The 125,212-nt window shown below is 36.7% G+C and overlaps 8 protein-coding genes across 8 annotated transcripts; 7 read left to right on the top strand and 1 right to left on the bottom strand.

Moving 5' to 3' along the window:
- The first annotated feature begins 8,475 nt into the window (after positions 1 to 8,475).
- LOC123634809 (olfactory receptor 6N1-like) lies at positions 8,476 to 9,420 on the top strand. Its single transcript, XM_045546526.1, has one exon. The coding sequence runs from the start codon at positions 8,476 to 8,478 to the stop codon at positions 9,418 to 9,420; it is 945 nt and encodes a 314-aa protein (XP_045402482.1).
- A 24,355-nt stretch (positions 9,421 to 33,775) lies between these two features.
- Positions 33,776 to 34,726, top strand: LOC123634643 (olfactory receptor 6N2). Its single transcript, XM_045546380.1, has one exon. It carries the CDS (start codon positions 33,776 to 33,778, stop codon positions 34,724 to 34,726), a length of 951 nt encoding a protein of 316 aa, XP_045402336.1.
- Positions 34,727 to 43,333: 8,607 nt separating this feature from the next.
- On the top strand, positions 43,334 to 44,273 carry LOC123634642 (olfactory receptor 6N1-like). Its single transcript, XM_045546379.1, is given in 2 exon segments — positions 43,334 to 44,083; positions 44,085 to 44,273. Coding segments are annotated over 2 exon segments (939 nt in total).
- Positions 44,274 to 57,301: 13,028 nt separating this feature from the next.
- On the bottom strand, positions 57,302 to 58,473 carry LOC123634641 (olfactory receptor 6K6). The gene has a single exon (XM_045546378.1). The coding sequence runs from the start codon at positions 58,303 to 58,305 to the stop codon at positions 57,346 to 57,348; it is 960 nt and encodes a 319-aa protein (XP_045402334.1). The 5' UTR covers positions 58,306 to 58,473; the 3' UTR covers positions 57,302 to 57,345.
- Positions 58,474 to 72,920: 14,447 nt separating this feature from the next.
- On the top strand, positions 72,921 to 80,559 carry LOC123634808 (olfactory receptor 6K3-like). The gene is made up of 2 exons (XM_045546525.1): positions 72,921 to 72,977; positions 79,588 to 80,559. Exons 1-2 carry the CDS (start codon positions 72,921 to 72,923, stop codon positions 80,557 to 80,559), a joined length of 1,029 nt encoding a protein of 342 aa, XP_045402481.1.
- A 13,621-nt stretch (positions 80,560 to 94,180) lies between these two features.
- On the top strand, positions 94,181 to 95,118 carry LOC123634807 (olfactory receptor 6K3-like). The gene is given in 2 exon segments (XM_045546524.1): positions 94,181 to 94,736; positions 94,739 to 95,118. Coding segments are annotated over 2 exon segments (936 nt in total).
- Positions 95,119 to 105,993: 10,875 nt separating this feature from the next.
- LOC123634640 (olfactory receptor 6K2-like) lies at positions 105,994 to 107,098 on the top strand. Its single transcript, XM_045546377.1, has one exon. The coding sequence runs from the start codon at positions 106,027 to 106,029 to the stop codon at positions 106,978 to 106,980; it is 954 nt and encodes a 317-aa protein (XP_045402333.1). The 5' UTR covers positions 105,994 to 106,026; the 3' UTR covers positions 106,981 to 107,098.
- Positions 107,099 to 111,676: 4,578 nt separating this feature from the next.
- On the top strand, positions 111,677 to 120,086 carry LOC123634806 (olfactory receptor 6K2-like). Its single transcript, XM_045546523.1, has 2 exons — positions 111,677 to 111,758; positions 119,113 to 120,086. The coding sequence occupies exons 1-2, from the start codon at positions 111,677 to 111,679 to the stop codon at positions 120,084 to 120,086; spliced, it is 1,056 nt and encodes a 351-aa protein (XP_045402479.1).
- The last annotated feature ends 5,126 nt before the right edge of the window (positions 120,087 to 125,212 follow it).

The raw sequence follows: 125,212 nt of genomic DNA, 5'->3' as shown, positions 1-125,212 counted from the left end.
GAGTCCTGCTAGAAGTCCCTTCCCAGACCTGGTCAGGAGACGTTGCCTGAACCACACAGAAGAGCATCTGTTTCCTACATTCATAGGAACACTGTGGAGGTACAGACTGAGGGGAGGCCTGGGTTTTTAATCAAGGCTCTCCCACCAAGTAGCTCCCACATAAAGTGGGTCGAATACCTTCCCTGACTTCCAATTTTTTAATATATAAATAAAGAGATTGAACTTTATGAATTCTAAAGTTTCTTTGAATTATAATTTTTCAAACTATGATAAATGATGTGTTTTTCATTTTGCTACCAGGATAACAGCATCAAAATAGTCAGCTCAAGTTTAGTAAACTGACTCCTGCTTTAAACAAATAAACAGACAAACTCACACACAAAACGAGGCTGTGTTCAAACAAAGGAAGGCTTTGCCATATTTGTTTGCTCTTTCAGAGCATTTATTAAACTGTCATTTTCTTTTTAGGGAAAAAAAGCAGTTCTGATCATCTCCCTATCTGCACATCTCTGCTTGTCTGCACACCCATCCTTACAAAAGCACAGTACCATTTCCCATGGCTCTCAGATGCTACCAAAAATAAACCCAAGTACCGTTTTCAGCATTGGTAATAATGTTGTAATAGAGAATACAGTCAGAATCCTTTGAGTTTTAATTCTAATCTCACAAATCATCAGCTGTGAAATTTAGTGGTTTAGCTAACCCCTTTTTGCCTCATTTGCAAAACTAAAAATAGTACTTACTTTTAAGGTATTGGGAGAATTAAATGAGATCATATAAATTGGCATATAGTAGGTGCTAAAGGAATAAAATCTGACTTTGTTGATAGCTATTATTAGTAGCACCTTGTTTACACATCTAATATCTAACAGAATGCAAAGAGATGATTCCTAAATCCATAAGAGTATTATCACATTAGGGAGTTCAACAAAGGGTTAAAATCTCAGTTTTGAGTTCTATAGAGTCACAGTGTCACTTCAGAAGCCCTGTGATAACTTGCAGACCAAACTACTTAAAAGTGGGCAAAGCCATTTCTGAAACTGACTTACAGTTCTATTTGAGAATGTTAACACCAATTCTGACAAGGGGGCTAGCAGACCAGGATGCCCTTTTGGAATTATGCTGTAGAAAGAAACCTCAGATAGAGATATAATGTTTCAACTAATCCATACCAGCATTAAGGAGTTATTGGGAAGTAAAAAGGAACATGAAAAAGAATCATGATTAAAGCCTGGCACACAAAAGAAATCCAATTAATATCAAGTTCTAGTTTTCTTCTTTACTTTTAGCAATTGACATCCTACTAAAATCCTATCACAAGGTGATCAGTTTTGACCTTACCATCAGGGTTTCATACCAGCCCTGGTCCTCCTGTATGTTTTATTGCTAAGATATTTTCAGTTACCTTTAAATTCCATAAAGCATTTTTTAATTTTTTTAAACGACTTTATTTTTTAGAGCAGTTTTAGGTTCACAGCAAAGTTGAACAGAAATTACAGAATTCTCATATCCCTGCCACCCCCACCCGGACACCACTACCACCCACCATTAACATCCTTGCACCAGAGTGGTACATTTGTTACAATCAATGAACATGTGTCCAATATTGACACACTTTTATTACCCAAAGTCCATAATTTACATTAAGGTTCAGTCTTGGTGTTGTACCTTCCATGGGCTCAGACAAATCTATCATGACATGTATCCACCATTATATTATCAAACAGAGTAGTTTTACTTCCCTAAAAATCATCACTTTTCCATCTGTTCCTTCCCTTCTCCCAAATCCATGGTAATCACTGATCTCTTTACTGTCTTCATACTTTTGCCTTTTAAGAATGACAATTAGTTGGAATTATACAATATGTAGCCTTTTCAAATTAACTTCTTTTACTCAACGATACACATTTAAGTTTCTTCCATATCTTTTCATGGCTTGATAGCTTATTTGTTTTAGGGTTGAATAATGTTCCATTGTCTGGATGTACCACAGTTTATTTTTTGGCCTGTTGAAGGACACTTGGGTGCTTCCACATTTTGGCAATTATAAATAAAGTTGCTATAATCATCTGTGTGCAGGTTTATTGTGTGTGCATATGTTTCAGCTTCCTTGGATAAATACCAATGTTCACAATTGCTGGAATATATGATAACAATGTTTAGTTTTATATTAATAATAAACTGTCAATATATATACAGTTTCTGTTGTTTATTCACCACTCAATCTGTGGAGGTTTGTTACAACAGTTCACACTGACTGAGACAAGGTGGATGCCTCATGCCACACTCTCTGGGGCTCCTTCCTTCTTCCATGTTGACATCAGTTTTATCTACAAGGGGAGAAATTATAATACACACACACACATTCAGGTCACAAACTCTTCAGCAGCATCAAAGCTAACATATCATCTAGGATGTTCATATAGTTTATCATCCAAATAAGCCCAAGTATTTTTAAGACGGAAATAGTGCATTATTAATAGTTATCCTGGGACAAAAAGCATTAACTAAAGCTCCCTTGAGCAATTCAGTATATACCATCCTACTATGTCTCTGTATTGACTTTTTTTATATTAATGTATTTATTACATTGTTAAAAAAATTAAAATAAGCCATAAAGGTATATATAAAAGTGTGTTTCTCCCACTCCTAAGTCCATTTGCCCCTTTCTACCCCTTGCCAGCCTTCATCCCCACAAGAGGAAACCACTTTCATTAGTGTGTCCTACATTCCTCAGTTTTTCATTAAGAAAAACACATAAATATTCTTATAGACCCCTGGAGATCTTTCCATATCACTGGAGAAGATGCCTCCCCATTTTGGCAAACAGCTCTGTGGTGTTTCACTGTTTGTTTCACTTAACGAATCCCCTACTCAAGGGCTCTTCAATTGCTTCCAGTCTTTTGTTATTATGAAAAGCAGAACTACAGGGAATAACTTGTGTATACATCATTTCTTATGTACGTGTGTATATATCTGCAAGATAAATTCCTAGAAATAGGATTACTGGGTCAATACAAATAGATGTGTACTTTGCCTAAGCATTCCTCATTTTTCACCCAAAGTATGCTAATTTTAATTCTATATCTATTCTAAAAAATGTTTCCCTGCAGCCTCCCCAACAAAGTGTGTATTTAAATCTCTGGAATTTTGTCAATCTGAAAAGTGAGAAAAGTATCTTAATACCTTTCAAAATAGCAACAAAGAAAATAAAATATCTAGGTATATATTTAACTAAAGAGGTAAAGGACCTTTATAAAGAGAACTATGAAACACTAAGGAAGGAAATTGCAGAACACGTAAATAGGTGGAAATCCATACCATGCTCATGGATTGGAAGAATTAACATTGTTAAAATGTCTATACTACCCAAAGTAATCTATAGATTCAATGCAATTCCTATTAAATTACCAACATAATTTTTCACAGATTTAGAAAAAATAATTATACACTTTGTATGGAATCAGAGAAGACCCCGTATAGCAAAAGCAATTTTAAGCAATAAAAACAAAATGGGAGGTATTGATTTGCCAGACTTCAAACTATACTACAAAGCAGTGGTTCTTAAAACTGCCTGGTATTGGCACAAGGGCAGGGACACAGACCAGTGGAACAGAACAGAAAACCCAAATATAAAACCATCCTCATATAGCCATCTAATCTCTGACAAAATAGACAAAAACATACTCTGGGGACAAGAATCCCTATTCAATAAATGGTGCTGGGAAAACTGGATAGCCACATGTAGAAGACTGAAACAGGACCCACAGATTTCACCTCTCACAAAAATCAAATCACGGTGGATAACAGATTTAAACCTTAAATGGGAAACGATTAGAATTCTAGGAGAAAATGTAGGAAAGACTCTTACAGACATTGGTCTAGGCAAAGAATTTATGAAGAAAACCCCTAAGGCAATCACAGCAACAACAAAAATAAATGAATGGGACCTGATTAAATTAAAAAGCTTCTGCACAGCCAAAGAAACAGTCATGAAAATAAACAGACACCCTACAGAATGGGAAAAAATTTTCGCATACTACACATCAGATAAAAGACTGATAACAAGAATCTATCTCGAACTCAGGAAAATCAGCAAGAAAAAATCAAACAATCCTATCAAAAAGTGGGCAAAGGACATGAATAGAAATTTTTCAAAAGAAGATATAAGAATGGCTAAAAAACGTATGAAAAAATGCTCAACATCTCTAATCATCAGGGAAATGCAAATCAAAACCACAATGAGATACCACTTAACTCCGGTGAGAATGGCCTTTATCAAAAAAATCCCAAAACAACACATGTTGGCATGGATGCGGAGAGACAGGAACACTCATACACTGCTGGTGGGAATGCAAACTAGTGCAACCCCTGTGGAAAGCAATATGGAGATACCTTAAACAGATTCAAGTAGACCTACCATTTGATCTAGCAATCCCATTGTTGAGCATATACCCAGAAGAACAAAAGTCATTCTATAACAAAGACACCTGTACCCGAATGTTTATGGCAGCACAATTCACAATCACAAAGATGTGGAAACAACCCAAGTGCCCATCAATCCACGAATGGATTAGTAAACTGTGGTATATGTATACCATGGAGTACTACTCAGCTATAAGAAATAACAATGATACGACATCTCTTTGGTTCTCCTGGAGAGAATTGGAACCCATTATATTAAGTGAAGTATCCAAAGAATGGAAAAACAAGCATCACATGTACTCACCAGAAAACTGGTTTCCCTGATCATCATCTAAAAGCACATCGGGGAAGGATACCAATTGGATATCAGACTGAGATGGGGGGTGGGGGGAGGGGATGGGTGTATGCCTACATGATGAGTGTGTTGCACACCCTCTGGGGAATGGACATGCTTGAAGGTGCTGACTCAGGGAGGTGGGGGGAGAGGGGATGGAGGTATGACTACATGGTGAGTCCCAGGCGCACTGTCTGTAGAATGGACACGCTTGAGGCTCTGACTCAGGGGGATGGGCGGGACATGGACAATGTATATAACCTGAACTTATGTACCCCCATGATGAGCTGAAATAAAAAAATAAAATAAAATAAAATAAATTTGCATGTATTTTATTATAAGTTGGATTAAATATCTTGCCATATGTGTAAGAGTCCCTGTTGTTTTATAAATGGATATTTTTGGGTCTGTTTGCCCCACTCTAAATTAAGCATCTTAAGTAAATGGAGTATGTTCTATGCATCTCATATTTTCCCTAGTATAAGGTATGGGGAATAGCAAGTGTTCAATGAATATATTTAATGAATGAATAACAGATTCAGGGTGACTTCCTCATATGATTTTAGTTGTATATAACCTTTTCTAACATTTAGATCACATTTTTCCTTGTAAAATAATACTACATATAAATGTCCCTAATAGAACATTTAAACCAAAAAATTTTTAAATCAGTTATATTAATAAAATTATTTAAAAACAATTATCTATTTCTAATCATTTCTCATAACAGGTTTTTTGGAAATACTGCCAACCATATTATGAGATGTTGGCACTTTTGAAGTTCTGCTTTCTTCACTTAATATTGTAACACTCTTAGTTGTCTCTCTTGCTAAATCATGAATTTCTTAACAGAGATAACAGCTGTTTATTTTTTCTTTCTCTTGCTCCATTTCTAACACAGAATAAATGTTAAGTGAGCACTGTACTGGAAGGGGATGTCATGAGAAGAAAATAAACAATTTCCATAGCTAAGTAAGGTCTAAAATTGGAAAACTCCAATTTTTATTTTATCTTTGTGCTACTTTTAATTTACAAACCCCTCATTCCTCATTATATACTAGGGTAAAATTTAGCATATGTTTCTGCATTGATTTTGGTTTATGTGTAATTTTCTTACAAATACGCATTTGGGCCACTTTGATTATTTTCTGAAGGCAAGCACATAGCCATTATAACATGCTCTTTTAATGCCAGGCTGGGATAATACACAACTGGGCACTACAAAGCAAGGGGGAGCTCTGTCAGAATATGTCTTATAAAATCTATAAATAAAGCTGAAAATCAGAAATGTTTTGGTATTTGGAACTATGAGGGATGCAAAATTTTGTCAAACGGCAGATGCAACCAGTCATCTTACAGAAAGGTCAGGTGTTTCAGATAAAGTGGAATCTAGGCTTAAGACTGAAAAAGACTAAACGGGAACCTCCAATCGCCAAGCATCTGACAATTTTTTCTCAAGGAGAGATTCTTCCAATATTGAGGTCATATTACTTTCTAAAGTAAAACTCCCAAAACCAAATATTATTTTTGCCTGTTTTTTAAACAATTCATGCACTTGCAGGAAGATTTTCCAGGTTGATCTGAAGAGACACAGTTGTTTTCTCTAAATTGATATGACCTGCATGCAAATCTTTCCTGATTAGTGTTCCGACATTCAATTTAATTTTGCTATTATCTTGTTTTTGCCTCTTATTTGTAAATGTTAAAACACATTTGTATCTACAAATGATGCCAATCCATTATTCTCCAATGGATTATACATTCAATCTATTATTTATATGTCCTCTATATCCATCCAGTACATGTTTATATATAGTGCCCAGTTGAGGTCAGAGTTCATACGCCAACTGTAGGACCTTTATGAAGATGGTGCTGATAGAGATAATAATGAAAGGGATGATGAAAAACTGGATCAGCATTATGTGAATGTCCCATATAATGATAATATGGTGGTGGAATAAAATTATACTAATGGTGTTGGTTTAGAATAGCACTTGGCACATAGCAGGTATGTGACAATGATCAAATCAATGAGTAAATGATGGTGTGGATGGTGGAGGTAGTGGTGGGGGTGATTGTCATGGGTACAGAAATAGTCAAAGCAGAAGTGACAGTGCTACTGATCTTTTCCATACTGTGGTACGGTTAGTAATGGGCAGACTGACGATTGACCCTTCCCTGGTTGTCTGTATGACCTTATCAGAATGGAGTGAAGATGAAGCTGATTGAGAAGTTTCCCTGCAAAGCAATTCTTAAGATGAAACTCATTTCTGATGGGCTAAAGGGGTTATTCTCCATGTATGCACGAGGATATGCAAGTTGGATCTTCTCTCCTCATAAAAAGCTATATGGGATATGCAAAACTTCTAGTGGCCCAGAATAGGCAATGTCCCTGCGATTGAATTCTAAAGCCTGACAGTGAGAGCTGCAGAGTTGAGAAAAGTCATTTGAGAAGTAGAGCTGGTCTGCTTCCCTTCCCTGTGCCCAACCTCCTGCCCCAGAGGAGCACTTACTGAAAGCTTGGCATGCTTAGAAACTGCAGGGAGGACACAGCAGGGAGCCCCTGGGAGTCCAGCATTTCCAGGGCCATGAAATATAAGTAGGGCAGTGTCCTGGAACAGAAAGGATGCTGAGGAGGATACTATGAGTTTTAATGTCATCAAAACAGTCAGGTAATGGGCAGGGGTGGTGCAGAAAAGAGGAGAGTGACTAAAGGAGAGAATTAGTTAATGGCTTTGATCTTTGCTGTTTTAGGTGTATTAGAGTGTGGGGAAAAACTGAAGTGATGTAGGTGTTGATGCCCCTCAAAACCCTTAACCATTTTCTAATAACTTTAGGGAAACATAAATTATCTAGGTCTTAAGAGTTTTAGAAAACCACTGTTTAAATCTTTCTTTATTTTAGAGAAGAGGAAGCTGAGGTTACAAAAGAGTTGCTCTACATGACATGAATTGCCAGGTAGTGGTAGAGCAAAAAGTCCCACAGCCAAATCCCTGACTTCAGAGAAGGCCCTTTTCTAATATACTATAGGGCTTCTTGCTTGGGGGTCCTGACCTCAGGGTTTTACACACTGAGAATTCCTGGCACATGTCTCCTTTGGGGATCATTTTTTAAAAGGCACAGAGTATCTTCTGGGTAAATTTTCATCAGGTGCCAGGGCCTAGGATTTCAGAGATTGTTCTCAGAGCTTGTGCATTTCTTTCACTTCCCATTTCTTCTACTTCTAGCCCTTTCCAGAATGGTCTATGAACTCTGGAGAGGCTTGTTGAAAGAGGCCTCAACAGTCACTTTCAGGAGACCTTTCCTCCCTTCTCCACAGCCCAGTATTGCTGGTTATTTTATCATTGGAAACTGCAAGAGGGACAGCAGTAGGAATTTTCTCTCTCTCCTGTTATTTCATAGTGGAGCAGAAGATAAATCCAGTTGCGTCAGTCTCTAGAGCCCAAGGTTACAACATAGAAAAAGATTAAATTGAGATCAGGAGCCTTGGTTTCTAGTTCCAGCCCTGTCACCAACAGACTATGATATGGGACCAATCATTTCTGCCATTGGGGCTGCAGCTCCTGCATTTCAAAGTGAGGAGCATTGGTTAGACAATGTCCAGGTTCCTTTAAGGTGCTCACATTTGATGTTCTTGGTACTAGGAAAATTTTCTGAATTGAGGAAAAACCTTGGAGTAGTTCACATGCTATCTTTACCCCTTTATCCTAGGAATCATGGATCATGTCAACCATTCCTGGACCCAGAGTTTCATCCTTGCTGGTTTCACTACCACTGGGACCTTACGATCTCTTGCTTTCTTGGGGACCCTGTGCATCTATCTCCTTACTCTTGCAGGGAACACATTCATTATTGTCCTGGTTCAGGCAGATTCTGGACTGTCCACACCCATGTACTTCTTTATCAGTGTCCTCTCTTTTGTAGAGGTCTGGTATGTCAGCACCACAGTGCCCACACTGCTGCATAGCTTGCTACATGGGTGTTCACCCATCTCATCAACTGCGTGCTTTATCCAGCTATATGTCTTCCATTCCTTGGGCATGACTGAATGCTACCTGTTGGGTGTCATGGCACTGGACCGCTACCTTGCCATCTGCCGCCCTCTGCACTACCATGCACTCATGAGCAGACAGGTCCAGTTATGGCTGGCTGGGGCCACTTGGGTGGCTGGCTTTTCAGCTGCACTTGTGCCAGCCAGCCTCACTGCCACTCTGCCTTTCTGCTTGAAGAAGGTGGCCCATTACTTTTGTGACTTGGCACCACTAATGCGGTTGGCATGTGTGGACACAGGCTGGTATGCTCGAGTTCATGGGGCAGTGATTGGTTTAGCAACTGGGTGCAACTTTGTGCTCATTTTGGGACTCTATGGAGGCATCCTGAAAGCTGTGCTGAAGCTGCCCTCAGCTGCCAGTCGTGCCAAGGCCTTTTCCACCTGTTCTTCCCATGTGACTGTGGTGGCACTATTCTATGCTTCTGCCTTCACAGTATATGTAGGCTCCCCTGGGAGTCAACCCGAGGGCACAGACAAGCTTATTGCCTTGGTGTATGCCCTGCTTACTCCTTTTTTCAACCCCATCATCTATAGCCTTCGCAACAAGGAGGTGAAGGAGGCTGTGAGGAGGGTCACTGACAGGATTGGAACTATTTTGAGGGAACCCTGATGCTCTCATTTGTCATAACCCAGTTTCTTAGTAACTATGAGAATCAGCTGGTTGGTTAGTCAATTATCTGGTCAGACAAACACGCTGCACATACCTTTTCCTGGATTAATCAGAGCTGAAAGATGTAGAAAGAAAGGAGTTATGGTTTCTGATTCCATCCCATTCTAATGGGGAAGGAACGCCACAGAGGAGGAAAAAACTGACACTGGGCAAGGGTTTTAGCTGAATTTATGACTTAGAGAGACAGTGCAGTACCGAAAGAAAAAAAGTCAGACTAGAGCTAGGAGTGGCAACTTTACTTAAGATAGGATTCCTGGAGAAAAGCTAAGGAAGTGGAAAACAAGGTTGGCAACCAAGAGACTGAAATTATAGTTTGTGTAGTTTCAGATGTGGAGCAGTGAGCCATGGTCAGAAATCTTATTAGTTTGTGGAATCCAATGATTCTGGGTTATCATGGGACCAAAAGTAGCTTAATGGAGGAAAGAACTGCCAAGGCGGGTGCTGAAAGCTAGAGAAAATAATTTACTTTCTTATGTGGCAAAAGTAGTGTATTGGAGATGAGGGTGTTGTCAGAGTTCTCTTCCAATATCAAGGAATACATCTTAAAAATGATCTTGAGCATATGTAAAAAAAGAAGCAGCAAATAAACAAATGAAAAACTTTGCAAGTTTTATATATAAAGTACACATACCAAGTAGAATTGAGAATAAAAATAGAAAGTAGGGATAAAAGCTCTGATCACGTCCTATCACCTCTTTTCTCCCCAGCTCCCCTGTCATTTCTTCTGCTGAGCAGAATTTTGAAATTAATTAAGTTCAATCTCCATACTTTAATGATGTGTGAATTGAAGGCCAAGTGCCTGTTAAAGAATGGTCGGATAATTATTGAAAAAAACAGGAGCAAAACCTTTGCAGAGACTAGGTACTGCATAGGTCTTGAATACTCTCCATTTTTCTCATTCTTACATATTCCACTGGTGAAAACCAAATCAATTACTTTTTGTATGTCTGTCCTATGCCAGAAACAGTAATGGCTATTTTCAAATATTTTTAATTTAATCTCCATATTATCCTCCTGAATAAGGAGAAATATCCCAATATTTACACAATAAAATTAGAAAGATTGTTGGACTTACTGTAAGGAGACAGGAATTCAACCCTAGACCCACTCCGGCTGGGTGGGAGACCTTGGCAAGACTTCCTCAGCCTCATTCTCTCTGTCTGCAAAATAAGAGGATGGCAGGGAGGTGACAGACCCCATTCCTTTCTGGTGAGGGAGTTTTGATTCTATGATTGCAGCACTTCTTAAAGAAAGTGGGACCTGAACTAGGCTCCAACTGGTAAGATCTGAATATCCAAGGCAGAAAGGGAAAGGTGTTGGTCCACATTCAAATTTTGCCATTTTTTTGCCTATATGATCTCTGGCAAAAAACATAACTTCTCTCTTACCTAAATTTTGTTTTCTTTAAAATGTCTATAACAACAAAGTGCTCTACAGTTAACTTAAATAACACATACTAAGTGTTCAATAAATAAGTTAGCCTTATCGTCCCAGAGATAGGACAGTGTGGTGGCTAGAGCATGTACCTTGAAGGCTTTCTGCTTGTGTTCAAACATTAACGCTGCCCTTTGCTTATTGTGTGCCTTATGTGATACACTTACCTTCCATGTACCTCAGTTTTCTTATATGTAAAGTGGGGACAATGATAGAACTTTAAACACTGTTTAAATATTAATCATTATTACCTCAAAGTTTTCCACATCCACTTCTATAGTGGGGATTTATTTCCTTGAGAATGCTTACTTTTACACAGGTCTCACATTCTTATTATGTGTGGGGTCAGTAGACTTGGTAACACGCCAGATGAAGCTTCTCCTTTTAAACTAAGTGTCCAAAGTAGTCTTTGCATAACCTGAGCAGTGTTCCCTGCTTTCATGCTGTTTCCCTAAATGCAAGGTGCTATACTTCATCCTGCTGGCCTGCCACGACTGTTGCTTTTGAGCTGCTATCCCTTCTCTCCTTTTGTAGCTCACTTCACACACACTACATATTTTGCAGGAATGGTTGTGGGCTCAACAAAAACTTCATTTTTCCTGTGATGACAGCACTAAAGAAGGGCTCAAAACTGCTTGTCTCTGAAATGCCTTGGGTTACATTAATTAATGCTCTGTGGGTTGTCATAGTAATAATAATAGCTATAATTATTGTAACATAATAAGATAATTAATTATTAATACTATCTGTGGAGTGTATACTGTGCGGTGATCATGGGCCACTTACGATCCTGTTTTGGAGACATAAGTCATGATTTAATAACTCAAGGCAGCCTATACCTCACTATTGATTTCTACTACAGTGCTTGGTATTTACTCATATTTGAACAAACGAATGAATGAATGAATGAATTCTTAAGACTCAAATAAGTGTGATAGAGATTGAGTGCCCCTCCTACAACTCCACCAGGAGGTAATCTCTTTCTTAGATCAGTTCATAACTGCAAACTCCTCTTGCCTTTCATTCTACAATCGTTTCCTGTCTTGAAACCTCATTAGGTTTTTCCCTTTAGAATACAAAGCTTAGGTCATCCTTAGTGCCAAGCTTCCCAGCAGAAATAAATAACAGATGTGCTGTGTCACTGAGTTTCCACCCCTAACACATACACCTTGAATGGTCAGATAGGGCCTAAGGGAATTAAAGTCCCTCTACTGGTTGCCTCTGGCAGTAAGCAGACTTTCTGTTCACCTTAGTGTGCCCTGAAAATTTATCACTTTTTACAAGTGCTATGGTATGAAGAAAAGCTATTTGAAAAGCAGTAGCTCGGTGTGTGACATATGAGGGTAAACGTCCAAGGTAAGGCCTGACTTTTGGCCACTTCTTCCATTGTGACATCTAGGTAGTGACTATGGTAGGGCGGACAATAAGAAGCTGGGTCTAAGACAGCATAATAAAACCACTTACTCTGTACTAGCATTAAGGCTAACATGCTGTCACGAAGAATGTATACAGTGTACAGTCCAAACTCAAGCATATCAGAGAGCAAAAGGAGATGCTATGATATTAATGTACCCTGGGACATCAGATATAAACCAGAGTTGTCTTGGATAATCAAGTACATATGACCACAATACATCACTTCACTTACATAGTTTTTTTTTAAAATAGCTTATTTGCTTCAATAAATAATATACCTAAAAGGTTCAAGAAACAAAGCAATCTAAATGATTTACCTAAGAAGTCTTGCCCCAGTTCCTCAACCCATCTGTTCCTCTTTACTTCTCATCTCACCTTTTATAGTTTTTCCCTAAGATTACAGTGTTTCTATAAGTGAAATATAGAAGATATGAACATTTTATAATTCCCCATTCTTATGCATAAGGTGCCATAGTATAGAATTTTTTCTATCGTCACTTTTATTTTTCTTAACAAGAAATCTTGGAGATACTCCTATTTTCTTGCAGAGGGTACCATCTCATTTTTAAAAATAGTTCCATAGTATTTCATTGTGTATTTAATTTAACTAACCCTCTCTGAAGGACTCTTGTGTTGATTCGAGTCTTTGGCCATTAAAATCAGAGCTACAATGAATATTTTGTATATACATCTCTTTGTATATTTGCATACACCTTTATAGAAGTGGGATACCTGGGTTATTTGTAATTTTGGTAAATATTTCTAACTGCTCATGCAATTTGGGTAAATATTCCTAAATTTTCCTCAAAAGGGATTATGCTACTTTGTTCTCCAACCAACAATGGATGCAATTGTGTTTCTCCATTGCAACTTCAATAAAGTATGTTTCAAAAAACTTTTGAATCTTTGTAAATATAAAAATTGATAAATGATATCTCATATCACAGTAGTTTTTTTTTTTTTTTTGAGACAGAGTCTCACTCTGTTGCCCGGGCTAGAGTGTCATGGCGTCAGCCTTGCTCACAGCAACCTCAGACTCCTGGGCTCAAGCAATCCTACTGCCTCAGCCTCCCGAGTAGCTGGGACTACAGGCATGCACCACCATGCCCAGCTAATTTTTCTGTATATATTTTTAGCTGTCCGTATAATTTCTTTCTATGTTTAGTAGAGACGGGGTCTCGCTCTTGCTCAGGCTGGTCTCGAACTCCTGAGCTCAAACGATCCGCCTGCCTCGGCCTCCCAGAGTGCTAGGATTACAGGCGTGAGCTACCGTGCCCGGCCTCATAGTAGTTTTAAGTGCCAAATTTATCTTATTATGTATGATGTTTAAATTGTTTCTTACATTTTTAAAAACTTCAATTTTTAATATAATTAGCTGATTTTAGGGTGTGTCTCCCCCCACTTTACAGTAAACATTTTGAGGAAACGGACAGTGTTTTATACATCTCATTTTCCCCCATTCCTAAAATGAGGCCTGGTACATAAAAGATGTTTAAAAATACATTAAATGAATGAATAAATGAATTATTGTGATTTCCTCTATTTCTCACATTAGTTGTACTTGATATCATTTTTTCTAACCTCTAAATCATGTATTTTAAAATAATGTACTACATATTAACATAGCACATTAAAAATGTTTAGGTGAATATGATTTTAAAATTACTTATAATCCTCTTACTTCAAAATCATTCATCTATTCCATTTCTAATTTCTACTAAACATATGCTGTTTTTTCAAATATGAGCAATGATACCATGAATTTTTGAACATGTTGAATTCTACTTTTCTTCACTTAAGTTTTTATCATTGATAATTTTAGATATCATCTTTGTCCCCAAATCTGAATTACTTGATGGAAGTATCAGGACTTGTTCTTTTCTCTCACTCTATTTCTGATACAGAATAAATGCTAAATAACCACTCTTTACTGACAGATGGTAATATGAGAGAGAAGAAAAAAAGCTCTTGGCTAGGCAAGGACTACATGTGGAAGCCTTAATCCTTTTGTATTCTGCACTAACTGATTCTAGATAATCTCTGATTCCTATGCTCAGGTATTGATGTAACACTGATAGTCTTCTGAGGGAGACTGTGTGGGTATTGTAATCTACACAGTTAATGGCAAGCCTTCCAGATATACAAGTGGACAATAGAAATGATGAGGAAAGTCTGTCTCAGAGTCTGGCTTACAAAAAACCAATGTAGAAATACCAGTGAGATGTGATATATGGAAGAATAAGAACAAGTATCAAAATGCAGCACAATTATTCATTTGAAGAGTCTGTATAAATGGCTGATCTATACATCCATGAAATAAAAATGAAAACAAAGGGTGTTTAGGACTGTGGGAGATGCAGTAATTTAATGAAGAGCTGTTGCAACCATCCATCCTGGAGAAAGGTCAGGTATTTCACAGGAAACGTGATGTAGGCTAAGTTCTCATTAAGATTGAATGAGACGCTCGGATTGTCCAAGCACTCAAGAAACTCTTCCAATCCTGAAGTTACTTTAGAACTCTCAGAAGCAAATATCTTCCTTCCCTTTGGCTCACAAATCTTCAGCTCCTGCAGGAAGCGTTTCTCATTTGATATGAGAACATACAATGCTTTCCTTCCATTTAATGTGATCTTCTTGTTAATCTTCTACGGTTACCTCCTTATCTTAAATTTAATTTAGCAACTGCGTTGTACTAACGTCTGATTCTGAAAAATGGAGGTACATTTGGATCTATGAATGATTCAAATACCTTAATTCCAACAAATAAATGCTATTATTCCATTATATATCTGGAGTCCATATTCATCCAAGTACACATTCAAAGATAGTACATGCTGAGATCAGAGCTCAGATGCTAATATCAAGACTTTTGATGAAAATATTGAGGATGTGGGCCGGACACGGTGGCTAACGCCTGTAATCCTAGCACTCTGGGAGGCCAAGGCTGGTGGATTGCTCGAGGTCAGGAGTTCGAGACCAGCCTGAGCGAGACCCCGTCTCTACTAAAAACAGAAAGAAATTATCTGGCCAACTAAAATATATATATAGAAAAAAATTAGCCGGGCATGGTGGCGCATGCCTGTAGTCCCAGCTACTCAGGAGGCTGAGGCAGTAGGATCGCTTAAGCCCAGGAGTTTGAGGTTGCTGTGAGCTAGGCTGAGGCCACGGCACTCACTCTAGCCCGGGCAACAAAGTGAGACTCTGTCTCAAAAAAAAAAATATAAAAAAAAAAAATATTGAGGATGTGGATATAAATAAAGGTGTTAAGGAAAAAGTGGATTACTCTCACGAGAATGGCCTGTGTGATAGTAATGGTTGTGGTGATGTAAGTAATGGAAAATCCTCTTAAACATGATTGTTATGAGCTTGCAGGGTGATTATTGTGATGGTATTTTGTTGTTTACAGTCACAAAAGTGAAAAATAATGTCAAAGTTTTATAGGTAACTTATTCAGTTCTTGGACTCACTTAGTGAACAAGTCACAAAATCTTTTTAAACTTTTCCCAGACACTGATCAACTGTGGGAGAAATGAGGCTCAACAAATCATCTGGAATCTTCTCAGATAAACCTTAACATAGATAAAGATTTTTATATTAATGAGAATGGGCATACCAGATCTAATAAATTAGAAACTTTGAGGATGTGGTCTAGCAATCTGTGTTTAAACAAACCTCAAGATTATTTGAGTGCTAGTTAAGGTTTGAGAACTACTGATCTCATCTGCTGGTGAGCCTGAGGGGGCAACTGCACATGTGTTGCCCAGTTCTTTCCTCTGCTCTTCTCCTCGGGAGCCACCTGCCAAGTTTGTGTGCTCTGCTTTGCTCTTCCATGTAGTGGAAGGAGGCCTGTGGCTTTCCATGCTGCAGAGGAGAACCACGAGAAAACTTGGGACACCCAATATCATAGTAAGATGTTTGAAGTCCCTCCGATGAGTAATTAAAATACCGGCCAGATAAATCATAAGAAAAGGTATAAAAGATTTGAAGAGAATAATTAGCAAAATCTACCTAATGAAAGTATATGGAATACAGATGAACTTCAGGCACAAGTGGAATTAAACAAATGCTAAGCCATAAAACCAGTCTCTATACAGTTAAAAAATTAATAATATTAATATAATATAGACTTCTGCTTATAATAATGATAAAGTAGAAATAAATAGCTAAATGATAAATTTAACAAGTTCATGTATTTGATATTTTAAAAAACATTCTATACAGTAAGAGTCTCAGAAGAAATTATAGGGGAAGATAGAAAACATTTAGACCTGAATTATAATAAAAATCATAATTTCAGAACTTTTGGAATAAAGCCAAAGTGCTTCCTAGAACTTTATAGCCCAAAGTGTTTACATTATAAAAAAAATTCCAAAATTAATTAACTAAACATTCAGATTGAGAAATTAGAAAAATAATATCAGGAGGTAAAAGGTAGTACAAGGAAGAAATTAATAAATATGAGAGCAGAAATTAATATAATAAAAATAAATATACAACAAAAATTATATTTAAATAAAAAATTTATTTTCTGTAAAAAAATTAAATAAACTCTTTTTTTTTCCTTTTTTGAGACAGGGTCTCACTGTCTCCTGGCCTACAGTGCAGTGGCATCATCATAGTTCATTGCAACCTTAAACTCCTGAGCTCAAGCTATTCTCCTTCTTTAGCTTCCTGAGTAGCTAGGACTACAGGTGCACGCTACCACACCTGGCTAATTTTTCTATATTTTGTAGAGATGGAGTCTTGCTCTTGATCAGGCTGTTTTTGAACTCCTGGCCTTAAGCAACCCTCCTGCATTGGCCTCTCAAAATGCTAGAATGACAGGTGTGAGCCACTGTACCCAGCACAAAATAAACTCTTGACAGGACTAATAAAGAATAAAGTGGAGATAAAAGTAAAAATAAAAAAGTTTAAGAATGTAAAATTGTTATAACTACAGATACAACAAAGTTTAAAATTACAATAAGATGATATTAATAATGTATGCCAATTAATTAAAATTTCAAATTGGATTCATTTGTAGAAAAATTGAAAATTAGCAATATCAACATCAGTCAGAAGAAATATAAAATCCAAATAATACTGAATTATAAGTTAAAAATTTACTAGAAAGAAAATATTAAGTTCACAATACTTAAGTGAGCTCTATCAAATATTAAAGAAAAACATAATCCTTATTTTTACAAAAACTCTTCAGAGAATAGAAATACTGGAAACACAGCCAAACAATGTATTTTATGAAGGAAACCTATTACTAATTCCAAAATAAACAAAATCATTTATATAAAAAAATTAGAAGACAATATCATTCATTAATATACATGGGAAATTCTCCCTCCAAATACTACAACTCCAAACAAATAATCTGTATTAAGTGATTTTGATTGAGTTTGATTTATCACAGGAATATAAAATTAATTAATATTTGAAAAGTAATAATCTGATTTATCACATTAACAAATTAAAAGGAAAAAACATGATTATTTCATTAGATGAAGGAATAAAAAAACATTTAGTCACCATACATAATTTTAAAAATTAAAGAACAATAGCAAAACTACAGATTGCAAGAAGTGTTCTTGTCTTAATAAAGGGGACCCTTTAAAATTATGCAGCAGACCTAATGTGAAGTGTGAAAAAACATGTGCTTTAAGATTAAAAAAAAAACAAGATTAATGGCTAAAATAACTTCTATTTCATGAAGTACAGCAGAGATATGACATGTCACCAAAATTTAAAGTAGGAGCAAGCTAGATTTATTCTTTCTCCCAGAGAAAAACAAAAATAAATACACAACCCACAGAATATTATCAGCAATACTCTAGAACCCAAATATGAGTATGAGACAGTTCCCAGGGCCACAGAGAAGTGAGAAAAACTGTGCAGATGGAGAATAATTAGACTTTAAATCTGTGACACCTTTCTTTCTATCTGTTAGGTACAAAGTATTTGGAAAATTTCACCCTGGCTTACAGTTTCTACACTGGAAAAAAGAGATTGAGATGGAAACTCAGCTTTCACAACATCTTTGGTTCCCTGGTAGGAGACTATCTCTGTCTCAACCCACAGAAAGTATTTTGAGTACCTACAGAAAGAAAATTTCCTGAGGACAGAGACAAAGGGCAGGGTACATGGAACTAACATCTCCAGCCCAGGAAACTCAGCTTTGTATCTCAAAGGGCATGCCAAATCAAACTTGCTGTTGAATGGCACCACACTGCAGGATATATGTTTCATGGGCACCCTGGGCATGAACCCCTAGCTAGCCTTCCCACAACACTTGAGTATCCCCTTTCACATCTCCCACATCCTGAAAGGGCAGTGCTCCAAACATTTGCTAGAGATGAGGGAAACCTGAGCTTACATCACCATCTAGTGCTGAAAAGGAGACAGTGATCTAGCAAAAAATATATTCAACAGGTAAAATTGTGAAGAAATCTCTAAGGAAACATATGTATTAAAAAAAAAAAAAGACAAAAAACAAGCCAGACAGAGAAGATTGGAATAAATCTTTCAATGTGAAGATGTATCATCTGTAAGAAATAAGAGCAAACAGAGAATCATGACCTCCTCAAATAAGCAAAGCAAGGAGTCAGTGACTGACCCTAATGAAACTGTGATAGACGAGTTTCCTGATCAAGAATTCAAAATAGCAGTTTTTAAGAAAAGTCAGTGGTCTCCAAAAAAACAAATAAAATCAATTCAGAAATTTATTAGACAAACTGAGAGATTGATATAATACTGAAAAAACAAACAGAAATCCTGAAACTGGGAAACATATTTGATGAACTCAAATATTTATTAGAGGCTCCCAACAGTGAATGAATCAAGCAGAGTAAAGAATCAGTGAGCCAAAGGCAGACTATTTGTAAATATACAAATAGAGTCAGATGAGAAAAAAGAAAAAATGAAATGAAACAAAGATCATCCACAAGATCTAGAAAATTAACTCCAAATCTTTATGTTCAAGAAGGAGCTGAGTAAGAGCAAGGGTTAAAAGCTTATTTAAAGAAATAATAACAGAAAACTTTTCAAAACTTGAGAAAGATATAAATATCCAGACACAGGAAGGTCAGAGATCACCAAATATATTCAAACCAAATAAGACTGTCCCAATGCATATAATAATTTAACTCTCAATGATCATGGAAATAGAGAGGATCCTAAAATAAACAAGAGAAAATAAACAAATAATATATGAATAAACCCCAATTTGGCAACAGACTTCCCAACAGAAGTCATACATGCCAGGAGGGTGTGAGATGGCATATTCAAAGGACTGAAAGAAAATGCCTACCAACCAAGAATACCGTGTCCAACAAAGTTATCCTTCAAACATGAAGGAGAGAGAGTCTTTCCTAGATGAACAAAAACTGAGGGAATTCATCATCATCACTAGAACTGTCTTGCAGTGCTAAAGGGAGTTCTTCAATCTAAAAGTAAAAACACTAATGTACAAAAAGAAATCATGTGAAGGTATAAAACCCACTGGTAAAATATGTACACAAACTCAGAATACTTTGGTATGCAATCCACTTTGGTATGAAGAGTAAAAGACGAATCTATCCAAAACAGTAATAGCTACAGCAACTTGTTAAGAGATAGGCAATATAAAAATGCATAAATTGAGGCAAAGAAAGTCAAAATGTTTGTGTGGGGGATGAAGTAATAGTATAGAGGTTTGTTAGTTTTTCCTTTGTTTCTTTTTTTGTGATCAAAGGTAAGTTGTCATCTATATAAAATAACTTCTTATATATATATATACACACATATATATAATGTTTTTGTAAACTTCATAACTACAAAGCAAAAACTTATAATTAATGTACTAAAAACAAAAAGCAATGAATTTAAACATACTATCAGAGAAAATCACTTACCCACAAAGGGAAGACAGTAAGTAAGGAAAAAAGAAAGAGAGGAATTACAAAACTACTAGAAATCAAATAACCAAAAAGGAGTAGTCAATCCTTTCCTATCAGTATTACCACTGAATCTAAATGGACTCATTTTTCCAAATAAAATCATAGAGTAGCTGAATGGATAAATAAAGAAACCCCAACTATATGCTGCCTACGAGAAACTTACTTCATCTATAAAGATAGAACATGAACATATTCTGTAGACTGAACATGAAAGGGTAGACAAAGATATCCATGCAAAAGGAAACCAAAAAAGGGCAGGAGTAGTTATATTTATATTAGATAAAAGACACTATAAATCAAAGACTGTAAAAAGAGATAAAGAATGTCACTATATTATGATAGAGGGGTAAATTTAGCAAGACGATATAACAATTTCAAATATCATTGTATCCAACACAGGAATGCCCAAATATATAAAGCAAGTTAATAGATCTAAAAGAAGAGATAGACTGCAATACAATAATAATAGTGAATGTCAAAGCTCCACTCTCAGTAATGACAGATTATCCAGACAGAAAATAAAAAAAAAAAAAAAAAATGAAAACAAAAAAAACTCCACTGGAGTTAAACTACAAACTAGACCAAATAGAACTAACTGATATTTGCAGAACATTTCACCTAATTACTCTGGAATACACATTCATCTCATCAGCACATGGAACAGTTTCCAGAATAGACCATGTATTTAGGCCACATGACAAATACCAACAAATTCAAAAAGGTCAAAATCATATGAAGATTTTTTTTTTGTTTTTTACCTTGTAGTTTTTTCTTCTAAAAAATTCACTTTCTCCATGTGGATTAATTTGTTTTATTTGGCTACCAACAAAAATAAAATGAGAGAACCACTTTCATTTAAAATCAGTCTCACTCTTTAAGAAGTAGGTTGAGGCCATCAGAGTTTGTGAGTTTTATAGTAAGACTATACCTTAAAAATATTTAATGTGTAAGGTCACACAAATTAGTTAGCTTTCTAATATTTTCATTACTCTATATGTCATATAACTGTACATTTCAACAATGCTGATGATTAATTTACCAATATAGAGCAAAGAATAGAAACAGAATTTGTCTTTTCTGACCACAATGGAATAAAGCTTGAAATTGATAACAAGAGGAACATTAAAAACTACACAAGCACATGGAAATTCGATAACATGCTCCTGAATGACCAATGAAGAAATTAAGAAGAAAATTTAAAACTTTCTTGAAACAAATGAAAATAGAAATATAACACATGAACATCTACAGGAAACAAAGAAAGCATTAGTAACAGGGAAGTTAATAGCAACAAACTTTCTACATCAAAAAAGTAGAAAGACTTCAAATAAACAACCTAACCATTTACTTCAAGTAATAAGAAAAGCAAGAACAAACCAAACTCTTTCCTTAGTAGAAGGAAAGAAATAATAAGGATGAGAACAGAAATAAATGAAATTGACACTAAAAAATAAAAAAAGATTAAAAAATAAAAAGTGGATTTTTTAAAAAGATACACAAAATCAGCAAAGTTTTAGTTAGGCTAAGAAGAACAGAGAGAAAATCCAGATGAATAAAATCAGAAATAAAAAAGTAGACACAAAAACTGATACCACAAAAATACAAAGAATCATTAGAGACTGTTATAAACAAATATACCACAACAAATTGAAAAACCTAGAAGAAATAGATAAATTCATGTAGACATAAAACTTATTAAGATTGAATCATCAAGTAATAGAGCAAACCAATAATATGTTACAAGATTGAAGCTATAATAAAAACTATCCTATCAAGGGAAATCCCAGGGCCTGATGGCTTCTCTGCTAAATTCTACCAAGCATCTAAAGAACTAATAACAATTCTACTCAAACTCTTCAAAAAATTTGAGGGGACTGGAATATTTCCAAACTCATTCTATAAGGCAAGTATTCCCTTAATACCAAAACCAGACAAGGACACAGCAAAAAAATAAAACTACAGGTGAATATCCCTCATGAATATAGATGCAAAAATACTCAACAAAACACTGGCAAACCAAATTCAACAACACAATGAAAAGATCATTGAATATGATCAATGAGATTCATACCTGGGATATAAGGATGGTTCAACATATGCAAATCAATAAATGTTATATATCATATAAACAGAACCATGAAAAAAAGACACATGATTATTTCAATAGATTTTGAAAAAGCAATAGATGAAATTTGATGAAAATAAATTTTATCTAACATTACTTTATGATAAAAATCCTTAACAAACTGGGTATAGAAAGAACATATCTCAAAACAATAAAAGTCATAGATGACAAAACTCAGGACTAAACCATACTGAATAAGGAAAAAATTGAAAGCCTTTCATCTATGATCTGGAACAAAACAAGCGTTTTCTGTAATACTGGAAGTCCTATCCAAAGCACTCAGGCAAGAGAAAGAGACAACGGGCATCTAGCTTGAAAAGAAAGAAGTTAGATTATCCTTGTTTGCAAAGAACATGATTTTTTATTTAGAAAAACCTAAAGACTCCACCAAAAATAAATTTTACTAGAACTGATAAATGAATTCAGTAAAGTTGAAGAAAACAAAATCAACATACAAAAATCAGTAGTATTTATATATGCCAACAATAAACAATGGGAAAAAAATCAAGAAACCAATCTCATTAACAATAGGTACAAAAAATACATAAAACACTGAGGAATGAATTTAACTGAAGAACTGAAAGAGATCTATAAGAAAAATTATAAAACAGTAATGAAAATAACTGAAGGAGACACAAGAAATAAAAGGATATTCCACGCTCATGGATAGGAAAAATTAATATTGTTAAAATATCAGCATTACCCAAAGTGATCTACAGATTCAATGAAATCCCTGTCAAAACACCAATGACATTCTTCACAGAAATAGAAAAAAACAACTCTAAAATCTATATGGAACCACAAAAGACTATGAATAGCAAAAGCAATCATGAACAAAATGGACAAAGTTGGAGACATACCACCACCTGATTTAAAAATATACTACATAACTATATAACCAAAACAACATGGTATTGGCATAAAAACAGATACATAGACCAACGGAACAGAGTAGAGAGCACAGAAATAAATTCATTTATTTATAGCCAACTCATTTTTGACAAAGGCTAAAGAACATGCATTGGGGAAAGGACAGTCTTTTTAATAACTGGTATTGGGAAAACCACATAGCCATATGCAGAAGAATGAAATTAGACTCCTATCCTGACTACATACAAAAATCAAATAAAGACTTAAATCTAAGACTTGAAATTATGAAACTACCAAAATAAAACACTGGGGAAACACTCCAGGACATTAATCTAGCCAAAGATTTTTTCAGTAGGATCTCAAAAGCACAGGCAACAAATGCAAAAATAGACAAATGGTATTACATTTAGCTAAAAAGCTTCTGTAGGTTGGGTGTGGGGACTCACACTTGTAATCCTAGCACTTTGGAAGGCTGAGGTGGGAGGGTTATTTGGAGCCAGGAGTTTGAGGCCAGCCTGGGCAACATAGTGAGACTCCACCTCTAAAAATTAGCCAGGAATGGTGGCACGTGCCTGTAATCTCAGCTTCTCAGGAGGCAGGGGCAGGAGGCTCACTTGAGCTCAAGAGTTGGAGGTTAGAGTGAACTGTATTTGCACCACTGCCCTCTAGCCTGGGTGACAGAGTGAGATCCTGCCTCTAAAATAGAATAATAATTAAAAAATAAAAAGCTTCTGTACAGCAAAGGAATCAATCAACAAAATGAAGGAACAATCCACAGAACAGAGAAAGTATTTGTGCACTATCCATCTGACGAGAGATTAATAACCAGTATATAGAGCTACTCGAACAACTCAATAGAAAAACAAGCAAATAATACTGTTAAAAAATTGGCAATGACCTGAATAGACATTTTTCAAAAGAAGACATACAAATGGCTAGCAGGTATTATGTATATGGAAAAAAGCCCAACATCACTAATCATCAGAGAAATTTAAATCAAAAAATGAGATATCATCTTACCACAGTTAAAATGGATTTTATCCAAAAAAAAAAAAAAAGGAATAATGAAAGCTGGTAAGGATGTCAAGAAAGGGAAATGCTTCTACATTGTTGTTGAGAATGTAAATTAGTAAAGCCAGCATGAAGGTTTATCAGACAACTAAAAGTAGAACTATTGTAGGATCTAGTAATTCCACTACTGGGTATATATCCAAAAAAAAAAAAAATCAGCATTTCAAAGAGATATCTGCACTCCAATGTTTATTGCAGCACTATTTACAATAGCCAAAATATGGAATCAACCTAAATGCCCATCGGTGGATGAATGGATAAAGAAAATGTATATATACACAATGGAATGTTATTCAGCCATGAAATCCTGTCATTTGCAGCAACATGGATGGACCTGGAATTAATTATGTTAAGCAAAATAAACCAGGCACAGAAGGACAAATATCACATGTTCTCACTCATATGTCGGAGCTACAGAAATGGATCTCATGAAGCTTGAGAGTAGATTGGTGGTTACTATAGGCCAGGAAAGGTAGGGAAGTGGAGAATGAAGGAAAGTTGATTAATGGGTACAAAAATACAATTATATAGGAGAAATAAGACTTAGTATTTCGTCAGTCAATAGGGTGACTACAGTTAACAATACTCTATTTTATATTTCTAAATAACTAGAAGAGAATAATTCAAGTGTTCCCAACATAAAAAAGATAAATGTTTCATGTGATAGATATCCTAATTACCCTGATTTGATCATTACACATTATATAAATGTATTAAAATATCACATAGACCCACAAAATATGGACAACCATTGTATATCATTATAAAGGCGTATTATAATGTAAAAGATATTTTACTGGAGATACTGGCTAATGTATCAAATGAGCAAAAAGAGTACAGAAATTAAAAGCATAAATACTGGAAAGAGAAAAAAACAAAACTAATTATTTGTAGATTATATTTTTATTTATGTTGAAACATAGATAACCACAAATAATTATTAACATTAGAATGGAGAGTCGATGAGCTTGATACAACTCAATAAAAAAGTGAATTTTATTATTGTATAACATCAAAAATCAGAAAATGTAATTAAAGAGATAGCATTTTAAAAACTAACAAAATATACATAAAGTACCTAACAAAAGATATTCAAGACATTTTTGGGTATTGTTATAAATTTCTACTTAATGTCATTATATAAGTCATTTAAATAATGAACAGAACACATTCATGGAGGGGAAAATAAATATTAGGGAAAAAAAATCTATTCTTTCTAAATTGACTTATTGATAAAATAAAATGATACAAAATTCCAAAAGTGGTATTAATGGAAATTTAACATCTTTCTCCAAGGTCAAGAATATTCATGACATTCAAGAAGAAGAAGGAAAAGAAAAAAAAGTGGCATTGGTGTGACAGAGGTTTCCAGCAGGAGACAACAAGTGATTAAGACTTATAAAGTAATTTAGTCATACTCAGCAGCCTATGAGGGTGACAGCATTAGAAGAAATTAAAATTAAAATTTTGGTTTATATGATAAAGCACTATCTGGAATCTGAAGCTTTTGTCTTGTGGGCTTCTAGAAACAGAGCTAAATAAGCCACGTGGGAGTATATTAAATTCATGTGAGAAGCTTAAAAATATTCAGAGTTTGGATTCCTGAGCAAGAGTTTAGGATGTGTGTCAGTTTAGAAAAAGTTACACATTGGGTTCAGCTTAACAATTTCCAGAAGCACTTTTATTTTTTTTTCAAGATTGCTACAAAGTTGATCAGAAGGGAAAAAGTAAAATACAATTATCACTTTAAAAATAAAAAGCTGGGCCGGGCGCGGTGGCTCACGCCTGTAATCCTAGTCCTCTGGGAGAGAGAAGGAGGGTGGTTCGCTTGAGGTCAGGAGTTCGAGACCAGCCTGAGCGAGACCCCGTCTCTACTAAAAATAGAAAGTAATTATCTGGACAACTAAAAATATATATAGAAAAAAATTAGCTGGGCGTGGTGGTGCATGCCTGTAGTTCCAGCTACTCGGGAGGCTGAGGCAATAGGATAGCTTGAGCCCAGGAGTTTGAGGTTGCTGTGAGCTAGGCTGATGCCACGGCACTCACTCTAGCCCAGGCAACAAAGTGAGACTCTGTCTCAAAAAAAAAAAAAAAATTAAAAGCTGTTCTGAATGTTTATAATTTTTACTTTTGTAAAACAAAAACTAAACTTTTTTTTCTTTTTTTGGAGGGAAAACACCAAGTTCAGATACCTTTGACATGATTAGTCACAAATATTAATACATTTTGTGAACCATTATAAATCTTTCAGATTGTACATGTTTTATGACCTCCTAGAATCCACTAAATAATATTTCCAACTCATGATAAACATGAAGGTTTGCATTTTATATGCATAATAAAAATTAACAACAATACTGTCCTGACTTCTTTCCTTGAATACATAGAAACAAAACAGATGAGATCTGTGCTAGGCAGAGTTAACATTAATCTTATCTAAGAACTTTGCTTAAATTTGATTAGTAGGCACAATTGTCTAGTTCACCAGTCCTATATAAATAATCAAAAGATTTATAAAAATTTCTAAATAAACTTCGATGTGCGAGTGATATGCTTTACACTTTCCTTTCAATTATAGCTTATTTCCTTTTTAATAGGTGGGCTAGCCTTCTGATATCTATTTTCTTCCTTCAAAAGGAGGTTTATATGACATTTCCACTGTGCTCACTGTCCTTATCAGAATTTGCTGGAGTTATTTCTGCCATCTCTGTGTGTTCTAAGTGCCAGGATGCAGAGTGGATATGGGGCTCTAAAAGTCTATATTTTAAAAGTACATTGAAGAAATAAGGGAAAACTTGTAAGAGAATATGTATTTTCTCTAAATGCACTTGGGGATTTTTTTTTTTTTTAGCTGGAAGACTTCTTTTTGGGGGAGGGAGATAAGGGATAATTTCAAATGAGAGAATTTTCAAAACACTAGAATCAGAGAAATGCTATTCAAAACAAAATGTGTGTGTGTTAGAGAGAGAGAAAATATGCATGTAATGGGTTGCCAAACTACAACGGTGGACCCAACTATGGCCCATGACCAAATAAAGATCTGCAGTCTGTTCTTGTAAATAAAATTTTATCAGAGCAAAATCACATTCATTTGTTTACATATTGTCAATGGCTACATTTTGCTTCAAAGGCTGAGTCGAGTACTTGTGACAGAGACTGTAGGGCTTGGAAAGTCTAAAATATTTACCATCTGGCCCTATAAGAAAAAGTTTGCTGACCCTAACATATTATATTTATATAGTATCTTATAGAATGTAGACTGGTCAACTTTACACTGATCAAATCACAATGTTAGGACAAATTATATTCTCAGTACAAATGAATAAATGGTCACTTACTTTCATGTTGGTTTCCAATTTGGCATCTCCCACTGATGTCTGAATTCTGAGCCAGCATCTTTGCATATTTTACATAATGTCTTTCTTGGTTCTGCTTAATTATTGGTAAGGCTTTTACCTCACATTTCACTCTCCTTACATTATCTCAGTCCTATGGACACATCCTGGAAACATTTTGCAGGGAGACTCTCACAGTGAGCTCTACTCAATCAAGAGGGACATTCAAAAGTTTTACTAATAACCTAGAAAAGAACCTAAATAGCATACTTTTCAAACTTGTAGTTAACATAAAGTGGGTTAATGCACAAAAGGGGAGATAACAGAATCAGAATCAAAATTTAAAAATGCCTTAAAACACTGGGAAAACAGACTGAATCTCATAAAATCCTCTAAACAAGTATAGCTAGGAGATAAATGTGGCTTAAATACATTTATTAAGTGTATTGAATGTCTTCGCCATGCCAGACACTGGGTTAGGCAATAAGGATATAGCACTGAACAGTCACATATGGAATAAAGATGGTCTCTGACCTCATAAAACTTACAATTCAGTTTGAAAGATAGACATTGGTGGAAACTTAGGTTGATTCTATTACATAAAGTGGCGATGTGAATAGTGCCACAATAAATATGTGAGTGCAGATATCTCACCAACATACTGATTTCATTTCTTTAGGATATATACCCAGTAGTGGGATCATACGGTAGTTTATAGAATAACAGTAAATTTTAAGAAACTTAAAATTTATGAATCACCTACTATGTACCAGACTTTGTATTTTGCCCTTTATGTATTTTATCTGAGAAAGAGAAAGATATTCAAAGTTAGTCTGTGGTGTTCCTGCACAGAATATCAACATCAGACAAGGTCACTCTGTAACCATGATGATGTGAGGGGAAAACAAGACCACTTAATAATCACGTCTAAGCATATTTAAGAACAATTATCTGTACAAACCAGAAAAAAATCTCACTCTCCTGGCTAATATGAGTGACTGCTGTATCTTTCTCTATTACAGTGTTAGTCTATGTCTAGATAAGATCCAAAGTACCCAGTCATAGAATTATCCTCATTAACTGACAGGACACAGTCGAGACAGAGCTCTGCTCCGTTAAAACCTCACCAAAATCTCCTGACAGAAGGCCACATCCTGTGATAATTCCTGTCTAACACCCTTTCACTGAAGTGTTCCACAGCTCCAATGGCATGTGATCCTCCTCATTGCAGTGAATCAATAAACCTAATTATGTTAAACTATGGCCATGTTTCTTTTCTTTGGTGGGAAGGCATTTGACATGTCATTTAATTCTCAAAGCAACCCAAATATTTCTTCTTTTTTAAAATTAATGCTTATTAATTTTATTAATATTTATTAAACATGACCTGGGAAAATTATTACCAAAAAACAGTTAATAAAGCAAGAATATCTTAATGATCTTATATCTATTAAATAAATTAAACTTGCAATAAAAACATTTGCTGTCCCAGTTATTATTACCTCTCAATTCAAAAATAACTTTGTAGCATGCCAAATACGTCTTCTTAAAAGGTGAAGAAAATAAAGCTGTGAGATGTTAAGTAGCTTAGACAAAGTTAGCAATTTGGAGGAGTTTAATTAACAAACATATATCCTATACCTACTTCATGAAGCAAGAAATGTAGACGAACACATTTTAAAACTAGAATAGTTAGTTTTTGCATTTTATCTCCCTTAACTCCCCACAGCACTCATTTACACATGAAAAAAACAGATTCAAATAAATGACTGCTTACAGGTAATGAGTAGTGGTCCAGGGCATAGGACTTGAGACAGATGCCATTTTGTTGCTAAGTGACCTTGGTTACATTCCTTTGACCACTGTTAACACTTCTGGAAGAGATGGGTCAGAGAGATTTGGTTTATAATTCTGAGACAGGCACTTGTGTGACCTTAGGCCCATTATTAAACTCTCTGTGCTTCAGTTTCCTCAAATGTAAAGTGAGACTAGCAATCGTACCAACCTCATAGACTAATTGTGAAGATTGTATAGTTAATACATGCATTGTGCTTAGAAGGATATGTTACCTAGCATATGCTAAGTAAATGGGTCTTTTATTGGAGCCACCATTCAAATTAAGATTCCTAAGGCACCACAACCTGTTTTTTTGTTTGTTTGTTTTTCAGAATAAGCTCTTATCAGAGAGACTTCTCAAAGGAAGAATGATAATGATATTGGGTGGGATTAGGCACATGATCAGGGAGCGAAATTGTCTGAAAAGATGAGAGGAAATATAAAGCCTCTTTGGCTTCTGAAATGAGACAAGGAATGTAAGAGTGCACGTGTTTATGAGAAGAGTGGTGGGAGGATTAGGGTCATGTTTTCAGAGCCAGAACCCAGGAGTCTACATTAAGAAGTCCCTAGAGATAAGGGGGTAGGAGCGGCAAGGGAAGGGCGATGAGATAGCAAGCATTTGGGGAAAGGCTTCTCTGAGCCCACCTCCTCAGGTGGGAGGCAAACTAGGCCCATCCAAGCGCCCTCCCAGGAGCCTCCCCTGAGCCTGATTCTCACCCATCTCTGGGGCCAGGGTTCTCTCACTTCCCTGTGCCCCTTGTGGCCTCAAACAGTCAGCCCTAGCTCTGGGGACTCTGCCTCAGGGTGATAAGACCCACAGAAAAGGAGAAAAGGCTCCTAGGTCGAGGTTTCATCTACCACACATACACTGAGCCAGGCAAGACCAAAGCAGACACTGAATGATGTTCAGTGGTAGGCAGGTGAAGTGGTGGCCATAGCAGGTGTACTGATCAGGGATCAGAGAGTTGGGATCAATGACAAGGGATTTAAAAACAAGTACTATTATGAAATCATAATGGTAAAGTTTTAGTGGAAAGATAACTTAAATAACAGGGACTCAGAATATTCAGTTTTGAGACTTAGAGTATCAATTTGGGAAGAGACTTTAAAGGCGATCCTGTACACTGTCCTCTACATTTAATACTTAAATTCACCCGACAACCAGGATTGTCTAACACCTGCTTTGAAAATGGTGAGAGACAAGAAGTTGCCCTGTGTTCTGCCATAGACTGGCTATGTGCTGGCACAGATGATAAAATGTAGAGATTTCTGAAAAATTTATTCATGAAATAGAGGCTTTGACTAAGAAAATCTTATGACATATAGATGGTCCCCAACCTACAATGACTTGATTTGTAATTTTCCTACTTTACAATGGTGTGAAAGCAATATGCATTCAGTAGAAACCATACTTCAATACAGTATTTAATAAATTTCATGAGATATTCAACATTTTATTATAAAATAGGCTTTGCATTAGATGTTTTTGCCCCACTGTAGGCTAACGTGAGTGTTCTGAACATGTTTGAGGTAGGCTAGGTTAAGCTATGATATTTGGTAGATTAGGCATATTATTAATAAATGCATTTTCAATTTATGTTATTTTCAATTTATTATGGCTTTATTGGGATGTAACCCCATTATAAGTCAAGGAGCATCTATATTGTATTCTCTCAGGAGAAACTGCATTTGAAAAGGCTTCACCTAGAGAAGGCCTTACATAGATTCTCTAATTGGAGGATTAAAGACATTGGCAATGCAAGAATTTAGGGTCCAAGGTGTTCGGGGAGCTCCTGAAATTATTCCATGTTTGCTCAACCTTACTTGAGCTACACAAGTAGCTGATTTCAGAAAAGATAGTTTGTAGAAAGAGGAAACATCATTTAGAACAGCTCCTTGCACACAAAAGATGATCAACAATTTTTTTAAATTTAATTTCTGTGGGTCAGTGGGAGTAATGATGGGTCCAAGCACAGGATTAGGGGAAGTGAAGTCAGACTAAATTTGAGATGGTAAGTTCATTAGGATATATTGAGCTTAAAGTGTTCAGAGAACAACTAAAAGGATGTGTTCAGGCACAACTGAGGAAAACATAACTTAAATTCAGGCTAGAAAAAAAATCAAGTACATTAAAAAAGCATTAATTGAGATCATAGTTCTATGCTGATTGTTCCAGATATTAGTAGATCAATATACAATAATTAATGAAGGGCTATGTTTACTCTCAAAGATCTTAACAATTTATGGGAAAGATATATTTGTTAAAAAAAAAGTAATGCACTATGCTAAATACAAATCTTATGAAGAGAAGGAATAAATATTAATAACTTTTTCTGGGGGGGTTAGGAAGGATGTCTTTAAAGAGTTAGCATTTGACCTGATTTTGATGGAGGAGCAGCAGTTGCCAGATGGAGAAAAGAAGAGAGGTGAACCAGAAGCAAATTTTCAGGAGGGGCAAAGGTATCAGAAATGAGATAAAGCAAGGATTTCTGTCTTAAAATGTCTGTCTCCTGCAACTGGAGAGGTGAATGTACAATCTCTTTAGAATAGAAGAGATTCAAGAAGAGGTTTTTATACACCAGTTGCTTTGAATGAACTTAGTATTCTAAAATATCAAACCCCACAGTTTATTTGTACTTCAGGCCATTTAGGTTCCAAAGGAATGCTTGGAGTTTAATGGGTGGTATGAGTTGAAGGGAAAGGACTGGTTTACAAATTATTACATTAATTGTTTAAATTAATTAGTTTGGTTCAACAATATTTTATTGAATGCTTTTAATATGACAGTCATTGTGGCAAGCATTAGGATGATGAAAACAAGCAAGAGACTGCAGTTTGTCAGTATGATGACTGGAATTGGACAGCCCTCTTCAAATGCAGCCTGATCTACACAGGGTATTGTGCAACTGACAGTGGTTACCATTTTATGCATTTAAAGTCACTGTGTATTTGTTGTTGTTCTTTTTTTTTCCTTTTTTTTTTTTTTTTTTGCTTTTTTTGCATCTGCTTCACATTTTGCTTGAGAATAATTAGAATGTCCAACACTTTTTTTACATGAAATTTCACCAGGCAAGCTTTGTATTCCTCACCTGTACTCATAAAATTGGTTTTCTGAAAATACAGAATTTATGCTTATTGCCACTTTGTCATATTTGGTTTTGAATATGCATTCTTATCCCAAATATGTTAGTCATCCCACTCATCTTCTATCAGCACACCCACAAGGCAAATTCAAACCTTCATCTCTGAGCTTGAGCTCAAAATAGTTAAATTTCAGTTATGTTTTAAAAATCTATATCTGACCATATCATTTATTTATCTAAAATTCTTCTGTGATGCCCCACATCGATTTAAATAAGGTCTTAAATCATTGGGTGAACTTTCCCAGTTCCCTTACCATACAAGGATACAGGGAAATGTGTTTCCCTAACTCAGGATGCTTGCTGCCCAGGACTTCTGTTAAATACTTTTTGTCTGAAATACTTCTTTTTCTCTTTTATCTAACTGATTCCTGCCCTTCTTGGAAAATTCAGCTCAAGGCTTCCACTAAGAAGCCTTTTTCAGTCTTCCCAGTCTGAGACATGAGCCCCTTCTTTGGTACTCTGCACTGTTCTGTACTTCACACGTTGTATTGAGATGACTGATTGATGTGTCTGCTTCCCCATGAGGTTGTAAGCCTTCTGGTGGCAGAAACTATAATTTGTTTAATTTTATATTCCTTATGCCTGACACGTATATATTTAATAAATGTTTATATAGGTGAACTAAACAATAAGAAAAGACATTCCACTACATTAATCTCATACGCAAAATGCACCCTTTGAAATTTGACTAAATGAATGACTATGGCCTGGGAAGAAGGGATAGAATGTTTGGGGAAGGTCACATAGTGTAGAAATAAATGGCATGGAGAACACAAATTCAAATTTTGTTTCTGCAAAATAGTATCTATATAAAATGGAAAAGTGTCATAATCTCTTTATTCTCTCCATTTCTGAGTTTTCTCATCTGTAAAATCGTCATAACAATAGTACTTATCTCATTGGACTACAAAAATTAAGTAAGATGTTGAATGCAAAACACTTGTAAATTGTTTGATGCATAATAAATGATAATAAGAGTTAGCTATTATTATTTTTAGGGTAGTATTAATAGTAGTAATAGTAATAGTAGTAATTAAAGTGCTGTCTTTAAATTAGAAGAAAAAGAGAAATAAAATTTTGATTTGGATTTAATCACAACAATCCAGTTTTTTCTTCTTTCCTTCTTCACCTCAGCTTCCCATGGAAGGACACAACCACTCAAGCCTGGCACAGTTTGTGCTCCTTGGTTTCCCCAGTGTGGGACATGTCAGGGGCTGGCTCTTTGTCCTGCTACTCTTGGCATACCTGTTCACCATTTGCGGCAACATGCTCATCTTCTTAGTCATACGACTGGATGCAGCCCTACATACGCCCATGTACCACTTTGTCAGTGTTCTCTCCTTTCTAGAGCTGTGGTATACAGCCACCACCATCCCCAAGATGCTAGCTAATCTTCTCAGTGAGAAGAAGACCATTTCTTTTGCAGGATGCCTCCTTCAGACCTATTTCTTCCACTCTCTGGGGGCCTCTGAATGCTACCTTCTTACAGCCATGGCCTATGACCGTTACCTGGCCATCTGCCGGCCCCTCCAGTACCCTGCGATTATGACTACCACACTCTGTGCTAAGATGGCTGCAGGTTGTTGGACTTGTGGCTTCCTGTGTCCCATTTCTGAGGTCATCTTGATCTCCCAGCTCCCCTTCTGTGGCTACAATGAAATCCAGCACATCTTCTGTGACTTTCCACCTCTGCTGAGCTTGGCCTGCAAGGACACATCCACTAATGTTGTGGTGGACTTTGCCATCAATGCCTTCATCATCCTTATTACCTTCCTATTTATCATGGTTTCTTATGTAAGAATCATCGGGGCTGTGCTGAAGATAAAAACAGCGGTAGGAAGAAAGAAGGCCTTCTCCACATGTGCCTCACATCTCACTGTGGTCCTCATCTTCTTTGGTAGCATCATCTTCATGTATGTGAGGTTAAAGAAGAGCTATTCACTGACCCTTGATCGGACACTTGCTGTAGTTTACTCTGTGCTAACACCACTGATCAACCCAATTATCTATAGTCTTCGTAACAAGGAACTCATTAAGGCCATAAAGAGGACCTTCCAGAAGGGGAGGAAAGCTAGTCCCACTCACCACTGACTTTCTTCCCAGGTCCTTCCTCCACCTCAATGCTCACTTCATAAAAATTCTGCATACCTTTGGCCTGGCCTTGAGTAATGTTCCCATCATAGCACATGTTCTAGATCCCATCTCGCCTCACCTTCTCAAAGACATTATTTCTTTATGATTTTCTTGTTTCCTATATCTTTACCTTTTCTAATTTTCACTCGATCAGTTCTGTCAGCATTTAAGAATATTTTAGTATCTACATTCTTTACATATAGAATATACATTTTCTTGGCCACACATATCCATCCATCTAGAGGTCAATTTCTCTACTCCTTTTTCTAATTAAACTTCTCAATGCAACCTATCTCTTCTTTACTGTCTATTCATTTTTCAACACATTCATATCTAGTTTTGGCTCAGAACTTCCAATCAATATTTTGCATGACCTCCACGCTGCCAAATCCATTAGACCCTTCTTGTCCTTCCTTTTTCCTGAAATCTTGACACACATAACCAGTCCTTACTTCTTTATAGCGTTTGTCTCTTACCTTCCATTGACATGATTATCTCCTATTTTTTTTTTATCTTTCTTATCAGTCTTTCTCAGCCTCGTTTTTCATGTATCATTATCTGCCTACATACACAAAGTTACTCTTAAGGCTGTAAATACCATCCCTATCTATTCCAAGGGCTCTTAAATTTATATCTCCAAACCAGAACTCTCTCCTGAACTTGAGACTTATATATTCAAGTGCTTACTTACCAACATTACCTGAATATAAATTCCTGAGAATTAAAAACTTAATATATCAAAAATGAAATCTTCAAATTTCCAAATCTGAAAACTTGATGTTTTTATTTCCCTATGTTTTTGCCAGAAAATTTTTAATATTCTATTTTGCTTCCTCATCTTCAAGTTCTACTTCCAATTAATTAGTAATGTATACCAATACTTATGAAAAATATAGACTGGATTAATATAATAATATTCTACCCATTCTCCTTTCTTCTACTGTTGTTTCTTTCTAATATATTTTTTCCACATAAAATCCAAACTGACATGTGTTAAACCTAAATTGTATATACCATTTGTAAATGGTTCCCAATTGCATTTAAAATAAAATCCAAAGCCTCACCATACTCTATAAGGCTAAACAAAATTCTTCCCTGCCTTCCTCTCCAACATTGACTGATACCTCTTCTCCGTCAGAGCACTCTCCTAGCCACATGATCTCCCTTTGAGTTCTTCAAATACATTTAAGATTTTTCTGATTTCAGAACCTTCATCCATTTTCCCCCCCACATTTCATTTGGCTCACTCCTTATAATTGTGTGAATCTCTGTTCAAATATTGCTTTCAAGTGATGCAAACTTTGAGAGGATTTCTGAACATGCAGCCTAATTTATGTTATTGGTGCTTGTCTTTGAAATTATGTTTCACTTCCCTTCAAAAATGTATAACAATTTAAATGTGTATGCATGTTTATGTATATGTAGCTGTACATGTATATATATATATGTAGATAGATAGATATAGTTTGTCATTCTTTCCTACAAGTCTATAAACTACATTTGATCTGGAATTATTTCAGTTTTGTTACTTGCTATATATTCAAATCTAGCATGATGTCTAAACATAATGATTAGTCAATAAAAGTGTGATGAATAAAAAATGCAATGAACCTTACCCACCCCCGTTAATTGGTATTTAACAATGCCATCCTGATTCTAATCACTACTGGAACCCACTCTTCATAGAGTGCATTGGTCTACTCTAGTGGCATTCACCTCTGTCTTCTACACAACCAGCCTCAGCTTGTCCCAAATTGTAAATGCTTTTGAATATCTTTGATAATAACTAGTTAGCCATTAATGATGTGTAATACGAGGTTGTCTTTCCTGGATCTGTATTTCTTTATTCACAAACTGTGGTGGGTAAGTAAGCTATCTTTAGATGATGTTTATCGCTAACATTATACAGTTCTAAGATTCCATTTAACCCTTTATTTTCTTGTATGTCCTTTATGGCTGTTGAATCCAAGGCTAACAATTTGTCATAAAAATATCAGAATTTTTTCCTCAGTAATAAATTTCCCACAATTGTTTAAGATTTCTGGAGTATCTATACATTTTTCTGAATAGTCAAACAATTATTTAAAATATAAGACTTTTCTTAGCCATGCAGGTATATTAGTAGAATATTTGAAACTATTTTTCTTGTGGAATGTTTACATATACATGGATTTATAAAAATTATGTATATACCCACATGTACATGTATGCACATGCACACACATATGTAACTTTTACATCTCCATGGAACAAAGAGGACAGAAGTCATCATTCTCATTTGTGGGTGAGAATGTCCCAGTATTTCTTTACTTACATTTTATTTTCTCTTCCTTCCTATTTCTGTGTCCATTTCTCTCTAGAAATTATTGTATATGGGTCAAAAGTGTTGAAGTTTCTAGGCTCTGTTGTTAGTTGCTTACATATTCAGGATTATGTCTTCTTGGTGAATGGACCCTTTCACCTTTGCATACCATTTAAAAATCTCTGATAATATTTCTCTTTTCTGAAATCTACTTTGGTTTATACTAATTTAGCTATTGTAACTTTTCATTAGTGCTTTCATGGTATATCTTTTTCTAACCATTGATTTTACTTTTTATTTCAAAATATTAAGGAGGTACAGATGTTTTTGATACATGGCTTGAGCCATGGCTATAAAAGTGCTCATCACTGGAATAGTGTTCATTGTACACATTAGGTGAGTTTTTGCCCTTCCCCTCCTCCCTCTTCCCCTGCTTGATTTCCATTGACATTCACTTCCCTCTCTGTATTTCTGTGCCCATCAATTAGTTCCAATTTATTAGAGAGTACATGTGGCGTAGTGTTTGTTTTTCCATTCTTAAGATACTTTGCTTAGGATAATGGTCTCCAGTTCCTTCCAAATTACTGCAAAAGGCATTCATTCACCTTGTTTATGACTAAGTAGTACTCCATGGTATACATATACCACATTTTGTTAATACACTCATGAATTGATGGGCACTTGGGTTGATTCCACATCTTTGCAGTTGTGAATTGTGCTGCAATAAAAATTTGAGTACAGGTAGGTGTCTTTTTGATAAAATGACTTCTTTTCTTTTGGGTAGATACCCAGCAGTGGAATTACTGGATCAAATGGTAGGTCTACTTTTAGTTCTTTGAGGAATCTCCATACTGTTTTCCATAGAGATTGTACTAATTTGTAGTCCCACCAACAGTGCGTAAGTATTACACTATTTGGGCGGTTGTTGTGGGTTCCTGGGCTGTGGGTGTTTACTCAAACCTGGACACAGTATACTGGTGGCTGAAGGCTGGGGGTTCCCTGTCAGGGTGTTGGCCTTTTGAATAGTTTTTCCTTACGGCCCTGTGGCAGTGGTAGAGGCTCTGGGGTGGGATCTTGGGGCCCAGGTGCAGTGCTGTAATCTTGGGGATGATGTCCCAGGCCTGGTGGGGGCTCTGGAGGCACAGAGATAGAGCCTCGGGATCCAGCGTGAGAACCTCAGAGCTGGGACTGGGAAGGAGCCTGAAACAGGCCTTCTGAGCAGGGCCTCTGAGCCAGAAGCAGTGCTTTGAGGATGGTGGGGCTGATCTGACCTGGAGGGTGGGGTCAGGGCCCAGAAGGGAGGAGGCATTTGGGGCCTGGAAAGCTGAGTTGGGGCCAAGCAAGTAGCAGGCTGTTCCATAGGATTGTGGACCAAGTGGATGCCAAGTCATGTGGGTGGAGCTTGGTTCCAATGGCTCAGGAACCCTGGAGTTTTCCCTGATCCTCCCCCAGAACCCCCTGAAGTAGTTGCCCAAAGCTTCCTAAGTTGGGGCCTGCTGCAACCTAGTCAATCCCTGTGCTTAGATCCCATTGCACTGCAGGGGAGGGGTGCTTGCCTTCTAGTCACAGGATATGGCTCAGGAGAGCTTTCAGTTAGTCCACTCCCTCCCCAGCCTCCTGCTAACCTGGAGCTGTGCACTTGAGAGCTCAGATGGCTTTAGCCACTGCCTGATCCCACCATGCCTGTTGTCTGGGGCAGTGGTTCCACACAGACTCCAGGCAGTTCCCTGGGCTGACCAGTTTGGAGGTCTGTGGGGGTGGAGGGAGCCATCTGACAACTCACACACACCAGCAATGTAAGCTGGCACCCCTGCACTCTATCCTCTATTCTTCCCCAAGGGTATTTTGATCTTGTTAAATGTATCATCCCATCACCTTTTTTTCCACCTTTTTTCCTGCATTGCTTTGTGATTTCACAATGTTCCTTCAGAGAGGAGTGATCTGTATATAGGCAGCTGCCTGCAATTTTCACTTCTTTCCTTGAGAGCAGCATGCTGGCAGCCTGCTTCTAGTCCGCCGTTTCTTTTCCCCCTATCCTTTTACTTCTAATCTATCTATGTTTTATACTTAAAGTGGATTTTATAAGCAACATAGAGTATGTTCTAAGTTTCTGTACAATTTCAAAAGCTTTCTTTTCAAGTGGTACGTGTAGACTATTTATATTTAATCTAAGTACTGATATATTTAGATTGAAATCTATCATTTAGCTAGCTTTCTCCTTGTGCCATTTGTTTTTTCCTTTTAATTTGTCATCATCTTCTGATTCATTTTTGATTTTATATTTTTGTGACTCTGTTTTATCTCCAATATTAGTTTACTATTTACACCACTTTCAAAAATTTATCTAGTGTAATCTAGGTTTACAATATTGCTGATAATATACCACTTCATGTGTAGCAGAAGGGTAAAATATAATGATATACTTATGTATCTATAGGTTTGTAAGTATCTATCTATTGCAAGAGAACAGGTCCCCAGATGGCCTTGGCTGACCCAGCTCTCCTCCTCCCCACTTGCACTTCTCCGAGTGTACTGAAGATGCAACATGCTGAGATGAGATTGCTCATCTTGATTGTAGAGATGTCAGTGATCCAAGCTGCCTCGAGATATATAGACCCAGGGCAGAGTGCTTTTTGGGTAACTCAACTGTGGCACAATGTGGGGCATGTGTAGTGAGACTGCATCCACTCTGGGCAGCTTTCCTAAGCCTTGGGAACAGGTCAGGATCCTAAGCTTCTGTTTATCTTGGCTACCTATCTGTGAGTAATAAATCTGCTTTTCCTGATTTGTTGTGTGAGTGCTCTGTCTCACGGAACTCACACACTTGGCAGAGAACCTTTGCAAGTATATGTGTGTCTTCTATCCCAATTCCTTCCTGCTGTTTGCCCCACTATTTTATCATATATTTTTCTTTTACATGTACAATAAACACACAATACATTGTAATTATTTTTGGTACAGAAAGTAGGTTATGTCATCGTAAACAGATGGAGGTAAAACACATTGCAAGGGGTTGAGAGGTTAGTGAGTATTGAGGAAGCCAGTGGAGTTGCATGTTCAAGACATGTGATACTATAAAAGAGATATGCAGCCGCATGTTAGATCCTACTCATACCAGCTCTTGAGAGCTCATTTTTAAATTGTATGGAGATTTATAAACTAGTAGCTTGAAATCAGATATGGTAAGAGCATTAACACTATGCAAATCAGCAAATGCTACAAAGCAGGGCCTTTTTTTCAGGGGAGAAGATGTCAAAAATAAGCAAAACCAGACATTAGTTAAAGTGGTAAGGACAGATTTTAATCAGTAATAACACTATTGCAATACGGAAGAGGGTCCAGCCTGAGCTGAACTCAACTTTGATTTACACAGAAGTACTTGTGTGTTTTAAAGGGAGAATGAGGATAGGGAGGGGGACAAAAAGGGGCTCAGTAGAGTCAGGGAAATAAAAAATTACAAAGGACTGGTTGATATAAATGCGACTAGGCCAGCTATGTCTGCCAGTTGCAATTATTTAATTTGTATTTTATCTTCCCACAGAGATTGGAAAACACAAGTCCTATCATACACGGTGATTACATTGCAAAGGAATGGCTTTCACATGGTTCGAGAAAGACACTCCTGAGTTGTAGGAAATACATATATATCTCAAGGGGATAAAGGAAAGATTCACAGTTGCAAGCCCTTTTTAGGAAATACTCTAAGAAAAGGTGGTCAGCTGACAGTTGGCTAGAATAAACAGTAAATTATTTTCGCAGCTTTGAGCTTTTTCATGCAGGTACTTGAGGAGGGGCTAGACTTATCTCAAGGATATGACCTCAAGCTATTAAAAACGCTGTTAGTGTTTAAGTCTTTTAATGTTGTGGAGTATAAGGTGGATAAAATCATTTTTGCTGAGAGTCTATAGCTTTTATAGGCCAAATTAGAGGCTTAGTCAAGAAATGGGCTCAGAGAACCCTGGCTAGGGTTTGATCAGGGAGAGAATCTTTGTTAGGGAAAAGCCAGCTACACATTTACCCCTACACAAGTAGAAATAGGATATCAATTGGAGGGAAAATAGCAGAATTGGTGGAGATTTTTTAAGGACAGAGAGTATTCTAGTCCACAGAAAAGAAGTGATTGAAAATGAAATAGAGAGGGGTGGAAAATTTAATTAAAAAGATAGTGGTTATTTAGCTCATGGCTACCTTATAGAGATTTAGAAAACCTGAATAAACCTATAGTCATTAAGCAAATAAAATTATTGGTTAAAATCTATCTATAACAATCAATAACACCAACTCAAAAATTAAATTATTAAAAATCTATACACTACAAACAAAAAATCAAGCTCTCGTAACTCAGTTTCCAAAAAAGAAAATCTTTAAGGAAGAGATTAAGAGACAGAGAATGAAAAACTTGGTTGCAAAACCTTGAAGATGTGGATGGAAGTGAGAAAGTGAAAAATTATTTAAATCTTTCACAGTACATATTATAGTTCATAAGTACAGTTTTCACATTTACTATCACATTTGATTATTACTTTCATATGAGGAAAGTAATATTTTCTTTATAGTTTTTTATTTTTAACTGATAATAATTGTATATATTCATGGGGTATAATATGATGTTTTAATACATATAAGCATAGTGGAATGATCAAATTAGGCTAATTAACATATTCATCACCTCACATGCAGTACTAATCCATTCTTTGTGGTGAGAACATTTAAAATCCACCCTTTTGGCAATGCTACAATCAAACACTCTATGAGGTAGCTAATGTCACAAAAATATTAATAGCTGGAAGAACAACTAGGATTTAAGTCCAAGATTATGAGGCAGGGCTCTTTTCAAAGCGAGATAGGACTAGAATAAATAGGAAACTGTAGTGTGCGAGAGAAGATAAAACTACTATAGATGAGCAACAGACAGGATTAGGAGTCTTTCTTGATGGTATTTATGTCCTCAGCCTGTCCCTGCCCTCACTCTCTCAGAGTCCAAGAATTCCAGTCACATTTTAGAAGGTCCTATCATAATTGGAGGGTATACACTATATACTTTCTCCCAAGTCACACAATAGAGGAACCTATTTGAGCCTATAGTTCCCATACCAGTTGTTTTTACTGAAGACAATTATTGCTTTGAAAGATAGTCAATCCCAATTTGGACTGGAAGTTGTAGTGAATCAATAGGTAATGAGGACTACTGGCTAAAGAACTTGCTGTATGTTAGTTCCCTTCCTGAGAGAGCAATTTGGTGACCCCAGGAGGTTTGCTCAGAAGGCCCAGGGGCTTCTCTCTCTGGAAAGAATCCAGGTCATGGGAGAATGTTTTATAGCTTGACTTACTCCCACAGTTTCCATCAAAGTGCTAAACTTCAACTCCTCCAGGCTCCAGGAGTGGCTGGATATAATACCGCAAAAGAGAAGCAGGAAGTGAGCAGGGAGTTCTCTTTCATCTCCGGACCCTAAGCAGTGGCTAGACTCCCAGGGCCAAGCCCTGGCAGAGCCCTCCCCACCATCAAGCTCCAGGTAAGGACTTTGTCAGGCAGGCATTTTCATCCTCATGTTCTTTCCTAGCATAAGCACTGGAAAGAGACCTAGAGCATTCAGACATAAGGAGAGGTTTTGAATAATGAGGGCCCACAAAATACATCATTCAGAACACAAAACCTATTTTTTTTTAAAAAAGATATCTTTTTTTTCAAATGCTATCTCCAAAAATATGGGTTTAAACTTAGCAAATTGGCTATGCTTTTAAGTAACTGTGGACCTTGACCATCCACCAAGTTGTCCACTGGTTTGTGGAGTTACCAGATCCCCTTTCTGGATCTCAGTTTCCTTTGTTTTGCAAAACGAAGACATTGAATAAGATGATCTCTAAAGTTGTTTCCCCCTCGTCATCTTAAACAAAGAATATGTAGAAATCATAATACACACCTTGGGTGAGGAATGCTTAATTTTATATAGATTCCATTAAGCAAGACAGCTGAGTTACAGAACGGATTTTGCAGACCAAAATGAGTTATGTTAATCAGGGAAGATATTTTATGTCTAATTGTAAAGGTGGATACTCCAAAGCATGCTGTTGACGGGAGCAGCAGGGAGGGATGGAATTGAAATGTTGACCTCCCAAAGCATTTACTGGGAGGGCTGTACTCTGGAGGTGAGCCAGGGAGAGCAATAGTACTTTGAGGGTTGCCTTCTTGTTAGGACTTTCATGTCTCAACTTGCTTCCCTGTCTGTCTATGCTTCATAGTCTAGGGACCTGAGTTGTGAGCAATGGACACAGGGAACTGGAGCCAGGTGACAGAATTCATCTTCTTAGGCTTCCCCCATCTCCAGGGTGTCCAGACTTATCTCTTTGTCTTGCTACTTCTCATTTATCTCACTACTATATGGGGAAACCTGCTGATATTCCTGGTGGTCCGCTTGGACTCCCGGCTCCACACTCCCATGTACCACTTTGTCAGCATTCTCTCCTTGTTAGAACTTGGCTACACTGCTGCCACCATCCCCAAGATGCTGGCAAACTTGCTCAGTGAGAAGAAGACCATTTCGTTCTCTGGCTGTCTCCTGCAGATCTATTTCTTTCACTCCCTTGGAGCGACTGAGTGCTATCTTCTGACAGCTATGGCTTATGATAGGTACTTAGCCATCTGCTGGCCCCTCCACTACCCCATCCTCATGACCCCAGCCCTCTGTGCCAAGATTGCTATTGGCTGTTGGTTGGGAGGCTTGGCTGGGCCAGTGGCTGAAATTTCCCTGGTCTCGTGCCTCCTGTTCTGTGGCCCCAATCGCATTCAGCACATCTTTTGTGATTTCCCTCCTGTGCTGAGCTTGGCTTGCACTGATACATCTATCAATGTCCTAGTGGATTTTGTTATAAATTCCTGCAAGATCCTGGCCACATTCCTGCTGATCCTTAGCTCCTATGTGCACATTCTCTGCACAGTGCTCAGAATCCCCTCAGCTGTGGGCAAGAGGAAGGCTTTCTCCACCTGTGCCTCCCACCTCACTGTGGTTCTCATTTTTCTATGGGAGCATCCTCTTCATGTATGTGCGGCTGAAGAAGAACTACTCATTGGACCATGACCGGGCCCTGGCAGTGGTCTACTTGGTGTTCACATCCTTCCTCAACCCCTTCATTTACAGCTTGCGCAACAAGGATATCAAGGAGGCCATGAGGAGGCAGCTAAAGAGGATAGGGGTCCTGAGGTGAGCCAAGGCCGCTACCAGGTGCAGGCCAAGGCCGGGGCTGAGGACACGGGGAACCTATGGATCAACGGTGGCCAGAGACGACACACCAAACATTCAGTGCTTTTCTACCTGGGAAAATGCTGCCTGACTTTTCAGTGTTACAGCAACCTTTATGCTGTCTGCTGGAACCACATTCAGCTTTGAGACAAGAGACCAGAAAAGGTACACTTTCTCTCAACATGACGTAGTGCAGTGATTCTCAAATCTCAGATGTTTGTGTACTGCACTTAGTACCTGTCAAATCCGTCTGACTTATATTTTTTCAAATATACTAGATTTAATTTAACATATTTAGTCATGTCCTAAACAATAATATGTGTTAAATAAAATTTAGAACAAGTAATGAATGTTTTTTCATGTACCACTTATAATCACTTTATGTGGAAAAGACTGGTGTAGCACAGAAAAGCGTGTTTTTTGAAACCACATGTATACTGGATTCAAATCCTATTTCTTTCAGTCACTTGTTAATTACATAATCTTTGGAAAGTAATTTAGCCTCTCTGAGTCTTAATTCCATCATTTGATAACAATATTTTCTTGAAGATCATTTTGATAATTAGCAATAAGATTTGTAAGCCACAGTATGCAGTGTCTGGCATACAGGTGATATTAAAAAAATGTTATATTTATTTTTATTTATTTTATTCTTCCCAGACCTCTCATCACTCCTTTTAGTCTTAGAACAATATCTAGCAAAATATAAATAAACAAAAATCTTCCCAGGTACTTTTCCCCAAAGGAAAGGAGTAAACCATTCAGAGAGAAGAGTTTTAAAAAGAGCATAGTTTGTCACATTTTGTTCTGACAAGTTTTATGTGCATGTTTTAGTGTTCCTGATATCTATACTCAGCATAAAGCATGCAAGTATAGAAGTTGAGTCAGTGCCAGGAAAAAAGATAACTTTTTTCACTGGACCACTTTGTTATTTCATTTTAGCTTATCATTTCCTGAAACATGAAAAATATGTACAAAAATAATCCTAAAATTTAGCACATAAGAAACCTGGGATACTTCACTTAATAGAATGGGTTCTAACTCTCCAGGAGAATAAAAGGGATTCTATATCACCGTTATTTCTTATAGCTGAGTAATACTCCATGGTATACATATACCACATTTTACTGATGCACTCATGAATTGATGGGCATTTGGGCTGTTTCCACATCTTTGCAATTGTGAATTGTGCTGCTATAAACATTCGGGTACAGGTGTCTTTTTTAAAGAATGACTTTTGTTCCTCTGGGTAGATGCCCAATAATGGGATTACTGGATCGAATGGTAGGACTACTTGAATCTGTCTAAGGTATCTCCATAATGCTTTTCATAGGGGTTGCACTAGTTTGCAGTCCCACCAGGAGTGTATGAGTGTTCCTCTCTCTCCACACCCACACCAACATGTATTGTTTTGGGACTTTTTGATAAAGGCCATTCTCACTGGAGTTAAGTGATATCTCATTGTGATTTTGATTTGCCTTTCCCTGATGATTAGAGATGTTGAGCATTTTTTCATATGTTTGTTAGCTATTCTTATGTCTTCTTTTTTTTTTTTTATTTCAGCTCATCATGGGGGTACAAAAGCTCAGGTTATATACATTGTCCATGTCCCGCCCATCCCCCTGAGTCAGAGCCTCAAGCGTATCCATTCCCCAGATGGTGCGCAACACACTCATCATGTAGGCATACACCCATCCCCTACCCTTACCCCCCGTCTCAGTCTGATATCCAATTGGTATCCTTCCCCGAGGTGCATTTAGGTGATGATCAGGGAAACCAATTTTCTGGTGAGTACATGTGATGTTTGCTTTTCCATTCTTTGGATACTTCACTTAATATAATGGGTTCCAATTCTCTCCAGGAGAAGCAAAGAAATGTCATATCACCGTTATTTCTTATAGCTGAGTAATACTTCATGGTATACATATACCATAGTTTACTAATCCATTCGTGGATTGATGGGCACTTGGGTTGTTTCCACATCTTTGAGATTGTGAATTGTGCTGCTATAAACATTCGGGTACAGGTGTCTTTGATATAGAATGAGTTTTGTTCTTCTGGGTATATGCCCAATAATGGGATTGCTGGATCGAATGGTAGGTCTACTTCAATCTGTTTAAGGTATCTCCATAGTGCTTTCCACAGGGGTTGCACTAGTTTGCAGTCCCACCAGCAGTGTATGAGTGTTCCTGTCTCTCCGCATCCACGCCAACATGTGTTGTTTTGGGACTTTTTGATAAAAGCCATTCTTACCAGAGTTAAGTGATATCTCATTGTGCTTTTGATTTGCATTTCCCTGATAATTAGGGATATTGAGCATTTTTTCATATGTTTGTTAGCCATTCTTATACCTTCTTTTGAAAAATTTCTATTCATGTCCTTTGCCCACTTTTTGATAGGGTTGTTCAATTTTTTCTTACTGGTTTTCCTGTGTTCTAAATAGATTCTTGTTATCAGTCCTTTATCTGATGTGTAGTACGCAAAAATTTTTTCCCATTCTGTAGGTTGTCTGTTTATTCTCGTGACTGTTTCTTTGGCTGTGCAGAAGCTTTTTAATTTAATCAGGTCCCAAGAATGGAAAAATAAGCACCACATGTACTCACCAACAAATTGGTTTCCCTGATGATCCCCTAAGTACACATTTGGGAATAACACCAATTGGGTATCAGACTGAGGTGGGGGGTGGGAGGAGGGGATGGTGGTATACCTACATGATGAGTGCGATGCACACTGTCTGGGGAATGGACACGCTTGAAGCTCTGACTCGGGGCACGGGTGGGACATGGGCAATATATATAACCTGAACTTTTGTACCTCCATAATAACCTGAAATAAATACTATAAAAAAAAAACCCTCAGAGACAGGTGTGGTGGTATCTGTCTGTAATCCCAACTGCTCAGGAGGCTGAGATGGGAGGGTTATTTGAATCCAGAAATTAGAGGCTGATGTGCACTGTGACTGTTCGTGATTGTGAATAGCCACTGCACTCCAGCCAGGGACACATAGTGAGGCCTCATTCCAAAAAATAAATAAATACCTCTCAAATTTATAATATACTCATCCCTGATGCACAAGAATTTAATTGTGTATGCAAATGGACTGCGTAATCTTTGGAGGGGTGTTTAAAGGGCTGTTTAATCATTTGCTTGTTAGTTATAACTCTATGGTGAATTTTTTTTTTTTTTTTTTTTTTTTTTTTTTTTTTTTGAGACAGAGTGTCACTCTGTTGCCCGGGCTAGAGTGAGTGCCGTGGCGTCAGCCTAGCTCACAGCAACCTCAAACTCCTGGGCTTAAGCGATCCTCCTGCCTCAGCCTCCCGAGTTGCTGGGACTACAGGCATGTGCCACCATGCCCGGCTAATTTTTTTTCTATATATATATTTTTAGCTGTCCATATAGTTTCTTTCTATTTTTTAGTAGAGACGGGGTCTCGTTCTTGCTCAGGCTGGTCTCGAACTCCTGAGCTCACACAATCCGCCCGCCTCGGCCTCCCAAGTGCTAGGATTACAGGCTTGAGCCACCGCGCCCGGCCTCTATGGTGAATTTTATCAAACATACATGATGGTGAGAATGTTATATTATTTTGTAAGGGGATAATTCATTTTAAGTAATTTTCCAACAGAGCAAAACTCATGAAATACTCAAATTAGTTGAAATAGAAACAAATATTGACTAAAATTAAAAATGTGAAACCCATTAATAATTTCAAAAGTGTGATCAGATACAGGTTTAAGTGTATATTTAGTTCATTTTACCCAATCAATAGGCAATAAAGATTTTCATAACATATTTGTGAGGGTGTCAATTGAAAAAAAAATAAAACTGGGGATTTAATTATGAACTAATTTTATGACTTATTTATGCATCTGAATATCTACCATGAGTAAAGGATCAAATATTAACTATAAGAAACCTTTGAATTCTGTACAGCTTCCTAATAAAATCCCAAAGTATTTTCACTCCTACAATGTTAAAGATACATATCCATCCATCCATCCGTCCATCTATCCAATTCAACATGTTTATTTATCTCTTATTATATATCAGATAAAGTGCTAAGCCCTAAAAATTGTGATGAAAAAATAAGATATGTCTAGTTCATACCCTTAGGGTGTTTTAAAGGAGTTGAGGATATAGATATTAAAATTACAATTACTTTTTAATTTGTTATAATTAATTTTTAATTTGTTATAATTAATTGATTATAATTATGGAAATTACTAATAAGCTAAACATGTGTTCTCTTCTTGAGGAAATGATTTTTAAACTAAAAACTGAACAATAATTCAGAATTAGCCATTTTACGGAAACAACATAGCAATAATTATATCTATTTTTTAAAAAATGTAAATTTAGACCTGGAACTTCTTGCCAAAACTATAAAGCAAATAAGAATGAGGGACTCTGAATGAAGAAACGAAGTCTTTATCCTCCCAGGTTAGGTTTCTCTAGTCTTTAAAATGTTCAGGGAAGAAAAGGAAAATGAGTAAGAGATGAAAATAACATTTTGGAAGATTAACTATAAGTTATGGATCTGGAAACAAAACAGGCAGTGGCAGTCAGGAGGTTGGCCCCTGAGGGGCTGCAGAGGCAGGTGTGGAGAGTAGCTCTCACCTTTAAAAAGGTGGAAAGAAAACACATAAAATGGGAGAAAATATTTGCAATGTGTCTAATAAGGAACTTGTATCTAGCATATACAAAAAATTCTTACAACTCAATAATAAAAAGACAAGCCAATTAAAAAATAGTCAAAGAATCTGAAAAGACATTTCTTCAAAGAAGATGTAGAAATTCCAATAAGCACATGAAAAGATGCTGGACACCTTTAGCCATCAGGGAAATGCAAATAAAAACTTCAATGAGATAACACTTCACATCCACTAGAGTGATTAGAATTAAAAAGTCTGATAATTACACCTTGTTGAAGACATGAGGAAATCAGAACACACATGCACTGCTGGTTGGAATGTAAGGCAGTGCATCCACTTTGGAAAACAGTCTAGCAGTTCCTGAAAAGATTAAATGCAGAATTACTATATGATCCAGCAATTCCACTCTCAAATATATACTCCAGAGGACTGAAAATATATGTCCCCACAGAAACTTGTACACTGGATGCCTATAGCAGTATTATTCATAATAGCCAAAAAGTGGAAATTACCATAGTGCCTATCAATGGAGGACTGAATAAGCAAAATGTGTCTGTCTATACAATGAAATATTATTCACCCATAGAAGCAATGAACATGAAACCTTGTAAGCATTATGTTATGTGGAAGAAGTATGCGATCACAAAAGATCACATATGACATCATTCATATGATACCAAGAATAGGGAAATCTACAGAAACAGAAATTAGAATAGGGGCTGGGAGTTGGGAGGTGCAAGTGGATAAGCGGGTGCTAACTGAAGAGTACAGGGTTTTGATATTTTTTGAGGTCATTAAAATTTCTAAAATTGTGGTGATGTTTGTGTATATCTGTGACTATATTAAAAATATTGAATTGTACATTTTAAATGTTTGAATTGTATGTGAATTATATCTCAATAAAGCTATTTCAATAAGTGGGTCTGACATTAGGCTAACCTGCTTATAAATATTTGCTTTTAAAAAGTATTGCATTAAGCTATATGGTTTTATAGGAATCTGTGGGCTTGAGAAATGGTCGAACAGTCTCACTAGAATCCAGCCAAGTTGTCCACTGGTTTATTGCCTGGATTGATTATATTCTAAATCTCTCTGCGAACACCATTTTTGGTGTGGAGAACGAGTGGGTAGATGGCAGATGGGGAATGAAGGAAGGGAGGGAGGAAGGAAGGAAGGAAAGAAAGAAAGAAGGAAGGAAAGAAGAAAGAAAGAAGGAAGGAAGGGAGGAAGGAAGAAAAAAAGAAAGAAAGAATCTCTTAAGTCTACAGATGACGCATTCAATGATTAGCCAAGCCATTTACAGCTCTGTCTTACAAATTCTAGCTTATATTGTACTAAAATAGAAATCAAAGCAGAGGGGAAGGCTTAAGGTATTTTCAGATCGTTTTTGACCATATGTCCTGCCCCGGGCACGTACATGGCTTTCCACATTCTCTAATATACATGAGTGTTTTTGAATGCTTAATTTCCTAAAGAAAAGATTAGAGATTTTCTTTCCAGGCTTTCAGGGCTCTATGGTTTGCCTCAACTGTAATCTTTTGCCCTCAGGGGCAGCAGGTGTCCAAAGGCTTTACCATGTTTTCACAGAATGCTCACATGTGTGAGTTCTTAGGTGAAAACAAAGACAAGTACTTTGTGTCAGTCCATCAGGTATCCCCCAGACAGGCTGGAGTAAAAAAGCACAATTCTTTGAGAAAAAGGTCTATTCTGTTCCTTTTGGAACCAGGTAGGAGGGTCCCACATTGGGAATACAGGCTGCCATCTTCAAGACCACTGTTGAGCCGGGGGTGAGGTGGGCAAGGGCAAGTAAAATTTCCAAAGCTTTTCTGTCATTATAAAAGTCACCCTATTCTTGATTCAGCATTTGCTTGATTGCCATAATCCTTTGACTGTTTTCCAGAGTTCCAACAAAGTTGATTCCGACAATTTTTGCTGAATTTTTTGGCTTGTGAAGAAGGAGAGGCTCTTAGCTCTACCTGCTCTGCCACTTTTACTGATATCACACCTATGATTTAAAAGTGCTCATTATGTAAAATATAAAAAGTAAAGTTTTGTTTAAAATTAACCATTTATTAAAATGGCTGATAATGTTTTACATTTTTTCATGGGTTTATTTGCCATCTGTATATTTTCTTAAGTGAAATGCCTCTTCATGTCCTTTGCTCATTTTCTAATTGGACTGTTTGTTTTGTTTTGCTGTGGTAAGAGTAATTAACATGAGATCTATTGTATTAATAGATTTTTAAGGGTACAGTACATTATTTTGACTATGGGTGCAATGTTGTACAACAGAGCTCTAGAGCTTATTCATCTTGCTCACATGAAATTTATGGCTGATGTTTAGTAACACCTCACGTCCCCTCTCCTTAGCCCCTGGTGACTGTCACTGTACTCTTTGATTCTATGAATTTTACTGCCTTATATAAGTGGAATAATCAGCATGTCTCTTTCTATAACTGGCTTGCTTCATACACTCATATATAATGCCCTCTAGATTCACCTGTATTGCCACAATGACATAATTTCTTTCTTTTTTTATAGCTGAATGGTATTCCATTATGTATTTATACCACATTGTCTTTATCCATTCATTGATAGACTTGAAAAACTTAAAAATAAAACTACTGGGCAGGGCACCTTGGCTCACGCCTGTAATCCTAGCACTCTGGGAGAGTGTGACAGGAGGATCACTTGAGATCAGGAGTCCGAGACCAGTCTGAGCAAGAGCGAGACCCCATTTGTACCAAAAATAGAAAAAATTAGCTGGGCATAGTGGCACATGCCTTCAGTCCCAGCTACTTGGGAGGCTGAGGCAGGAGGATTGCTTGAGCCCAAGAGTTTGAGGTTGCCGTGAGCTAGGCTAAGGCTGTGGCACTCTAGCCCAGGCAACAGAGCAAGATTCTGTCTCAAAAATAAATAAATAAATAAATAAATAAATAAAAATAAAATAAAATAAATAAATAAATAACATAAAAGTACTATATGATCCAGCAACCCCACTACTGAGTATATAACCAAAGGGAATAAAACCCATATGTTAAAGAGATATCAGCACTCCCATGTTCACTGCAGCATTATTCACAGTAACCAAGATATGGAATTAACCTCTGTGTCCGTTAACAGATTAATGGATAAATAAAATGTAATACACACATACACAAACGGGCACAATGGAATTTTTAAACAAAGGAAATCCTGTCATTTGTGATAACGTACATGAACCTGTAAGACAGTATGATAAGCAAAATATGCCAGGAGCAGAAAGAAAAGTGCTACATGACCTCACATACATGTGAAATCTAAGAGTCAAATTCACAGAAGTGAAATGTAGAGTGGTAGTTCCCAGGGGCTGAGGGTAGGGAACATAGTGACCGCACAGACACACCAAAAGATAACTATGTGTGGTGATGGATATGTTAATTATAATACCTTGATTATGGTTACCATTTCACAGTGTTTACATAGATTAATACATCATGTTGTACACTGTGTGTGTGTGTGTAATTTTTATTTCTTAACTATACCTCAATAAAGCTTGGGAGAAAAAACTTGGAGAAGAGGAAAGAAATAGGGGTAATGGGTACTGAGAGGAAATAAGATTTCCCAAATATTCTTTGAATGTAGTTTTGATTTTGGAGATAAATACATATTTACAAATTAAATTGGGAATACATTTAATCTAAAATAAAATTATCTAAAAATAGGAAGTAAAAAACTGAAGGAAATGAACTTAACTTTATTGAGCCGATAATATAACCACAGAGGGAAATAATTATTTTACAGAGTTTAGAAAACTATTTTTTTCTGAACATGTGTAGTGGTGTATATTCTAAGAACAATAGAAAATTAAAATTTTATTTAGTAGTCTTATTTTCAGAAGTTGTAGCATTGATATTTTAAAAAACTATTTTATTTGTATTAATATTTTAATATAAATAATTATGCTAATAATGTTAAGAAATAATTTTTCTGTAATAGGAATCAAGATACAAGTATAAAATCAAATGTCAAATGTTAATTTTTTAGAATGTGATAATGGGATTATGGTTAGTTGAGAAGATGTATTTGGGAGCCATCTACCTACAACCAACTGAACTTTGACAAAGTAGACAAAAACACATTAGGGAAAAGATGCCCTATTCAATAAATGGTGCTGGGAAATTTGAATAGCCATCTGCAGTAGAATAAAACAGGAGCCCTATCTCTTATCATATACAGAAATTAATTCAAGATGGATAAAAGATTTATTTTATTTTATTTTATTTTATTTTATTTTATTTTATTTTATTTTTTTATTGAGGCAGAGTCTTGCTCTGTTGCTTGGACTAGAGTGCCATGGCATCAGCCTAGCTCACAGCAACCTCAAACTCCTGGGCTCAAACGATCCTCCTGCCTCAGCCTCTTGAGTAGCTGGGACTACAGGTGCGTGCCACCACGCCTGGCTAATTTCTTCTATTTTTAGTAGAGACAGGGTCTCACTCTTGCTCAGGCTGGTCTCGAACTCCTGAGGTCAAGCAATCCTCCTGCCTTGGCCTCCCAGAGCACTAGGATTACAGGTGTGAACCACCGTGCCTGGCCAACATGGATAAAAGATTTAAATCTAAGGCATGAAACCATTAAAATTCCAGTAGAAAACGTAGGAAAAACTCTTCTAGATATCAGCCTATGCAAAGAATTTATGACTAACACCCAAAGGCAAATACATAAGCAACAAAAATAAATAAATAGGAGCTTCTATAAACAGAATGGGAGAAAATATTCACAAACTATACATCTAACAAAGGGCTAGCATCCAGAACCTATAAAGAACTCAAATAAAACAGCAACAAAAACAACATGACATCAAAACATGGGCAAAAAACATGAGCAGAATTTTTTTTCAAAAGAAGATAGACAAATGGCCAACAAACATATGAAGAAATGTTCAACATCACTAATTATTAGGGAAATTCAAATTAAAATCACAATGGGATGCCACCTTACCCATGTCAAAATGGCCATTATTATAAAGTCAAAAAACAACAGATGCAGGCATGGATGCAGAGAAAAAGGAACGCTTATACACTGTTGGTGGGCCTGCACCCTATTATAACCTCTATGGAAAAGCAGTATGAAGATTCCTCGAAGAGCTAAAAGTAAACCTATCATTCAATCCAGCAATCCCCCTACTGAGTACTTACCCAAAGGAAAATAAATAATTTTATCAAAAAGACACTTGCACTTAAGTATTTATTGTAACACAATCAACCTAAGTGCCCATCAATTCATAAGTGGATAAAGAAATGTAGTACTCCACACCATGGAGTGCGACTCAGACATAAAACAGAATGAAATAATGTTTTACACAGCAACTTGGATGCAACTGGAGATCATTATCCTAAGTGAAGTATTTTGGGAATAAAATAAACAAACACCACATGTTCTCACTAATGAGTGGGAGTAAGCCATGGGTACACATGGCACAAGAAGATGTAAAGGACATTGGAAACTAAGAAGGGGGAGGGTTGGAAAGGGGTAAGGTATAAAAACTTACCTATCTGGTACAGTGAACACTATCCTGGTGGTGGGCACACTGAAAGCCCTCTATTGAAGCAGGACACTTTGGTTAAATGTTTAAGCAGAGGCTGGATTACCTTTTTTCAAATATGCTGAAAAGGAAAAATAACTAGCTGTCTTCTAAGGTAACTTCAGCTTCAGAAGAAATGGGGAAAATAGCTATTCTCCTACACCGATGACCTTAAGGAAAAGCAAGGACACCACTTACAGGGGATGCTCCTATACTGAACTAGGGCTGGGGCTAAGAAGACATCAGGGAAGATGCCTAGGAATAAAACAATTAAGAATCTGGATAGACTTGCTATCTTAGTTCGGCTCCTTTGAATTCTGCCTCCACCTAGGTGGCAAATCCTCCCTCTTTTATTCCTTTTGTTTCTGCTGCCTTGGGCTTATATGTGTACTGCTTGTCATTGACATCAAAGGCTGCCCCTTTTCTCACTGTTTTCTTTGTTCTCACAAGTATTAATCTACCTTTTCTTTCAGCCAATCCAACCTGTCACTGAGTTGGTCCACTAGCCAAGAACAAATCTTGGTTCATCGACAGATAATTTGCAGAATCCTATATGCTAAGTGTTCTGACATTCAGAAGGATGAGGAAACCTTTTTCCTGCTGTGCACCCTTAATTAGTCTACTGGGAGATGTGGGGCAAACAAAATGACATTAACAGCATGAAAAACAAAAAGATAGAGAATGAGTTATATCAAAATAAAGGCTGTTATTGGTTCTGACATCAGTGCCAGGGATATTAGTGGGAGGAATCTTTCTTGAAGATTGCAGCAAATTAGAGCAAGGTTGAGAAGAAGGAGGCAACGGTGCTAAGAGTAATCATTCTGAGCTTTAGCTTTAAAGATTGAGGATGTCCTTGTGAAAAGAATCAATGTGCAGGGTTGAGAGATAAGAGGATAGCAAAGGGCATACATTCAAAGAGGTTTAAAATGCAAAAAAACAAACTTTGGAAAGTTTAGAGGAAATGAATAGCCTAAAATCTGGGAACAATGAGTTTGTAGTATCATCAAATCTCATGACAAGGAAAACAGCAAATTTGATGCTCTTATTAATTGCAGCAATAATGATTCATTAGACTCCAAGGCCTCCAAAGGCCAAGACCACTTATATGACAGTCACTAAATGAGTCCTCTGCACCTACAGAGTGCCTGATGTAGAATTACTACTCAAACTTTTTCAAAATAAATAAACCTTGAAGGCCGGAGGAGTAAACCCTTTTGCTCTGTTACATATAATAATTAGTGATCACATTTGCCACTGAATATCATATTTGCTTTGTAACTCTTCTTAGATTTAGTCATTAGGATGAAAGCTCTGTGAAGTAGGTACAAGGTCATGGTCAATAAGGACCTGGCTTTGGAACCAGACATAATTAAGTTTCTGCCCTGGTTTTCTAATAATTAACTCTGTGTACTTGGACAAGTTATTACAACTCTACATTTCATGTTTCCCATTTGATAAAAAAGGTTAATATTAATTTCATAGAATTTCTATGATGATAAATGAGACAGCTTATTTAAGGTCCTTAGCATAGGTTTAGACATTGTTAAAATATGTTAGCTTTTATTAATGTCAAAGAGTCCTAGGACTAGAAATGATGTTAGTGATCATCCAATCCAGCTATTCCAAGTCTTACGCGTCATCGGAATTTTGGGGGATATTTTGAAAAATGTAAATTACTGGGCTTCATTTTCAGATTAAAGTTCTGATAATCAATTAGCTTGAGAAATTACTGACCTAATGCAACTGCATAATTACAGACTAGGAAACTGAAGGCCAGGAAGGAAATAGATCATCTAAAATGGCAAAACTTAATATGGCAGAAAAAGCTCTAAAATATGGTCCCTGAATCTCCTAGTCTAATAGTTTTTCCATAATACTACATCCTGGAAGTTCACAGAAGAAAGGACTATTGACTCCTTGGACTCACTGAGAACTCATCAGGCCTAAGGAAACTTTTAGGGAAAGAAGTTTGTATAATTTAGTTTCTTGAGCATCATGTAGTTTAAACAAAATTATGTATTTACTGGGGAAAGAGAGTGCAGTAAAGTACCTGAAGCTAAGCCTGAGCTCTGTCACTAACTGCCTATGTGGCCCTTGGTAAGTCATTAAACTTCTTTGAGCTTTAAATTCAACATTTAAAAAATACTGATGTATGACTTCTTTACCTTGGGGTATTTTAAATTTCCAGATTTATAGATGTCAACTTATTTTAAATACCAATGGGCTACAGAAATATAGATGACTATTATTGTTATTAATTTTTGTGAAACTCCTTTGGGTCTAAAATTCTGTAACACATCGTGTACATGATTAGTCCATGGTTGCCAAAATCGTTTGGGAATTAAACAAGCTAAAAGTGGAGAAGCCTTCTCTCTACCATCAAGAAATGATTTATTTATATGGAATATTGAATAACAGGGAAATGTATAGCTGGAAAGGGAATTGGAGAAAAGCTAACAGTGGTAATTTTTGGAACTGTCTGTCATGCCTCTTCTATCCTGCTCTCCAGCCTTACCAGTGTGTGGGGTCACAGAAGAAAAGGGCAGACCCCAGCTACTAGAGTTTGAGGAGGAAGCCAACCTGTGCTAGAAGCAGGGGAATCCACCTATACTGCTTCAACTATCACAAGCATGGTAGGAGCACTGATGTAAACAAGGTATCCAGTTATCACCCATGACCTGAACACAGCAGTTTATTATTCTTTTTAAATATAATAAAGCAAGTAGCTATGACAATAGAAAAAGGGGATAATCATAGACAAGATAAGGAACAGTGAAATTCTGCATTTCCAAGAGGCTTTTCAGAGTTTCCAGGATATAGATCTATTTCCCTGCCCCGCCAGCCTTCTTTTTATGGCACAAAAGCCTTTCTATAGCCTCTTTCATGTCTTTGTTTCTCAGGCTGTATATGATGGGGTTGAGGAAGGGAGCAAGGATAACAAAAGTGACAGCAATTGCTGTGTCCCAAAACACTGAGTAAGTGGCTGAGAATTGCAAATACATCACAGCCACACTGCCAAAAAATAGAAAGAACACAGCAAGATGGGCAGCACAGGTGGAAAAAGCCTTGTGACGGCCCTCGGCTGAGGGCATCCCCAGAATCACCATGATAATCCGGACATAGGAGAGGGCAATGACCAGGAAGGAGGCCAGGATCTCTACCGCATGGATGGCGTCCACAATGACCACCAAGGATGTGTCTGTGCAGGCCAAGCTCAGCACAGGGGTGAAATCACAGAATATCTGGTGGATCTGGTTGGAGCCACAGAAGGGCAGGGTGGCAATCCATGCGATCTCAGGGAGCACAAGGAGAAAGCCACAGAGGCAGGACCCAGCTGTCAATTGGATACAAAATTTGGGAGTCATGATGGCTGGGTAATGGAGAGGATTGCAGATAGCGATGTACCTGTCGATGGCCATTGCTGTCAGGACACAGCCCTCTGTGATGCCAAGAGAGTGGAAGAAGTACATCTGCATGAGGCAGCCAGCCAGGGAGATGGTCTTTTGCTCACTGACTAGGCTGCAGAGCATCTTGGGGATGGTAGTGGTGGTATACCAGATCTCCAGGAAGGAGAGGACACTGATAAAGAAATACATAGGGGTGCGCAAGACTGTGTCCACCTGGATGGCAATGAATATCACTAGGTTCCCAGTTATGATAAACCAATAGATGAGAAGCAAGGGGATAAAGAATAAGAGGCCACCTTCATGAAGATGTGGGAACATGGAGAAGAGGAACTCAGCCACCATGGTCTGATTCCCACTGTTCATCAACTGTGTCATCTGTAAACAGAAAAAAGGATACAAAGAAACTCCTAGAATTGGAATGTTGATTACATATTGAATATTGCTTCATTCCTTTCTATAATCAGTTACATCAACTGATTCTGGAATCCTAAACAAGCCAGTTAGAAGTATCTCTTCAGCTGTATCCCATGCTTGAAACATCTGAAATATTTGCTTTGGGATCCCTAAATGAGCTTTTGGGTAAATATCTTCAATGGACGTGAAGAATACACAAAGTAACACACAAGTTTAACTCTCTGGAAATAATTTTTGGAGGTTAAAAAAATATTTTTCTTTAATTTCTGAGTCCTTTTCTTCACTCCTTGTTCTTCTGTGTTTAGCCTTAAAATTTATATCTTAGTTTTCAACTGTCCTCTAATCCTGCTCTTCAGAAAAGTTATTTAAAAAAAAAATACAGAGACATTATCAGGAGCCCTTCTCCCCAAAATTATTTATATTGCTTTCCCCATCTTTTGAAGCACTGATATCTATTAATAGTCTGAGGCTGGCTAAAGACTTCATCTTCATAGCCCTGTCTTTTTTCTGTTGGTTGCAGAGTAGCATTCTGTTTCTCATTGGATGACAAGTCAGTAAATATTTCTCTTTGCATCCTCCGCTTTCTCTGTAACTCCCCCTTCTCCTTCTCTATCAGTGGTTGGTATTGATAGTTGCTCAAACCAAGAGTCTCTCCAGAACCACCTTGTACCTGATGAGTTGCCATTGATTGATTTCTGGACAAGCATGTAACTCCATTTCCAAACATCTTATCCTTTCTATGAAGGCCACATCTAACAGTCAAAAGAAAAAACTCAATCTGAATTAAAAAATAGCATTTTTATGATAATTATGGCTGTCTTGGGAAAGAAGTGTCGCAAAAATCAGCTGCAATTAAAATCAGACTAGCATCTACCTGTTGGAGTGAAAAGGCAACTAAAATTTTTGCAAGGCTAGCTAAAGTCAGTGACAGCAGTTGCATTACCTCTCACCTCGAGTATTTTAACATCTATTTCACTAGTCTTCTTACCTCTGAGGAGTCATGCTACAGATGAATATTCCTAAGCATGGCTTTTACTGCGTCTCTTCTTTTCAAACACATTCAAAGATAAAGTCCAAAGGTCTTAGCCTGATAATCATTGCCTTCTCTAATCTGGTTCCAATCAAGTTTTGGAGCCAAATATCCTCCTATATACTCAGCAGCTCAGCCAAACAGGACCAATGTCTTGCATTTCTATTTTGCTTATGCCATTCCTTCCCTTAATTTTCCTGATTTCCTCCTATTGGAATCCCAGCTGCCAGTGTCCACTAAAGGTTCCCGTTGTCATGGAAGTCTCACTGATCCCCACTGCCAGTAGTAATCACTCTCTCCTCTGATCCTAAAAGTGCTTTATTTTCTCTTCTATAACATCTAATACATTCTTTCTTGAATTTTTTTTTTTTTTTTTTTTTTTTTTTTTTTTTTTTTTTTGAGACAGAGTCTCACTCTGTTGCCCGGGCTAGAGTGAGTGCTGTGGCGTCAGCCTAGCTCACAGCAACCTCAAACTCCTGGGCTCGAGCAATCCTCCTGCCTCAGCCTCCTGAGTGGCTGGGACTACAGGCATGTACCACCATGCCCGGCTAATTTTTTCTATATATACATACATATATATATGTATATATATATATGTTTTTAGCTGTCTGTATAATTTCTTTTCTATTTTTAGTAGAGACGGGGTCTCGCTCTTGCTCAAGCTGGTCTCGAACTCCTGAGCTCAAACAATCCGCCCTCCTCAGCCTCCCAGAGTGCTAGGATTGCAGGCGTGAGCCACCGTACCCACCCTTGAATTTTAAATATTTAAATATCAGCATTATCTCGCCCAAGTAGACTGAAAGAGGAATCATACAGGAGAAATGAAATAGTGTTATTGAAGAATTCCCATGTAATGGTCATGATGCTAGGCACTTTAGATATTTTACTTCACAAATTTTTATCTCATTTATTTCTACCTATAATAGAGAGATTGTTACTATTGTTTTACAGGTAGAAATATTGAGAACCAGAGAAGAGAAATAACTTGTGCAAATTCACATAGCTAGGATACAAAGCAATAACTGGGGAGCCAGGTCTATTAGTCTTAGAAGTCCACTACTATTCTTTATGCCACAGTGGGAAATATAGGTCAGGATTCATCAGTCATTCTGTTTTCTCTCTGAGTGCCCCTGTGTATCTAGGACTGTCCTGGGTGTAAGGTGAGAGATCTGATATGACTTCTTCACGACGTCAAATGCAGATTCAGATAAGTGCATTTTAGACCAGGAAAACTAATTTCTAGAGAATGCTCTTTGCCTTTTGCCTTAAGCTTTGAGGAAGAAAGATAGGAGAGACAGGCTTTGGAAGGGAATAGGCAACAGTGCTCAGCAGAAGTGCAGAGCCTACACTACCAGAGGAGAGGTGTGAGAGATCGGAGGTGTCCTCTGACTAAAACATCCACTTCTCTGTCCTTTTTATGTTTGCATTTTCTTACCCTACAGCACCAGAGAGTGGCCATGCTGAGTGGTCATCAGAGAGAACATCAATGGACAGAGCAGGAGACATAGACTATGAGAAAAGGCAAGAAAGTCAGTGCTAAGTGGCTGGTGAAACAGAGTGACTACTTTGGTGCTCTAAGCTTGGGGTCCTTCTCAGTAATAAAGTTGATTCATTATTCATCATGCTTCCATTTACTCACTAACACTTGAATAGACATTATTCTTGCTCTGGAAATATTAAATACATAAAGGACAAAAATATATCCTAGAATGATTTGGCAGTGCCCAAGGAGCTCAGCTGAAAAATATTCTTTATATAGTGAAAAAAAAGATGGAATTAGGTTTGAATTGGAAAAAAGCAGTAACTTGCTTTATGATTTCCCAGGAATCCACAATTCTTTGGGCTTCGGTAGAATTTTAATGTTAAAAAGACTTTAGATATTATCTGTATCTTCATCCATTAGATGAACTATTTTCTTTCTAATGTTCCTTTCAGATTTCATGTCATCTAATATATTCTTTTGGGCTTTATCCTTGAATGTATTAGAACAGAAGAGGGGCAGTAAACGCAGTGCTTGAGCATGTTCATCTGTAGCATGACTCTTTAAAGTTAAGAAGACTAGTCAAAAAGATGTTAAAATACTCAAGGTGAGAGGTAATACATACCGCTATCACTGACTTCAGTTAGCCTTGCAGAAATTTTAGTTGCCCTTTTACCCCAACAAGTAGATGCTGATCTGATTTTAACTGCAGCTGATTTTTATGACACTCATGTCTCTACTTTACTCATGTAATGAAGTTCTAAAAATATGGGATTTTACTATGAAAGACTAGGGCAACAGCTGGGTTCTGAAGAGTTAAGGATATAGGGAAAGTACTGGGCAGGTACAGTAGCAATGAAAGGCAGGTTAGAAATCTCAACTGGCTGATGCCCTGTCAGTAAAAGTCATTAGCACTTACCCTGACTGAGACCACGAGAACACTCCTCAGAATCCCTGAAGCCACCTGTGTCTTCTCCTAGTTTTCACTGAGGTTATAGATGTCTCTGAAAGTTCTTCAGGGGATATCTAGAATGGAAAGATTGTCTTTCCTGGGACTTTCTCTTCAGATGATGCAGTATCTAAAGGAAAATGGTGCCCTCCAGGGGACAAATTAGGGAAAAGTGTTACATAGTAATTAAGCATTCCCCAGGGTCAGGTTTCAAAAGCTTTCCTGTGGCTGTATAACTTTGTCTCTCATAGGGGGTCATAAAGCTGAGTACCCCAGCCCAGCGTAGCTGTGGCTGTCAGTATAGAATTCAGTTAGGGCCACAATTCTCTGCAGTACACGATCAATAAACACTCTTTTCCTCTCTGCTTCATTCATTTCTCACTATGATTTCCATTCCCTCTGCTGATATAGTAATAATAATAACAATAAATATATTTTAAATGTTTTTAATACAGATCTCATTCAATCCTCTAATTATACCTCTACTGATCATTCCTAAATGTATATATTCCATGACTCCATCTTTTCTTAACTTCCAGTGTCATTTCACAGGACTTGGTTCATCCAAAAGGAAGGAAGATGAAGGACCTCTCTGAGCATTTGCTCACATCTCTAACTCCACTCCCTACTCTGTGCTCTGCCTTATACCATAAGTCTCGGCAACCAATCTGCTTGTAGCTGCAATCTCACAATGCTGTTTGGAAGCATTGTTTTTTGTTTTTATTTTTATGCTCTTCCCTTTTCCTGAAATTTCAATCTTACTTTTCTTCTCCCCAAACAAAATACATGAACACACTTCACCTCTGTACATCTAACTACTGTTTTAACATTTGGCACATCATAATCTCCTTCAAGAAGTCTTTCCTGATCCCTAGGCTGCTTTCAGGGTCCCTCTTTTATGGTCCCAAGGCAACTAGCGCAGTGTATGTATCTGTTGTTGCAATTGTCTAGTTATTTGTTAAGATTATAAGAAATTTAATGATTATCTATGAGTATTCATTCATATTTAGAGCTCCAGTGCATAGCCCTGGGACTTACATAATCTCAGGTAATGTATGTTTAATAGAAGGGGATCAACTAAGGTTTAGAAGTGATACTACACCATCTATGTTTATAGAATATTAAATAAACACACGTTTGGTTTGAATCAGAGGGCTTGTAGAATGAAGTAGAGGAGAGACAGCATTGGAGGATAAGGTTGAGCAGAGTGTGGAGGTCTTTGAATGTCAGACATTAGGATTTTTAAAATATATTTTACATATAATATGAAATCAGTAGATAATTTTTGAGTGGGGATCAATACACAAAATTGTATCTTAATGATATGTAGAACACATTAAAGCAGAGAAATTATGAAAGTAAGAAGTATCATTAATTCAACTAGCATTTACTGAACAACTGTCAGACATCAGACCCTATTCTGCAATAGTCTGGAATAAAAGGCTAAAATAGGACTGTAAGAATAAAATTAAAGATAAGAGATGGGAGTGATTGTGGATAAAGGATTAATAGGACTTGATGCCTGACTATATTTGGGCCATGATGGAAAGAAGAGCATTAAACATGACAGATTTGCAAGTTTGAGTTAATTTGTCAAATGTCACTCTTGGCAGATATAGGCCTGGCAAAAGCAAAAGGTAATGGGGCAATTATGAGAAGATCAGTTATAGATATGTTATCTTGAAAATGAGAGGACTTTTAAGTAGAAATGTCCAATTGTCATTAAAGATGAAGAACTGGAGTTGAGAAAAGATGACAAGTCTATGGACACAGATGTCTGTTATTTAAGTAGAGATTGTAATTAAACTGTGAGAATATATTAGATAATTGAAAAAGAAAATATTGAAAGTGAGAAGAGATTGGAAGATTACAAGTGGTATGTAGGAGAGAAATGGGACTAATAATTAACACCTACCATTTTACTAAATATGTGCCAAAATAGGCTAAGCCATTTTTATATTTCATCTCATTTCATCTTTTCAGTATTCCTGTGGTCCTTATCATCCCCACCTCAAAGAGGAGAAAACTAAAGTTTAATGACTATGTATCTTCCCCATAGTCATGTGGCTAAGAAAGTGGCAGAGCCAGAATTTGAACGTAAGTTTATCTTACTGATTTATCCCAAAGTGTTCAGGAAACTAAGAGAGCAATGGCAGTCCTATAGCAAAGAAATCAAGGGAGAGAATTATAGGAGCAAAGAAATGTTTAATGAGTTGGGAAATGGTCTGGATTTTACCATTATTATTTCTAATACTTATTGTCTAGAAACTAATACATCTAGGGACTTATATATGTATAATATATAAACTTACATATATTATATATGTGAATAATTATTAAGGAAAATGAGAATTAAGAAAACTACATGATGAGTGCCAGGCGCACTGTCTGGAGAGTGAGAACGGACGCGCTTGGGACTCTGACTCGGGGGGATGGGCAGGACGTGGACAATGTATATGACCTAAACTTATGTACCCCCATGATGAGCTGAAATAAAAAAAAAAAAAAAAAGAAATAACAATTAAATTTTGTGATTAAGGTAAAAAGACATTCTATAATAAAGACATCTGCGCTCAAATGTTTATGGCAGCACAAGTCATAATTGCAAAGATGTGGAAACAACCCAAGTGTCCACCAATACATGAGTGGATTAAGAAAATGTGGTATATGTATGCCATGGAATACTGCTCAACCACAAAAAACAATGCTGATCTAGTACCTCTTATATTATCCTGGATAGAGCTGGAGACCAACCTTCAAAGTGAAGTATCACAAGAATGGAAAAACAGACACCACATTTACTCACCATCAAATTGGTACTAACTGATCATCACTAAGGTTCTCACATGGAAGTAATATTAATCAGGTGCGGGACAGGTGGGAGGGGGGTGGTGGTGGGTAAACTCAATACTAATGGGTGCAGAGTGCACTGTATGGGGGAAGAGCATGCTTATAAGCTCTGGCTTGGGCAAGGCAAAGGAATTATATGTAACCAAAATGTTTGTACCCTCATAATATTCTGAAATTAAACAAAAATAAATAAATAAAACAATAAAAATAATGTAAATATTTTAAATAAATAAATAAACTTTGTGATTAAGGGGTTATTGGCAAATGTGGAGTACATATAATTTTAGTCATGAAAGCTTCTATATAGATTGTAGAGTATGAAAAAAGTATTATTAAAAATAAATTAGTCAGTGTGGATCACTTTCAAGAAGGTTGATAATAAAAGGATGGGAGAACTAGAGTTGGTAATGTAATAAAGGTTACTTTCCCTAAGATATAGTAAATATGTGCATATTTGAAAGTGAAAGGAAGAAGTTAGTAGTGAAAGAGGAGGTAGAAATACCAGAGAATAGAGATAATAAATGGAGAAAGTGAAAGATTGGAAGGTATAATGAATGCACACATAGAGGGAATGGTCTTGGAAAGAGAAAAGATAAAAGTATGGTTGGGTATTTTTCGATATTTTGACATAGAGAAACAATTAGGGAAAGCACCCAAACAACTTTCTGATGTGAGTTGGAAAATCACTATAAATAGATGTCACAAATCAATATGAAATTTAAAAATCTGAATAATACTCTTTTCATTAAGTGAATTATTAAACTACTTTTTTAAAAGGACAGCATCAGGCCACAGTAGCTTACCTATGCTCTTTATCAAATAGTAAAGGAATAAAAAATTATAAGCTTATTAGAACATTTAGAGACTAAAAAGCAAACACTCCTGCATTTTATAGTACTATATTCTTGATACCAAAGCTAGACAAGAATAGTATAAGAAATAAATGTCATATAAAATTATACTCGTAGTCATGAATGCAGAAATTGTAAATATCAAAAAAATTTAGTGGTATATTAAAAATCTATTAAGTTGCAAGTCCAATATAAAATTTATTCCAAAATATATGTTTGGTTAACATTAGATATCTATTAACATTATTCATCACGTTATATGATTAAAGGGGGAAAACTGCACTGTCACGTCAATAAATGCAGAGAAAATATTTCTTACAATTCAGCCTTTATTGTGATTTTAAAAAAAGTCTTAGCACACTAGGAGCAGAAGAAAATTCTTTTTAATACTAATAAATCATATATTTTAAAAGTCATAAAATCATACTTGATGATTAAATATTAAAAGTATTCTTTTTTATTTCAATTAGATTTAGGGGTACAAGTGGATGTTGTTACATCAATGAATTGTATAAAGGTGAAGTCTGGGCTTTTAGTGTACCATCACCAAACAATGTACACTGTACCCAGTAGGTAATTTTTCATCCCTTACCCTCCCCTCACTCTGCCCCCTTCAATTTCTAATGTCCATTGTGTCACTCTGTATGTCCCTGAACACGCATAACTTAGTTCCCACTTATAAGTGAAAACTTGCACTATTTAGTTTTCCATTCCTGAGCCACTTCACTTAGGATAATGGTCACCAGTTCCATGCAAGTTGCTGCAAAAGATATTATTTTGTTCTTTTTTATGTCTGAGTAGTTTTCCATGAGGTGTGTGTGTGTGTGTGTGTATTTGTCTATATATATACCACATTTTCTTTAACCATTCATCGGTTGGTAGGCACATTGATTCCATACCTTTGCAATTGTGAATTGTGCTGCAATAAACATGTGAGTGCAGATGTCTTTTTGATATAATGACTTCTTTTCCCTTTTTAGATTCCCTGCAGTGGGATTGCTGGATCAAATGGTATATCTCCTTTTAGTTCTTTGAGAAATCTCCATACCATTTTCTATAGAGGTTATATTAATTTACAATTCTACCAACAATGGATAAGCATTCCCTTTTCATTGAATCTGTGTCAACATCTGTTTTTTTTTTTTTTTTTTTTACTTTAATAATAGCTATTCTGACAAGGCTAAGGTGGTATCTCATAGTTTTAGCCTGCATTTCACTGATGATTAGTATTATTGAATTTTTTCATGTGTTTATTGACCATTTCTACCTCTTCTTTTAAAAAATATTCATGTCGTTTGCTCACTTTTTAATGAGGTTCATTTGTTTTTCTTGCTGAGTTGTTTGAATTCCTTGTAGATTCCAAATATTAGTCCCTTGTCAGATGTATATTTTGCAAATATTTTCTCCCTTTCTGCAGGTTGTCTTTTTACTCTGTTGATTCTTTCTTTTGGTGTGTAGAACCTTTTTAGTTTAATTAAGTCTCATTTGTTTATCTTTGTTGTTGTTGCATTTGCTTTTGAAGTCTTAGTCATAATTGTTTTTCTAGATCAAGGTCTAGAAGAGTTTTTCTAGGTTTTCTTCTAAAATTTGTATGGTTTTAGTTCTTACATTTAAGTCTTTAATCTATCTTAATTTAATTTTTATATATGGTGAGAAATAGAGATCTCATTCTTCTGTATGTGGCTATCCAATTTTCCCAGCACCATTTATTGTATAAGATGTTCTTTTCCCCGTGTGTTTTTGCCTACTGTGTTGAAGATCAGTTGGTTCTAGGTATATTGCTTCATTTCTGGGTTCTCTATTCTGTTTAATTGACCTATGTGTTACTTTTATACCAGTACCATGATATTTTGGTTAGTATAGCCTTTTAGTATAATTTGAAATCAAATAACGTGATACTTGCAGTTTTGTTCATATTGCTAATGATTGCTTTGGTTATTTGAGCCCTTTTTTGGATCCATGTAAATTTTAGGATTGTTTTTCTAATTCTATGAAAAATAATGTTGGTATTTTGATAGTAATTGCATAAAATCTGTATAATTCTTTGGGCAGTATGGTCATTTTTACAATATTAATTGTTCTAATGCATGATCATGGTATGTTTTTCCAATTGTTTATGTCATCTACAATTTATTTCACCGGTGTTTTGTAGTTTTTCTTGTAGAGATCTCTCACTTCCTTCATTAAATATATTCCTAGGTATTTTATTATTTTTTTTAACTATTGTAAATGTGATTGAGTTATTGACTTGATTTTCAACTTTGTCATTACTGGTGTATAGAAATGCTACTAATTTGTGTGCATTGGTTTTGTAACCTGAGACATTACGGAGTCTTTTGGAGTAGTCTTTAGGGTTTTTTATGTATAAGATCTTATTATCAGGAAATAGGTACACTTTGACTTTCTCTTTTCCAATTTGGATGTCTTTTATTTCTTTATCTTGCCTGATTGCTCTGGCTAAGACTTCCATTATTATGTTGAATAGAAGTGGTGAAACTGAGTACAATTTTCTTCTTCCGGTTCTTAGGAGGAATGATTTCAACTTTTCCTCATTCATATAATGTTGGCTGTGGGACTGTCATACATGGCTTTTATTAGTTTGAGGTTTGTTCCTTGTATGCCTAGTTTGTTGATGATTTTTATCATGAAGAGATGCTGGATTTTATCAAATGTTTTTTCTGCATCTATTGAGATGATCATATGGTCTTTGTTTTTAATTCTCTTTGTATTGTGAATTATATTTATTACTTTCATATGTTGAAGCAACCTTGCACCCATGGGATGAAACCCACTTGATCATGATGAATTATCTTTTTGATATACTGTTGGATTCAGTATGCTAGAATTGTGTTGAGGGTTTTTGTGTCTACATTCATCAGGTATATAGCTCTGTAGTTTTTTTTTTTTTGTTGTGTCCTTTTCTCCCTTTGGTTTCAGGGTAATACTGGCTTTGTAGAATGAGTTAGAGAGAATTCCCTCCTTCTCAATCTTTTGGAATAGGTTCAGTGGGATTGGCAATCAGCTCTTTTTTGTATATCTGGTAGAATTCAGCTGTTAATCTGTCTAATACTGGGGTTCCTTTTTGGTAGAGACTTTTTATTACTGATTCAATGTTGCTACTTGTTATTGGTCTGTTCAGGATTTCTATTTCTTTTTGATTCAAGCTTTTGGGGTTGTATGTTTTCAGGAACTTATCTTTTTTTTCTAGATTTTTTGTTTGTGTGCATGAAGGTGTTCATAGTAGTCTCATATCATCTTTTGTATTTATGTGGTGTCAGTTGGAATATATCCTTTTTCATTTCTGATTGAGCTTATTTTAATTCTCTTCCTTCTGGTCTTGGTTAATTTAGCTAGTGGTCTATCAATTTTGTTTATCTTTTCAAAGAACCAAGTTTTTGTTTCAATTATCCTTTGTCTTGCTGGTGTGTGTATATGTATGTGTGAACTTTGTCTAGTTCAGTGTGATCTTTCTTATTTATTTTCTTCTGCTATCTTTGGATTGGGTTTGGTCTTGTTTTTCTAGATATGACTTTAGGTTGTTAATTTGTGATCTTTCTGTATTTTTGAGTAAGCATTTAGTGCTATAAACTTGCCTCTTAGCACACTGCTTTTTCTGTATCCCAGAGATTTTGGTAACTTATGTCACTATTATCATTCATTTAATAAAATTTTTAAATTTTCATATTGATTTCATTGTTAAGAAAAAGGTCATTTGGGGCACGTTGCTTAATTTCCATATATTTGTAAATTTTTGAGATTTCTCCTTGGAATTGATTTCCAGTTTTATTCTGCTGTTGTCAGAGAAGATACTTGACGTGATTTTCATTCTTTTATTGAGATTTGCTTTGTGGCCTACTGTATGTTCTGTCTTGAAAAATTTTCTGTGTGCTGATGAGAAAATTGTATATTCTGCAGTTTGGGGGCAGAATGTTCTGTAAATGTCTGTGAGGTCCATTTATTCTAGAGTCCAATTTCAGTTCAGTGTTTCTTTGGTGACTTTCTGCCTCAATGATCTCTCTAGTGCTATCAGTGGAGTGTTGGAGTCCCCACTATTATTGTACTGCTATCTATCTCTTTTCTTAGGTCTGCTAGCATTGGTTTTATGAATCTGGGAGTTCTGGCTTTACATGTATATATATTTAGGATTTTTATATCCCTTTTTCATTGTATTATGACTTTCTTTGTCTTTTTTTCTGTTATTGACTTAACATCTGTTTTACTGGACGTTAAGAACAGCTACTCCTGCTTGCTTTGGGTCTCCATTTGCATGGAAAATTTTTCCTACCCCTTTACCTTGAGTTTATGAGACTCTTTATGAGCTAAATGGGTTTCTTAGAGACCACAGATATTTGAGTTGTGTTTTTTTATTCATTTTGCCAATATATATCTTTTAAGTGGGGGCATTTAAACCATTTACATTCAATGTTAATGTTGATATGTGAGATATTGTTCCAGTCATCACGTTGATTGCTACCTAGTTACTTTGTATTCTACATTGTTATTGTTTTCTAAGGCCTTTGCATTTTATACTTTTGAGTGTTTTTATACTGGTGAGTACCAACCTTTTGTTTTGATGTTTAGAACATCTGTAAGCATTTCTTGTAGGGCCAATTTAGTGGTGACAGACTCCCTTATTGTTTGTTTTTTTGGGGAAAGACTTTATTTCTTCTTCATTTATGAAACTTACTTTTTCAGGATACAAAATTTTTGGTTGACAATTGTTCTGTTTAAGAAGACTAATGATATGATCGCAATCCCTTCTGGACTATAAGGTTTCCGCTGAGAACTCTGCTGTTAGTCTGAAAGGTTTTCTTATAAGTTATTTGAGGTTTTTGTCTTGCTGCTTTTAAGATTCTTTCCTTCACATTGACTTTAGATAGTCTGATGATAACTGTATTCCTTGGTGATGTCCTTTTTGCAATCAATATCTCAGGAGTTTGTTGAGTTTCTTGTGTGTGGAAGTCTAAATCTCTAGCCAGACCAGGGAAATTTTCCTTAATTATTCCCTCAAATAGGACTTTTAAAACTTTTTTCCTTTTCTTCTTTCCCTCAGGAATACCTATGATTCTTAGGTTTGGGCAGTTTTTATAATCCTATATTTCACAAAGAATTTGTTCATTTCTTTTAATTTTTTTATCTGATTGTGTTAATTCATAAGACTTGTCTTCAAATTCTGAAATTCTCTTCTCAGCTTGGTCTATTCTGTTGTCTGAGTTCTCAACTTCATTTTGTAATTACATCAATGTGTCTTTCATTTCCAGAAGTTATGTTTGTTTGTTTGTTTTAAAATATCTATTTCTCTAGTAAATTTTTTATTAATGTCCTCAATTATATTTCTGGTTTCTTTGTGTTGGTTTTCAGCTTTCTCTTGGATTTCATTGAGCTTCCTTACAATCCATATTAAGAATCCTTTATCTGTCATTTCAGAATTTTCCTTTTGGTAGGGATCCATTGATTGAGACCTAGTGTGATCCTTTGGTGGTGTCAAAACAGTCTGTTCATACTGCCAGCATTGCTATACTGGTTCCTTCTCATCTGGAGAAAATGTCACTTCTTATCTTTTGGTTTACTTTCATTTAGATGTTTTTTTAAATTTATTTATATTATTCTATTTCCCCCCTTGATGGCATGTCTGTAATGTATGTTGTGCTTGTTTATTTAGTTTTGATTTTGGATACTTTCAGGGATCTAAGGCTCTTTGTGTGTTCCTTGATTATAGATTTTTTTGTGGTGTCTTTTTCAGATGTTGGTTGTAGTAGGGAGGTACTGGGTGCAGTTCAAGCACGTGGCCAGTAGGTGGTGCATATGTGTAAGAGCCCGCTGCAGCAGGAGATGCGGGGGCAGGGGTGGGGGTGGGGGTATGTGCTTGGACTCAGTTTGTTCAGGTAGTGGTATGGTCTGTGGGATGCCCAATGTCCTTTGCTCCCTGCTCATCCCCGTAGAAGGGGACAAAGCTGGGTGGAGCTGGGCTGCCAAGCTTGCCCTCATACATCCCAATGATAGGCAGAAATACCAGCCCTGACAAGAGTGGCAGAGAAGCTTGTGTTGAATTGCACTGCTGTCTCTGTCAGGGGCTGGGGTATGGAGGGAAGGGACTCCACTTCTTCCACAGCCTGGATAGGTAGAAATGCGATCCATCTCCCTCACACTACTGTCCGGGGGCTCATGACTTTCAGTTCAGATACACACTGACATTTTCCTATAGGCTATAATGTTGCTGAGGGCCACAGAAAACACCTCTCCCACAGATATCCACCCAGATGGCCTTAGGGCAAAACTTCTCTCTACCTGAAATTGGAAGCTCTGAGGCTCACCTGTACTCCACTGTAGGAAGCTGCAGCTCCTTAAAGAGGGGAGGCTCCACCCTCCATTCAAGCTGGGGTGTGGTGGGCATGCTATCAGTTGGAGTGCAGACACTCTTAAGCTTCCTGGAATGATGGTCCCTCTGCCTGCCCTGCCCCCTGCCAAGGGAACAACCATGGCTGCATCAGCAGCAGTGAGGGGAGTGAGGAGAAGTCCATGAATGGAAGAGAGTATAGGCAGCCTGTGCTCAATGTTAAAGCTCCAGTAATCCTGCAGTTCCCCAGGGAACCGCTGGTCCCAGGAGGCTGCTGTAGTCCAAGTGGGTGCTGTGGAAAGTTTGCTGGGGATCTAGTGATGTGGATACTCGAGGACTGAAATTTCCTATGCAGGGAAGCTGCAAAAACACTGCCTCTCTGTGTAGGGAGGGAAATGGGCTGCATTCTGCATTCAAAACCAGGTGCTGCAAGCATACTGGGAGTGGGGGTGCAGTCCCCTGCCAAAAGCCCAGGACTGGTCACACCCTGGGCCACCTGCAACAAACCCTTGTGGGAGCAGCCATTGCTATGTCCACAGCAGTGGTGGGTGCTGGGAGGAGAATTCCCGGTTTCCATGTCCCTTCCTGGGTCCTGGTGCTGCTTGTGTTTTGGGGTAGAACCCCTAGAGACTTTGTTCTGCACCTGAGTTTCCACTGAGAGGGGTGCAGACAGCTTAGGATCACAGCAGGTAGCTCTCAAGTGAAGAAGGGCACATGCTCTGGTTTCCTTTGTCCCAAAGGGCACTTCTGCTTGCTGCACATCTCCTAGGGGAAGCCTGTCCTGTGGGTTAGAACTCCAGGGACCCTATTGCTCCTTTGGGTCCCTTTGGACCTATGTGGTTGCCACAGTCTTGGTTGCTGGGGAATGTTTGTGTTTGTGTGGGATACAGTGATATGGAGACAGAAGGGCTGAGACTCCTTGAACGGAATAGAGATCCACAATGGGTGCATAAGTGGTATGGTACCTGCCACCTTGGCTTGGGTTTATGGGGAAGGGAAGTGACTCTGCACATGCTGACAGCCTAGTGCTCTGCCCTTAAGAAGTTTCCAGTTTGCCAACTGCAGCAGTCCTTGGGCTCATGAGGGTAGAGGGGCTCTCGGACAATTCAGAAGCCAGTAGTCTGCCTTGGGGTGAGGTGAGAAAAAATAAACACCTCCACCTACCATTTCCATGGCACTCCAAATTCCTTGGGGATCAATCTCTGCCAAAATGTTGTTTCTTCTTTTTCTACTTCCCAAGTTCTTCCCATGGGTTCTCTGGCAGGTTCTGGCACTCTTCCCTCAGTATTCCACTTGAGCTATGCTTATTCACGTGCAACTTTTTCTTCTTTCTGGGGAGAACTGGCGATCTATGTCTCCAGTCAGCCATCTTGAAAAAAAAGTGCTCTCCTTAAAATAAAAAATGAGTGTCTGCCATAAAAAGTAGAACTTTGGAAATAAGAAAAGAAAAAGAAACACACAGCATTAAGATTATAAAGAAGAAAGAATGGCATTAAAGATAACATAAAATTTTACATAGAAACAAAAAGAATGTAAAAACAAATTATAAGAGGAAGTTAAGGAAGTGAATGGATACAAGTTTATATATTTAACAGCTGCATTATTATATAACAGCAGCAGTTGATAGAAAATGTAATAAAAAGATACCATTTGAAGTATCAACAAAATAAGGAACTATATGAGATCTGTTACATCTAAATATAGTCCTTTATAAAACTGTGTTGGAAGATATCCAACACCTAAATAAATCAATCCATATGCTTGATCAGTAAATGGAATGGCTCAGTAACATACATATGCCAATCATCTACAAATCCACCTATTACTTCAATGCAATTCCAATCAAAATACCATTTTGGGTAGGGAGGATTGGAATACGTAACAGGGAGGGCCAAGAATAAGACATTTTTAAAGAGAAGATTAAAATGATGAGGCTTGTCATATTATATATCAAAGGTTATTATAAAGCAATATATGTAACAAAATACCAATGGGAAAGAACAAGCTTATGAAAGCCAAGAAATAGATAGATGTAATGTGGAAGTCTGACATATGGGAGAATAGATACAGCAGATTACTTGGGAAAAGATGGACAGAGCTGTTATAATACGTGTGTGGGGAAAAGTGGATTATTCAATCAATAGTGTTGGAATTTCAGTTTAAAATCATTAATTCAATAAAATTATAAACCATAAATGAAAAAACTTATGAATTCAACTGTATAATATTTCTATTCAACAAATGGTATCATTAAAAAATGAAAATATAAGATACATAGTGAGAGTTTGTATTAACATATATATCTGACATTATTATTTATAATATAAAGAGTTCCTACAATTAATAAGAAAGAGGTGAACAACTAAATGAGGATATGTATATGTATGTCTATGTGTGTGTGCTCAAATTCATTTATAAGCAGAGAAATGCAAACCAAAATAATAGCATATTATTTACACAACAAGCAAATAGCAACTAATATGACCACACAGAATGTAAGAAATGACGTGCATTGATACAAGCATATGCACTGTTGATGGTAAACAGATTTTGGAAAACAATTTGGCGGCATCTAGTAAAGTTGAAGATGCAAATACTCTAAATATTAAAGGTTCATGCCTAATGAATGATGAAAGTTTGTCTTATTTATAGAAGACAGCCATGATTTTCTTTTCAAGCTGCAGCTAGATACATTGATGATTGATGATACATTGATGAATGATTCTCAAAAACATAATGTTGAGTGAATAAGCAAGCTGTAAAATAACACCTAAAATATGATTATATTTGCATAGACAGAACTAAGCAGACAGAACTAAACAGACAAAACTAAATAATATACTATTTTTGACTGTGTATACATGTGCTTACTAGAATAATAAACACAAAATTTAGGTTAGTGGCAATATGTAATATGGGAGGAAATAATTGTATTGGGAGGAACATAGAATGGGCTTCCAAGTTATTGATAATATTCTATTTCTTAAGTGGGGTTACAGGTTCATGTGAATGAGAGATGAAAAAGTGGAGACAGAAATAGAGATAAAAATGTAAGCTACTCTTGTAAGAGGATAAGGAAGGGGAGAAAAAGGAAGTCTGGTAGCCTTAAAGCAACAATAAGTAGAGGGAGAATATGCATTTTAAGATGGATATACTAGAGCATATTTATAACCTGAATAGGTAGACTAAGTAGAGAGGAAGTATTTGAGGATATATAAATAAGTAGGGCACCTGAAGAAGCACTATCTCTGCATGAGATGAAGCAAATAGCTTCAGGGCATCAAAGGAATTTGTCTTAGATGGCAAGAATGAGTGAAACAAAGTGAAGGAGGTAAACACGAGTGTAGCTACAGATTAGTCTATCCTTGGGTCACTATCTGATTCTTAAAATTAGCTAATTCATCCATCCATTCAATTATTTATTCATTTGGTTGCATATTCATTCATCAAATGCTTATTGAGGGTCTGCTTTTTAAAATCACCTTTTTAAAATTTAGACTTTCAGAGTCAATACATAGACTCACCTCTATTCTGTTTTTGTGCCAGATATACCTGTGTCTTATCAGGTTTTATTTTTTTTAAATTTCAAGTCTGTTTTCAAATTCTATTTCCTTTCCATATTCACTGCTACCATTATATTAGATATTTAACACTTTGTGTCTGTTTTACACATCTTCTTGTGAGAGAAGAAAAAAAATCTTATGTGTTGTATATATATGTCTTTTCCCCCTGGCTTTACTCATTTGGAGGTTAATATTAGGTCAAATTTCAGTTTTTAAAAGAGGGGTAAAAGAAACAAAAGTCTCCCTCCATTTATATTTCCCACCCAGTATGTGAGGGACTTTTCCACGCCCCTGTCTCTCCAAGGGTAGCTCATATGTGCTCATTAATACAGCTTTCGTGTAGCAGGAAAGGTTGTCCTCAAATCTTTTTGTGACTCCAGCCCCTTGGGGACATCTGCTCCTGGGACCACTAAAGCCTGTGAAATCTCATGAGAGCCCCTCACTCCTGCTACCACCACTAATGGCTGTGTGATCCCTCGGATCCTTCTGAAGAAGTTCTGCTGCCCTGTGTTGGGCAGCTGCTGGATGAATCTTTTGTAACACACTTCAGGTTTGCGCTGTGCTATCACTAAGCTGTTCTGAAGCTGTTTTAATGAAGAGAGGCGAAAATCCTCCTGCCTTTGAACCACAATTTTGTTAGCATGATTCCTTTTGTCTCTTAACCTTCCCCTGTCTCAGCAAACACTTTGTAATATAGAGTCTTTCACCCTTTGGGCAGAAAGGAAAACCAAGTATATCTTTCCATCTGACTTCTAGCCTGACTTAAAAATGTAGTTTCCTGTAGTGTGGTGATCTCATGAAAGGTAAGTGTAGCAATAAACATTCCTCTAATTAGCCACATGGGGCATAGAGTTGCTTTCCCCTTCCCTAGGCACTGGGGGAGAATTCCTCAGAAGAAAGCCTTTCTCCCACTTAGCTATTGCCTGAGAAGCTAAGAGTTGTGGTTGTGGTTGCAACCTTCCTACTTGTTGGGCTGCACAGAAGTGAAAATGAAGACATTTGGAAAAGAGGAGGTGGCCCTCTTGGTTTCTGGAAGAGGTGGGTATGGGATGAGGGGCGAGCTCTGTATTTGGTGGTATGAGTGAGTGGCTTTGCTTGCTGTGTATTGGGGAAGATTCTCGCAGAACCATATTAATAATATAAGTCTGTTGGACTTAAATGAAGGGAGATTTGTGGAAACTTTGTTGAGGTTGTAAAAGCACATGAGGTGGAGGAAAAGACCATAACTCAGGGAAGAGGAGCTTTGGGAAGTTTGTGTCTTAAGACTAGAGCTAGTCATAAGATAACAAACACCTGGATAAATTATCTATTAAGTTTTGTCTGGGCCACTAGCTCTATGACTTCTTTTACCTCTACTAATTTCTGGGTTAAATCCTAAACGTGGATGCTTGCATTTATATTCAGTGGAGTCAGAAAAAGTTCTTAAGAATAAAAGAATGCCGGTATCACAAGTGGAGCTTACTAGTTGATATTCTGGGCTATCCATTCCTCCAGAAAACATAAAAATGCTGTTAGGTATAATTTTTTATACCTACATCAAATCACCTTCCTTCTTAAAAAATTAAATTCCTAAAGACCTGCCAATTTTTCTTTTTTCTAGGTTTCAATTTTTTAATTCCAAAAAAAAAAAAAAAAACCTGGACATAAAGCATAATGCTAGTTTCCCTTTTTATCTCCTTACTGCCTCTGAAAAAGTAACACAGAATGATTATAAGATTATTTTCTGTCAAACCAGAAAAGAATATTGGGCATAATAAAATCAAAAGAAATTGGGATGTCAAAATGATTTTAAAATCTCATACACATTTATATTGTGTGTCATGCTTAGAAGCACTTATTTGATTTGCAACCCTATAGAGAACTACTAGAAGGTTTTCAGACAGAGGATTGGCAGCTTTGCATTTAAGAAAGATTATTCTACTAGTTAAATGGAGAATGAATTGTAGAAAGATGAGTCTGAAAACAATAAGCTTAGATAAGAGTAATTAAGGTAAGAAATGATCATAGCATGAATTATTTTTGCTTGTAAACCTCTATTTTTTAGGTAGTTTTTTCTAAAAGAAAAACAAAGGGGAATTTTGTCCTTAATATGTCTTGTGTTTTCACATAGGTTTAAGATTCTGCTGTGTCTACAAAAAGCAAGAAAAAAATCTTTGGTTGCCATATGCCAACCTGACTTCCTATTTGCATAAAGCCTCCTGTAGTGTGGTTTCAGAATAATTTTATCTATTTATTGTATCCATTGGTACTTCACAATTATCTGATTCTTTTGGTAGATATCAGTAGCTTTCTCCACTTAGTGGTCCCATCTCCCATAACCTCACTATCAAATAAAGGGAAGTCTCAGAATTCTGCCATGCAAACATTTATTGGCAACATGCACCAAAAAAACCCCACTAATCAAACCTGTTCATGGAAGTCCCAACTCTCTATCCTTTGGGCTTTCTGATTAGTAGAATGAATGAAAGCTTTTATCAAAGACAAAAGATAACAGCATTCTCACCAGTAGAAAGCTAACTTTTTAGTGAGATTAGGTGCTGAATCTCCTGTGAAGGAAGAAACACAGGAATGAGTGGATTAAGTGCCTATGAAGGAAGAAACACAGGAGTGAGTGGATCAAGTGCCTGTCGCACCCCTGCAAGCTTTATAGTGTGTTTGGCTCATGATATTGTTATATCCCTCCAAGCAAGGGATTAGGTCTGTTTCCAGTCAATCAACATATCTTAACCATCTGGTTTTTCATAAAAAAAAAAAATCTGTATGCCAGTGGTTCTCAACTGGCATGATTTTTTGCCCACTTCTCTCCTGCAGGGCCATTTGGCAACTTCTAGAGCCATTTTGGCTGTCACGACTGGGGCAGGGGTTTGTGCTGCTGACATCTAGTGGGTACAGACCAGGGGTGCTGCTGAACATTCTGTAATGTAAGAACAGCCTTCTCCTCTTCCCCCAGCAAAGAATTATCATCGGTGAGTGTTGTAGGGGGTGAAGGGCACGTCTCAAATCATGATTGGGATATAGCAAAGTCATAACATGTAACCAAAATGTTTGTACCCCTATAATTTCCTGAAAAAAAATCTTAAACTGCAAAAAAAGAAAAAAAGAATTATCTGGCCCACAATGTCAATGGTGCTGAAGGGGAGAAAAACTACTTTGTGCTAATTAATAAACTCTACAGTGTAGATACAGAGAAGAATATTTGAAGCTATCACCAAACTTGCCTCTGGAAGTGAACTGGGTTTGCTTTTGTTTGTTTGTTTGTTTTTAATTTCTTCCCACCCCCTCCCTTTAGCTTTTATTTATTTATTTATTTTTAAAATTATTTTTATTCAGCATATCACAGGGGTACAAATGTTTAGGTTACATATATTGCCTATGCCCCACTTGCATCAGAGCTTCAAGCAGACTGTTGATTAAAGTCTTTCAAATGTTACCAAACTACTCCTAGACTGTGATTTTTAGATCACTGTACCTCACTATTAACTAGCTCTGTTTAGAGTGTAAATTTTAACATGCACACACAGATATATTACATGGGTCTAGGCTGTTGTGTTTTAAAGTAAATTATATTCAATAAATATTTGTTTTTCTCTTTTTATTCAAATGTTAATAATGAGACAGACTAAGCAAAACCAGTTACCTACACTTTAGTTTTTAATATGCCCACTTTAAAATGGTCTTATTTTTATATTCACAGAAGGGATCATTTTGTCACAACTCATTGTGTGTCCCCAATATTTTATCTCAAAAAAGTAAAAAGTCTCCTTACTTAAATTGTTTCTAATTTACTATTACAACAAACATACCACTTAATATTAATATTGTTGTGCATCTTTTTTTTTATATTTAAAATATTTTCCCTAGCCTACCTGGTGAAAGGCAGCCTACACGTCTTAAGGCTCTCGATAAAAAATGTCAAACTACCATTCAGGAGAGTTTGCACCAATTTATATGTCTAAAGAGAAAACTGTTGGCTTATCTAACAGAATAGTTGACAACATAGGATACTATAATTACTAAAAACCATTTGCAAATTTGACAGGATCACTTCATAATTTATAAGACAACTCAGATAGCATATTTTATTTAATAACTTAATTTCAGGGCTATTCAGCTGTTTGAAAAGGAAGCTTTTATTTGTTCTTTGAATGAACTTAGAATTTTTGGCTGTTTGTTTTTTTATCAGCCAACAAGAGAAACCCCTGAAAATACGGATCTGGAGAATCAGACAGTGGTGAGTGAGTTTTATTTCTCTGATTTCCCTCAATTTGAAAATGGCAGCCTCTTCTACTTTATTCCTTTGCTCCTTATTTACATGTTTATTGTTGTTGGAAATTTCATGATCTTCTATGCTGTCCAGCTGGACACCCATCTCCACGATCCCATGTACTACTTTATCAGCATCTTCTCCTTTCTGGAGATTTGGGACACCACAGCGACCATCCCCAAGATGCTTTCCAACCTGATCAGTGAACAGAAGACCATTTCTTTCCTTGGTTGCCTCTTGCAGATATATTTTTTCCACTCACTGGGGGTCTCAGAAGGCCTAATCCTCACAGTCATGGCCATTGATAGGTATGTCGCCATCTGCAATCCCCTCCGCTATGCAATCATTATGACACCTCGGCTGTGCATCCAGCTCTCCACTGGCTCTTGCATCTGTGGCTTCCTTATGTTACTACCAGACATTGTGTGGATTTCTACTCTTCCCTTCTGTGGCCCCAACCAGATCAACCAACTCTTCTGTGACTTTGAACCTGTGCTGCGTTTGGCCTGTACAGACATGTCTATGATTCTGGTTGAAGATGTGATCCATGCTATTTCCATCCTAGCCTCTGTCTCTACCATCACCCTTTCCTATTTAAGAATCATCATCGTGATCCTGAGGATTCCCTCTGGTCAGAGCCATCAGAAGGCATTCTCCACTTGTGCAGCCCACGTTACAATTTTCTTGCTGTTTTTTGGCAGTGAGGCACTCATGTACCTACGCTTCTCTGTCACCTTCCCCCCACAACTGGACAAGGCCATTGCTTTTATGTTTGCTGTCCTTGCCCCACTTTTCAACCCAATAATCTACAGTCTGAGAAATAAAGACATGAAAGATGCCATCAAGAAAATCCTCTGTTCTCAAAAAATGTTCAATGTCTCTGAGAGCTAATAGAGTTTGTACACATCTATTCAAAGAAATCTTGTCATCTCCATCAGCTTAAAATAATAACAAGTCGGTTTCCAAAATTATTGTGCACATTTTTTTTTTCACGTTGCTGATTTGGTGTACTTTCCAGTTTTCTAATGTGAGAACTGTTACTTGATCTGATAGAGGAAGTCTTCTGCAGATTTACTATCTATCATTAAAAGATTATAATGGAATATTTTCTTCACTTCGTAACTCCAAATAATGTGGTATCGTCTTCTCTAAATCAATAGAGAATACTGGCCTAAACAACAATTGTATTTATTACTTGCACATTTAAATGTTTGCCTTATATACACTTTCATTCTAAATGTACAATATCCTTAGGTCATTTATTAATTTTTTCATTTTAAGAACATTAATGAGATGCAAAGCAGTGAGGTGATTTTGGCTTGAGAAAGAAGCCTGACTCCCTAACATGTAGCCAAGAGACCTTTTAACACTCCTTAGGTTGTCTTTTGATATGTTACAATGATAATGCAGCGCATATGATCACTGACTTTGCAATGTTGATGTAATGCTGTCATTATTAACCCTTTTTTGGGTTAATCTCACATTGTTTGGAAGATTTCAAACATTCTTGGGTGCTTGAAGATTAAATAGATATCTAATAGGTAGGCTTGGGACCAAAAAACTTAAATACACAAATTATACGAAGATACACAGTAACATCTTGGTATTTTATTATGTTAATATCATTACTATTAAAAAGGTTCCATGTCATGTTATGTGTCATACCTCAACATCTTGGCTCTCATTGTTTCTTTTGCTTTGGAATGTTCCTCTCTTCCTTCTTCTCTGCTTTGGAACTTATATTCACCATTAAAAAGTTCATACACATTTCATCATCTGGGATAAATGTTCGTGCCTTCCTCTCACAAAACTGCAGTAGCAGTTTTAGAGGCTGAGTGAATTGAACTAGAAAAAGAATTTTGCTCAGCTTCTGCGGAAAGAAAAGCAAGGACATAGGGCAGCTGTCAGTGGGATCATAAAGACCAGGAGGCCAGTGAGTGGTGTGGGGAGAAGAGAAAGGGTCGAAAATGGAAACATCAGTAGTATTGGACAAAAAAATAAATAAAGCCTCAATGAGCTGAGGTCAGGCAGGTAGATAAGTCCTTGGACACACTTGGGAGCGCTGAAGTGGAAGAAAGAACTTACTCTCAACCCCAGGTCCACTCTAGACCCTGTTCTCTCCCCTGCCTTAGGGACCCAGTCCTACCTTTTGTCCCTTCTTCCTCTTGTATCCTCAAATCCTCCCGTCCATTAAGATGAGCTTTTTAATACCCATGACAAAAAAAATTTACATCAAGAAAATTGTATATAAGTTTCTTTGGTTATAAAATTTAAATTTGAGGTAAACATTCAGGAACTCACATCTTCTTTAATCTTTGAATTCTTACTTAAAGATCTTAGTATTCTATTTACAAATCTAATAGATTTTATCATTCAGTTTTACAGATGTTTAAGAAATATTTGGTCTGATTCAAAACTTGGCAAATAAGTCCCTTTAAACTACATATAAATATGATACACATAATTGACTACCTCAATTTTTTAACTTAATAAACAAAGCTTACTCAGGTTTCAAAAAAAACCTTTATAATCTAAAAAGAAAATTATAAATATGGCTACTCCTAAATCTTTTTAAAAGTTTCAATATTGTGATTGATGATGTAAGATTTCATTTAAAAATAGCAAGCTTAATATCTTGATTAAATGTGTGAATTTTATTAATTATACATTTTATGTAAAAAAGTTGATTTATAAGAAAAAAGTCTAAATTAATTGCTAAATTACAAATTTAAAATTAGAATTACAAAGTCCACCTCATTTTTTAATAGGTCAAATTATCCTAAATAATACAAATACAAAAATCCTAAATATATATGAGTTTCTTATGCAAAATATGAATAATAAGTTTTGAGTCTCTTAAATATTTGTGTAGATAGCCCCAAATCTTACTAAGTTTAAAAGATGCTAAACCACTGAGAAAATAATAATGTGCCCTACTTCTTTACCCATGCAACAAATATTTCCTGAGGCCACTATGCCAGGCACCGTTTTAGATGCTTGAGATACAACAGACAAAAAAATTCCCTGCCCTTCCTTATGCATCTTACCTTCCCTCATTTGTAAGATATTTTAAAACTACATATTAAAAATATGCAAAACAGATTAACAATTTCATGAAGCCATGTGTTTTGTGAGAAATAGAAAAGAAAATATGCCAGAATAAAATAATTCAGAATGGTAGAGAGATCATAATTATAATAGATTAGTCAAGTTAAAACTCACTTAGAAGGTCCCACTTGAACAAAGATTTGAAGAGAATGAAAAAGTTTGCCATGTGGGTACAAGAGGGGAGAATAATCCAGGCAACAGTGAAAGCTGGTGAACAAGCCCTAAGGTCGGGTATTTGGATTGTTTAAGGAATCGTGGAGTCCGCTGTGGTGGAAATGCAGTGAGGGATGGTCCAGAAACCCAGAAGATGAGTTCAGGGAAACAAAAGACAGGAGCATCATATAGGACTTTGAAGGCCATTGCAAGATTTGAACCTTTCTAATTTACTCTGAGAATTTGGGGAATCATCGGAGAGTTTGGAGCAGAGGAGAGATGTTATCTGATTTAGAGTTTAACATAATCATGCTTGCGTCTGTGTTGAGAAGACGCTGAAGGGAGGTAAGGGTGGAAGCTATGGTCCTTAGGGGGGTATTGCAATACTCCTGGAGAGAAAGGATGGTGGCTCAGATCAGGATAGAGCAATGCGGATGGAGAAACGTGGTCCAATTCTATGTATAGTTTGACAGCAAGGGCCAACAGAATTTCCTGACAGACTGAAATGTGCCAGAAAGCGGGCAGTCAAGGATGTCCGTCTGGAATGATGGAGTTGCCATTAACTGAGACAGAGAAGACTGCCAGATGAAGGTGTTGGGAGGAGGGATATCAGGAGCTCAGTTGTGCATATTTTAAGTTTAACTGACTATTAGAGATTCATTAAAAATATTGATTAGGCTGTTACATGAGTCAGATACTCAGGAGTGAAGGCAGGGAGGGAGATATATGTTCAAATCATCAGCATATAATAAGTATTTAAAGCCATGTCACTGGATGTGGCTACTAAAGGTCTGAGTTTTAGGGCATGACAACATTATAGATTTGTGGAAAACAGAAGAGATCAGATAATATGACCTGGAAGGAGTGAACAATAAGATAGAAAGAAAACCAAGTGTCCTGAAAGCCAAGTGAATAAAATACGTCAAGAAGGAAGAAGTGATCGACTTTGTCACATTCTGCTAGCAGTCAGGTAAGATAGGAACTGAGAATTGATCATTGAGTATAGCCATCTGGAGGTCACTATCAAATTTAGCAGGAGAAGTTTCCTGGAGTAGTGGAGGCAAAAGCCTGGCTAGAGTAATTTAACAGAAGAAGATCAAAGAAAAATTAGAAATTCCAGTTAGAAACAACTTTTTCGTAGAATTTTACTACCAATAAGAGCAGAGAATTTGAGTAAGAAAAAGCAAATTGGATCACTAAATACTATGTTGACTGTGATTCACAATAACAAATATATTTTAAATCATAATTTAGGACACATATATATACACATTTACCCATTCTTTTCCATATTTGTAACAGAAAAGCATTTTTACAAAAAAATACCTACACTTATTCTATGTTATATTTTGATTGTTTTCTATTGGGTTTTGCTCAATTCAATTTTATTAAAATATTTTTGGAATTTATTTCACCACTCTCTAATGATTTGTGAACCTCAATTTATAAACAAAATGAAATTAGGTCTTCAACTCTGTTTACCTTTGGATACAAATCTAACACATAGTTTCTATTTTTAACTTTGTATTTATCTATAGTTTCTAATATATTTATAATAAACTATTGCATTGTATTAAAAGCCAAGTTTTATTTTAAAAATATAATTTAAATGTGATGAAGATATGTACTCTCTGACAGTGCTAATAGGATATCAAAATGGTGTAATCCTTTCTAGAGAAATTTAGCAATGTGAGTCAAAAAATTATTAAGCATGAATATCCATTTAGCTGTAAGGGACAGAAAAGACATCTTTGGAGAAGTAGCATTTAAGAAGACTGAGAAAAAACAAGGACAGAAAAATACATAACATAAATCACTTGTGCAAATGGTCTGAAGCTAGAAACAGCTGAACCAAATGCAGGTGAGTGCAGATGAGAAACAGTGAATAAGCCCTGAGATGAAAGCTAGGGGCAATACATGCAGAATGTTATATAGGTCATGCTATGAGATAATGGAGTTTAATGAAGCCCACAAGTGAAGACATTAAAGAGATTTAAGTAAGACATTATACATTCCTGGCATGGCACGGATAATAGATTGAACTGGAACAAAAGTGAAGTTGGAAAGGATGATCTAAGACTGTGGTCCCCAACCCCTGGGCTACGAATCAGTACTGGTCTGTGGCCTGTTAGGAACTGAGCCACATAACAAGAGGTGAGCAGCAGGCCAATGAACCTTCATCTGTATTTATAGCGTCTCCCTTGGCTCTCATCACTGTGTAAGCTCTGCTTCCTGTCAGATCAGTGTCAGGATTAGATTCTCATAGGAGCGGCTGGGCGTGGTGGCTCATGCCTGTAATCCTAGCACTCTGGGAGGCCAAGGCAGGAGGATCACTCGAGGTCAGGAGTTCAAGACCAGCCTGAGCAAGAGTGAGACCCTAGTCTCTACTAAAAAATAAATAAATAAATAACGTAGAAAGAAATTAGTTGGACAACTAAGTATATAGAAAAAATTAGCTGGGCGTGGTGGTGCTCGCCTGTAGTTCCAGCTACTGGGGAAAAGGATTGCTTGAGCCCAGAAGTTTGAAGTTGCTGTGAGCTAGGCTGACACCATGGCACTCTAGCCCGGGCAACAGAGTGAGACTCTGTGACCAAAAAAAAAAAAAGAAAGAAAGAAAAAAAAAAAGATTCTAATAGGAGTGTGAATCCTACTGTAAACTGTGCATGCGAGGGATGTAGGTTGCACGTCTTATGAGATCTGAGGTGGAGCTGAGGCACTGATGCTAGGGAGGGGGAACAGCTGCAAATACAGGTTTATCATTAGCAGAGGTTTGACTGCATAATAAATGTAATACGCTTGAATCATCCTGCAGCTATCTCTCCGCGTCCTGCCACACCCTGGTCCGTGGAAAAAGTGTCTTCCATGAAACCAGTTCCTGGTAGCACAAAGGTTGGGGACCACTGATTTAAGAGACCTTAGCAGTTATCTTTTGCTATGGGAAAAGCCACCCCCGAAATTAATGGCTTAATGCAATCTATTTGTATGTCTTATAATTTCATGGATTGACAGTTTGGGCTGGAACCAAATGTGTGGTTTTTCCAGCTCCAGCTTACTCATGTCTCCAGGGTCAGCAACTGATTGACTAGAGCTGGCTAAACTAGGACAACGTTAGCTAGGACAATTATACCTTAGTTCATGTAGTCTTTTACCTTCCAGAAGCCTGGTCTGAGTTTGATCATGCAATGACTGGTTAGGGTGTTGAGATAGAGTGTAAGTGTGCAAGGACTCTCAAGAAGTAGGGTCAGAACTGCCACACAATCTCTCCTGCTACATTGTATTGGCCAAATCAAGTTATAGGAGGCCTTAGGAGGAGGGAGAGAGATTCCACCTTTTGATGGGAAGAGCTGTTAATTCACCTACAAGGAGCATGGATACAAGAAAGAGTTAAGATTGTAATATTTTCTTTGCAATATACAGGTTATTTGTATCCTCACATTATGCTAAAATCTACATTGGAACCACTGGAACTAATCATGCACCTGTGGGCTAAGGTAGTGGAGAAGCGGTCTATATTTAGAACTGTGATAAAGGACTACCCTGAGCTAAGTAAACAAATTATCTAGCGTTGCCTTTTGCATAGTCAATAATGTTACTGCAATGCATTGTGTCTTCCTTGGGAAAACTGAACAGGCCTTGAAATATTTAACTCTTTCAGAAGGTATGGAAGTAAAAAAAAAAATTAAATCTCTAATTCTCTTGGAAGCAATTCTTCTTAAGAATGAATATTCATCTAATCTCTTGATTCTGAGAAAATCTATCAAATGAAGCCCATACTTAGTAAGACTCTTGGAGTTTCTGACATTATGTAGAACTAATGAGGAAATATCAGAAGAGAAGGTTTGTATTAATTAAGCTATGGGGAAATAGAATTGCTGCATTTCCCTAGTTATCAGGGGAAATACACCAGTAGAGAAATCCCCCTAAGAAATCTTTAGAAACAAATATAATAGGCTTTCCTGTAGAACTGAAGGGATTTAAAGTACATAAACTCAGGAAAGGCAAGGAATCTCACTGTGGCATCTAGAGGTAAGGGGAGAATGCACATAAGTCCAAGATGTGGACTTGTTATATGCCAAGGAGGCAGTGAATTGGCTAGTACGTAGAAGGAAAAGGACACTTAGCTACTGCTCCTTCTGTTGACTTAAATAACAATATTTGGGAATATATTTGAGACTGCATGAGTGGAAGAATGGAGTTATTCTCAGGGGGAAGGAGAAATACACGATTAAAAATCAGTGATGATGTTGTATTTTTTCTGGAGCATGACAGGTTGAATGATTAAGATTTTTTCACTGGTAATGGTATTGTTCTTCAGCTTTCACATTCTTGGACTTTTTAAAATTAATTATGATGCAGAGGACACATTTCTCATAGTGATCTCTAATCCCAGCCAAATGAATATAAACCAGCAAGATCATTAATAAAGAAATGTCAGATGTATCAGAGGAACCTATTATTGAAAATCTTATCCTAGGTTATTGACAAACAGAACACAATCTCTACCCAAGATCAATATTTTATTCTTACCGTCCTTTCTCCCAGTCTCCATCCAGTCTACAACAGATAAACTTCTAATGGGCATATTAATCTCTTGAGAATAGAACATGGATTTTGCCAAAATATAGGAACCCTGAGTCTACTAAAACGATGAGCACCATCACTTTGTGGAAATAACTATGGATGCTAGAAACACAATAAGACAATAACTCTGACTGCTTTAGGGGTCCAAAAAGTCTCAATTCTCTGCAATTAGTAGTACTCATCTCTACACTGATTTAGAAATGGAGACGGTACGTAAACCTTTTCTACCCCTTTTCTTAATCCCTTAGTGTGGAGGGGTCAGGGGCTCAATAGAGTTGAGAAAGAGCATTGAGATAGCAGGTATTGGAGAAGAAATTAAAACTACAAAGAGCCAGAATGAAAGTGAACAGGGAAGTCTTGAATTGCTTATTGTGATAATATGAGCAAAGGCTAAAACCAGAGTATATGCCACTTCCCTCTGTTCCATGTTTCCCCAAGGACTGGTGGACCCGTCCAGGGTCAAGTGGATCGTGGAGACTTGGGAGTTGTCTCATGGTGAGGGAGCCCCAAACAAAGGGCTGTAGCAGTTTGAGGCATCCTGAGGGGAGGGAAGGAAGAAAGCTAGGAGTAGAAAAGTACTGGGCTGAGTCAGAGCAAGGCAGCATGTCTTCAAGGTTTTCCCTTCGTCCCCCAGTAAGTAACCCGCTGCAGAGGTACTTGAAGAGGACCTGGCCAAAGTCTTCAGAGAAAGAGACCTCAGATGAAGACTTTAGGGCTAGGAATATAAATATGCAAACAGCATGACCATCAGGGGGACCTGAGTCTTTGGACCACAATCCCCCTCAGAGACTTGGTCCTGCAGCAGCTTTCCCCATGAAGTTGCCAGAGGTGTAGGGATCATCTGTCGGGATTTGGTCACAAGTTTTCTGGGGCAGAGATAAGGAGTGAAGAACTGAGAGGAAATGCAGACTGGAGTAAATAGCTGTTTTTTCTCCAGGACTTCTGAGGCTGCACAGGGCAGCCAAGGTCCACCCAAGCTTCCTTAGCTTTTTCCCAACCCCTTTTCAGTCTTTTCCCTCTATTTGGACTCTAATCTGATCCACAAGCTAATCTCAGTCGGGGACTCAGGAGAAAAAAAAAAGGACCAAAAGGTCTCCCTCAGAACAGAAAGTGTATATAAACAATCTGCTAGCATCCTCCTGGAATGCCCATGGCTTTTTCTAGCCCTTCCTCAGACCCACTGGCATGGCTGGAGAAGAGCCCTATGGAATCCATTTGAACTTCCCAAGGCCCAGTGGCAAAGTGCCCTACAAGATCCTCAGACTCTTGCAAACCATCCTATACCAACCCTCTAGAATGCCCACAGACAACTCTAGCACCTTCCAGTGGTACCTCATGGGATCATCATGGTTTTTGCTCTTGCAGAATGACATCATTTTAAATTGGTTATCCTGCTCACTGCCCCAATTTGTTAGGACCTCAGCTGCTATGAGAGTGTGGAGAGAGAGAGAGAGACAGAGAGAAAGAGAGAGATAATGCCTTGAGCTAAGCTACCAGGAGTAGCCAATTAAAGCTACCAGAAGCCAAAATGAAAGTAACAGTAAATCCTTTAATCATTACTGTGATACTATGAGCAAGAGGCTAAAACTGGAAAAAGTGTTGATTCTCCCCAATTTCATTTCTCCCATGAAATGGAGGTGCAGAGTCAGGGGATCAGCGTAGATGCAGGCAGGGTTTGTCTCACTGTATAGATGCAGTGCCTAGCACCATGTCACCACCACCAAAATGAAGATAAAGAACAAGTCCACTCCTTTCAGCCTCCTTCCCGAAATTTCCTAATTGTGTCCTTCAAAATCGACACCACCTCCCACCCATCCTCCCACCCCATTATCTGTTTCTGATCCTGTGCTTTCACCTGTTCCAGAAGGTCACATAAATGAAATCATACAGCATGTTGCCTTTGACCTCAAAATCTCTAATGTATTTGGGATTCATCCATGTTTTATATACCAGTAGTTTATTCATTCTTATTTCTGAGTAGTATTCTATTATATGGCTGTATCAGTTGGATGCCATTTTGGTTCTTACCAGTTTTATGAATAAAGCTACCATAAGTATTTGATTACTGGTTTTGGAGTGAACATAAGCTTTCATTTCTCTTGAGTAAACGCCTAGGAGTGGGATTGCTGGATCAATACCAATCATATGTTTAACTTTATAAGAAATAGGTAAACTTTTTCCCACAGTGGCTATATAACATTTTTCATTCTCACCAGCAATGTATATGAGATCCAGGTGCTCCACATTCTGCCTAGGAATTAGTATTATCATGTGTTCTGTTTCTTTCTATAAAAAATGTAGTAGCATTTTTATAGATGTATAGCAGTTATGTATCTCATTGTGGTTTTAACTTACACTTCCCTAATGACCAGCAGTGTTGATGTTGAACATATTTTTTATGAACTAATTTGACATCTACATGTCCTTTTGGTGAACTGTCTGTTCAAATTCTTTGCTAATTTCTAAAATGTGTGTTGTTTACTTTCTTATTGTTGAATTTTGGGTTTTTATGTATTTTGGATATGTTTTTTGTCAGATATGTGTTTTGCAAATATTTTCTCCCAGTATGGCTTTTCTATTTCTTCTCTTAACATTTTAGTTTGTACAGTAAAACTTTTCAATTTTAGTGAAGTTCAATTTATCAATTGTTATTGCTTTTATGGATCATGCTTTTGGTATTATAACTGCTAAACTTGTCTAACTAAAAGTCATAGAGTTGTTCTTTTTTGTTTTCTTCTAGATGGTTTAAAGGGTTTTTTGTTTTACATTTTTATCTATGATTCACTTTGTGTTCATTTTTTATATGGTGCAACATTTTTAATCATATTTATGTCCACTTGTTCAAGTACCATTTGCTAAAGTATTTTCTTTTCTCTGTTGCATTGCCTGGCCATGTTCATGGGTATCTATTTCTATACTCTCTATTTGGTTCCATTTTTATGTTTCTATTCTTTTGACAATACTTCACTATCTTGATTTCTTTAGCTGTACTGGGAGTCTTGACATCACTTAGGGTGATTCTTTCAGTTTCTCCTTTTCAAACTGTTGCCTTGTCCTTTTCCTTTTTCCTTTGGCTTTTCATATAAATTTCTGAATCCTCCTGTCAATAACTCTGAAACAAAAACAAGAAAAAATCTACTGGAATTTTGATTAAGGTTGCATTGAGTAGTCACCTTGTGGAGAAGTGGCATTTTTACATTATTGAATCTTCCTATTCGTGAGCACAGTATCTTTCCACTTAACTGTGATTGTTAATTTCTCTCATCAGCATTTTAAAATTTACAGCACATGCATTCTGCAATATATTTTGTTAGATTTATGGCTATTCATTTTGATGTTGTTGTATCATACTGTTTGTAAATTTTACTTTCCAGTTGTTCATTCTTAGTATATGAAATATATATAGCAATTGATTTTTATATGTTGGCCTTTTGGCCTCTAACCTTCTTTCACTGCCTCACATTATCTCAGCCTGTAATCCATTCTACGCAATGTAACCAGAGTCACCTCTCAAAATCCAAAGCTTTGTCAAATACAGTTACTCCTCTGTTTAAAACTCTTTGGTGGATCCTTATTTCTGGCAGGGGAAATCTCATCCCTACACAAAACTTACTAGTACCTTCAAGATAAAATTTTTGCTGATCTCTCCAGCTTCATCTATTGCATTATCTTCATACTGTCCCCACTACACACACACACACACACACACACACACACACACACACACACACACGTCTGTACTCCACCCAGAGGCAATAAGTTTAATTCTTGGAATGTAACAGTTTACCTTTGGTTTCTGAATCATTGCACAGGTTATGCTTTCTTCCTGGAACATACTTTCATAGCTGCAAGCTTTTTACCAGCCTCCCTTCTGCATATGTCCTTCAGATTTTCGGAAAGAAATAATTTACCCCCAAACAATCTTTCCCAAGCCTAGAATTGTTGTCCTCTGAACTTAACTCTCATTGCCCCTGTACCCTGCACCATAATTTCCTGTCTTCCCAGACACCATTATCTACATAGTAGTAGCAAAAAGAGTTTTTGTTCTCCATAAGAGTGTTTCAATGTATCAGTCACTGTTCTCAACAGTCTATCTGCATCAACTGATATAATTCTGACAAAAACTTTGCAAGTTAAGTTTCATTTTCTCCATTTTATGCATGAGGAAACTGAGATGTAGAGCGGTTACACAAGTGCCCCAAACTTACAGAATTCAGACATTTTAGAGCCATGATTCAGACCCATGTAGTCTATATCCAAGTCTCACATCCTTAAATACTATCCAATTTTACTTCTCTGTGCTGTGCTGCTTGTGTATTAATAATGTGCTCAATAAATCGTTCATGTTTGCTATGCTAATAGATTAATGTAAGTAAATTACTTTCTCTTTGAACAATGTTTACATTAAACTGGACTTCAAATTATATCAAGGTTTTCTTGATAGGTTTTGGTTCTCTTTTGCTTGTTTTTATTTTTATTTTGTTTTGTCTTGTTTTATTTTCATGCTTTATGTTCAATCTCTCTTCTTTAGCTAGTACTTTCCATGGAGAAAAGCCAAAAGAATTTTTCTTATCAGTTTCCACTCTACATCAACAAATTTAAGGCCTTACTTTGTGACTATTAATACTCAAACCATTATTCCTTGCCAACCCACCTTATAATGTAGCAAACACCTGTTTCTATTAGGTCCTCAGAATGAGTTGTCCATCTTTTGTTTCTTAGTCAATTCTTCAACAATAACCAGCTTTGAGTCAGTGGGACCAACAAACTAATTTTGTGGCATCCAGTTTCATTAACTCAGAATTCTATCTTTAAAATAATAAGATTATTGAGAAATTTGTGAACTGACTATTGGATTGATGGACTTTCTCATAAACTTCTTTAGCAACATATTTTATACTCTGCATAACATTAGAGAGCTAGTAAACATGAATGTTTCAGCAGTCTGCTGCTAAGGGAAAAAAGTTGAAACTAACTTGGAAAAGATTATTTCCAAAGTGAAACAGTTAAGAGAACTACTAAAGGATGAAATACACATGTGTGTGTGTGTGTGTGTGTGTGTGTGTGTGTGTGTGTGTGCATATGTATGCATACTCATGTGCCAGATGTTCCATGAACAACAAATAAATCAATGACAAGAGTTCTCTGTAGAGCAATAGCATTTTTCTGTTTGTAATACTCCTATTTTGTGAAAATCTGAGAGCTTACCATGTGTAATAACAGTCAGTATGTCCGAATTCTTGGTAGGCTCCTGATTTTCTAGAAACTGTTAAAGGCATATTTTTCAAACCTAGTCAATATAAACCAGTTCCTGATAGAATTTGTTCTAGATATATATTTTTTTCTGTAATGAGAGCTTTGAAAATACCAAAATGTGCCAAATATTTTTCATTGGCTCCATCTATGTTTCAAACCTCATTTTAATGTGTGAAGTCAGATATCATTTCTCAATAAAATTACATAAGGTTTGAAAGTAATTTAATTATGAATAAGTTTTAAAATAGAACAGGAAAAATATTTACTGAGAAAGTCCTGACATACAGCTTAAGCAAGTGTTCTTACTTGATTTTATGAGTAGTTCATTTTTAAATGGTTCTATAGTGCCCCCAAATAGATTGTATTTTTCAAACTTCCTTTGTGTTCTATAATAAATATTTCTCCTTGACAGATTTGCAATCTGTCTGTTAGACTAGCTTTCTGAATTCCCTGTAGAGTAAAACCAGAGTGCAACTGAAGAGTTTCTTTGCACTACTTTTAGAGGTAGCATCTTCATACTACATGCAACTTTCAAGGAACGTGGTAGCAAGAGCCCTCAGTTGTGTTACAGTCTTACATTTTGGCTCTTACCTTTTCACGGTGATAGTCTTTGTCAGCACATAAACAATTTTATTAAGGAGACTTAGATATTTATCAAGAATCTCTGTTTCCTTTCAATATGTCTCATGGACTGACACTTTAGCAGCTGGATTAAAAAGATGCAAAATCTTCCACTGCTATATTTCTCTCTTGTCCCTTCTTTCTTTGCTGGTCAATTTCTACTAGCTTAATTTTTTCCTACTACTGAGAGTAGTTTCTTACCAAGGCTTCACCTTGATATTTGTGCCTAAAAACTTTACCATCTTTTTGTCTACTTTTGATGTTACTGTGAGGTGTGATAAAGGAGCAGAACTGGGAACTGGGAATATTCAGGAAAACGCAGAATACAACTTTACAATAATTACATAGATGAGAAGCAAAAATTTTGTCTAATTTGTGGTTAAGAACTGTTAGAAGATTTATCTGGTATGTGATTCAGAACTATTTTGCCAATTACTATAAAGGACAATTATTATTACTACTCTATAAGCTTATTTTAATTTATATCATTATAAACATGGCATTCTTGATATCTTATTTTCTTATTATTTGTATCCTTTTTAGAATATGAGCTTCAGGAATATAGGGATACTTTCTTCACTGCTGAATTCAGCAAACTCACAGTTGTGTTTGGCACATAGTAGGCACTAAATGAATATTGAAATAATCTGTGAACAAAGAGAAATACATTATTTACCTAAAGCATATTTTTCATTTGACTCTTATGTGAGCTAATACATTTCACTTTTTCAATTTTGTCTAGGAAGTGAGCTCTGTCTTTCCACCCAGAGCAGTTAAAGTTGCTGAGCTCATGATGAGAAGTAACCAAACTACTACAGTGACAGAGTTTTTCTTCTCTGGATTCCCCCAGTTCGAAGACGGTAGCCTCCTCTTCTTCATCCCTTTGTTCATTATCTACATATTCGTTGTTCTTGGGAATCTCATTGTGTTTTTTGCAGTCAGGATGGACACCCATCTCCACAATCCCATGTATAATTTCATCAGCATTTTTTCATTTCTGGAGATCTGGTACACCACTGCCACAATTCCCAAAATGCTCTCTAACCTCATCAGTAAGCAGAAGACCATCTCCATGATTGGCTGCCTCTTGCAGATGTACTTCTTCCATTCCCTGGGAAATTCAGAGGGGATTTTGCTGACCACCATGGCTATTGACAGGTATGTTGCCATCTGTAAGCCTCTGCGCTACCCGACCATCATAACTCCTCGGCTCTGTGCTCAGCTCTCTGCAGGCTCCTGTGTCTTTGGCTTTCTTGTGTTGCTTCCAGAGATTGCCTGGATTTCCACACTGCCCTTCTGTGGACCCAACCAGATCCATCAGATATTCTGTGACTTTGAACCTGTGCTGCGCTTGACACGTCCCTGATTCTGATCGAGGATGTGATCCATGCGGTGGCTATCATCTTCTCTGTCCTGATTATTGCCCTCTCTTATATCAGAATTATCACTGTGATCCTGAGGATCCCCTCTGTTGAAGGTCGCCAGAAGGCCTTTTCTACTTGTGCAGCCCATCTTGCTGTTTTTCTGATGTTCTATGGCAGTGTGTCCCTCATGTACCTGCGTTTCTCTGCCACTTTCCCACCATTTTTGGACACAGCCATTGCACTGATGTTTGCAGTTCTTGCTCCCTTTTTCAATCTTATCATCTATAGTTTGAGAAATAAGGACATGAAGATTGCAATTAAGAAGCTTCTATGCCCTCAGAAGATGTTTACTGTATCTGTAGGTTAATGCTAGATTATAGGTCCATCGCACTATGGATGTTACTCTTACAAGCTAAACCATAAAAGTAACACACAACTCGTTTACTTTCACACAGATACTTTGTGTCCTTTATCCCAGTTCTTCACGTGTACCCGTTTATTCTGTACATGCATGTTTAATTAAGATAGCAAGGACTACTAGCCTAGACTTTCACAGATGGGTAAAATATAGAAAGGAAATATATGTTTAAGTCAGTAAAATGTTTTAAGAACTTTAATTTTAATATTTTTATGTAAATATTATTTAAGTATTATATTATATAAGCATTCAAATCAACTATAGATTATAAAACGTAGTGGTTAAGAGAATAAGATCTGTAGAAGAGGTTAAGGTTTATACTTCAGTGACACCACATACTTGTGACTTTGAATAAGTTACTATTAATTTATCTACATCTTAGTTTTACCATCTCAGTGTAAAAGTAATATATTTTAAAAGTAGAACTTTATATGTTATAATGAATATTAAATGAGTTACTCTATGCAAGTGCTTAGAATACTGCATAACACAGAGCAAGTGAAAAATAATATGAGCTGTTAATATTACTTGAACTACTAATATTTGTTATTGATGTTTTAAAGAATGTTACAAAGAGTGATATATTAAAAACAAATACATGCAGAATAATAGCTATGATTATTATCTATAATATTTTTGTTACTTTTTTGAGGGGCCAAGTAGAATTCAATTTTTCATTTTCATTTCATTCCAATTGGCATTAAATTCATCCAATTGGATTGAACTAAATTATTTGGCTAATTGTAGTCTCAAACATATTCAGAAGTGGTAGAGAGATAAATAGATCTCTGTATATATGGAGATGTGTACTATTTTGAACTACATCATCCTTGCTTTTATTTTTTTTTCCTTTGAAATGTGTTTAATGCATTGCTAGTAGAAATTAATTTTCTAAAATTCAAGTTTAGATTTCTCTATTAAAATAGCAGTTTAAATTTACATATTTAAATTTTTCTCCAACAAAATTGAATAGGAATAAAAAAGTCAGGACTTGATAACTGCTAGATGTCCTAATCACTGAAAGGTGTTAAGAATATAATAATAAAGAGTGAAGTATGTACAATATTACCTAAGGACCTTTATAATGGTTATTTTGATACTCTGAAATATCACGTCTCACACTCCTTTCCAGAAAAGAAAAAAGTTTCTGCTTGGCTAAAGTATTTAAAGCATCAATTGAGTTTGTCTATTGAGTAGTCTGGAAATGTTCAAAGATATACATTTTAAAAATAAGCAGCAACAAACCAAAACACAAAATAAAATAAAACCAAAACATTAGCAATCCTGAGGGGAAAAAAAGAGTACCCAATTGACTCCCAAAGTTCAAACAGTTCCTTAACCACAATGAGTTTTCACTTGACTCCAGTGAGAATGGCTTTTATCAAAAAGTCACAAAATAATAAATGTTCGTGTGGATATGGAGAGATAGGAACACTCATACACTGCTGGTGGGACTGCAAACTACTAAACCTCTGTGGAAAGTAATATGGAGATACCTCAAAGAGCTACAAGTAGAACTACCATTTTATCCAGCAATCCCATTACTGGGCATTTACCCAAAGGAAAAAAAGGCATTCTATAATAAAGACATCTGCACTATCATGTCTATAGCAGCACAATTCACAATTGCAAAGATGTGGAAACAACCCAAATGCCCAGAAATACATGAGTGGATTAATAAAATGTGGTATATGTATGCCATGGAGTTCTACTCAGCTATAAGAAACAATGGTGATATAGCACCTCTTGTATTTTCCTGGATAGAGCTGGAACCCATTCTACTAAGTGAAGTATCCCAAGAATGGAAAAACAAGCACCACATGTAGTCACCATCAAATTGGTATTAACTGATCAGCACTTAAGTGCATATATAGTAATAACATTCATCCAGTGTTGGGCAGATGGGAGTAGGGAGGAGGAGATGGGTATATACACACGTAATGGGTGCGGTGTGCACAGTCTGGGGGAGGGACAGGCTTGAAGCTCTGACTTGGGTGGGGCAAGGGCAATATATGTAACCTAAACATTTGTACCCACATAATATGCTGAAATAAAAATAAATAAATAAAAAGAAAATTTAGACTTTTTCTAATTACTTCTAATTTTAAATAGGGCCACAGTGAAAAACTTATATATATGTATAAATTTGAACACTGCAATACTGTTGTGAGATCAATACTCAGAAGTATAGATACAATATCCTATAGTATTCAATATTAAAAATTGAATAGATAATGTGAAATCATTATTCCAAATATTTTAAAACTACACATCCAGAAACACCAATTGAGAATTTCTATTTCAACACATTATCCACATAGTGCATATCACTCCTTTTATGTTTTGCCAGTCTAACGAGGCAAATGCACACACACACACACCTTTTGAAATTTACAGAATAGAATAAACTTACATATGTTTAATAACCAATTGTAGCACTTTTTGCTATTGTTAACTACTTGATTATTGTTTGTTGCGAGTTTTTTCTGTTGAGCCTTTTGTTTTTTAAATTTCAATTCATTGAAAAATGACTACATATTTCATTCTTTTTATAATGATTCAAAATATAAATATGAAAATGTATCCATAATGTTATAATTTATTAAAATATAAACTTTTTCAATAAATCCAAAATGGCTGAAATTATATAAATTTCCTAGAATGTCTTCATATACTGTTGAAGGCTACCATTATCTGAGTTTATAATTGGTAACAATAATATATTTAAAAGTAATCAAGTTTTCAACTATACCTAACAACGTCTATGAGCTTTCCAAGGGGAATAAGCTTTTTAGGTACGGGATGGGGAGGACTGCTATCATTTCCCATGTGAAATAATACTCAAAGGACATAAATGTAATTTATTTTCCTAAAACTCACATTTGGGTTTCTAATAGTTTTTAATAAAGCAATTAGAACCCTTTAAAGAAGAGTTTATTCCATATTGTAGGGCAGGAGAAATGCAAGAGAATGGAATGTCTTGTGGTTACATTTAAAGGATTCGGGAGAAAAACAGAAAAGAGTAAATGAGAACTTAAAAATAAATGTGAATTACGCTTGAATGTTCTGACTCCGGGGGATGGGGGTATAACTACATGATGAGTGCAATGCGCACTGTCTGGGGAATGGACAGGCTTGAAGTTCTGACTCAGGGGGGATGGGCGGGACGTGGGTAATATATATAACTTGAACTTTTGTACTCCCATAATAAGCTGAAATAAATAAATAAATAAAATAAATGTGAATTAAATGTGAATTAAATATAAACTTATAAAATCCATATATTCATATAAGGATACTCAAATATGAAGCAATTCAATTTAAATGTTTTTTTCTCTTCAAATAATTAATATATATAAGTTGAATTTATTCAGAAAAATATACTCTTATGAGTCAATTATGTGAGCAAAAGTCTTTACAAGCACATTCACACTCAGGAGTAAGCAAGTAAATGAATAAATAATATTAATTCTAGGTTTTTTATTACCCATAGAGACATTTACTTGCATCTTTAGTTGTAAAAACATGTTAAGAACTTCAATATGCAATTGCATCTTTTATTACCATATTATTTCATAGCAGCTAGAATGAGATTAGCACTTTGGATAGATCCCTGAAATTTTTTATTATATTAAGTAGCTATATACTTATATGTGATGAATATATTAGACAATTATAAAGTAGATTATAACAAAACATATACAATGTTTTAAAGGTTTTTACTCACAGACATTAATAGCCCTTGTAATAGACCAGAATTAATTTATGCCATTGTCTTTATAACCTATAAGTTAAAGTCATATCAAGGTTCATCCAGAGACATTTCTCAAACAAGTTCAGAAATTATAATAAAAATTCTATAAGACCTATAAGAGTCCTTGAGTCTCCCTATTTTCGCTGGGCCACTCCAGCTATTTTCCAGATTGCTGAGCACCCAAAACTTTAACCTTTTTGTAACCAGCACTAACCAGCTTTAGTCTTGGCCACTGGAGAGCAGAGTTTGCAATTCAAACTCCAGAAAAAGTAAGATATTTCTCATCATTATTCCTCAGATAGAAAAAAGTAGTTAATCATTCCTTACCCATGGGAAAGAGAGGAAGTTTTCTTGAAACACATCCTATGATTCAGACAGAGCACAGAGCTAAAATAATAGTTCTAGCTTAGTAGTCACTCTTCTGTCAAAAAAAGACACTCTTCAAATAAGAGAGACAAGGACAGTAAGTACAGCAGAAGCTCTGACATCAGACTTCTAGACCTGAAATCTAGTTCTGACACTTACTAGCTGTGTGACCTTAGGCAGTATACTTAACCTCTCTATACCACAGTATTTTCATCTGTAAAATTGGTATAATCATAGTTCTTACCAGGAATAAATAAGCTTATATAGTAACACAGTTCCTGGCCAATAGTAAGCACTCAGTGAATTTTATGTTTTATTATGAAGGTCATCTGGATAACCTCCTTGGCCTAATTTCCTTTCAGTCAACAAAGACTATTCTGAAAGTACCTGCAATCACTGTTCTTTGATCTTCAACTCTTTTTATCCATATCATCCATGGGCTGCCAGACCTTCCTGGATAATACATGGCACACGTGTCTTCACTCATTTAATGGCACCCCTTCTTCTCAAGTCTGAAAATTCACATTTACCCAGTTACCCTTCCGCCTGCCATCCAAAACACACACATGAAGACAACCAACAACAGATGTACGTGGGAAGAATTTTATTACTGAATATAATTGTGTGTTTGTTTTTAAAGCAGATATTCTTAAATAAAAGTGAACAACTAAAAGCATTTTAGGACCTTGGCTTTATAAATTTGATGTAAGAAACATCTTAATTGTGTTAAAATTCAACAGAGAGAGAGGAGAAGAGCTGGGGAAGGAAATAATGAACTTGGTCCCTAAAATGAAGAGCAAGACCTGGCTGTCAGGTCCTGGTTTCCTAAGAGAGCATCACTACAGAGACAGCTGTGTAAAGAATTGGGGGGGGGGGATAGTCCCTGCAGCCATGAGCACTCACCAGGAGGACGTCCACTTTTCATTCTTCCCATCCTTATATATACAGGAGTGTGTTCTTTGGGAGTTGGACAGAGCTGGGACTGAAACTTCATTTCACCACTTACAGGGCAGGAATCTTAGCAAGTTTTGTTCTTTTAGGCCTAGTTATTCTGGGTCAAACTCTCTCTGAATTCTTGAGAGAGAATTAATTGCCCTCTTCAGGCAGTTCGTTCTTGTATACATTAGGGAGATTACTATCTTGTAAAATATTGATTTTTATAATATTTTACAAAATACTGATTTGTACTCATTTCTATATTCTACATTAGATATTGATTTTCTAAAGAAAAGGAATCACATCATACTAATCTTTTGATTCTCAGAAGTTTGGAGAATAAATGAAAAGAGGTGGAAATAATCTTACAGGAGTAGCACACAATGCTGTTCATTTGCTTTAGCCTTTTAGAGACTTCCCTGTCTGTCATTTCTCTGCCTAGAAAGGGTCTGACCTCTGTGCACAAACATGGAAAAACAATAAAAAAAAAATCAACATTATTAGCTAAAATAGTGTCGCCAAACTTCAACATGGAAGTAGTAGGTGGACCATGTGGAAGGCCAATTGTTTTTTCTATTCTGAGCTGAATGGCTGAGAAAGAAACAAGACGAAAACTGCGCTCCCTCCTTTCCTTTGCTCAGTAATCTCCTTCCCTGTACTGTAGCAACATCTTTCAAATCTAAATATTAGATTTCAACATTCTAATTCATTAAAAGTCAATCCAACCAAAAATATCACAGAAAAAGAAGTAAAAAAAAAAAAAAAAGGTACATTTATTCTGCTGCCTAGAGCTCCCAAACCATTGTATTAGTCCTGGATTGGAGTTCCCTGGGATTGGGGTTCTACTAATTATCAGCCTGACCTGCTCTAACTGCTTTTCCTAATTGGAGCCATTTAGTGATGGTTGTTTTCCTATGTAAATCTTGAGTCATCTGTGTGCAAATCCCAAGAGAGTCTTCCTTACCATTCTAGTTATGCTCAGGAAAAGATACATACACACATACATACAGAGGGAAGTAGGATAGAGGGACACAATGGCAGAGAGAGAGAGAGAGAGAGAGAGGAAAACTCTACAGGGAGAGTCAGATCTATATATCACCAAGTGAGGAAGGAAATTTATCTACCACGAAGGACTCAGGGTAGAAACACAGCAGAAGAGCAAAGGGAGTTTGTCTTAGTAGCTCTATATTCTCCACATCAGGGTAGGAAAGAGTCTTCATCCCTGTTTATTCCAACTGTGGAACCCAACAGCAGCGAGGTCAGTGGATTAACTAATATTGGAAATGGGAGTTAACCAGGGGAAAAAAATTACACAACTGTATAACAATAAGCTGTCCCAATAGGCCTATAGATACTGTGAGTAGCTGCTGGAAAGGTTTTGAGCAGGGAGGAATTAGGAAATGCTAACAAAAAAGAAGCCAAATTCTGTAAAACAATTTTAAAGAGATTTATTCTGAGCCAAATTTGAGGACCATGACCTGGAGCTGTGCCCAAGGAGCCCTGAGCAAGTGGACTCACTGTGGTTGGGTTACAGTTTGGTTTTATACATTTCCGGGAGACAGGAGTTACAGGTAAAGTCATAAATCAATACATGGAAGGCATACATTGGTTTTGGCCCCAAAAGGTGGGCCATTTCCAAGGAGGGGGTGCTTACAGGAGATAGGTGGGTTAAAAGACTCTTTGACTTATAATTAATTGGTTAAAGACATGAAGCTATTCTCTAAAGGCTTGGAAAATTAAGATAAGTAAGCCTGTAAATCAGAGACAAGCTTATATGTCCTGTGTATTTTTGTTGTGTAAATGTATTTGTTGTGTCAATTGAGGACCTGCAGGTTTGTTTTACATAGCCTTAGGCCTATTACTCAGTTGCAAAGGATATCTCCAGGAAGGGGGCAGGGCATGATGAGGCATGTCTGACCTCTCTCCTGGCAGGCAATTTAATTTTAGGATATCCCCTTGTCCAAGAGGGGGTCCATTCAGTCAGCCAGTGGGGGAGGCAGCCTTAGGATTTTATTTTAGTTCACACAAAGAATGTTATAGGGCAAGTTAATATAAAGTGTAAACGTTTCAATTAGTACATTTTCTAGGAAGTGGGTGGAATGCAGATAGGGTCAAAACTCAAAAGGTTGCTTTATTTATTTATTTATTTATTTTTATTTCAGCTCTTCATGGGGGTACAAAAGCTCAGGTTATATACATTGTCCGTGTCCCGCCCATCCCCCTGAGTCAGAGCCTCAGGCGTGTCCATTTTCTAGACAGTGCACCTGGCATTCACCATGTGGTGAAAAGATTGCTTTAAAAACACAAAACCAGCATTGTGATTGATTTTCTAAAATGTTTAAGGAATAAATGCTTCAGGAATCAGGTGAGATTTCCAGTTACCTGTTGGGCATTTAATGTAATTGACATTTGTACTCCACTTATCACTACTGAGTTTTGGATGAAGATAGAGGAGTTCAATAGGCAAAGTTGAATAGTGTTTCTTTTTGGTTCCTATCTTCCTTATCCTTTCTTTGTTTAATCACCTCTCTTCAAAAGATTAGGGAATTAGGTGTGGGTCTGCTCAAAAGACACCTTCTTGAACTAGCAGCCTGATTCGATTTATAGAACACTATTCTGTGGACCATAGAAGATGTGGTGACTACATTTTGCAGACATCAGTACTTATGGGGAAGATCAATTATGCATGCAAACAATCAAGAACACTTAAAAGGAAAAATATTTTAAAAGGAATATATACACAGCCCCTACACAGCCCCCTGTGTGTGTACACACATATATATATATATACACACATATATATGTACACACACACATACACATATATATTGCTTATGTATGTAGTGTGTGTGTGTATATATATGTATATGTTTCACAAAGAATAATCACGTCTTCAATACAGTGATTGAAGATGTGATATTAACTCCTTAAAACTAGAACAGACACATGTAGAAATTGGTTACAAAAACAGGAAGCAGAAATTGGAAGCGAAATTAGAGGACGATATTTCAGGAAGGAGAGATTTCCTTTAGGAACCTTAGAAACCACAAAATATAAGTTACATGTCTGGAATAACAGTTTTGCTAAAGTGGATTGGTAATTGGCAAGTTGCCATAGCAATGAGAGACAAGGTACCTTTGTTTTCTGAAGAAAATAAAAACAAATTTCAGTGAAGTATTAAACAAAGATGATGCTAGCTGTTGTGTGCCAAAAAGAAAAAGAAAAAAAAATTGGAGTTAGATGGGGCTTAATCACATAATCAATGAATAAATGCATAGCTAATATAAATAAGAAACTATTGATAAAGTGCCCTTTCCTAAGGCATGCACAAAGCTAGACAATTATCAAACAGTTTATTTCCTGAGTCAGTGATTAGGAAAGAGTTATGAAAAAGAATTTGAGATTTTTTTTTTTTTAAAGAAGGGATGCTTTGGAGGAAGACAATGGTGAGAAACTAAAACTTAAGCGTGCATGTGAAAGTGGAGTCTCATGAGGAAACTAATATTTGCAAAATTGAACTTTAAGAAAAGGAAGCTTGAGTAAAGTACAACTAGAAGCAGAGACCACTGAAATTTCATTACAAAAGTGTGTTCATTAGGACTAGGCATCCAATCAGGGTAAAGAAAGTGGAAATAAACGATATTAGTAATAGGAAGAAAAAATAAATTAGGTAGACTTTGATGATTATTTGGTTTCAGAACTTACGAAACAATAGATATAGAAATGAGTAAAATTGGTATCTAGGTGAACAAAAATTAATTCAGTGAGGGAAACTGGTGGTGTTGAAGGTAAGGATGGTGTATTAGTTTGCTAAAGAAAAAGGACTGCAGGTTGAGTGGTTTAAACAGGCATTTATTTTCTCACAATTCTGGAGAGTAGAAGTCTGAGATGCAGTTTTCACTAGGGTTGTTTTCTTTTGAGGCCTTTCTCCTGGGCCTGTATGTAGGTGGCTGTCTTCTCCCTGAATCTCCATATGGTTCTTCCCCTGAAACTGTGTGTTGTACCAATTTCTGCTTCTTATAAGGACACTAGTCATATTGTATTATAGCATACCCTAATTTCCTCATTTTAACTTAATTATCTCTTTAAAAACCTCATGTCTAAATACAGTCACATTCTGGGGTACTGGGAATTAGAAACTCAACATATGAATCTTGGGGAGGGGGCATAATTCAGCCCATAATAGGTGGGGATGGCAAATTTGGATCAAGGTGAGGCTCTAAGAGGGCGAGTCCTGAAGAAAAAACGGGGCCCAGGAGAGAGACCCAAAGCAAGGAATTCTGGAGTCACATTAATTAAAAAGAATAGCAGGAGTTGATAGCTAATATTGAATAAATGAGATCTTGAAACAAATGTTTCTTTTTTGTGCAAGGGAATTGAGAGAGCAGAGAAAAACGAAGACAAAATGGATGGTTACCATCATACTTGGGACATGGAAAATGGAGTAGGTAATGAGGGAAACAGGGGTACTGCAGACTTAAAAAGGCAAAGGAAGGAGAGACATTCAAGGTATTGGTGATTGAACTTTGGATGTTAGTGGCAATGAGGACAGAAGGAGGCCATTGACTGTCCAATCAGAAAGCCACTGGTTACTTTAAGAAAAGAGATATGGAAAGTCAAGAATAGATAATTTATGCAAAGTAATTAAAAATGAATGAAAAAAATATCTATTACACATTAGAAAAATAATGGTGTTGATACCAAGGAGAGAAATAGTCTGGGTAGAGATAGCATTTCTCTTCCAAGAAAAGAAGATATGTGCATATTTGATAGCAGAAGAGAAGAAATTAATAAAGTAAAATAAATAATTCTGATAAGGGAATAAACTCACAGGACACTGTCTTAAAATATGTGAGATTTAGATTGCATTTCACAGAATCCCACAGCTTTGCCCACCTACCCCACAACCTTATATAATTCTACCAGACCAGCTCTACATTTATAGTTTAATATTTTCACTTTCCATGAATTCTTTCATTTTACCAAAAGCTTTTGGTAAACATCCTTGAGAACCCCTTATCTAGAAAATGCAGAACAGAAAGTATTGAAGGCAATAGAATGGATCATCCTTTAAAAAAAATTAAAATATCATGAAAACATTTCTCCTCTAAATATTCTCTGAATTATTTTTAAGAATATATATGTGAAGAGAGAATAAGTTATTTAGAGAAAGAAAGGGAAAATGGACAGAATTCACCAGTGATGGCTTTGCCTTTATTGTTAAATATTCAGTTCAATCATATGCCAAGAATCACATGAACTGGGAGCTTGAGGAAAGAATTTTGGAACAGCTGGGGGAGATTGTTAGGGAAGCAATAAGGTTTGAATACAGGAAAAAAATCACCTTAATGGTTATTTCTTCAATGTCTTATCTAAATCTATGTGTATCTGAACAAAATGGTTTCAAATTATAGTCTCTTGACCACCAGGGCCAGCACTGCCTGGAAATTTGTTAGAAATGCAAATTCTGGGTCCCTAACTAAGACCTGCTGGATTAGAAACTTTCAGTGTGGGGACCAGCAATCAGTGTTTTAATAACAAGTGATTCTGACACATACTAAAATTTGAGAATCACTGCTCAAAAACACTGGCTGTACTTTTAGACTGGACTTTTCCCATATTAAGACTTTATTTGTAAGCAACTATGGTATATGGACCAGTCCCTTCTTCCTTTGTCTTCCTCTGTACCCAATACAGGGATCTATCCAGAGGCTAACATCTGACAAATGTATTTCTCTGATCCATAGCAAAACCTCATAGAGGGTTTGAGTGCACTGAGAGTTGAAATTCTCACTTCCACCATGGAAATGGAGACCTCCAACTGGACCACATCACAGGAGTTTATCTTCTCTGCTTTCCCTTCCTCCTGGGGAGAGTCTATCTTCTGCTTTGTTCCACTGCTCTTCATATATGCTTTCATCGTTGTTGGAAACCTGGTCATCATCACAGTGGTCCAGCTGAATACTCACCTCCACACTCCCATGTACTACTTCATTAGTGTGCTTTCTTTTCTGGAGATGTGGTTTACCACAGCCACCATACCAAAGATGCTCTCAACCCTGCTTAGTGAAAGGAGGAGCATTTCCTTTAATGGTTGCCTCCTGCAGATGTATTTCTTCCATTCCACAGGCATCAGTGAGATGTGTCTGTTGACAGCTATGGCCTTTGATCGCTACCTGGCCATCTGCAGCCCTCTTCGTTATGCAACTATCATGACCTCCAAGTTATGTGCCCAGCTGACTTTAAGTTGCTGTGTTTGTGGCTTTATCACACCCCTCCCTGAGATTGCCTGGATCTCCACATTGCCATTTTGTGGCTCAAACCACCTTGAGCACATCTTCTGTGACTTCCTGCCAGTGCTGCGTCTGGCCTGCACTGACACACAAGCCATCGTCATGATTCAGATAGTTGATATTGTCCATGCAGTGGAAATTATCACAGCTGCGATGCTCATTGTCATGTCCTATGTTGGTATCGTGGTTGTGATTCTACATATTCGTTCAGCTGAAGGTCGCCGCAAAGCGTTTTCCACATGCGTCTCCCACCTCACTGTGTTTTTGCTCTTGTTTGGTAACGTGGCTCTCATGTACCTGCGCTTCTCTGCCACCTACTCCTTGTTCTGGGACACAGCCATTGCTCTGGGCTTTGCAGTTTTGTCCCCTTTCTTCAACCCCATTATCTACAGTCTGAGGAATAAAGATATAAAAGAAGCTATAAAAAAACATGTGGGTCAAGCTAAGATCAGTTTTCATTAGACCAGGGACCTCAAGTAAGAGCTCTTAGTTTGGTGTCTATATATAGTGGTGCTGACTCCTCTTCATCCTCTGAAATCTGTCTTTTCCCATCAGCATGTGACAGAGACTGGTCTCCAAAAGGTCACCAATAAACAAAATTCACTAATAGTTGAAGTGAACAGTTTCTTTTCAATTTTTATTCAATTTGACATTGTTTTGAGTTATTTAAACTTTGTTCCTCTCAAGTTATTGGAAGTAAATTCATTTTGTTGAAATAATCTACATAAACATTAATTTTAATACAATCAAAACATTTGTTTGGAAGACCTGGTAATTGAAAAAAAAATCTTTATAAGATTAAGTTTTCTTCACAGTGTCTCCAGTGTATATATTTGAAGAAGAACTCAAATTTCTAAATTGAGTATTCAAGTATCGATCAATAAGCAATCTTACTAATTCATAAAGTAATCAATTTTTCTTGATAAATAAAAAAACTAGTCTTTATATTCAGTATGATTAAAAGGATTGTACATATTAGGAAATAAATATAACAATATCTGCTGAATGAATAAACTAACACTAACATGCTACATTCTGATTTTTCTAGCCAATTGGTCAACTGTAGTAGCAACACCCCTCATTTTTCAAGCCTTCTTCTCCTGTGGGTTTCAGGATTGTGAACTCTTTTTATCCTATCTTGTTGAAGGCTCTTTCTCTTGCTGATTCTTCTTGTCATACATGCTTCATAAAGGGGATTTCCTCTGGGTCCTGTGCCTCAGTTTGGATGGGATAGAGCTTATCACTGTGCAACTGTCAGCAGACTTTTACTCTTCCCTTATCCACCATCACAAATCCTATAGCTGTCAGAGTAATTTTCCCACTTTTGTGCCACAGTCCTTTCCTTATTCTTGCCCCTAAATCTTATGATACTTTAAAGTCAGATGGAAAGACATAAATAAGGGAAGTTCTTTCAAAGAAAAGGCTAATGTTATCTAAGAAACAGTTGGAATAGAGAAAAGAATTAAAATAAAAGAAAAAAGCTATAGGTTGTGGGTTGAAGAGGTCTAGGTCAAAGAAAGTCTATGGAGATTACTTAGTTTAAGAAAAGGAGGGATGAAGTAAAAAGATATGCAGAAGTATTTCTAAGTTTTAATAGTGTATTTTTAATGTTCCTTAAAATACTGGAGGAATAGCATTACTCCACTGATTAGTTCACTAATTATTTTAACTGTGCATTTTTAAGTGCAACATTGTTACAGGAGAAATACACATAAATCTCCATTGTATGAAAGGGTCTCCCCATTTTCCCCTCTGTTTTTTCTACTTTAAAATTTTTGTACTTTCCTAAATATTTTCCTAAATATTATGGAGTCCATAAAAATGACTCTATTTAATGCGACCTCTCTCCTATCCTTGCTTTCCCACTTTTAAACTGCTTTCCCACTGTACATTGAATTGTTTCCTAAAACTTAAATTTCATCACTTTACTACCCTGTCTAAAAACCTGCTGTGATTTAATCCACCCTCACTTCATATTATGATCATAAAATAATTTTACTAGCTAAACTTTGTGTGTTTGTGTGGGTGGTTATGTGTGTGGCATAAAGATTATTCCAAGCTGAGGGAAGAACAAGAGAAAAGGGAAAAAAGAAAGAAAGTTCATGGTTTGTTGATGTTCATGTTATTTTGCAAACGTACTCTAAGTGAATATACAGGCCTAATCAGGCCCTCGATGTATTGAATGATGCCTACCTCCATTGGTAAGGGCCATCTTTACTCAATCTACCAATTCAAGTGCTAATCTCTTTTTCCCCCCATCTCTTTGTTTTTATTTTTTTCAATTTATTTATTTATTTTTTAAATTTCAGAATATTATGGGAGTACAAACATTTTGGTTACATTATAATGCCTTTGCATCACCCAAACCAGAGCTACAATTTTGCCCATCCCCCCATGCAGTACACTCCTCACCCATTAGTTATGAGTTTACCCATCCCCACCACCCCTCTCCCACCTGCCCAGCACCCAAAGAATATTAATTGAATGTGAGCACCTAAGTTTGGATCAGTGAGTACCAATTTGATGGTGAGTACATGTGGTGCTTGTTTTTCCATTCTTGTGATACTTCACTTCGAAGGATGGGCTCTAGCTCCACCCAGGATAATATAAGAGGTGCTAGTTCACTATTGGTTTTTATGATGGAGTAGTATTCCATGGTATACATATACCACATTTGATTAATCCACTCATAGATGGATGGGCACTTAGATTGTTTCCACATCTTTGCAATTGTGAATTGTGCATTTGAGTGCAGATGTCTTTATTGTAAAAGGACTTTTTTTCCTTTGGGTAGATGACTAGTAGTGGGAGTACTGAATCAAATGGTATTTCCATTTTTAGTTCTTTGAGATATCTCCAAATTACTTTCCACAGAGGTTGTACTAATTTTTAATCCCACAAGCAGTGTGAGAGTGTTCCAATCTCTCCATATCCATGCAGCATTTGTTGTTTTGGGACTTTTTAATAAAAGCTGTTCTCACTGGAGTTAAGTGCTATCTCATTGTGGTTTTGATTTGCATTTGCCTGATAATTAGAGATGTTGAGACTTTTTTATATGTTTTCTGGCTATTAGTCTGTCTTCATTTGCAAAGTTTCTGTTTATATCCTTTGCCCACTTTTTAATGGGGTTCTTTGCTTTTTCTTGTTAATTTTCTTAAGTTCTACACAGATTCTTATTATCAGCCCTTTATCAGATGTGTTGCATGTAATTGTTTTCTCCCATTCTGTTGGTTGTCTATTCGCTTTAATGATAGTTACCTTGGCTGTGCAGAAGCTTTTTAATTTGATTAGGTCCCACTAATTTATTTTTGTTGCTGCTGTGATTGCTTTGGGGGTCTTCTTCATAAATTCTATGTTTAGGCTGATTTCTATAAGAGTTTTCCCAACATTTTCTTCTAGAATTCTTAAGGTTTCACATCTTAGGTTTAAGTCTGTTATCCATTGTGAGTTGATTTTTGTGAGAGGTGAGAGATGGGGATCCAGTTTCACTCTTCTGCATGTGGTTATTCAATTTTCCCAGCACCATTTATTGAATAGGGATTCTTTTCCCCAGTGTATGTTTTTGTCTGCTTTGTCAAAGATTAGATGACAATATCTCTTTTAGCAACATCCTCATGGACACACCCAGACATACTGTTTCACCAGCTATCCGGGCAGCCCTTAATTCAGTCAAGTTTACACATAAAATTAATCACCAAAGGCCAGTTTTTGTCAGCTTGGCACCCTTAGTCATTTCCTTAAATCAGATTTAATTTCCAAATAAAGGCAATTACAAGATCATAATTTTCTCTGGCAACTATCTTGCATACAACCCAAAGCATATTAATCCCTTCCCCAAAGAGGGGGGAAAGTCCTTGAGTGATGTTTACTCCTCTCCTAATATCTCATAATTTAAATACTATGGTGTAAAATTAATAATACTTAAATACTGATGTAAACTTCATATGTCTTATGTTGTGTCATAAGGGAATAAGAGAGGAAAAGAAGCAAACATGTTTGCTTAATATGTGTGTGTGTGTGTGTATATATATATATACATATATATATATACACACACACACAAACATACTCATAACAAAATAAGATGGAAACACTCATGATGGCAATTATAGTCCCCATTTCTGTAACTAGCCACATGGCCATAGCTAGTATTTATAGCTAACTTCTTCTACTACCCATTCTGTTTTCCCTTCTCCTTCAGCAAGCTCCTCAGCTGGTTGTGATTCTTTACCTGCAAGGTGACCCAATCTTTCACTCCTCAATAATCCAGGTTAGTAGTAGTCCTATGTGGATTTGGTTGTCGTAGTTTTTCTTTGACCTTAATCACAGGGCATAGTAATACTAAGTGATGCCATAAGAGATCGCCTGTATTCCAGACATACTCATTCTTACCTCCACTGTGGAATAATTGTGCAATTTCCCCCTGGTAGTCCAGATCAATCACTCTAGCTAATGTTATAACTCCCTTCTTTGCCTGTTGACAAAGAGACATGAGGAAACCAAAGTGGCTGAGTGACAGTCTTAACTTCCAGTTCAATGGAATCATTGTTGTGTCTTCTGGTAGAAGAATTCTTCTGTCTGCAACTAAAAGCTCTAGGCCAGCATAGCATAAAGTCATGGGAATAGGAAACAAAAATTTTGCTAGTGGGTACCTAGGGGTAATAGTGCCACTCTCATTTCCACCCCTCGATTCCTGGTTATTGGAGAAGCAGCATCATATATTGCTCACTTATTCACAGCATATACAACGTTCTGCAGAACTTTGTCCCAGGCTTGCAAGGTAATACCACTTAGCTGATGCTGTCATTGTTCAAAAAGCCATTCCACCCTTCCATCAAGCAAGCTGCCACAGGATGGTGGAGAATATGGTAAGAGCAGTGAATTTCATGAACATGGGTCTATTTTCACACTTATTTTGGTTGATAGGAAAGTGATTTCCTTGATCAGAAACAATGCTGTGTGGAATATTATGATGGTGGATAAGACATTCTGTAAGTCCACAGCTGATGGTTTTGGCAAAAGCATTGCATGTGGGGAAGGCAGATCCATATCCAGAGTTAGTGTCTACTCTCACAAGTACAAAATGTTGCCCCTTCCATTATGAATTGGTCCAGTGTAATCAACCTGCCACCAAGTAGCTGGCTGATCACCCAGGAGAATGGCATCACATCAGGAGCTCAGGGTTGGGCTCTGCTACTGGAAGATTGAACACAGCAGTGGCTGTAGCCAGGTCCACCTTGGTGAGTATAAGTCCATGTTGCTGAGCCCATGTATAACTGCTACCTTGCACACCATGGCTACAGTGTTCATGAGACCATTGGGTGATGACAGGGGTGGCTGGAGAAAGAGGCTGACTGGTATTCAGAGAATGGGTCATTTTATTTACTTCATTATTAAAATTCTTCTCTCCTGAGTTTACTCTTTTATGAGCAATCATATGGGAAACAAATGTCTTCATATTTTTTCCCAGAGAGGTCTATCCACATATTTCCTCCCACAAATTTCTTTGTCATTAATATCCCAGTCATGCTGTTTCTAAGGCCCTGAATATCCTGCTAAACCATAGGCCACAGCCCATGAATTGGGATATAATAGCAAATCTAGAAACTTTTCCTTCAAAGCAAAGTACACAAGCAGGTAAAATACCTAAATTCTGTGTGCTGGGATAATTCTCCTTCACCAATGTTCTTCAAAAATGTCCCAGATAAGGGCTATAGTTCTGCACTGTCCACTTTTAGGTGGTGCCCACATATTTTGAATAGCCATTTATAAACCAGGCTCAAGTTTTCTCTTACTCTCCAAAATGATTGCAGAGAACTACCCATAGGGCCAGAGGTGGAGGCTGGGAGAGAAAAGGCAGTGTTGAATGAATGGGAACTGTGGGCATTTGGGCCTCTTCATGTAATTAACTTGTGCCTTCTGGGCCTGCTCAGGCACAATCACAGATATACCACTTGCATTTGGTGATGAAGTTTTGCTGTACATGCTAACTTTATGGCTTGATGGATTAGATAACACCCAGTTCAGGATGGGTAGCTCAGATCACGTGGTAACTTGGTGGACCATTGTCAAATGTTCAGTTTCTACTAGGGCCCAGTGGCAGGTGAAGAGTGATCTCTGTAGATTGTTATTTGTAGATGATGGTAGGGCCTTCCTCCAAATCTGATAGCTTTGTGATGAGATTCACCTATAGGAGCCTGGTCAAAGACTCTACACTGCATTCCTATCTGCCACCACTGCTTCAAATCCTCTGGATCTGCTGGATCATATGGCCCAAGTGGCAGAGAGCTTACACAGCAACCTGGTCTTATTGCATAACCTTTTCATGTTCTGAGCCCCACTCGAAACTAGCAGCATTTGGGGCCACTAGGTAAGTAGTCCAGAGTAACACAACCAAATGAAGAATATGGTGCCTCCAAAATCCACAAAGGCCCACTTGACATTGTATATTTTCTTGGTTAAAGGAAGGGTCATATGCAACAACTTATTCTTTACTTTGGAAGGGAAATCTTGATGTGCCCCATATCACTATATCCCCTAGAAATTTAACTGAGGTAGAAAGCCCCTGAATTTTAGTCTGAGTTATTTCCCACCCCACTCTCTGACATGGAAATTTCTTACCAATAAGTCCAGAATAGTGTCTACTTCTTGCTCATTAGGTACAATAAACACAAGGGCAACAATGTTATGGACCAGTGTCACAGCTTATGGAAAGGAAAGTTACACAAGATTCCTGAAAATTAAATTTTGATACAGGACTGGAGAGTTTATCTATCTCTCTCTCTCTATGTGTGTGTGTGTGTGTGTGTGTATATATATATATATATATATATATATATATATATATACACACAGAGGTTTTATGTATTTGTATTTATTTTTTCTATTTCAGTATATTATAGGGGTACAAATGTTTAGCTTATGTATATTGCCTTTGTGCCACCTGAGTCAGATCTTCAAGCGTGTCCATCCCCCAGACAGTGTGCACTGCACCCATTACATGTGTATATACACATCCCATCCTCCCTGCTCCCATCTGTGTGGCACTTGATGAATGTTATTACTATATAAGCACTTAAGTGCTGATCAGTTGATACTGATTTGATGGTGAATACATGTGGTGCTTATTTTTCCATTCTTGGGATACTTGACTTAGTAGAATGGTTTCCAGCTCTATCCAGGATAATACAAGAGATGCCATTGTTTTTTGTGGCTGAGTAGAACATTTCCTTGAATTCATTTATAAGGCTTTGACAAGAACCCTTTTTCCTAGTACCATTATCATGACTAATTGGTGTTGAACTCATTAAAATCTGAAAATATTTGTCCTATATATAAGTTTCTCCTGTCAAGTTAAATAATTCCCAAGCACCTGCTACTTGTCAGGCACTGGCTCAGGGTCATAATCAGACAGCAGTAGACACAGTTCCTGTCCCCATGGCAATTACATTATAACACAAATGAATTTTTTCACGTCCATCATTCCACTTTTGTTAAAGTCCCAACCTCACACATCATTTTTAAAGGCCTCTCTCTTGTGTAGCCTCTACTGAATGTGAAGATTCTGATTGAGATTCATATTGTACCAGTCTTATAGGGATTCTCTGCTGTGTGTTCTCTTCAGAATTTCTGTGGGCAATGTACGGTTAATTCAGAGGGATGTGGAAGGTTAATAACAATGTGGGTAGGGAGGCCACTTCCACTGGCAAAAAGACTAATCAGAATTTAGGAATTTAATGTTGTTGGAATCATGAGGATCTTCCCATATGTCCCCATCCCAACTTAGAGGATCCCATTCTTTCCCAAGAATGGACACTCTGAAAGGCTGGGAATCCAACTTGCTTTGTAATTCAGCCAATCACTGGACGAGGTTCTATATTAGATTTTCAGCAATTTCAACCCTGTAGCCAGAGGAAGATAAGACTCTCCATCAGTGCACACCTAGAAGCTCTTAGGAGAACCAGGAAAACTGGTGCTATAATTTAGTACAAGTCTAAAGACCCGAGAATGAAAAGCACTGATGACTAAAGGCAGGAGAAGAAAGATGTCCCAGTTTGAAACAGAAGCAAATCTGCCCTTTCTGTGCCTTGTGGTTCTATTTAGTCTGCCTTCAGCAGGCTGGATGATGCCCCACAACATCGGTGAGGGTAATCTTTACTCAATTTACTGATTCAAATGCTAATCTCTTCCTAAAACATCCTCAAAGACACACCCAGAAAAAATGTTTCATAAGCTATCTGGGTATCACTTTTCCCCGTAAAATTGACAGGTGAAATTAATCATCAACACATAGAGAAGACTTGCTTCTCTTCAATAATATAGCATAGACAATCCCTGAGTTTCATGTTAGTACTATTGAAACACTTCATGAATTTCTTCAAGAAGTATTTTATATTATCTACTATATGCAGGGAAGTATGGTAAATATTGGAACCACATGGGTCCAAGGTATATTGTCTGATAGCCAGAATCTCATAATTAAGAAATAGAAGAACGTGGAATGGTTCTTTTGCTTTTCCTCATCCAGTAAGTAACCCCTCTTCTCTACTCTTTCCACATTAAAGGGAAAAGAATGTCAGAATACATAAAATTAGCAAAAGTCTCCAATAACTGGCAAATTATAAAATAAAATACTTTTATTAAAATATGGAGCTGTCTTGACATTTACTTTTTTCTATCTTATGCTTGGTGAAAATCATCTATGTGCCCACTTTTTTATTCATGCAACAGGATAAAGAAAAAACTATTTTTATGTAGAAGAATATTATTAAAGGCATAGAGAATAGAATCCAACTGAATTGGCCAATATTGATGCTTTTGCACCATTTGCTTTTTACCCTCTAAGATCTTTCCCCTTGGTGGGCACATGCTTAAGATAGGAGATCAGGTCATAACTGATAAAAGGACACAAAGATCATTCCAGCTTAATTTGCATTATGTCTTAGAGGCGGAAGGTAGAAATTGAGGTATAAAAAAAAAGAGAATCTAGGTAGGGGAAAGTAAAGGAAGCTGTATTAGACATTTGAGTAGTCTATAAAAAGATAAGATGAGCAAGGCAGCAGGTTGTTTTTCTATTTGCTCTTTCTCTGTTACCTAATATTTTCTTTCCTTTTTCCCTTTCTTTTCACACCTGTCTTTGTAAACTTTTCCACACCTTTTTAAAGCCTGGACTGCACTATGATCTGGGGAATTAATGACTGAAGTGGAAGACTGCTTTTGGAATAGCATCTCTAATTGTAAGTAAATTCATTTTTCTTAACTAGCCTTAAGGGAATGGGCTAATTTCTTTTGTTTTGATACTCCAAATCCTCAAATACTCTGGAAGAAAACTCCGGAGGTGGGGAGCGGGAAATTAAGTAATTTATACTCTTTTATAAACGTATGGCTGTGTGTGCTCCATCCCATTTGCCAGGAAAAGGCAGAGGTGAGCATGGGGCTTGCTGTCAGAAAGCTCAAAACAGTACCATGGACTAAGTAGAACATATCTTCCTCTAACCAGAGATTCACTGGCTATGAGACAGGATCCAGAACACTTTGAGTGGGTGAAAAAAAATGGCTTTGGCCAAACATGCTGAGGAAGAAAATTGTATACATATGTGTGTATTTGCTGGGTGTGCAAGGTGGGGGGCAAATGAAGAAAAATTTACATTCCGTGTTCCCTTTGTATGTTCTGTAATGTACAAAAGACCATTTCTGTTCACTTGGGCATGAGGGCTCAGGCCTAGTTTTAACAAGAACTATAGTCTATAAAGCAATTTTTCATTGAATTGCCTCACCTAATCCTCATAGCAAACATGTGAGGTAGACATTATTATACCCATTGTACAGATTTAAAAAACTGAGACAAACTGACTTGCCTAAGGTCAGAAGGTTGCCTGATGACAGAACAAGTAAACAAAACAAGTCCAGATGTCAAATTGCATGTCTTTATCACAGCAGCAACACTCAGCAGTACTGTCCCAGCATCACCATCATGCTCTGCCTGAGCTTTCTCTGATAGACAAGTTTTCAGTCTTATTCGCCCCTTTAGGGAAGGAGACTAAATAATGGCTATGATTATAACTAACATTTATTGCCTGTGTATAATTTTTACATCAATTACTTTATTTAATGCTTACAACATAATGAGGTAATTGATCTCATCATTTCTTGTTTGCAGTTGAAAATACTGAGTCAAAGGAAAGGTAGTAACTTTCCCAAAAGAGTAGTGGAGTCAGAACTTGAATCCCAGCATCATGACTCCAGTGACAATGAGCAGTAACTTCTCTGAAATCTCACTGTACATTATCTGCACCTCTCCTATGACTCTGATTGCTTTCTACCTAAAATTATGATTAATGAACCCAACTTGAAGCACACAGGTCATTGATTAGTATCTGCTTGGTTCCCCATGTCTAGCAGCGAGTCTACACAATAATGGTCTTCATAAATGGCTGTCGAATTAATTCATGATTTCTGATTTTCTTGATGATCTGTGTGGCTGCATCTGCGAAGAGCATGATAGGGAAAAGACACTAAAATTTGTCTCTCTATTTTTGACATTTTGTTGCTCATGTTTAGCTCTTCAGAACTTGAAATAACAGATTTTCAGAGGTTTGGCCGTTTAAACGTAGGGGTTCTTAGGGGAAAGGGAATGGTTTGTACAGTTTTAAGTTCATTTACCCAGTAAGTAAATATGTATGGACACTCTAAATCTTAATTGCATTCTGAAAGCTATGAAATGTTTGTCATTTTGCAGCTAGGAAATTATACATTTATAAGATATATTAGTCTTAATTCCAAAATTCCATCACTACGCTAGCCTACTCATTTTCACATATTCATAGTGTAATTCCACTACCAGTTTCACCACATTTGCTCTATAATATGAGAGTATGATTTCCTAATTATGATTTCCCTGTCAGCCATAGGGACTTTGAACTAATTATGTCTTGGGCATTATTGGGAAATTGCTCTAAAGACAAGAGCAACCTGAAAGGAGCAGAAAGACATATCATATATTCTTAAATTAGAATTAATCAGTCAATCAATTGTTACATGACGTCTCTGTCCCAGTTGCTGTTCTAGGCATTGTATATATAAATTTATAAAAATAATCCTGTCTTCATGAAGTCTGCATATGAGTAGATGATAGAGAATAACATAAATAAAATATGATCACATATTCAATAGTAATACATGTTATGAAAAATAATAAGGTATAGCTAGGAAATAGGGACATTGAGGTTGGAGTGTGTTTAATTTTAAATAATTAAGAATGGCCTCTTTAAACAGGTCATATTTGAGCAATGACTAAAAGAAGTATATGTAAAAAGTTCTGGACATGCAGATAGTTCAGGGAAGAATATTCTAGGTGAACGGAATGGACATTCGCAGGCTCTGAGGTAGGAGCGGTCTATGTGGCATGTAGACAGAATGCCTGAGGTGGGAGGCAGAAGATGATGTTAGAAAAATCATGGTGGGCCAAGATTACATCAGGACTATTATAAAAGGCCATTGCAAAGGCCTTTGCCTTTCACTTGGAGTAAAGTATTAAGCGACTGGGGAGTTTGCAGCAGAGAAGAGACCTTATCTAATTTACCTTTTAATAGGCTCTCTCTCACTGTGGTGCTAAGGAGAGACTACAATGGTCCCAGGGAAGAAGTAGACAAGTTGGAGGCAATTGCAAGCATTCAGGCAAGGGCTGATGGCTTGGGGAGTAGTGGCTGTAAATGTGGGTAAGGTAAATTTTACTGAGGGTGAAGAGCTAAGTATGATGTGGCTGAGCAGGCTGGACTTACCTTTACCCACATTTACTGAGTACTTACTAGTGAAAACATCAGGTTAAAATAGAGTATACAAAATATCTGGGGAAGTACACATGCTGTGTAATATTAGCCATGATATAGAAAGTACAAACCATTGTCATGGAAGTATACTAAGGAGAGAAAATTTTAAACTTATTAGAAGAGTTTGTAGGGATTTATTAGTCTTCTCAGGCAGATATGGTGGAGAGAGAGAGAGAGCTCTTCTGTCTCTCCTCTTCTTATAAGGGCAGCAGCCTTACTGGACTAAGGCTCCACTCTTAAGACCTCATTTAATTTTTATCACTACTCTCGGGCTCTATCTACAAATATAGTCACGTTGGTGTTTAGGGTTTCAGCATATGATTTCTGAGAGGATACAAACATTCATTCCATAACAGGGGAGGTAATATTTGAGCTGAGCACTGATATTCTTTTTCTGAGCAGAAGAAGGACTGATACAGAGGGACGAAGATGAGGGGTATAAATTCTTTCTAAACAGAAAACAAACGTAAGGGGGAAATTATGCTAATTATAAAAGTGTATTATTCCGTACCAGAGGCAATTGACCATTTAAGCTGAATCTCATGGTATGGTGGGCTAGGAGAGATACAGCAGTTTATATATTTGGAACATTGACTCTTTTATCCTTCTCATTCCAGCATATTACACAACACATGGAAGACAGTAAGGACTCACCAAATATAATGAATATATTGAATATCTAATTAGTTTTCTAAACTACATGTCCAGGAGCCTCATTTCATCTTTTTTTCATCTCACAGCTGCAAATATGACAAATGAGAATCAGACATAGTGATTGAATTTGTATTCCCTGGCTTTTCTCACTTGCGGGAAGGTGGGCTCTTGTTTTTTGTTCTCTTGCTCCTTATTTATCTATTCATTATCATTGGGAATCTTATGGTTTTCTTTGCTGTCAGACTGGACTCCTGCCTGCACACCCCCATGTATTTCTTCATCAGTGTCCTCTCCTTCCTGGAGATCTGGTATACCACGACCACCATCCCCAAGATGCTCTCCAACCTAGTCAGAGAGCAGAAGACCATCTCCCTGGCTGGTTGCCTCTTGCATATGTATTTCTTTCACTCCCTTGGCATCACTGAGGTTTGCTTGCTCACCACTATGGCTATGGACAGATACCTGGCCATCTGTAACCACCCCCCCACACACCCCCGCCCCCGCTATGCCACAATCATGACACCTCAGCTCTACACTCAGCTGACTCTAGGCTGTTGCTTCTGTGGCTTTTTCACGCCACTCCCTGAGATTGCTTGGATAGCCACACTGCCATTTTGTGGTCCAAACCAAATTCAGAACATCTGTGACTTTGTTCCCATCCTGAATCTGGCATGTATGGACACTGGCACAATTATATTAATCAATATAATGGACATCGTACATGCTGTGGAAATCATCACAGCCGTAATGCTTGTGGCTTTGGCTTACATCCAGATCATTGCAGTAATTCTAAGAATCCGCTTTGCTGAAGGACGCCGAAAGGCATTTTCTACCTGTGCTTCCCACCTTGCTATTTTCTTAATATTTTTTGGAAGCGTAGCTCTGATGTACCTGTGCTTCTCTGCCAAGTACTCCTTTTTCTGGGACACAGCCATCAGCCTAATGTTTGCTGTGCTGTCGCCATTCTTCAACCCAATTATCTACAGTCTCAGGAACAAAGAGATCAAGGAAGCCATAAAAAAGCATATGTGCCAATCTACTATATTCACGCATCATATCAAAAAAGACAAAAACTACACTTCTTAATTAATAAAGTACATCTATGAAAATATCTATATTGTCTTCAGTGTGTATGTTGCTGTTGTGCTTATTTTTTCTGTGCAGAGATAGTAAATGTAACATTTCATCATTCTTACTACCCCTGTGAATTTAGTAAGTGTCCTCAGAGATTGATAAACCATAAAATCCAAATAAAGTTGGAAAAAACCTGACACAAGACCCTAGTTTATTATTTTTTTGCATCCAGAGAGAGTCTTAGAAAATTCTGTCTCTGCCTGATGTGTTCTCTAATCTATTTAAACAGAAATAAACACACTTTTCTCTGTGTTTCTATAACACATTGCTTGGACCTCTATTTAGCAGGATGTTTATACTCTCTTAGGGCACACTTTTTATGTCTTACATGTCCCTCTAATCTGTAAGCTACTTGGAAGTAGGTAACTGAATTCATTTCTCTCTGTATTCCCAATGCCTGATAGAATGCTTTCCCCACAGAAACCCTCAGTAATAGTTTGCTGACAGAGTAATGAATGGTTAAAGGTGGCCTTCATCTCTTAAAGTTATAAGTTATAAAAAAAATTCAGACAATTTTCACATTCAACAGGGAATGGCAGGGGAGGGTAAAAATGGGTAAAGAAAAGACAAGATACCAAAAGTGGGTATATTTGCACATAAAGACAATTTTTAACTTTAAAATGAAGCCCTGGAACAGATAACTCACTTAAATTTCTATAACTGATGCATTTTATACAGTAAATAGGAGTTTCATGTATATAGTAGGAATCTAGTCCCTGAAATATAGTAATTAAACTTCATAGCTTAGTCATAGCTCTGAAGGCAATGATATGTTTAGTCCTGGCACTTGGCTCTGTTTCTTATGTGCCTCTATTCTAATGAAAAATCATTTTTCAGTTGAGCTCTTTTTATTTCCCAGAGAGCGGTATGTCACCAAATATGCTGCTTTTATAAGGCTGCTAATAATTTTGGCTTAGATAATTTTCTCCATGTTTGCTGTACTCAGAGATAATTATTGGATTGGGATGAGATGGGGGTGGATGGGAGTATGGAAGCAATTTTACGTAAGATTCTCTAATGACACATTGCAAAATCATTGGTTAAGAGATAAGCATTTAGCTTTATGAGAAATTTTCCCACATCAGAGCTCTCTCCTTTACATTCTAATTTTCAAAATTGAATGATTCAGAATGAAATGTATAACGTGAAGTAGTTAAAATATATATAGTTGGCATTATTTACATCAGTTAACAAAGATAACAACAAATTCTTTAACTATGTAGACTTAAATGCAAAGTGCTTTTTAATCTGCCACCTAAATTGAGCCCTGTAACAATTGTCTGAAATGGGTAGATTAGTAATTACTATCCCCATTGTATGCTTAATCAAATTTTAGTGAATTTCCATTAATCATCTAATCAGTAAATGGCAGAACCAAGAATTCAAATCAGATGATTCAGCTTCCAATCCAGTGCATTTTCCATTATCCTGAGCTGTTTTTCAGTTTCAGTTACACAGTTCATTGCATAAAGAAAACATTATGGTTTTAGGGTTTTCTTAGTGCAATAAAGCTTAGCAGAAAAATAATAAAATGAACTAAAAAGTGAGAGATTAAGAAGGTAGAGAAAGAGTTCTATTTTTTGATTAGAGAATTGGAATAGAGCAATATACAAATTTTAACATGGAGTTAAGGGGCAAACAACATTATAGAACTTAAAGTGATGAGTTAAAGTGACTAAGGTAAATGCAAAAAGGCATTTTTAAATTTTTTGAATGATATTATCTACTGTCTGACCCATTTAGGGGTCAAAATTTGGGAAATTTTTAAATGAGTACTATTTCTGGAGAAACAAAAAGTGAAATTAAAAAATAATAAAGTAATGATGTTCTCTATTTCATGAGAAAAATTAGTTTTACATTAAATTTAACATATTCATCTCTGTGGTAAATGAGAAGAGAAAGTTGGACTCCAAAATACCCATTGAAAACAAGGTATGAATTTTAGTGATTCAGGTAGGGAAGACTTTGGAATTTTTGGATACAAAGCATCTCTTGGAGTTTCTGAGCCCAGGAGAAGATCAAACATATCACTTTGCTCTGATGCCTGAGCAGAAGCTGAGACAAGCTGGTCAGTGCTGATTAAACCACTGTGTAAAGACCTGCTCAGACCTGATAACCATGCCAAATGCAACGGCCCTTTAAATTACCCCTGCCCTTGTAAAATTGCATAATATAGTTCTCTTCCCCCCCAAAAAAAAAATTCTCACTTAAAAATTTCTCCAATTTTTGGTTTCTAAATGTATCAAAGCAAAATATAATACCATTAAAAAATAAAAAGATGTTTTTACAATTAAGTATATTCACTTTAACTCATCACTTCAGGTCCTGTAAGATTATTTACCTCTTAGTTCTCTTTAAAAATGTAAATTTTCAATATTACTAAGTTTACAATACTCTAATCAAATTTTCTCTTTAACTAAGCTATCTGTTATTAACTCTAGTGCCTCCTGTAGCCTCTCAGCACTCGTTAATACAACATAACATGAAATTTTATAAATTGTACATGCTTTCATGTCTCCATGGTATCTGTCTTTTTAAATCGGGGTCTCCATGTGACCAGAGCCAGTAGGCACTCTTGGCAGACCAGAGAAATACAAGGAGAAGATCAGAGGTCCAAATGTTAAGCCACCAGGGTATATATTTTCTCACTGTGCCCCTCTCTCTATCCCAGGGACATGCCCTGATCTTGTCGTAATAATTACAAACTTAATTATTAACTGGAGAATCTTTCAGTCTCAAGGGGCTGGGAAGACAACGTGGGACTGAATTTAAAATCAGCAACTGCCAGAGTAACAATCAGAGTAAACTCTGCCTTGAATCTCTCTTGCCTTCAATGACTGAATACAGTAGCTCATCTGTTTTGATGAATCAAACTTGTTCTGAGTGTCTCCTGTGGACTTCCACATTGCTACCTGGCTCTAAAGTCTAGTGTTTTTATATATTTTTCAATGTGGTAAAAACAATTAATATGACATCTACCCTCTTATATTTTTAAGTGTAAAATGCTATATTTTAATATTAATATAGTATTATGTAAAGACACAATGTTGTTTAGCACAGCTCTAGAACTTCATCATCTTGTATAACTGACACTTTACGCCCACTGATTAGCAACTCCTCATTCCCCTTTCCCCAGCCCTTGACAACCACCAACTTTACTCTCTGTTTCTATGAGTTGGATTATTTTATATACTTCATATAAGTGGTATCATGCAGTAATTGTCCTTGTGTGACTGGCTTATTTCACTAGCACGATTTCCTCAAGGTTCACCCATGCTGTCATATATGGCAGGATTTCCTTTTTTCTTAAGACTGAAGAACATTCTATTGTATGTACATACCACATTTTCTTTAGCCATTCATCTGTAAATAGACATGTTCATTGTTTCCATATCTTGAAAATTGTTAATAACAGTGCAATAAACATAGCAGTGCAAATATGTCTTCATAATTCTGATTTAAATTCTTTTGGATATATTCCCAGAAATGGGATGGCTAGATTATATGGTAGTTCCATTTTTTAGTTTTTAGAAACCTCTATAGTGTTTTCCATAATGGTTGCACCATTTTACATTCCTGTCAACAGTGTACAAGGGGTCAAATTTCTCCACATCCGCAGCAATACTTTCATTATTTTTTGTTCTATTTTTTTTTTTCTACTTGAAACAGTTATCCTAACAAGTGTGAGGTAATGCCTCACTGTGGGTTTGATTTGTATTTCCCTGATGATTAATAATGTTGAGCACCTTTGTATATACCTATTGGCCAATTGTATGTCTTCCTTGGAGAAATATCTATTTAAGTTCTTTGTGGATTTTTAAATTTTTTTGTAGCTTTTTTGCCATTGACTGATTTGAAGAAGTTCCTTATACATTTTGGATTTTGATCCTTTATCAGATATATTCAATTATTTTCTTCCATTTTATAATTGACATTTTGCTTTTATTCATTTTTTTATTTGCCATGCAGAAGCTTTTTAGTATGATGAGGTACCATTTGTCTATCTTTGCTTTTGTTGCTTGTGTTTTTGGTGCTACATCCAGGAAGTCATTGCCAAGATCAATGTCATAAATCTTTGCCCCTATATTTTCTTCCAAGAGTTTGACAATTTCAAGTCTTACATTTAAGCCTTTAATTCATATTGAGTTGATTTTTGTGCATGGTGTAAGATCAGGGCCCAGTTTCATTCTTTTGCATGTGAATATGCAATTTTCCCAACACCATATATTGAAGAGGCATGTCTTTTTAAATTTCATGATCATCACTCCTGCTGATTGGGCCATATTATTTCTCCTGAGCCTTCTTGGTCACAGATTATCACATGGCCGTCACTCTTGGTAAGATGACCCTGAAACAGGAGAACAGAACCAAAAAGTAGTGGTGAACTAAGTGAAGACTGACTAAAAAAATTGAAGAACAGAGTTGCATGATAGTTCATATTGCCATGGATTTGACTCTTTGCTTAAACACTTTGAAACTGAATAATCATAGAATGAAGTCTTGCCTTTCAGAGACTATTTTCTCACATAAAAATGGCTATGTTAATGTAAAAATTATAATTTAATGTAAATTGATCATGTCAATATATAAATTAACATATGGTAGATATTCAATAGATACATTCTCTATACTTGTGCTCCTGCCTTTAGTATTACATTTGGTTTGGATATAATGAAACTATATGGAATATTAAAGTAATCCAGACTTTGAAGATGAAAATGTAAAGGACTCTCAATTTCTTTGGGTGAGATGATTTAGGAACAGGGGAAAGGACAAATGTAAAATTGAAGTCTCTTCTGGTAGATCATGAAAGCTAGATTATTCAAATTAAGTTTATACTGGAATAAAGTTTGGCATGGATAGCCCCAGTGCCTTATAGGAACGTCTAAAATCAACCCACTATTTTCTTTTTGCTTGTTTATTTTACTTTTGTAAGGTAGCCTAAAAGAGCTATGCCTTTGAAAAGAATTTCTGCCTCCTTTTTTTCTCCAGTAAAAATAATACATAAAATAGAGTGCTTTGTATCCCATATATTATTATAGAAGTCAGTCTCATTTTCAAATCTGCTGTGACATCAA

This window comes from Lemur catta, chromosome 3 (genome assembly GCF_020740605.2).
Source record: "Lemur catta isolate mLemCat1 chromosome 3, mLemCat1.pri, whole genome shotgun sequence".
Lineage (NCBI taxonomy): Eukaryota > Metazoa > Chordata > Mammalia > Primates > Lemuridae > Lemur > Lemur catta.
The sequence above is the reverse complement of the archived record's forward strand: the minus strand, read 5'-3'. Positions and strand labels throughout refer to the sequence as shown.

Coding starts and splice junctions, on each gene's coding strand:
- LOC123634809 (XM_045546526.1), top strand. CDS start 8,476: ATGGATCATGTCAACCATTCCTGGACCCAGAGTTTCATCCTTGCTGGT.
- LOC123634643 (XM_045546380.1), top strand. CDS start 33,776: ATGGAAGGACACAACCACTCAAGCCTGGCACAGTTTGTGCTCCTTGGT.
- LOC123634641 (XM_045546378.1), bottom strand. CDS start 58,305: ATGACACAGTTGATGAACAGTGGGAATCAGACCATGGTGGCTGAGTTC.
- LOC123634808 (XM_045546525.1), top strand. CDS start 72,921: ATGAGGGTAGAGGGGCTCTCGGACAATTCAGAAGCCAGTAGTCTGCCT. Junction 72,978..79,587: donor GTAGTCTGCCTTGGGGTGAG/GTGAGAAAAAAT, acceptor TTTTTTTATCAG/CCAACAAGAGAAACCCCTGA.
- LOC123634640 (XM_045546377.1), top strand. CDS start 106,027: ATGGAAATGGAGACCTCCAACTGGACCACATCACAGGAGTTTATCTTC.
- LOC123634806 (XM_045546523.1), top strand. CDS start 111,677: ATGGCATCACATCAGGAGCTCAGGGTTGGGCTCTGCTACTGGAAGATT. Junction 111,759..119,112: donor CTGTAGCCAGGTCCACCTTG/GTGAGTATAAGT, acceptor AATGAGAATCAG/ACATAGTGATTGAATTTGTA.